Source organism: Brachyhypopomus gauderio, chromosome 3 (genome assembly GCF_052324685.1).
Source record: "Brachyhypopomus gauderio isolate BG-103 chromosome 3, BGAUD_0.2, whole genome shotgun sequence".
Lineage (NCBI taxonomy): Eukaryota > Metazoa > Chordata > Actinopteri > Gymnotiformes > Hypopomidae > Brachyhypopomus > Brachyhypopomus gauderio.
In genome coordinates this window covers 29,144,783-29,287,080 of record NC_135213.1, presented here as the reverse complement: position 1 = coordinate 29,287,080, position 142,298 = coordinate 29,144,783, and the positions used below count along the sequence as shown (strand labels likewise).

General features: G+C 43.8%; 9 protein-coding genes and 2 long non-coding RNA genes across 16 annotated transcripts; 4 read left to right on the top strand and 7 right to left on the bottom strand.

The window, feature by feature from the left end:
* The first annotated feature begins 9,725 nt into the window (after positions 1–9,725).
* LOC143509807 (neurexophilin-1-like) lies at positions 9,726–12,688 on the top strand. Its single transcript, XM_076998620.1, has 2 exons — positions 9,726–10,189; positions 10,913–12,688. Exons 1-2 carry the CDS (start codon positions 10,100–10,102, stop codon positions 11,597–11,599), a joined length of 777 nt encoding a protein of 258 aa, XP_076854735.1. The 5' UTR covers positions 9,726–10,099; the 3' UTR covers positions 11,600–12,688.
* Positions 12,689–35,929: 23,241 nt separating this feature from the next.
* ndufa4b (NDUFA4 mitochondrial complex associated b) lies at positions 35,930–38,349 on the bottom strand. The gene is made up of 4 exons (XM_077000995.1): positions 38,038–38,349; positions 36,824–36,912; positions 36,679–36,739; positions 35,930–36,273 (listed from the first exon to the last, which is right to left on the bottom strand). Exons 1-4 carry the CDS (start codon positions 38,077–38,079, stop codon positions 36,217–36,219), a joined length of 249 nt encoding a protein of 82 aa, XP_076857110.1. The 5' UTR covers positions 38,080–38,349; the 3' UTR covers positions 35,930–36,216.
* Positions 38,350–38,492: 143 nt separating this feature from the next.
* On the bottom strand, positions 38,493–54,914 carry fam117ab (family with sequence similarity 117 member Ab). Of its 3 annotated transcripts, none has more exons than XM_077000993.1 (8): positions 54,316–54,912; positions 53,588–53,736; positions 52,247–52,339; positions 51,956–52,051; positions 49,131–49,256; positions 40,795–40,939; positions 40,322–40,463; positions 38,493–40,077 (listed from the first exon to the last, which is right to left on the bottom strand). In XM_077000993.1, the coding sequence occupies exons 1-8, from the start codon at positions 54,446–54,448 to the stop codon at positions 39,861–39,863; spliced, it is 1,101 nt and encodes a 366-aa protein (XP_076857108.1). In that variant the 5' UTR covers positions 54,449–54,912; the 3' UTR covers positions 38,493–39,860. The 3 variants fall into 3 exon arrangements, with proteins under 3 accessions (XP_076857108.1, XP_076857107.1, XP_076857109.1); XM_077000992.1 differs by having other exon boundaries at positions 53,588–53,739; positions 54,316–54,911; XM_077000994.1 differs by lacking the exon at positions 49,131–49,256 and having other exon boundaries at positions 53,588–53,739; positions 54,316–54,914.
* Positions 54,915–55,313: 399 nt separating this feature from the next.
* On the bottom strand, positions 55,314–64,104 carry rundc3ab (RUN domain containing 3Ab). Of its 2 annotated transcripts, XR_013130133.1 has the most exons (12): positions 63,719–64,104; positions 61,736–61,851; positions 61,458–61,585; positions 60,879–60,964; positions 60,616–60,705; positions 60,408–60,488; positions 59,482–59,647; positions 59,146–59,303; positions 58,841–58,960; positions 58,161–58,264; positions 56,676–58,017; positions 55,314–56,418 (listed from the first exon to the last, which is right to left on the bottom strand). XR_013130133.1 is itself a non-coding variant. In XM_077000991.1 (11 exons), exons 1-11 carry the CDS (start codon positions 63,823–63,825, stop codon positions 57,875–57,877), a joined length of 1,299 nt encoding a protein of 432 aa, XP_076857106.1. In that variant the 5' UTR covers positions 63,826–64,104; the 3' UTR covers positions 56,438–57,874. The 2 variants fall into 2 exon arrangements, 1 of the variants encoding a protein (XP_076857106.1); XM_077000991.1 differs by lacking the exon at positions 55,314–56,418 and having other exon boundaries at positions 56,438–58,017.
* A 2,807-nt stretch (positions 64,105–66,911) lies between these two features.
* On the bottom strand, positions 66,912–68,584 carry LOC143509806 (uncharacterized). Its single transcript, XR_013129783.1, has 4 exons — positions 68,122–68,584; positions 67,998–68,040; positions 67,720–67,892; positions 66,912–67,504 (listed from the first exon to the last, which is right to left on the bottom strand). It is a non-coding gene; the product is annotated as an uncharacterized LOC143509806 (long non-coding RNA).
* An 11,979-nt stretch (positions 68,585–80,563) lies between these two features.
* Positions 80,564–95,624, bottom strand: pth3r (parathyroid hormone 3 receptor). Its single transcript, XM_077000990.1, has 13 exons — positions 95,142–95,624; positions 91,308–91,413; positions 89,288–89,398; positions 88,557–88,681; positions 87,879–87,973; positions 86,867–87,008; positions 86,410–86,563; positions 85,946–86,006; positions 85,520–85,586; positions 85,274–85,368; positions 84,871–85,012; positions 83,409–83,450; positions 80,564–82,469 (listed from the first exon to the last, which is right to left on the bottom strand). The coding sequence occupies exons 1-13, from the start codon at positions 95,205–95,207 to the stop codon at positions 82,017–82,019; spliced, it is 1,659 nt and encodes a 552-aa protein (XP_076857105.1). The 5' UTR covers positions 95,208–95,624; the 3' UTR covers positions 80,564–82,016.
* LOC143511018 (uncharacterized) lies at positions 89,315–93,969 on the top strand. The gene is made up of 3 exons (XR_013130132.1): positions 89,315–89,487; positions 89,700–91,443; positions 92,887–93,969. It is a non-coding gene; the product is annotated as an uncharacterized LOC143511018 (long non-coding RNA).
* An 879-nt stretch (positions 95,625–96,503) lies between the features above and the next one.
* Positions 96,504–99,112, top strand: taco1 (translational activator of mitochondrially encoded cytochrome c oxidase I). Of its 2 annotated transcripts, XR_013130131.1 has the most exons (7): positions 96,504–96,585; positions 96,843–97,117; positions 97,227–97,333; positions 97,542–97,672; positions 97,785–97,947; positions 98,105–98,424; positions 98,561–99,112. XR_013130131.1 is itself a non-coding variant. In XM_077000988.1 (6 exons), exons 2-6 carry the CDS (start codon positions 96,847–96,849, stop codon positions 98,312–98,314), a joined length of 882 nt encoding a protein of 293 aa, XP_076857103.1. In that variant the 5' UTR covers positions 96,504–96,585; positions 96,843–96,846; the 3' UTR covers positions 98,315–98,557. The 2 variants fall into 2 exon arrangements, 1 of the variants encoding a protein (XP_076857103.1); XM_077000988.1 differs by lacking the exon at positions 98,561–99,112 and having other exon boundaries at positions 98,105–98,557.
* Positions 99,113–99,260: 148 nt separating this feature from the next.
* kcnh6b (potassium voltage-gated channel, subfamily H (eag-related), member 6b) lies at positions 99,261–108,968 on the top strand. Its single transcript, XM_077000986.1, has 11 exons — positions 99,261–102,215; positions 103,701–104,135; positions 104,362–104,752; positions 105,001–105,200; positions 105,473–105,725; positions 106,036–106,229; positions 106,333–106,441; positions 106,570–106,878; positions 107,116–107,290; positions 107,657–107,979; positions 108,115–108,968. Exons 2-11 carry the CDS (start codon positions 103,722–103,724, stop codon positions 108,117–108,119), a joined length of 2,373 nt encoding a protein of 790 aa, XP_076857101.1. The 5' UTR covers positions 99,261–102,215; positions 103,701–103,721; the 3' UTR covers positions 108,120–108,968.
* Positions 108,961–112,889, bottom strand: LOC143511015 (DDB1- and CUL4-associated factor 7-like). Its single transcript, XM_077000987.1, has 8 exons — positions 112,737–112,889; positions 112,338–112,498; positions 111,993–112,151; positions 111,641–111,752; positions 111,160–111,278; positions 110,717–110,926; positions 110,511–110,628; positions 108,961–110,367 (listed from the first exon to the last, which is right to left on the bottom strand). The coding sequence occupies exons 2-8, from the start codon at positions 112,470–112,472 to the stop codon at positions 110,195–110,197; spliced, it is 1,026 nt and encodes a 341-aa protein (XP_076857102.1). The 5' UTR covers positions 112,473–112,498; positions 112,737–112,889; the 3' UTR covers positions 108,961–110,194.
* Positions 112,890–113,325: 436 nt separating this feature from the next.
* Positions 113,326–140,314, bottom strand: erbb2 (erb-b2 receptor tyrosine kinase 2). Of its 2 annotated transcripts, XM_077000985.1 has the most exons (28): positions 140,018–140,314; positions 129,403–129,554; positions 128,846–129,014; positions 128,156–128,296; positions 127,918–127,986; positions 127,607–127,722; positions 126,717–126,858; positions 126,031–126,159; positions 125,574–125,700; positions 125,415–125,488; positions 125,231–125,321; positions 124,584–124,786; positions 124,279–124,411; positions 123,796–123,886; positions 123,353–123,507; positions 122,817–122,861; positions 122,551–122,689; positions 122,127–122,249; positions 121,245–121,343; positions 120,786–120,971; positions 120,114–120,269; positions 119,758–119,833; positions 119,498–119,644; positions 119,295–119,392; positions 117,480–117,668; positions 116,621–116,978; positions 115,983–116,342; positions 113,326–115,861 (listed from the first exon to the last, which is right to left on the bottom strand). In XM_077000985.1, exons 1-27 carry the CDS (start codon positions 140,091–140,093, stop codon positions 116,020–116,022), a joined length of 3,807 nt encoding a protein of 1,268 aa, XP_076857100.1. In that variant the 5' UTR covers positions 140,094–140,314; the 3' UTR covers positions 113,326–115,861; positions 115,983–116,019. The 2 variants fall into 2 exon arrangements, with proteins under 2 accessions (XP_076857100.1, XP_076857099.1); XM_077000984.1 differs by having other exon boundaries at positions 113,326–116,342.
* Positions 140,315–142,298: the final 1,984 nt, after the last annotated feature.

Here is a 142,298-nt window from a genome sequence, read left to right as displayed (position 1 = left end):
GCACCTGTTCCCTTGCCCCATAGGTCTGAGCCATCGCCGCCGGTTCCTGCCTCGCCAGTTCCCGCGCCCCGGAGGGGGTCGACGTCAGCGCCGCCGGTTCCTGCTTCGCCTGTTCCCGCGCCCTGGAGGGGGTCGACGTCAGCGCCGCCGGTTCCTGCTTCGCCAGTTCCCGCGCCCCAGAGGGGCTCGACGCCAGCGCTGCTGGTTCCTGCTTCGCCTGTTCCCGCACCCCGGAGGGGGTCGACGTCAGCGTCGCCGGTTCCTGCTTCGCCAATTCCCGCGCCCCGGAAGGGGTTGTCGCCAGCGCCGCTAGTTCCCGCGCTCCGGAGGGGTTCGACGCCAGTGCCGCCAGTCCCCACGTCCCGGAGGGGGTCGCCACCGCCGGTGCTGCATGTTCCTGCAACCAGGAGGGGGTCGCTGCCGCTGTCACCGCCCCCATTCCCTGTTCCCGCAACCCGGATGAGGTCATCGCCACCGCTGTTGCCGCAGCCTGTTCACGCGGCTCAGAGGGGGTCAGTACTCGTCTCTGAGGCCCGGAAACGGTCCATACCTGCTACTACGGTCAGTGATGGTTTAGGACTGGTCGAGAGGACCACACGGCCTGTGCTCAAGGGTGACCAGCCCGCTGCAAAGACGCGGTTTCGGCCTGCAGAGGTCCACCAGACCACCCGAGAGACTCTGAGTCATTCTGAGCTCCAGACAGGCTTTGACCCAAGGACTATGCTTATGATTTAATTTAACCCGGGGCACAGACACAGTCTCAATCCTATGGGAACTTGGTGACACCTCTAAGCAGCTCGCAGACAGGTTTAGCCCGTTAGTCTGCTGCCTGGTCGTGACTCTGGATAGTCAGCAGCTCCTAGTACTACTCTGCCCACTAACTAACAGGCTATGGGCTATGCTGCAAGATAACAAGGCGGCGCCATCCCGGGTGGGGTGGGCACCGTCCCTGCCTAAAAGACCAGGCTTGCCCTCGAACTCTTTCCAAAGCCCACTTGATTTTCGGAGCACCACTTGGACATCCAGCGGTTTAATGACGTGAGCCTGCTGTATTGCTCATCGCCGCGCCGCATTGGGATGGGGCCAGAGCAGATTACCTCATCGGACATTGTCTGAGCCAGTTTAACCACCTCTTTAATATTACACTTAGTCACTTCTGATTGCTGCAGACGTATATCGTTGGCCCCAACATGTATAACTATCCTAGAGAATTTCCTATTGGCTAACATTCGAAGGTTGCCACTAAGCGCTCTGGCTCCCGGTAAACAACTAACTGTAACCGCTGGAGCCCCTACAGTAATAGCGACTTTCACGTGCCGAACTATACGTGCCGGACTACTGTCCTATGACCAGAGTCCGTGAGACAGGCTCCTCAGCGGGTGTAGCACTGAGCGGGGCAAACCTGTTGGACACGTGAACCGGGGAGTGGTGCTCTGGTGGGCTAGCGCTGGCGTTGGCATTAGCTGCAGCCCTCGCTCTCTGACTACGCCGCTGAGACGTCACACATTCGTCCCGCTGTGAGGGCTCTATCTAGTTCTCCCTGGCACGTCCACAGCTACTACTGACTCTGTCTCTCTATCCCTCAATAATGAGTGGACGCGGCGCTCTAAACTTTCCTCTTTCGCCACAAGAGAATTAACTAGTTTGCACCTCTCACAAATACTATCACTGTTACTATCAGTGGCGAAAGGGTCTAGGCTAAACATGCCACACTTTGAACAGGGAAACAAACCCACACCAGCCATGAATAAATGAAAACACTTACCGCATCTAGCCGATTTAAACGGACTTACGCTTAGCTGATTCGTAGAAGCAGAAAGTTTGTCAGTGGCCGGAATAGTCAACTGCCCGTCTTGACAGTGGAAGTACTACCTGTAAAAATAGTCTAGAAAGGCAAAAAGTAAAGATTAGCATGTAAATAGATTATTATACTTTGGAAACCGCGTCAGCAGGAAACAGCGTCAGCAGGAAACCATGCATATGGCATGCATATGTCTGCAGCACAGTCATAGATTTGTGCTGAGTCACTGCAGTTTGCAGAGGATATACAATTGGTACATATTCTAAGAACTTGGATATCCCCGCATGATGATGATTGAGCCGCAGCCATTTTTCTCCGGTCGCACTGTCTAAGCGAAATCAGTGATTGCAAGCGCGCTGTAAATAAATCGCTGTTTTCATCTGTTTGTAGGAGGTTATTCCCAGAGTTTTGGTAATATGATATAATTGAATGTCCGCTTTCTCTCATCCCTTTAGAAGAATTCGCATTTTGCGCTTCTGTTTCTTTTTGAGTCTGCTTGAAATTTAACTTCGCATTTGGACCATTCAAAAACATTGTGCGACTGTTCAAAAGATATTAATAGATAACTGGACCGTTACATTATATTCTTGTTTATTGTTTCCTTGAGTTTTATCCCAGTCTGTACAGTTTAAGGTAGTTTTTTAAGGGTCCCAAGACAACGTGTTGGTCAGATGAACCATGATAACGGCGGGCACGGACTAGCCACATGCTAAAACTAGCGCACATTTCTTGATCACAAGATTTCCTTTCGTTTTAGGTTAATTGAATATTAACTGTGCCTGGATAATGAATATCTTTGGACTGGCTTGATCAAATTTGACTATTAAGGCACCTTTTGTTTAGTTACATTGTGCTGCATCTAATAAAACTATTTTAAATGTGATTAAGTAATGTTGAAAAAAATGTCCAAGTCACTACATATTCTTGAATCCATAGTCTGTACTATGCGGACACACCTAAAAAGGTTATGGGGGAATTAAGTGTTGCTTTGTGATGGGTGTTTTTTAAAAACAGCTTTTAATTTAATGATTGCTTCTCACCCAGCAAGATGTTTCTGTACTTCTGTTGTTACATCCCCATTCTGTAATGGAACCAAGACTTGGGTAACCAACAGGTGCAGGGGTGCTACTGGGTATAGGGCAGGGGGGGGGGGGGGGGGGCTTGGCGAACGTAAGTTGTTGAGCGGGGTGGCAAACGTAACACTCGTGACGGAGTGTTTTTTTCAATAGCCCTGAAATAAATGCTCCGTTTTTTTTTTTTTTTTTTGGTCCATATCCAGTTAATCAGGAATGTCCGGACAGGACTGGGTTCGGGTTGAGTACCCCTGGTATAGGGTATAAGATAAAAGGCATACAACAACCAAACTGATGGCGACCAAAGACAAGTATTTACTGATATCCATGGAGTGATCCAAACATGCAATAACTGAGCAGTCGTGGCCTGGCGGTTAGGGAACTGGTCTTGTGACCGGAGGGTCGTGGGTTCGATTCCCAGACCTGAGGCCATGACTGGGGTGCCCCTGAGCAAGGCCCTTAACCCTCAGTTGCTCACTTGTATAAAAAAATTAGATTAAAATTTAAGTCGCTCTGGATAAGGGCGTTTGCCAAATTCCATAAAATGTAAAATGTCAACAGGCTAGATGTAACAGCGTCCTGTTTATTCATGTACTGACCTACGGTAGGATATGGGTGGCATCAAATCAATTAAAGAAAAAAAACCCTACCTAGCAAACCCCTAAACCTAACAAAATGTACAATGGTGAAGTCCACCCCCTTTCCTAACACACCTGTACAACAGAAATGAACTCTATTATGTCATCGATTAATACGTAAATGAAGAGACACATAGGATGGAATATGCCTACCTGATTTACATTTAAGAAAAACTTGAGACTTCTGTTTTGTTTAGATTTTATTTACGCTTTAATGAATATAAAATGAATTTAACATTAGGTCTACTTGTTTTTATTTGTTTTTTTTCTAAGTTTTATGCCTCATATATTTAATTTATTTTGACTGGAGCTCTTTTTAATTTTATTGAAATTCTTCAGTTTCATTGTTTTATTTTGTTGCATTTTACTAGTTTCAAGTAAAGCAATTATGTTAACAGCCAAGAATCTTTATAAAATAGTGTTTCTATTAAAATGATGTTTATCTCTTTGTAATGTATAGCCTATGCATGGGGTTATAAGTGCATAACACAAGCAAAATATATATAGTTTGCAGTTTTAGTTCAGTTTTCAAAATGAATATTTCAGATTTGATTCAGTTCTGTTGAAGGTGTGGTTGAAACAACCAAATCAAATCGTGCTGTCTACTGTTCACCACCTCTTCTCTCAGCGCCACGGTATGTAACTGAGGTTTGAAAATCTCAAACTCAGTTTGTTACCAACCTAAAACGTTTTCATTCGGACTCACATTTGGATAATAATGTCAGTCAGAAGCGAAATGTTATGGCAAATGTATGCAGACTTTATTGCCGTATTAAACGGGAATTTGAAAGTGACGTGCAAAATGTCACTAGGCTTGGACATGTCTGTAGTGTACACGGCACATGTCACTTGCAGTATTTGACAAAATCATTGACAGAATCATTTTCTTTTGTGATTTCTGTATTGCATTTCAGCATTAGGCATACATTTGTATGCTGGCAAATAAACATTGACTCCAAATGTTATCAGCGCGTTATCGTTTCTCAACAAACCCTTGAACTGTAAATGTATGAATGATTTATTCTCAGATGGTCCTGGTGGAAATACACAGCATCCACACGGGCTGATAAGACAATTACAGGGCTTTAGTCAGGAGCGAAATATGAGAGGTGCAAAGCTACAGTAATATAGGCTACATGTAACATTGCACAGTTAATTAAAAAACTATACTGAATATGTGAACAATTAATTAAAATAACTCTATATGTGAACAGTTGTTTAAAATTACTGTTCACTGAATATGTGAACAGCTGCAACATTCTCCCTTCCTCTGTTCTTTTTACATTAAAACTCAATTAATTTCTAAAACTCTTGTTAATGTTTGATGATTGTTTATTAAAATAGACCTTGTATGTCACACGGAACAAACACTCATTTTTATTAATACGTACTTGTATTACGTGAATACATGAATGCATGTTCCTTACATTTATGCTTCATTCAATATCCGCAATATATTCATTCTTTTCAATTGCAATCATGACATATCTCAAATATCACTTAAATTCAGGAATATTCAAACTAAATAAATGCAATGTTTTTTCCTGATGTGCATATATAGGCTACTCCGTTTGATTTTCTTGTGAACCTCAGTCTAGCATGACATGTAGCCTAATGCAGAAATCCTTGATAAAATCAATGTTATCAGATCAAGGCAACAAGGCAGATTTCGCAAAAGAGCTGTCACTAACAAGCAAAATTTGTATTGCACAATAATATAAATGTACATGATGTTAATAAAAATATGGTAACCAAAACCACGAGTGTTGCAACAAGTCGGTGTGCTAAAATGTCAAATTGAATATGTGAAAAAACAAGTTAACCAACGCTAACCACGACATCGTTCTATAAACCAGGGGGTGTTCCAAGAAGCGGGTTAAGCGAGAAAACCGGGTAAGTTAACTCAGAGTTCACGGAAACTCGAGGTTTTCCGTTCCAGAAACCGAGCTTAGAGAGAACCTGAGTGAGTTACTATAGCAACTTATGCTTTGAAGCTAACCTGCTCGCTGGCAGGTTAACTTGGACCTGACCCAGAGTTACAAACACGTCATCATGACGTGTCATTTCCTCGAAGATCATGTGAGAAGGGTAATGCTGCAGGTCGGAGCCCCGGTGGGCGTGGGTAAAGGGCGGAGCATGTGTCAATCATTTTCAACTGCAGCCAATCAGATACTAGACTTTCGTTGTCAATCAATTTTTATTGAGCCAATTATCAGCCAGAGTTAACTGTCAATCATCTTAACAGATCTGCCAAAAGAAGGCGGAAACTGCACGGAGAAGCTCTTTAAACTGAAGTATATGCCATTCTTGCACAAAAGTAGCTGAATAAAAACATTAGAAGAGCCATGACTTTAGACATTTTTAAATCAAAGTTTAAAATACTTCTTACTTATTTTTCTGGAACGGCACTTTAATGTTTTTTTCCTTTATTGCACGTATTGCATCATTTGTACATCATATATATGTGGCGAGTGTAAATTGGTAGCAGGGGTCGGCAACCTATGGCACGCGGGCCACCGTTGGCACGCCGAGGCATAATCAGTGGCACGCGACACGCTGGACCAGCATCAGCAAAAAATGAATAATAAAAAATAGAGCACGATCCTCCAATCGAAATCGCTCCTTAACGCTCTGCTCGGCGGAGGCGTTTATACTTGGCGATCGATCGCGATATAATACTTAACCTTTATAATCTTTAATGAATAATGTACTTATCATTAATGGTAACAAAAATAACATAGCTATTGTAACTGACCATTCTCCCCATCAAGATCGTATGTGATGCTTCCCACCTCATCACAAATGTTGAAGCCAGATGGCCAGGATCCATGTATGATTCCACACTATACAACAAATCTGAACAGAGTAGGCCTGAGGTAGTTATGCTAGTTGTTCACATGCAGTGTAATAGTTAAATCATTGCAAACCCTAGTGCGATTTTAGGACACTATGACGGCCTCCTTCATGGAGACAGAGGGTGTCCCTGCCTGTCCTATACTTCATGACTCCCTATTCAGATCCTGCACCTGGACCACAGTCCCACTACAATCAGGCCCACAGCAAAACCAGGGCAAGAATTTAAATGACCCTAGGAATCCTCAAGGCCAGGTTCCAGTGCCTGAAGGAGGTCAGAGTTACCCCTGAGAGGGCGTGCCACATAATAATGGCATATGTGGTATTACACAACATTGCAACAATCCAGGAAGAGCGACAGCCTACCATCTCTGACATGCCCACAGATGAGGAACCTTAAATGCATGTGGGTGACAACAGAGATGGTGGAGTTGTCAGAGACTCCATCTGCAATCACTGCTTTTCACATTAAATCATGCACCACCATCACCCACCCCACCATCCACCCTGTAACCTTTATACATTACAGTCAAATTCACTGTTATGTTTCATTATTTCATTTTTCCTGTAAATATATTTTAGAATATATTTTAAGAATAAGATATAGTTATGTACAGCCATACCACTTTGTACTATATTCATATACTTCATTTTTATCTGATGCCATGTGTGTTTCACACCACTCAGATTAGATCTGGAATTAGTAAGTGTTCGATTAAAAAAAATATTTAAAAACTCAATACAGTATTATAAATGTGGAGAATATAATAATATAATCGCACCCTTCTACTAAATATAAAAATATCATTTTCACTCACGCATTAACTCTGTTGGCAATTTTTGACATGCTGACTGCCTTTCTCTAGCAGCTACCGCAGTATTACATTTACGTTTAATAACATCTAAATATTCTGCATACACAGTCATTAATACTTCAAGCTACAGTGGTGTGAAATACGATGCTCGGCTGATTTTCGCGTTTAAGTCCATGATAAATCTTATTTATCTGCGCTCCATTAAGAATGCCTTTCATAGTTACGCGTGAACGCGCTTCTGTCTGGGTCAACCTACTCAAAGCTGAGCGACCCTGATTACTTTAACTCCGATCCGCCGTTTTGGAACCGAAAACTCTGAGTATGTCAGATCGGGGTAAGACAACTCAGAGTTCAGGGTTAAGTTTAGAGTTTGTTAACCCCGCTTTGTGGAATACCCCCCTGGTCACGTTGCAAACACTACAGTCCCTGACATAAGTTCTGTCGCTTATCCATTTTGTGGAAACAAAAGCTTATAACCTGACTTTAAATTCATCGATTGGTTTTAGAAATGACTGCTGAAACCCACCCAAATGAGATTTAATTTACGAAAATAAATTTGCTTCACTGCAGAAATATTGATCATTTAATGAACACAGAAAGATCAGATTTTGGCAAGACAAAAGTTGTCGCCCACACAAAGTAAGGTGAAAATCAAACAAATAATTCACTTCATATACACATATATGCTTCATAACAAGGGTGAACGACGTTGTGGTGCTATTAGAGCCATATTTAATATTTTGTGTGACTTTCACAAGCTTGAAGGACCGCATCCATGCGGTTCGACAATGATTCATACAATTTATTGATGGTCATCAGGAGTAGCAAAGAATGCAGTCTTACATGCTTCCCAGTGTTCATCAAAATTCTTTGGTTTTGTCTTCCAAGCTTCCACTTTCATTAAGCATGGGGTAGGATGATGTTCATGTCTGGTGACTGGGCTGGCCAGTCCTAGAGCACCTTGATCTTCTTAGCCTTGAGGAACTTTGATGTAGAGATGGATGTATGAGATGGTGCACCATCCTGCTGCAAAATTTGACCCCTTTTATGATTGGGAATGCAAGATGTAGCTAATACTTCTTGATATTTTAGGCTATTGATATTGCCTTCCACCTTGCAAATGTTTCGCACACCCCCATACTGAATGTAACCCCAGCAAACTTGACTGTTTTCTGGGTGAATCTTGAATACATACTGAAGATTAATCTGAAAAATCCACCTTCTGCCACTTTTCCAGCGTCCATCTGTTTAGCAGGCTGTTGGCCTAGGCAAAATGCCACACAGTTTTTTACCTGCCTTTTGTTTAGTGCTGGCTTCTGGGCACTGATTCGACCATGGAGGCCATTTCGAGACAGAATCCTACAAACTGTTCTAGTTGACACAGGGACTTGAGGTGACCAGGCCTGGTGGAGCTCTGCTGCAGTGGAAGAGGGACTGGCTTTGGATTTTCCAACCAACAAACGTTCCTCCCGAGTAGTTGTCTTGCGGGGTCTACCAGACCTGGGCTTGTCAAAAACATCTCCAGTCTCTTCAAATATTTTTTTAATTCTTTGTACTTGACGCTGAGACACATTAAAGGTGCCAGCTACCTCTGCAGTGGATTTGGTCTTCAGCATCTTGATAATTAAGGCTTTGGTCACAGGATAGATTTTTGGCATGTTGTCAGAGATCAAGTTGCAGTGCAAGTGAAGGTCTGGTGTGCTGGAGTTCTTTTTATACACACCCACTAATTAAACAATCAATTAGTGAGCACAGGTGAGGCTGTAAACTAGGATTGGGTGCGTTATATGACAAGGCGACAAAACTTTTGTCTTGCCAAAACCTGACCTTTCTGTATTCATTAAATGATCAATATTTCAGCAGTGAAGCAAATTTTTTTTCATAAATTAAATCTCATTTGGGAGGGTTTCAGCTTTCATATGAGTCATTTCTAAAACCAATCGATGAATTTAAAGTCAGGTTATAAGCTTTTGTTTCCATAACATGGATAAGCGACAGAACTTATGTCAGGGACTGTAGTGCAAACACCCTTTGCACACGCTACTGAGTACAGGCACAAGAAACCACAGCCCTGGTTATAGGTCAGAGGAGAATCTTCCTCAGCTGAAGAGGAGCGCCGAGGAAACAGGGGTGGTTCGCGTGACATACCTTACATAGCCCACATTTCATTTAAACATTATCGGAGTCAGGGTTGCCAACTCTCACGCATTGAGCGTGAGACACACGCATTTGACCGTTTTCACACGCTCTCACGCCACACTTCCGATATCTCACGCCGAAAAAAAAAATCCAGTTTATTTACCTCTGATCCACATCTATGATTCAATGAGTTACTAGTTCGCTCTGGCGCCAACCACCGGCGAACGATAGATCGCGATATATATTAATTTGTGTCCATTTTACGTTCGCCACCCAAGCTCAACAGCTTACGTTCGCCACCCCCCCCCCCCCCCACTATTAGATTTTTCTAATGTTTTTCCTGACACGAGTCACATGACGCAGAAGCGCTGTACGACCACTAGGTAACAGTATTGCAGCTCTCCGAAAAACCCCGCGCGCTGCACAGTTGCGCGCTCCGTCTCCTCAATGCACAGTGCCGAATGTATCATTAAACAAAGTGAAGAGGACATAGATGCAAGCGCTTATCGCTGCTACTGTGCGAAGAGAGCATTATATACTTGTATTCAATTTCTTCCGATATCTCACGCCGAAAAAAAAAATCCAGTTTATATATATATATATATATATATAACTGCTTATTAGAACTCTTTTACGGATCATTGGAGCGGTTTAATTAATCTCATTCTTTGCGCTTTCAACGTTCAACTTTGCTTCAACATTCGAATTCTCACCTGGATTTTTGTCATGGAATTCGACTCCACCCAGACTTTTTGTACCTGTTTTCTAAAGACATGAATAATGCCGATAGCTAGCGACCTGCTGGCAACTAAGGAGATGCGCCCGAGGAAGGGATTCGCCCTGCTGTTGCTGAACGTCATAGTGTATCTAGTAAGTGGTACGCCTTAAACATTTATGCTTGCAAAACAAAAACCAAAAAAAAAAAAAAAAAAACAGATACGTCTGGAATACTTTAAGAGAACAGAACCTTTTTTGCCCTTCCTTATTCTAAAATATTACTTATGTTTAATAGTTGTTTAAATGTCGAAAAGATTCATGATCCAGTTGACAGACAGCTTTTGGTTGAAATGGAATAAACATACATTGTTACCTAACTAATTTGAACTATGTATGGTCTCCAAACTGCCATTAATTGTTAATGCTGAGTAGACACGACTCACATGTGCAATTAACGCATGGCTGGGTCATTAGTTAAAGGGCATGGTTCTCGCGCCCCAGTCTCTCATAAAAAGCAATCACAAACAGCAGCAGAAACTTAGTGGTTTGTGCAGTGTGTAGTAGTTATTCCAGCAATCGATTGGCAGAAATGTGCAAATGGTGCAAGTAATGTAATGTTCATGGGACATGAACAGTTTTGAGAAACATTCTAGTAAACGTGTCTACACTTCTTCATCTTCACATAAATCCCCCATCTCTTATTCTCATGTGCTCACATCTACTGGGGAAAAAACAATGTTATCTGTGCTTATAGTCTTGATGATGAAAAGATGAATTCTAACAACAGAGGGCTTTATGGTTTATTCCTTGAGGTTCTAAAAATCACCTTTAAAAATGCCCTATTCTTCTTTATGTCTTTGCCCCAACCTACTTTAGTCGGTTCTTGGCCAACCAAACACCCAGGGCAGGACATTTCATGTCCAGCGCAGACCCGCTGATGCTGGGATGCAGAACGGAGCTTCTCCCCTGTCTGGGTGGAAATGGTCCAGCAAACCAAAGGCTACCAGCGGTCTGTTCCTGGGACTCTTTACTGATCAATCAAGCTCCTCATTTCAGCCCAAAAAACAATCCCATGCCAAGCCAGAAAAAGCCCAGAAATCATTCAGCTGGGGGGACTTCTATTCCAACATCAAGACCGTGCGACTAAATTTGCTCGTCGCGGGTAAGATCATTGACCACAGCAATGGGACGTTTGGTGTGTACTTCCGCTGTGACTCCATAGGTGATGGAAATGTCTCGGTCAGCCTGGTGCCACCGGCGAAGGCGGTGGAGTTCGACCTGGAGCGGCAGAGTGTGGTCTATCCCAAAGACTCCAAGACGTTCACCTGTCGTTTGGACCACGAGAAGGTGGACCGCACCTCACGCACCTCACCCTGCAGCTATGACCCCTCCAAAACTTGCTTTCAGGAACAGAGCAGGGGCTACATCACCTGGATCTGTTCCAGACCTCTGAGGTTCATCTGTATCTACATCTCCTTCTACAGCACAGACTACAGGCTGGTCCAGAAAGTCTGTCCAGATTACAACTACCACAATTCATTGCCCTACCTGACCTCAGGGTAATCTGACTTGAGGTCAGGCTGCTGTACTCTTTGAGGAATTGGACACTCGTGTCCTCATTGTAAATTAGCATAGCTTCTCTGAAATATGGATAGTCCAACAATATTTTCACCTCATATCCAAAATCCTTTCTGTGAATTGCTTGAAAAGTTCCCTCAGTGCTTTTCATATTATAGGAAATTATTACATCATTTCCCTTCTGTACTCCTGGGCAGACAGTATATTTTCAGCAAAACAAAAATAACCACATCTAACACTTTGCTGAAGGAGGTTAATAATCACACTGACACACAGGAGGAAGCCAAACACTGACTTACTGTGGTCAGGGATTTCAGACATTTTCTATCTATGGTGGTCACAGAATGTGAGCGCTGAGACCTGAGTGCGCTTGTGTATTGGGGATTCTAATGATCGTTACCGCTGTTGATCACAGATCTTGGCTTCAATGGTACTGCGTCCCAGATGACCACACATTGTTTGAATCTTACTGTACTTCACCACCACCACTGAACTGTGGGCATTTTATAACATTCTCACACTCTTCTAAAGACACACTTTAAATGTCCACATAGCATGTGTGCATGTACACTGTTCTCAAACACAGTACACAGTGTCATTATTGCCTGTACAATATATAACCAAAGTATATAACTGTAACCATGTATGTGATTTACATATTAATTAAGAAAGAGTTATATTGCATAATTGGACATTACTGATAATGCTATTGGCTGTTCATACCTTGATTTATGTTGACTGTTTTTTTACCTGTCTGACCTCTGGTCAAGAGATTATGGCAGAGACAGAGTGTTTTTAAACATGGTCCAATCTAGCAAGATTAGCTAAACACATTGATGTAAATGTATTTAAGTGTCTCAATGTCTATTTTATCAGTAGTTGCTATTCAGTTTCACACTGGTCCATACCATATCTCATCCTGTTTTTACCTTCAGCACCCAATATCATAAAAAGATTGTTTTTATTCTTGTCTGAAAGATGTCACAATTTGACATCACATGAGGAAGATGAATTAGAAATGTATAATGAAATAATTCCATAATTCCAGTATGATTAGAGAAGCCTGTATTGTACTGTTAGAGAGAATGTTTGAATAAATAATCAGCAGCATTGTTTCTTAAATAATTGATTCATTCAGTAAATATTTATTGGAAATATTTACACAGGTCTACAAAGTAGACGAAAGAATAAAAGCTGAATGTCCTTTCCAGGTTACTGTAGAACCACTTTATCTAAACGCCATTTAGTGATCAGTCAGGTTTGCAGTGCAAAAACCATATAAGTTAGGCCTCTGCCTCTTTGACACTTGAATTATAGTGATTAATGACAAGATTAGCCAATGAGAATGAACCATTGCTCTGAGATGTTGGGATCCTGCCAATGCAGTCATGTCTTGGGCCTGTTTACAATAAATTTCAAATATATATTTATAGGGAACCTGAATGTGGTTCATTGGCTAGACCAGAAGTAGAAGCTATAGTATAATATCACAGTAAAGAAAAGTATGTCAATCTGTTAATCTGCAATCAAAAATATTGAATTTTATTGCATTGCAGATTGAAAGATTGACATACTTTTCATTACTGTGATATTATACAATATATAATATATAATTATATAATATTATATATATATATATATATATATATATATATATATATAAACACCACAGTCCACAGTCACATGACAGCCTGTGATGGAAGAAAACACTTGTGAGGTAGCACCATACAAAGTAACAGAGTTCTAACCCCTTTTAAGCAGAAGCAGAACTGTGGCCAAGCGAGAGGGCGAAGCTTTGGATAGAGAAGCTGCTGATTTGAAGTGAATTAAATGGCAGGGGAGGCAGATGTTATGTATGAATGATCCATAATCATGCATATTAGCATAATGGCAGGAAAGACATTTAACTGCATATGAACCTTATAGCAAGAGAAAAAATGCTTGATGGCCTGTTGCCAGAAAGAAGTGAAAGGATGTGTGTGAGGACATTGGTGTGTGAGGACGTGAGTATGTGAGGAAATGAGTGTATGTGGACATGAGTGTGTGAGGACACTGGTCTGTGTAAACTGTATAGTGCTCTACTGTTTTTAAAGGAGATTGACAGATTTCAGTGTGTGTCCTCTCAAATGACACCACACCTTCCTCAGAGTACCTTGACTAATACCCTGACTAAGTCAAAGTCAAAGTCAAATTTATTTATATAGTGCTTTTCACAACACGCATTGTCACAAAGCAGCTTTACAATCGTATGGGTCCAGATCCCTAATGATCAAGCCAAAGGCGACAGTGTTGAGGAAAAACTCCCTATACGGTGGGGATTAGGAAGAAACCTCTGGAGGACCAAGACTCAAAAGGCAACCCATCCTCCATTGGGCAGCCCGTTAACACAAGTCCGTGGTCGCAGGGTGTTTTCAAAGTTCCACAGCAACAGTCAAGGCTCCTGTTCCCCGGCCAAGCAGCCTCAGTCCCCTCGGTGCAGGCGGTGGGCCTCAGGCGGGCCAGCATCAGCACGACCCCTCGTGGCTATGGCTCATCCAACCCCGGCATCAGCACATCCACCGGCATGCCAGACCATCCCCCAGGTGCCTGCAGGTGCCTGTATCCAATCATCTTGGGTAGAGGCATACAAGAAGATAGACAATACAGACTGAGTGGGCATGAATTTAAACCACCATTGATTTAAATGTACATAGTTCACGTGCCAGTGATGAGCATGTGGCTCCGGCAGGCTAATCTATAGCAGCATAACTAAAGGGAGGGGTTCAGAGGTGACCACAGGCATGAGGGCTCACTGATACATTGCTTTCCTGTCAAGTCATTGTCACAAATAGAGTGATGCCATGACACAGCTGGATGACAGCATCAACATCTCAGATGTTTTTGTGGGGCAGTCATGGCCTGGCGGTTAGGGAACTGGTTTTGTGACCGGAGGGTCGTGGGTTCGATTCCCAGACAGGCCATGACTGAGGTGCCCTTGAGCAAGGCACCTAACCCCAACTGCTCCCCGGGCTAGGGCTGCGCACCGCTCTGGGCATGTGTGATCCACAGCCCGCTAGTAATCACTAGTGTGTGTGTGTGTGTGTGTGTTCTGACTGCACAGATGGGTTAAAAGTGAAGGACAAATTTTGATTGGGGTGTAAAAATCACAATTGACAAAATATGACACATTTCATTTCATTTTTCATCACCAGAAATCTCAACGTCTGGGGCCCCCCAAGCCCCTATACCTTACAAGGGGAATATTAGCTGAAGGCTTGATTAAATAGGTGAGTCTTAAGTCTAGATTTAAAGATTGGAACTGTGTCAGAATCTCGGATTGGAGCTGGAAGGCTATTCCATAATTGAGGGGCTTTAAAGGAGAAAGCTCTGCCTCCGGCTGTAGTCTTACAAATTTTTGGAACTAGGAGAAATCCAGCATTTTGGGAGCGCAAAGGGTGAGATGGGTTGTAGTAAACAATGAGTTCACTCAGATATTGTGGGGCAAGACCATTTAACTCCTTATAGGTTAACAGAAGAACTGTGTAATGCGGCAAGAGTGGGACTAATATGATCGAATTTCCTAGCCTTAGTTTAGGACTCTAGCTGCAGCATTTTGTACAAGTTGTAGCTTCTTTATGGACTGTTTAGAGCATCCAATTAGAAGACTATTACAGTAGTCCAATCTCGACGAGACAAAAGCATGGACCAGCTTCTCTGCATCAGCTAATGAAAGTAAGTGTCTCAGCTTGGCGATATTACGTAAATGGAAAAAGGCAGCCTTAGTGACATTGCATACATGTCCGTCAAATGAAAGATCAGAATCAATAGTGACACCTACTAAACTTTTTGCAGTAGATTTAGGTGTTACTGAAAAACCATCTAGGGTAAGGGGAATATCAGCCCAATTGCTTCTAGCAGCTTTAGGCCCAAGAAGTACTAAGGACCTTCATTAACGATCACAACTATGCCTTTTCAGGAGACGTGGTACAGTATATCAAGATATGTTGAAGACTATATTACCTCTAGAACCCCATCTATTCATCACATTACTCCAGTATTATCTCTAGAACACCATCTATTCATCACATTATTCCCGTATTATCTCTAGAACCCCATCTATTCATCACATTACTCCAGTATTATCTCTAGAACCCCATCTATTCATCACATTACTCCCTTCCTTCAACAGCTTCACTGCCTTCAAGTCAAACTTCGTGTTGTTTACAAAGTTTCAAATCACTCCTCAAAACTCACCTGTTTAGCACGACATGCAGTCTTTAGCCTGTTTTTGTGTTTTTTTTTATTTGTTTAATGTTGTTTATGTACTTGTCTTTGGACAAGTTTGGATTTTATATTATGTACGGTGACCTTGAGAGTCCTGAAAGGCGCATATAAATAAAATGCATTATTATTATTATTATTATTATTATTATTATTATTATTATTATTATGTATGAACACACAAACACACACATAGAGCAGTGTGTGAGTGAAGTCATGTATGAACACACACAATAAGCGCTTGCCACAGTGTGTCACAATGGCAGAGAGCATTTTCAGTACAAAATGTTGGCTATAAGTGAAAGCGGATGAGAATTCTAAGACTACCTGGGCAACATCTCAGAACTGCAGTTAGGGTTAATAATTATAATCTTTATTTGTATTGCACCTTACATACATGCAACTCAAAGAGTGTTACAGAAAAAATAACCCTGTAACTCCTTCTGTCTTTCCCTATACTTCTCCATTAACACTCTCAAAGAAAACATAGCATCTGTGGTGCACTTAGCTGGCATGAAACCATACTGCTGCTCACAGATCTCTACCTCTCCTCTAAGCCTAGCTTCCACTACTCTTTCCCAGATTTTCAGGGTGTGACTGATCAACTTTATTCCCCTGTAATTACTACATCTCTGAACTTTGCCCTTATTCTTGAAAATTGGCACCATTATGCTTCGTCTCCACTCCCCAGGCATCTTCTGACCTTTCAAGATTCTGTTAAATAACCCAGTCAAAAATTCATTCTGCGAATTGCAGCCCTTACTTCCTCCTTGCTCACCTGAGGCACTTCCTGATTCACAACCACTACCTCTTCTAACCTTCTTTCCCTTTCATTCTCTTGATTCATCAGTTCCTCAAAATACTCCTTCCACCTTCCCAAGACACTCTCCTCACCTGACAACACATTTCCATCTTTATCCTTTATCATCCTAACCTGCTGCACATCCTGCCCATCACGGTTTCTCTGTCTGGCCAATCTATACAGATCATTTTCCCCTTCCTCAGTGTCCAACTTCTCATACAGCTTGCTATATGCCTTCTCTTTAGCTTCTGCTACTGCTCTCTTTGCCTTACGACACATCACCTTGTACCTCTGTGTAACGTGGCTCGCGCCACGGAGCGAGGAGACGGACACAAATGCAGAGATGAGCGAGATTTAATACAGGGAATACCAAAACCAGAGTCGATAGAACAGGCAGGGGTCATAACGTGCAAGCAGTCTGAACAAGAACAAGAAACAGGCATGACGAGACGAGAACAGGGAAGACTCACGGACCAGGCAGGAACAAACAGATGACGGGAAACACAGGGCTAGAAAAACAGCGAACGTGAAAGCACAAACCGACTGAATGAACAAAACCACGGATGACTCAACTGGGGAAATGACGGCACTTAAATACATAGAACTGAAACAAGGAACAGGTGATAACAATGACACGGGGGCGTGGTAACAAATGAGGAATCACGGAGACAACGAGCAGGGCAGGATAAACAGGCAAGGAATAACAGAAAACACGAGGAACAGACATTGGAGTGACAGCGGGGAGAGGGGGGCGTAGCCCTACGTGACACTCTGTCTACTTTCTTCATCTCGCTGAAAATCCCAATTCTTTTTAGCCAACTGCTTTCCTCTCAAACTTTCCTGAACATCCTCATTCCACCACCACGACTCCTTGTCTATCTTCCTCTGTCCTGAGGTCACACCAAGTACCTTCCTAGCCACATCCCTCACTGCATTTGAAATCTCATCCCAGGTATCCAAATCTCCACCACCATTACCCAGTACCTGCCTCACCTCATCCCTGAATTTTACACCACAGTCCTCATCCTTTAACTTCCACCATCTGATCTTAGGTTTCGCTCTCACTTTCTTCCTCTTCTTCACCTCCAAAACCATCCTACATATCACCATCCTATGCTGTTTAGCTAGACTCTTCCCTGGTAACACCTTGCAATCACTAATCTCTTTCAGGTTTCGTCTCCTACAGAGGATATAATTGACCTGTGTGCATCTTCCCCCACTCTTATACGTTACCCTGTGCTCTTCCTTTTTCTTAAAGTAAGTGTTAACTACAGCCATCTTTATCCTTTTAGCAAAATCTACCACCATTTGTCCTTCCGTATTCCTTTCTTTAACACCATACCTACCCAACACCTCCTCATCACCACTATTCCCTCCACCAACATGTCCATTTAAATCTGCTCCAATAACCACTCTCTCTTCTTTAGGAACCTGCAAAACAACTTCATCTAACTCTCTCCAGAATTCTTCTTTCTCCTTCACATCCTCACAACCTACCTGAGGAGCATAAGCACTGATTACATTCATCATCACCCCATCAATCTCTAACTTTACACAGATCACCCTGTCACTTACTCTCTTTACCTCCACTACACTCTTACTAAACTCATCCTTCAGGATTACCCCTACTCCATTTCTCTTCCTGTCTACACCATGATAGAATAGTTGGAAACCACCACCAATGCTCCTGGCCTTGCTCCCCTTCTACTTGGTCTCCTGTACACACAGTATATCTATCTTCCTCCTCTCCATCGCATCAGCTAACTTTCTCCCTTTACCTGTCATAGAGCCCACATTCAACGTACCAACTCTAACCTCCACCTTCCTGCTCTGCCTCCTCTCCTTCAGCTTCAGAACCCTCTTCCCCCCTCTCCTCCTTCTCCTTGTCCCAACAGTAGTCCAATTTCCACTAATGCCCTGTTGGACAACAGCACCAGTGGCGGTCGTTGTTAACCCAGGCCTCGACCGATCCGGTATGGAATTTCTGTTTTTGATCCGCATCATTTGATTTGGCGCAGTTTTTACACCGGATGCCCTTCCTGACGCAACCCTCCCTATTTATCCGTGCTTGGGACCGGCACTAAAATACACTGGTGTGTGCACCCTAGTGGCTAGGTTAAAATACTGTAATGAAGTAAATTATTTTATTAAACTATTAAAATAACAGAACAGATCTAAAATGTAGTAGTAGTAAAATAATGTAGAATAATGTGATAAAGTAATAAAATAATTAACCATTAGAATTTCTTAACTCTGAGTGTTACGCTGGGAGGAGGCAGGCACGACGAGTGGGTATATGAACATTAAACATTTATTGGTGCACGACGAATGAAGTGCGGCGCGGGTAGCGCAAGCACTCAACATAGAAGACACTCACACGGCACGATCTACAAAGACGAGCACGAGACATTGCGTGAACGCACATTAAATAGGTGAATAACACATACCCTCGTGATCACGAAACAAGGCACAGGTGAGATTAACGAACACGCTCAGTAACGACCCACACCCATGGAACTACGAACATGGACATAACGGGCACGCAGACAACGTAACGACACGCCCACAAGGAGGGGTCCGGAGCTGTCACTGTGACACTGAGAGACCTAATTGGAACATATCTAACCATCATTTCATTAAGTTACAGTAAAGAAGAGCAAGGTCATGAAGACATTTAAAAACCATTACCAGAACCTTAAAATGTGAAAATGAGCTGTCATGCATGTAGTCATGATGTGTGATTTAAAGCTGAGCTCATTATCTAAAGTGACGCCTAAGTTCTTAACACATTGTTTGGCCTTCAGATTAAATTGATTTAGATAAGTCTGAAAATAATTCATTTGTGAATCACTACCAAGAATAAGAACCTGAATATTCTTTTTATTTAATTGCAGAAAATTGCCAGATATCCATGTCTCTATATAACTTATACAGTCAAACAGTAAGCTAAGTTTGATTTTAGGGCTTTAGGTTCTAGAGAAATGTAAAGTTGAGTGTCATCTGCATATTGATGATAACTAATACCATGTTTGTTACCATGATATGTGGTAACGGAAGCATATATAGGTTGAACAGTAAAGGTCCAAGAATTGATCCTTGGGGGAAGCAACAAGTTATTTTTTGATGTGTGGAGGAAGTACCTAATGCAACATAGTAATCACACCCATTTAGATACGATCTAAACCAGTCTAAGACTAAGCCATTAAGGCCTACGCAGCTCTGTAGTCGATCAAGAAGTATTTCATGAAGAGGTTTTAGGGTTAAGGGGTTGGGTTAGGGAATAGGGTTTAGCGTTAGAGATTACAATTAGGAGTAGGGGTAGAGGTTAGGGGTTATGTTAGGGTTTAGGGTTTACAGTTAGGTGTGTGTGTGTGTGTGTGTGTGTGTGTGTGTGTGTGTGTGTGTGTGTGTGTGTGTGTGTGTGTGTGTGTGTTTAAGCCATGATGATGTTTCAGCTCTAAAGCTTCATTACTGGCCATCATTTTTAATACTGAGGCCTGCATATGGAGGCGAGAACTCCCCTTCTGGAAGGTAAAGAAAGCGGGATATTTATTATGTAATAACAAAGCCATCCTGTTGATATTGCACAACATGCACATGCACACGCACGCGCATGCGCATATACATACATGCACACACATGATAACATGCACACACACACACACACACACACACACACACACACACACACACACACACACACACACACACACACACACACATTTCAGTGTGAGGGCTAGCTCCATATTCTGGGTTAATTCCAGAGAATAGCATTTGTGGACCTATAATAGGACACGTGTTGACAGAAAAAGATATTTGACAGAATGTGTCATTGGCACAGAGTAGGTCTCAAGTATTTTGTCTCACTCTCTAATATTTAAAATTTTTGACTTTTGCTTTGCATGACTGGTTTTTTCAGCTTGTCTTTCTGTTGTGTGTGTGTATGTCTATGTGACAAACTCCCATTCTTTCTCATGCCGTCTCAGCAAGAAAAACAACTCACACCAAAGCCCAGGTATTCGCACCAGCTTAGTGTGCCTATCCAGCACTGAACCACTCCTCCTTTGATGACTCCCTCTCCCCCCCCACCTCCAAGATTCATTCTCATGGAACATTCTCAGCTTTTGTGGTTTCTTCACAATCTAATTGTCTAAACGTGGTGCAATCTGTGGGTGCTTGTCATATACCTCACCCCCCTCCTCCTTCTCTCTGTCCCTCTCACCTAAGAATCAACATAACATAACATAGATAAGAGAAAGATTATAGACAAGATTATAGGTTGGAATAGAGCACTAACATTGACGATATTTACAGAGTTGTTACCAAATCAATAAAGGACAAGGAAAATGATTATTTCTAAATATGTACTAATCAATAATCATCTGTTTGATTGTCCTCACTGATTGTCCCTCAGTTTGTGACAGGCTGACGCATATTGCATATTATTCAATTACTGATTTTTGTCTATCTTTTTGCATGCTTCTACCCAAGACGATTGGATACAGGCACCTGCAGGCACCTGGGGGATGGTCTGGCTTGCCGGTGGATGTGCTGATGCCGGGGTTGGATGAGCCATAGCCATGAGGGGTCGTGCTGATGCTGGCCCGCCTGAGGCCCACCGCCTGCACCGAGGGGACTGTGGCTGCTTGGCCGGGGAACAGGAACCTTGACTGTTGGAACTTTGGAACCACCCTGTGACCACGGACTTGTGCTAACGGGCCGCCCAATGGAGGATGGGTTCCCTTTTGAGTCTTGGTCCTCCAGAGGTTTCTTCCTAATCCCCACCCTATAGGGAGTTTTTCCTCGCCACTGTCGCCTTTGGCTTGCTCATTAGGGATCTGGACCCATAGTATTGTTAACCATGTAAATCCTGTAAAGCTGCTTTGTGACAACATGTGTTGTGAAAAGTGCTATATAAATAAATTTGACTTTGACTTTGACTTTGATTTGAATAATTTAAGCCAAATTGTGACTGGTATTTCAAATTTGATCAATGTTTTGATAGCAAACAGGGACCTTCTTGCTTTTTGTTTGAGTTCCTTCACTGCCCAAATGTCCTGTAGAACTAATTGTTATGCCTGTATAAGTGTATTGGTTTGTATTGTTTTAGTATGTTCAGTGTTTGTGTTGTTAAATGTAAAAACATACTTCCCTTGACTTTTGGTTCTCTTCTGAAATATTAGTTTTGGTTTTTCATTTTCTCAAAATGTTTTCAGTATGTCTAGACGTTTCTGTAGCCTCTCTGACGGGGGACAGTAGGATGTGATGGCAGGAGGCGTTGGACTATGATGGCACCCATAAAGAGAATATTACAGCAGCCTGATCAGGTTTTTCAGCCAGTTCATTAAAATATATATCAGTCCTCAGGCAGCTGTCCGTTGTGCAGACCAAGGCTTCCACAGAGCTGCTGTGGGTTCTTTGCATGTGTGTTTACAGACCTCTCTGAGAGAGTATGAACTCAAATGAAGCTCATTTTCAGTTGTAAAGTGGGATTCACTCTCTGTGGCCCTCAGTCAGAACACTCTCTCTCTCTCTCTCTCCCTCTCCCTCTCCCTGTCTCTCCCTGTACTTTTTCTCTACATCCAGTCTATTGGATCTCCTCTCCTGATAAGGAGAATGCTAATCATACATTCATACATGTCTTACCTACTTGATTTAAGACACATCTTCTTTCTCCTGTATTTAACTACATGTATTACCATTAAACTTTAGAACTCTTTCCTGACACCCATGTGTTGTGAGTCTGTTCTCCTGTCCAGCTATGGATCACTGAGGGCTGAACACATTTGTAATCCTGTTTATGAACCCTGATGTCTTTGATCTATGTCTAGACAGGATTTCAAAACCTAACAGCCACCAGTGCTGATGAAGTATGTTGGTCTTCTGTTCTTGCATTTGTGTCCCCACAGATAATGACATGGCCATGTGTTTGGAAGTGGTTGATTTAATTTTGTGGTGTGGTGTGGTCTCCTATGGGGTCGAATCCCAGGCTGTTCTGTGTGGAGTTTGTATGTTCACCCTGTGCATGTGTGGGTTTCCCTGGGTACTCTGGTTCCCTCCCACAGTCCACAGACATGTGTGTTAGGTTGATTGGTCACTCTATATTGCCCATAGGTGTGAATGCGTCTGCATGTGGTGGACTGGTGACTGGCTGCTGTGACCCTGTCTAATGGGGTAGAGTGGTAAACATGATGGAAATCAGGGTTTCTGCTTTTAAAACCAAATAAAGATGAGTTTATGCCTTGACAATTCCAACAAGGAAATGCAAAATGATGTTTCACAGACTCTCTGTTTCTCTCTCTCTCTCTCTCTCTCTCTCTCTCTCTCTCTCTCTCTCTCTCTCTCTCTCTCTCTCTCTCGCCTGTGATCCCCCTCTCTTTCTGTTTCTCTCTCACCTGCCCCCCTCTTTCTCTTTCTCTCTCTTTATCTGTTTCTTTCTTTCCATGTCTCTCTTTCTCTCTCACCTGTCCCCAGCACCAACACCAGCAGCACAGCGGAGTAGGAAGAAGACCACCAGCTGTTAGCAGCGCGCAGGAAGCATATGGTACTGTCTAATCTGGAAAAGGCCCGCTGGGCTCACTGGGGAAAAGCTAACGACTGACGCAAGGAAACAAGAGGTGTCAGCAAAAACGGAGACGAGATGTCTCTCGCCCAGGGGTTACTGCATGGGGAGGACACTGAGGACAGGTAGCAGGTAGAGGGGAATGAGATTTTGGTTTCGAGAATCATTTCAAGTGCTCCAGTACCTGCTGCATCACAGCTGATGTAGGACCTCTGTCCAAAATGTTCCATTTCTCTGTAAACCTTGCAAATTACATTACAATGTTTATGCATTTTTACAACCTCTATAGCTTTAACTACAGTATATATGTTACTATCTGGAAGATACTTCATATATATGTATGGGGACACACACACACATCAAGTAAATCTAAATTAATGAATTTGTAGAGATGAGCTATTTGGGCCCTGTGCACCACTACACCCATTTCCCCTCCAGACCCCTACACTCCTCCACTAGACCCTAACACCTTCGCTAGACCCATAACACTTCCACTAGACCCCTAACACCCCTCCACCAGACCCGTTATACTCCTCCACCAGACCCCAAACACCTCCACCAGACGCCTAACACCCCTCCACCAGACCCCTTATACACCTCCACCAGAGCCCTTACACTCCTTCACTGCACCTCCTCCACCTGCTCTCAGGGGCTTCATTACTTCAGGTCGATGTTCCTCACCATCATCTGATCCTTGGCCTCCTCTTGGTCACCTGCACACACATTATTAAAAACTCTTTCTCTCTCTCTCTCTCTCTCTCTCTCACACACACACACACACACACACAAACACACACGCTCATTCATGTGTAAAGGTGTGTGTATTCACAAGCACACACACACACACACACACATACACACACACACACACACACACACGTACACAATTGGAGGATAGATTGTCCCAGACTGTGCTGTAAGCAGCTGATCAATTGCAATGACACCTAGAAATCAATGGACCACCACATTGGCAATTAGAGCTAAACATGTGGTGTACATAAGCAAGAATTCTACTGGGAGACAAAGCAATCAGATCACCTCAATCTAGACACATGGAGAAGCACACACACACACACACAATTACCAGCACACACACAATTACCAAGATACACACATGATTACCAACACACACACAATAAACAACATACACACAATTACCAAGATACACACACGTGAAATCCAACTCACACACTCACACAAATCAGGCATTTTATGGAAGTCTCCCGCTGACTTGAGCACGTCTGTTGTTACTGCTGCGCCCAACCTCAGCCCATAGCACCACCATCAGTGCCACTGTACAGCAGCGTGCTGGCGCTGGGGACGAAGGCCAGTCGCAAACGCGATCAGAGAGAAGGCATACATGCAAACATGACAGTGAGAAGGCCAATGGGTGGAGCGGGTGGGGACGCTGTAGCGAGGCTGGAGGAGGCGGCGGTTACGAGCTCCATGGACCACAGACATCGTGCACAGCAGGTGGGAAAGAATTACCTCTGCACATTTCCACACAGACAGAGACAAACTAGCTTCTCTACAGCAAGCACATGCGTTTGCTCATTCTCTCTCTCTCTCTTTCTCTCTCTCTCGCTCTCTTACACACACACACTCAATCTGATCATTAGGGACACATTCTGCTTTGTACATTTTAACTTTTTGCACTCCTTTTCCCTCCCTCCATTTCATTCTCTTTCTCTCTCACACATACACACAGATTAAATCTTCTGATTATTGGATATACACATTACACTTCTGACATTGCTTCTTTTTTAATATCTCTTTTTCCCCCACACAATCATACACACACATTCACCCACATACACGAACACACACACACATTCTCAGTCTCTCACGGTCTGCTGAAATGCAGCCGATATGCATAGAGAGAAGCCTAGGTCATAAATCTTGCTTGTAGAGGGCTGCCTTACCTCCGAGCAGTCAGTCCGACAGCTGGGAAAGTGGGGGATGGCCACGTGTGTGTGTGTGTGTGTGTGTGTGTGTGTGAGAGAGAGAGGCAGGATTCTTTATTAGCTCAAAACTTTATCTTGTCATCCTATCTAATTACTGGTAGGGGCTGCTTGTGTGTGTGTGTGTGTGTGTGTGTGTGTGTGTGTGTGTGTGTGTGTGTGTGTGTGTGTGTGTGTGTGTGTGTGTGTGTGTGTGTGTGTGTGTGTGAGAGAGAGAGAGAGAGAGAGAGAGAGAGAGATTGCTGGTAGGAGGTACCTGATGTTCAGCAAATGCCTGTTTGACCTTCACCATTTATAGGTCTTTCTTTCTGTTATATCATTTTTAACACCACAGTACTGACTGCTTCTTCATTCTCTCCTCCACACACTCTGGATGTTTCTGAATTCCCATCCTCTATGTCTCTATGCTGCAATTCACTTGTTGCCTTATTGTATCATGTTCTCTAATAGCTACATCTTATACCATTTACAAATAAACCTTCTGAAGGTCCATATTACCCTCCTGTAGGTTTATGTCTCAAGAGAAATAAAGAAGAAACACTTTAAATGGAATAAAATCCACAGTATGAACAGAAAATATGAATTGGACTTAAATACCATCTGTAAATGAATACATATTTAATGTAAAAGCATGTCACATCATCTCTGATGGCATGTGTTGCCATGGTATGACCTTGAAGAGAGGTAAAACAGAAATGAAAGAGAGACAGACAGGTAAAGGGAGTGAGAGAACATGAGGAACGACAGACGATGAAGAGGAAGGATATATGGGGAGGGGACACCAGTCAAAGCCTGGAGACAAGAACATAAATCAGGAGCAGGTGGAGAAGAAGCAAGTAAATTGCATTAAAGGTTAAGAACAGCAGGGGGGGCAGTGACAGACTGCCAGAGGGATGCGTCCCCCCAGCCGTTGAGGACAACGGAATCCTCCCTGAATCCCTTCAGTGGCATTCTCCGAACCATCCTCACATCCACCCTACTTTTGTACTCCATCTCTCTCTGCCGTTGCACCAACAGAGAGCTGTGTGTCTTCTTCTACAAATCAGTTTGAGCTGTCTTGTCTTCTCCAGCTTGGTTTGAGCTGTCTGTCTTCTCCTGCTCTGTTTAAGCTGTCTTCTCCAGCTTGGTTTGAGCTGTCTGTCTTCTCCAGCTCTGTTTAAGCTGTCTGTCTTCTCCAGCTCTGTTTGAGCTGTCTGTCTTCTCCAGCTGCTCCAGCAAGCCAGCGTGCACACCAACACTTGAAGGACCCAAGGCCACATGAAGGGAGAGAGGTCCAGTCGTGCAAAGAGATGGAGGAGACACAGACAGAGATGGGATGGACTGAATATTTACTACCCAAATTATTCGGGCAAAAATGGCAACAAATCCATTTTTGGTGTTAGACTGAATAAGTGAAAAGGCAGATTCATTTAAACCATACAATGACGTCTTTGATGACGATGTAGACATGAACCAGAGTGGATGTTTTATGCCTTAACCCTGGGGCTAAAGCTAACTGCTCCAGTGTAACACACATTAACACATTTTTACCAGATATTATTTAGTTTCTTTCAAGCCAAACGTAACTACAGAAAGAGTAATAAAAACAGAACAAAGCCACTGTGTTCTCAATCATTACAGTTTATCAGCGGCTCTCTCTCTCTCCTTCACATACAGTACTCACCCACGTACACACACACTCTCTCCTTCACACACGCACGCACACACACACACTCTCTCTCTCCTTCACTCACACACACACACTCACTCTTTCTCTCAGTCTGAGTGCATCATCCTCCTTAAAGAACCACAATCCCCAATAAAGAAGTACTCTTTGTAACTGCAGCAAACATGTCGGCTGTGGAAGTATTTTAAAGTGTGTATCTTTATGAATATTGTTAAAGAATCTAATACCGGTATTTGTTTTTTGAGCATAATATGTTTGGTTTGGTATCTTTTCTTTCAATACGGCAAATGTGCAATAGCTACTACTTCTATGTGCACCTTACATAAGATTATTACATTCTTCAATATCATGTATTTTTGTAACCAGTATACATACATTTTTGTTTTGTTTTTTAATTATCTACCTTATATATTGTCTTTATACTCCCTCTCCCTGTCCCTTCCTCTCTGCTGCTGTAATATTGCAAATTATCTTATCTTATCTTCCCTGTGTATATAGTTCAATAAATAATGTTAAATTGCAGTTGTCATTGTTTATTCAAAGACAAAATACATTTAGCCTATTTAATTTATGCAGTGGTGTAAAAAGTGGATAACAATGACCAATGTAAAAAATTGTTTGGTATTCACCACATATGTTTATTCAGTTTGGTTATGGCCCAACATGTTCACTTCTGTGCAGGGACATAGGGATGGAGACAGAGCGTGAAACCTGTGCACCCTACAGGAATCCCACCACTACACAGCCTCTGTGTCCCTCAAGAAAAATGTCCCTGTCTTATGACCAAACGTGTCCCGACTGCCAACATATATAACTTAAGCCAGAATTTATGAGGACATGGATAAGCTCCATTTAGATCTATCTATCAAGATGCCAAAAGGCTACTGTAGCATTACATGTGACCTCACACGTGTTTGTTCCGACCAATCTAATTTAAAGCATTCTATCTGTGCAATATGTAACAATACACAATTAACAGATTTTCACACAAACTGATAAAAACTTGTGAGAGCTAAAACTACCTTCAATGCTCACTAAAAACATCACAAAACAGCATCACTCAAGAGTCAGAGGCACAGGGCATTTCACATTTCACAGTGGATTCATATTGTTACAGATATACAGATGCAATACCTACACATGATTTTTTTTACAAGGATAAGACAATATAGATGGCTCAAAAGATCCCTTCGGTGACATTACTGTAAAAGGCACTCCACCTACTCTAGAATTCACATGGGCTTTGTAGGTTTGGTTTTGTTTTTTGGTATGTGCTTTTTGTTGATAGTACTATTGTCCTAAATGTCTTATCTGCACAATCCTCCTTTCAGGAATGTAGTCTCTCTGTTCATGACAACATTCCTCCAGCCCTCAAAGTGACACATGGCTGTTTCCGTCACCTCTGCCCAATGCATTCTCGTTGCCTGTGAAGACACAGACACCTGCTGTAACAGAGCTTATACAACCTCTATCATTTCCTCCCAAGGCACTCGTAGAAAGGACGGGCAGACTGGCCTGAGAGCTGTGATGGAGTGGGGGTCCAATGCAGCCAGTGTTATCCCCTCTGACGGCATCTCGTGCCTCGTGGAGAGACAGGGCTCTCGTACGAGATGATGCTTGTGACATTGAGAGCCAGACTGTGGAAGAATCAATAGCTTATACTTTTTTAAAAATGAGTTTTCAGGAACGGAAGAATTCCTTGTACACGGGCAGAATGTGGGATCGGCGTTGATGAAGTTTTCGTGAGCTGTGTGATCAATCGCAGCTCTCGCACCAATTATTGAGCTTAGTGGTGTGTTCCCAACTCAGCAGTCCCTCGAGAGGGGGTCGAGAGAGAGGGAGAGGGTTTTGTTCTCTGGGACAAGAGGATTTCTCCTCTCTTCTGCTCAGTGCTTTTCTAATTTGGTACAAAAACAGATTTTTCTGTTATAATGGGTCATTTAGATTTTTTAATCGTTATTAATATTTGGTCTGGGGAAAAAATTCTTTTCATTGACATTCCATCGTGTACTGGCAAGTCAATGTTTCTTTTCCCCTTTTGGGGTTTTAGGCTGCACATGCGTGGTGTTGTACTAGTGTGTGTCATCTGACTTGGACTGTCACCACAAAATGTGAAAATTCATGCATCAATCTAGCATCCATCTCCACCAGCACGCACAAACACATCTGTCCCAAACCTCGAGAATGTTTGTGTTTGTCTTCATACACATAGCCTACTCCTGGGTGGATGCTCTGTAACATTCTCAGAGCTCAAGTGTGTGTCCTGGTGAACGTAAAATCAGGGTTGCCAACTCTCACGCATTGAGCGTGAGACACACGCATTTGACCGTCTTCACACTTGTGTGGCGTGTGAGCGTGTGAAGACAGTCAAATGCGTGTGTCTCACGCTCAGTGGGTGAGAGTTGGCAACCCTGAGGAGTAAGTAAAAAATTAATACTGTTGCGACTTCATTATAGATACCGATACATTCCAAACATCGTCCGTCCACGCCAGTCCGTCTCCCAGCAGTGCTCGGTGAGGACGCGGCCCGACAGCGGCAGTCTGACCACGCTGCGCGTGTTCCACACACGTCCAATTCTGACATTCGGGGCACACTGAGCGCATTTACATAGGCCTACGTCAACACGCTAAGTAAACATCACTAAGTAGGCAGCAATAGCTTGTTAGCCACTAGTAGCAAGGATTCCCAAATATTGCCAAGGAAATAATGTTAATCAAACTAAATAAATCACTATTCTGCTTTTCTTGACTGCTCTTTGGTGGGAACACTACGTGGGCTACAAAATTATTTGTAGAATTTGAAACGAAACGACTAGACGAAGGCAGTGTTTCGTAGTCTAGGCCCAAATGGATGTCACTCACGGGCGGGCTAGTGCGCTCCACAATCAGGAAATGGAACAGAATAGGTAAGCTCTTGGTAGAATAAGGTGTGTTTGGATTTACTGAGCAAGCAGGTTTGTGTGTTGGATACGACGACGGAAACTCCACAGAAATTATTGTGCCCCACCAGACTTTCTGTGCCAAATACGCCACAGATGTTTAAAATATACTTCCTTGATTGATGAATTTAATTAATTATACGCGGCTTTGTATTTCAGTATTCTTTAAAATTTGCTGCAGTTACTAGAGTTCACCTGTAGATGGCAAGAATTAGTAATTCTCAAATTAGTACACTGCAGAGAAGGCGAACAGTTTGAGCATTATAAATTATGTTTAAAACGGTTTTCCATCCACCGAGTTTTTGCGCGTTTTGAAAATGCGCATGAAAAAAGCTGGATGGAAAAAGACCAAAATTCGAAAAAAAAGCTCCAAATATCGCAAAAAGATTTTTACGCTAGGAGGAGGTGGAAAAGTTAGACTATCGCATCGCCAAAATTCGGAAAAACTGGATGGAAAATGGTTTTTCGCATAAACGATGACGTATCATGCCTCGAGTCATGTGGTTATGTACATGATCGCGATGTAAAGATGACAAATGCATACAAAAACAGTTCTGGAGAGAGCAAAAATTGAATTTTAACTTCTCCATGTATAGAAAAGAAAAAGAAAAAAATGTTTCAAAACCTCAACGTAAAAATGCGTAACTGCCAGATGGACGTAAAACCACTATTGTTTGGCGTCCTCTCACGTGATCTAAAGTTTATTCGCATAACTGTAATGAATGGAAACAAGGCTTAATTCGCATTTATTTCTGCCGAAACTTGGAAATTGCGCATTATTTTTTCGAAAGGTTTGGATGGAAACCCGGCTGACATAAGGCGTTGTCGAATTGTTCAAACGTATATTATTAACTAAACAGAAACGAATAAAGACAATGAAATAATAACACGTAGAGCCAATAGCATTTCTCACTGCTGTCAATAAAAAATTTAATCATCTTTGAAAGGTAATGCTGCTTTTACACGTTCATGATATGGCATTTCAAGCATTTAAAAAATGTCCAATATCAAATGCAAATTAAACCCATACAATATGGCACACTGAGTTATATAAGTAGGTGATAATGAAACTGAACATCACAATAAAAATGAAATGATTTAACCACCTTGGGGCAATGCAGGTGTGGGGAAGGGAGGGGCAGATGAGGTTACTCAGTCAAAGAACCACATTTATATAAATACAAACACACACACATATTGATGGCGTGTAGTGTGATCAGATGCAAAGCACTGTCTGGATAAGAGCGTCTGCTAAATGCCGTAAATGTAAATGTAAATGTAGTGTTCACCAGCCAGCCAACGAGATAAGCTCCAACATGAAAGGTCTGGCACATCTTTTCTCCACTTCCACACTGTCATCACCTCTTCAAAACAACATGGTTGTTGTCACAACAGGTAGAAGTGACCCAGATCTGATTTTCTGACCAAATCCAATTTTCCTTGTTAGGCTGCTGAAATTATTTTAAGGAGATATGTACTTAACATTAGTCTGAACAGACCAGGGTCCTCATCTGTCCCATATATACAGGGGAACAGTACCTCACACTCAGTAGCGGCCTTAGCAATTTGGGCGGCTCAAGGCGAATTTAGCTAGGGGGCCCATCAACATTAATATGTGAGAGTTAGCTAGTCAGGGGGCCCCTACAGTGGGCTGTAGTGGGAGGGGCCCAAGGCAATTGCCAAGCAATGCCTCTATGCAAAGACCGCCTCTGCTCACACTCCCTTCCGGAGGAAAACTCTGGCCTATGTTGATAAAGTATCTCTACAGTGGAGGTCAGTGGTATATCCCCGTTTTTGTGATTCTGGTCTCCTGGTCAGCAAAGGTGCACACACACTTGTGTGCACACACACTCTTGACATGGAGCCCCTGAAAAGAGCAGAGTACATTACAAAAAGGATCTGGACAGTGTTCATTAAGACATGATCAAGACAGTCTCTGCTCTAATAGTTCACTGCCCCGGCTGGTGAACACAGCCTCTCTGGACAGGGTTAGTATTGCATCAAAGGCCAAAGACAATCACAATGGAAAAGTGGTTCTGACCCAGGAGGAAAATCATTTTAAGAAAGTGTCTACACAATGAGCCTGTAGAATTCATTCAAGCCATGGAAGTTGAATTCTAGGAGAAGATTCATGTCAATTAATGCCGGGAAAGTGAGCAGGCATACAAGCCCCAGACCTGCCAGTGAGAATGAAGTCTGAGAGTTCCTTGCCTCAGGATGAACCTGCTTGGTTGGTGAGAGAATTTGTAGACAGTAAACTAACTCTGGTCGTGCTCTTCTGTGTTGTAACTGCCTGTATGTCCAGCATCAGCACACTGACCCATCACCACTCAGTAGCAGAAAGGAAAACCCTGCACTCCCACTCATTCAGGACTAAACTCATCCCACTCATTCAGGACTCAACAGCATCCTCTACTGTTTTGCTTTCATTTTCTTTTTGATATACCGCGAGAAATAGGAAGTTGTTGCCTCATCATAAGCCAGTTTGTCCAGTTCTCTCAAACTGAGTCCCAACTAAACTGGGATGTGTGCATTCCCAGAAGACCAAATAGTTATGGTTGTGATTATTACAAATCAGGCATCTGTTTTTAACCATTATAAAATAAGAGGGAGAAAATAATCTGTTATTAGTCCCACACTTGCGAAAGTCACAATAATTAAAAAATTTGAAGTCAATTTATGCTTGAATCCATTTTGCTTTTGATCTATTCACTCTGGTGAAAACAGAAATACACTGTGGTTTTCGTTTTTTTAACTCCTCAAATGAATATTTTAACAGTGTAATTTGACACTGTAAACAGGAGTCAGGTGCCCTGGTTCCTCCATGCATGAGGATAGCATAACACCAGCACTGCACGCTTAAACACAGCTCTCAAAACCTTATTGTCACTGGTCAGTTAAAGCATTCTGAGATGAGACTTTTGGTAAGAGAACATTTAGAACTTTCCTCATTTTAGAGGGTTTATTATGAATTCCAGGAAATTTGAAATGCTATAAGAAAGCAGATGTTTCAGATATTACCATCCTCCTTTCATGGTATTCTGTGGAACACCTGCTGGTGGTCTGTGTAGGACTACATGAAGGGCTCTTCCTGATCTACTGAAGGAGGCGAATGAGACACCCCGCTGCCCGTCTGCCATGTCTGCACTGTCCCACAGTTCATCTCTCACTTGCACAACCTACAAGAGCAATGATTCGTCACTTTTTCTTATTAAGCATAAAACACTATAAGGGCCATCCATTTATTTAATTTGAACGATGTTCTCTTATTGGTTCTGGTGTATCTGTAACAGGCTTCCACTCCACTGTGGAGTCAAAGAGACTCATGTCTCTTGAGTACAAGACACTAGCACAAACATGGCAAGCTACCAACTGATATCAGAACCCAGCTACAGAGCTTAAAATTAAGTAAACAAAGTCTAAACCAGGAGCCAACCCTGCTTGGTCTTGGGAAACTATGAGGGGAATTCTTCTGATGAGAAAACCAGAAGATGTGAGGCAGACTTAGAAGCCCCACTCTCAGAACTGCAGAGTGAGGAGGACAGAGCTCAACACAACAAACAAAAAACACAACCTGTCAAAAACAAAACAACACTGGCTTCCCTGATCAAACGATAGAAGATGGCAGAGGAGTCCCAAGAGCAGGAAGCTATGTGAGGGTCTGAGGAAGTGCTGCAGGAGATGGAGGAGAACCTCAATGGACAAGAGATGAAAAGCACAGGAGAACCTGTGAGCTGCTCTTAAAACAGGTGTGGCTGATCGCCCGTTTGTTCTGGAGTGGCCCTGTGGCTCCCTCTGGTGGTCAAAAGTAGCCTAGCTGATGGACTAGCAACTAGGTTACCAGGAAACTTATTAGAAACCCATTTTCTTAGGCCTGTTTTTTGCTGATACAATACACAAAATGTTTCCAAGCTTCCAATGTTTCATGTTTTCACCAACAAAATATAATCTAAATAAGTCAAGATTAAATTTATTTATATAGTGCTTTTTACAACACACATTGTCACAAAGCAGCTTTACAATCGCATGGGTACAGATCCCTAAGCCAGGGGTGACAGTGGCAAGGAAAATCTCCCTAGGAAGATTAGGAAGAAACCTTGGGAGGACCAAGACTTTAAAGGGAACCCATCCCCCATTGGGCAGTAACAATGTTTAACAATATCTTAAGGACCATATACCGAGGAACCTGTCCCCCTTTCAAAGTTTCTACATTTTGTTTTGCATGAACTCTGAGCCAGTTAGTGAAGCGTCCCCCACAAATGCCCTGAAATCATTCCAATTTTCTCAGTAGTCAGTACCTGGTGAGAGCTGCAGATAGGACAGTCCTTTGCATTTTAGTCTGGCCAGTCATGATGGGCCTGATTCTAAAATGTCTGTCCCTACTTTACTGTGTGCTCCACACTGCCGGGTAGTTTTGACTAACAAATCAACCCATGCCAGGATTCCTCGCAGGAGATTTCTCATCTACAGGCAGCCTGCTGTGCCCTTTTCCTGACCATGTACCCGGGCTGTAGACGGAGGTCAGTGTAACTTTCCCTTGTAGCTCCTTGGATAGGAGCTAGCTGCCCTAGGGTAATACCCCCTTCCCTTTTCCACGGGTTCCGACGGTAGCGAAGAAGACTGTAGCCAGTTGACTGTTAAGTTTGATTTCTGTGCTACTATGTGGTGACTTTTACGCCACAAAAGGGTGAAACGTGGTATAGAGGAGCTGCTACCCTTCCTGCGCTGGAGTGGCATATTTGAATAGTTTGTAAATCAATGTATTGGAAGGTGATGAAAATGAAGAAAGTTACATTTTACAATGCCACACTAATGTTTATGTAATTAGCATACTTTATCTAAGAAAAAAATAAGAACTATGGAAACCCTCCAATGAAGACTGTTTGCTTTCCTACCTTCCTATATCTAATAATTGCTTTATGACTTGTGTTCGAGGACGAAGGGGGCCGCTACCACTTCACAATGGAATGTAGAGATTAACAGTGTAGCCAGTGTTACAGCTGTCACAGTATAGCCCTTGACCCTTCTCACCGGGCGTGTCTACGTATTTAAGATTGTCTGTACATATGGTCGCGTACATGCACGTGTGTGTGTGTGTTATTCATTTTTAATCTTGTTTGTGTTATGCGTTGCACTTGTGTCTTATAACATGGGTGTGCTTAGCGTGTCAGTTGTGTGTTCGTTGCTCGTCTTTGTTTGTATGTAGGGCTAAATGTTAAGTGTTCGTATTTCTGTTGCTTTGTGTTTAAATAAAATTAATCTGTGAATGCTGCTCACGGCTTAGCGTCCTGCTTCACCTCGCCAACCTTACAATAGCGTCCTCTCATGCGTCTATATCCTATCAAAGTTCTTACTGGGCTGCTCAGTTTGTTCATGTCAAATTCAAATTTCAATTCCATTAAATTCCATTCCAATTCCATTCAATTCAATTCCATTCCATTTTACAGAGCTAGTTGTTGGGATGGGTACTCTAGACAAGGTTGAAGTCAAATGACAACTAAGCTAATTTAAGACTTACTAATCATTATGAAGATGTTGCTCACTGTAAAAAAGTCACCAGTAATACCAGTAATAAATGTAACCACCTTTCATTGGATACACCAGCATAGCCTGCTGAAAACTGTATGACATGGTTCAGATTTACAACTGCTGGCGGTTCTCATGGAGTGAGATCTTCCCATTATGAACCGTGTGCTTCTACTCAAACCCCTGGAGATCTATGAACGGAAAAACACAACTGAGGCCAACTGCAAGTGTGTAGTCACGGACATCTGCCCTTAGGCTGTAACTGCACAAACTCCATCTGTGTATGTTTGTATACACAGGTAGGCACTTCCTTGTTTGGTCTCCATGGAAACACCTCAGCACACATAGAAATGTTGGTGTAAACTAACACACCAACATGCAGCTAACACATATGCCACTTCTAATTATTCTTGATGGTTCTGTTAATGACTAAAGTACATATGAATTCAATTAAAGTATGCCAACCATTAGCAAACCTTTGTTTATGTTATTACCAGTGATGTAAAAGTGAAATTTCTTTTCACACTAATGATGTTAAACAAATGTGTCACAAGAACACATCAGGATAATCATTTAAAGAATCAAAGATAAAATTAAAATATAATATAGATAATTTATTTTCAGATAAATTACATTACACCATCAGTGCAATAGTGAAGTTCCACACACTTTAAATAGAGATTCTCCCATGTGCATACATTACTTTAAATAGATTCTCCTATGTGCATACATTACTTTAAATAGAATTTCACCTATGCACATACATGACTTTTCTATCTGGCTGAGTGTATGTGGAAAGTTATAGATAATGAACACTGCTTTGTTTTTGAGGTATGCAACATGTTCAGTCCAATGATTATAATGTGTGTGGAAGGTAAGGGCCTGTTTAGAAGTCTGGCCTGTCCTTCTTTAGTTTGGAGTAGTCCATGTTGATGTTGAAGAACTAGAGGGGGGAAATGGAAGAAGATAAGCTCATCTCATTAATCATTAACGTTCATTAGCATTAACAACATTAACTCCAATGGTACATCTGCCATTGGAGAAGCCACCTGATTACCATCTGATTAGAATGAACCAAATGTTAAACCAGGGGAACAAATTATGCTGTAAACCCCACCCTGGCCTGGAATGGTCCATTCCGTTCCCGATTCTATAGCTGTGCCTAATCTGATGTACTTTATATATTCAGGCCATGCCTAGTTAAATCTATAAAGCTGGAGTTTGGGATCTTGGGCTGATAAGATACTGAACATAAGATACTGAACAGAAGTGCTGAGGTGAGCTGAACACGGTCCAGCGCTCCTCAGTGTGTGTTCCTGAAAAAGACTGTCATATCAGTTCTCCCCACCTTGTACTGGTCATTGGGTCCTAGTTTGTTCCAGGGTTCTGGGTTGTTTTTGTGGTCCCACCTGCAATGAACATCACCCAGTTAATGCAGCAATGTGAGAAATTGCATAAATGTAGCACTAACCTCTGACCCACTGAGTACTCACGAGCAATCTGGGTTCTTGAGAGCCGCCCGGCCAAGAGCCAGTACGCACAAGGTCGCTCCACCACCAATGAATACAAACAGAGGGATGAGCTACAGACAGACAGAAAGAGAACAAAAATGCAACAAAACAAAAATCAGTAAGCTCAAATCTAAGTTCAAATACACATTGTGCTGAATTACATGTTACTGTTAGTGTCATTTAAACTTCATAGCTTGTTAAATTACAGAGAGATTTTAGATTTTTATCCATCATTTGTGATGGTTGCCTGCTAGTCATGGATGCCTTGCAACTACGCCCTGGCTAACCTTTGCTGTGGCAACACTGTTTTGTCATTTAGGTTCCCGTATGAGACAGCCTCAAAAGACACTTTGAAAATTTGAAAACGAACTGAAAAATTGCGTGCTGCCCTTCACACTGTAGCCATACCAACAGTTCCCGTGAGGCGCTGTGAGTATCCAGGGTGTTTATAGCGCATACGTGCCTCCATGGAATTACCAGCCAAGCCCTGTCGCGCTGGCGGTCCAGGAGGGAGGCTGCGCGCACACGCAGGTGGACGCGCTTTACGGTGTTGATCAAAGAGAACGCTTCAATTCTGAACAAATAACCATCACGGGCCATTTTTTAAAATATCATATAAAGTGACTAATTAAAGGAAAATTGAAATAAGGACCGAACCTTCTCCTCCATAGACTATGAGCCACTCAAAGTCATTCAACAATAGCCAAGGTCGGGCCGACATCGCAGCTGTGAGCGTCACCTCGGTAGACTATAGGAACGTGCGCGCATGACCTCTGTTCATGGCTGACAGCCATCCGGCGCTTTCCTTTACCGCAATAAAATGAAACCATAGCCTCATTTCTTAAGACGGATATTTGTTCCCATTTAAACATGATGGTCGCCGTTATGGAGTCAGTAGAGCGCTTACGATGTTAGGATGTAATGTGGCAAAATGCCGGTAAGCGCTTAATATTAGACAGGTGGCGTAATGCATCCTCACCACATCCGCATCTATTAACGGTGATAGAAAACCTGAGACATCCACGAAGAAATAACACCGTTCAAAGCGCGGATGAATGATATGTGAAAGTATTTACGGTATTTTGTAATAAAACGACATGGCGTGACTATAAACCCGGTTAATCGTTTGCGCCAAGCGTACTGTACTCTCTCCGACTTAAGCGATATTACTCTTATATTAAAAAGAGCCCACTTACGGCTGGATGACTCCTGAGTTGTTTGGCCACTTGGCTGAGCATGTTTGCTTCCTCCGGCCGTGGGTTCAAATTCGAAATGTGTCGACCTGAATATTCGGTACCGCGATGAGCGCGCGAGCACGTTCCGGTGCGCTGTGAGGAGAGTCCGCGCTCCCTCCGAGTGCTAGCGCCCCGTTACAGCCCCGCCCCCGCCAGAGGCTCGTCCAATCACAGAAGGGACAGAACTGAACCGACACGACGCCGGGAGCGCGTGCGTGCGCGGGTTATTCCAGAGGTTTTCCCGGCCGTAGAGTAGAAGCTCCGAGGAAACGAGGCCCGTCACTGGGAAGTATGTGGCGAAATACCGGAAACGCGGTTTTACTACTCGTAAATGACGCATACTCATGTGACTGTTGATGTGTATGACTGTAAGCGTTACAATACACACGAGGACAATGAACAGACGACACATTCAGGTCATTTAACCATTTACTAAAACAAACAAAAACACTTTTAGGCTAATAACAAGCAACTTCGTCCTTTAAAAACAAATGTGCTATAAATAAGTTAGAATATGATATCATAACGGTCTCAAACGGAGACAATTTCCGCAAAAAAATGAATAAAAAGAATACTGTAACGTCCAAACTGAACAGCAGGACGCTACACTCCCCTGTAACGCGCTGTCCTCAGCTCAAGATTCCGTCACGCGTTGTGAACATGGAATCGTCCTCACTCAGTATATAGCTTATGCGGCAAACAGCCAAGTCAGACAACCAGCCTAACAATATTTACGCCACTATTAACTATGTTCAAGTACAAATACAGGAGCGAATATAACATTACAATTGGCATACTCAAAAGTATACTGTGCAAACGTTCATTTAACTAGAACACTTAACATAGGCCTTTCTCTCCTTGTTTAAACATCAGAAATGTCAGAACCTCATCAATGGTCACAAAGTAGTCTTCCAAATCACACACTTCAATCCTGGTAATATACCTTTTCAAATAAAAATTATGTTTGAAATACACATTGGTGGGCGTTCACCTGCTCACACTGCCCTCATTCAAACCCATTAACAGAAGTAAAAAAATATAAACCTACAAAAAGCACCCCTCTCTAAATATGTGCACTTATAAATACCTGAAAGAGTCCCCCCTTACCCAATGATACTTCATCAGGTCACATGATTTCTAATATTGTAGCCACATTGAAGATTCAACAGTGACAGCTCTGCACATCACTAATCTTCTACAAACTGAAAAGCTGGCATTCATTGTTGACTCCTCCCACTACAGAAAAGGCAACCAACTCGAATCTAACTAAAATAATAATCATCCGGCACCTTGTCGTTTCACGTCATAAGAACAGAAACCAAAGTGTGCCTGCTGTGTGAGGACCCTTCCCGTCCCCTTCAGGTTTTAATCTCTGCTTCATTGTTTTTACTGCAATCTGCTCAGGGTTGGAATGGTTAGCATTAGATATACTTAGGGTTTTACAGACATCTGGTCAGTGATGCTATAAAATAAATATATATTTTTTTAAATCACACACACACACACACACACACACACACACACCTCGATATGTGAGAATAGTCCATCTCAACACAAAGTCTGTCATCGCTGTACAAAGCAAGAGGCAGAGCTTTTAGAAGAACACAGCTTCAGCCTACCGAGAAGAAAAAAAGAACCTCGCTCACACAAATCCAGGCTAACAAAACAAAAAAGGCTGGTGCTGCATTTGCCAGGCATGCGAGTGTGTGCGGAGACGTGGAATTGTCACTATCAGTCCCACATCCGAAGGACTGCTGGTTCCAGGGATCCCAAGCACCCAGCGGTCATAACACTCCAGGACTTGGGGTCTGGCGAGATCCACCCTGTCCTGCCCAGCAGGACCCTGGAGACACAGACAAACTCCGAAACAGGAAGTCCACCGAAGGTAGGAGGGGCTTCAGCAGACTGACAGGACAGAAGGCAGAGCCTCCATGGGGGGTGAAGTTGACCTTGTTGGGATCAGGACAGGATGCGAGAGACGCCTGATCCTTGCACACAACACTGGAGATAATCACAGAAACATCACCCAGAGCTTCAGTAAGCTATTAAACCAGTCACAGAAAAAATAAAGACAGCATCTATAAAGCAGGTGTTCAGCTAGATCTGCAGCTGTGCCCTAGGTGTGTGCTGGACTAGACGTCTGCACCAGTGTTTATTCATGGACCTTTGATTTCACCATTAGACATTTGGAAAAGGTGTGTACATACATGTGCGTGTGCAGTGCGGTGCGTGTGCATGCACTCACGTGTTCTCCTCACACGCGGGGACTCGCTCACAGCCCTCCGGTGGCTCCCTCTGGAAGCAGTAGCTCTTGTTGGGACGTGGAGAACAGGCCACGGTCAATGACAGGGGAGAGGAGCAGGAGGGGACAGCGCCACCCGGTGGATCTGTGCAGGTTGATGTCACAAACGTCACGGCATGCCCAAGCCCGCACGTCCCTCCATCCTCAAGAGGGGCGGGACTGCAGGAGCCATGCCTCTCAAACAGTTCATGCACACAAGTCTACTCTGCTACAGTAGTACCAGCTAATCTGTTCTTCTTAAACCTTTTTTATATATATTTTAGATTCTTTATATACTTGAATACATATATGTGTCTGTGACTATATTTATGCATGTAAGATTTAACAATGGCCATTTATATGACTGAACAGTCTGCTCTGCATTGTGAGACTCCACCGATGTGTGAATAAAGCCTGTCTCAGGCTGAGGGCTTTACCAGTGTCAAGCTCAGGCAGGCACTGAGGACAGGAACACGAAGGCGAGGATGAGGATAGGTGTGTGGAGGAAGGCTCACTCTGCGAGCTGCCTCTGGAGTTCAGAGAGGGAACAGGAGCTCGACGGCCATCCGGGACCTCCAGCAGCTAGAGACCAAACACCACAAGCTCAGAGAGGCAAATGCATACCCTCAGGGCTTTGACCAACGCATCATTCTCTTCACCCACACATGATTCATTGCCCATTGCAAACTTTACTAACTGCATTTTATTCCTCCATATGTGAACAATGCAACCAGATTTCATGGCTCTTCTGTACATGTGGGACAGTTGAGGACCCTGGTCTGTGTCCTGCCGAGGTGTGTGTACCCTGCTGTGCTGGGTGTGTGTGTGTGTACCCTGCTGTGCTGGGGGTGTGTGTGTCTGTGTGTGTCTGTGTGTCGCCGTGTTTCCATCCAAACCTTTCGAAAAAATAATGCGCAATTTCCAAGTTTCGGCAGAAAAAAATGCGACTTAAGCCTCGTTTCCATTCATTACAGTTATGCGAATAAACTTTAGATCACGTGAGAGGACGCCAAACAATAGTGGTTTTACATCCATCTGGTAGTTACGCATTTTTGCACGTTGAGGTTTTGAAACATTTTTTTCTTTTTCTTTTCTATACATGGAGAAGTTAAATTAAATTTTTGCTCTCTCCAGAACTGTTTTTGCATGCATTTGCCTCTTTACATCGCGATCATGTACAGAACCACATGACTTGAGGCATGATACGTCATCGTTTATGCGAAAAACCCTTTTCCATCCAGTTTTTTCGAATTTTGGCGATGCGATAGTCTAACTTTTCCACCTCCTCCTAGCGTAAAAATCTTTTTGCGATATTTGGGGCTTTTTTTCGAATTTTGGTCTTTTTCCATCCAGCTTTTTTCATGCGCATTTTCAAAATGCGCAAAAACTTGGTGGATGGAAAACCCTCTTATCTATCTCTCACTCTCACTCTCACATGGGGCAGTCATGGCCTGGTGGTAGGGAACTGGTCTTGTGACCGGAGGGTCGTGGGTTTGATTCCCAGACCTGAGGTCATGACTGAGGTGCCCTTGAGCAAGGCACCTAACTGTTCCCCAGGCGCCGGGCTAGGGCTGCCCACCACTCTGGGCATGTGTGATCCACAGCCCCCTAGTAATCACTAGTGTGTGTGTGTGTTCAAACTGCACAGATGGGTAAAAAGCAGAGGACAAATTTTGACTGAGGTGCAAATCACAATTGACAAAATATGGCACATTACATTTTTACACACACACACACACACACACACACACACACACACACACACACACACACACACACACACACAGTTTTCCCACTTAGAAATTATGGAGGGGTCTGAAATTTCCATCTTAGATGCGAGAGACAATCACAATGTATGATTTGTGTGTTACTGCTGCAAATAAATATTTGAACCCCAGTGGAAATCAACGTTAATATTTGGTACAGTAGCTGCAGCAGGGATTTTGGCCCATTCCTCCGCACAGATCTTCTCCAGATCAGTTTCTGGGCTGTCGCTGAGAAACATGGACTTTGAGGTCCCTCCAAAGATTTTCTATTGGGTTTAGGCCTGGAGACTGGCTAGGCCACTCCAGAACCTTGATATGCTTCTTACAGAGCCACTCCTGGGTTTTCTGGCTGTGTGCTTTGAGTCATTGCCATGTTGAAAGACTCAGCCACGACCTATCTTCAATGGTCTGAGGGAAGGAGGTTGTTCCCCAAAATCTCACAATACATAGCCCCAGTCATGCTCTCCTTAATTCAGTGCAGTCGTTCTGTCCCATGTGCAGAAAAAAAGCACTATCAAAGTATGATGCTTCCACCCCCATGCTTCACAGTAGGGATGGTCCTCATCATTCTTTGTCCTCCAAACACGGCGAGTGAAATTAAGACCAAGAAGGTCTATTTTGGTCTCATCTGACCACTCTCTTCAGGTCATTGATCAGTTCCTCCTGTGTAGTTCTGGCCTGATTCCTCACCTTTCTTAGGATCATTGCTACGCCACAAGGCGAGATCTTGCATGGACCCCCAGTCCGAGGGAGATTGACGGTCATGTTTAGCTACTTCAATTTTCTAATAATTGCCCCAACAGTTGATTTTTTTTTCTTCACCAAGCTGCTTGGCAATTGCCCTGTAGCCCTTTCCAGCCTTGTGGAGGTCTACAATTTTGTCTCTGGTGTCTTTGGACAGCTCTTTGGTCTTAGCCATGTTAGTAGTTGGAGTCTTATTGATTGTGTGGGGTAGACAGGTGTTTTATGCAGCTAACGACTTCAAACAGGTACTTCTAATTTAGAAAAATAAGTGGAGTGGAGGTGGAATTTTTAAAGGTGGACTAACAGGTATTTGAGGGTCAAATTTTTTGCTGATTGGCAGGTGTTCAAATACCTATTTGCAGCAGTAAGACAAAAAAAAATATGTGTATATATGTGTGTGTGTGTGTGTGTGTGTGTGTGTGTGTGCGCGCATGTACCCAGCTGTGATGGTATATAAAGGCTGTGTGTGTGCGTGTGTGCCCTGCTGTGCTGGTATATAAAGACTGTATGGTTGTATATATGTGCATGTATATATGTACCCTGCTGTGCTGGTATATAAAGACTGTGTATGTATATATATATATATATATACCTTGCTGTGCCGGTATATAAAGGCTGTATGTATACATGTGTGTGTATATATATGTACCCTGCTGTGCTGGTATATAAAGGCTGTATGTATGTATATATGTGTGTATACACTACCGTTCACAAGTTTGGGGTCACTTAGAAATGTTCTTATTTTTGAAAGAAAAGCTGTTTTTTTTTCAATTTAGCTAACATTAAATGCATCAAAAATACACTCTATACATTATTAATGTGGTAAATGACTATTCTAGCTGTAAACATCTGGTTTTTAATGCAATATCTACATAGATGTATAGAGACCCATTTCCAACAACCATCACTCCAGTGTTCTAATGGTACATTGTGTTTGCTAAATCTGTAAGGAGGCTATTGGATATTTAGAAAACCCTTGAAAACCCTTGTGCAAAAAAAGTTTTGCTGATTAGAGAAGCTATAAAACTGACCTCCCTTTGAGCTAGTTGAGAATCTGGAGCATTACAATTGTTGGTTCGATTAAACTCACAAAATGGCCAGAAAAAGACAACTTTCAATTGAAACTCGACAGTCTATTCTTGTTCTGAGAAATGAAGTCTATTCCATGCGAGACATTGCCAAGAAACTGAAGATTTCCTACAATGGTGTGTACTACTCCCTTCAGAGGAGAGCACAGACAGGCTCTAACCAGAGTAGAAGGAGAAGTGGAAGGCCCCGCTGCACAACTGAGCAAGAAGACAAGTACATTAGAGTCTCCAGTTTGAGAAATCGATGCCTCACAGGTCCTCAACTGGCAGCTTCATTATATAGTACCCGCAAAACGCCAGTGTCAACGTCTACAGTGAAGAGGCGACTCCGGGATGCTGGCCTTCAGGGCAGAGTGGCAAAGAAAAAGCCATATCTGGCTAATAAAAGAAAAAGATTAATATGGGCAAAAGAACAGACATTGGACAGAGGAAGATTGGAAAAAAGTGTTATGGACAGACGAATCAAAGTTTGAGGTGTTTGGATCACACAGACGAACATTTGTGAGACGCAGAACAACTGAAAACATGCTGGAAGAGTGCCCGACACCATCTGTCAAACATGGTGGAGGTAATGTGATGGTCTGGGGTTGCTTTGGTGCTGCTAAAGTGGGAGATTTGAACAAGGTAAAAGGGATTTTGAATAAGGAAGGCTATCACTCCATTTTGCAACACCATGCCATACCCTGTGGACAGCGCTTGATTGGAGCCAATTTCATCCTGCAACAGGACAATGACCCAAAGCACACCTCCAAATTATGCACAAACTATTTAGAGAAGAAGCAGGCAGCTGGTGTTTTATCGGTAATGGAGTGGCCAGAGCAGTCACCAGATCTCAACCCCATTGAGCTGTTGTGGGAGCAGCTTGACCGTATGGTACGAAAAAAGTGCCCATTAACCCAATCAAACTTGTGGGAGCGGCTTCTGGAAGCATGGGGTGAAATTTCTCCAGATTACCTCAGCAAATTAACAGCTAGAATGCCAAAGGTCTGCAATGCTGTAATTGCTGCTAAGGGAGCATTCTTTGACGAAAGCAAAGTTTAAAGTAGAAAATTATTTCAAATAAAAAAAAAAACATTATTTCTACCTTGTCAATGTCTGGACTATATTTCTATTCATTTTGCAACTCATTTGATAAATAAAAGTATGAGATTTCAGGGAAAACACAAAATTGTCTAGGTGAGCCCAAACTTTTGAACGGTAGTGTATATATGTACCCTGCTGTGCTGGTATATAAAGGCTGTATGTATGTATATGTGTGTGTATACAAGTACCCTGCTGTGCTGGTATATAAAGGCTGTATGTATGTATATATGTGTGTATACAAGTACCCTGCTGTGCTGGTATATAAAGGCTGCATGTATGTATGTGTGTGTGTGTGTGTGTGTGTGTGTGTGTGTGTGTGTGTGTGTGCGCATGTGTGTGTACCCTGCTGTGCTGTTATATAAAGGCTGTATGGATGTATATATGTGCATGTATATATGTACCCTCCTGTGCTGGTATATAAAGACTGTGTGTATGTATATATGTGTGTATATATATACCCTGTTATGTTGGTATATAAAGCCTGTATGTATGTATACATGTGTGTATATATGTACCCTGCTGTGCTGGTATATAAGGGCTATATGTATTTATACATGCATGTATATATGTAACCTGCTGTGCTGGTATATAAAGGCTGTATGTATGTATATATGTGTGTATACAAGTACCCTGCTGTGCTGGTATATAAAGGCTGTATGTATGTATATATGTGTGTATATATGTACCCTGCTGTGCTGGTATATAAAGGCTGTATGTATGTATATATATGTGTGGTATATAAGGGCTATATGTATTTATACATGTGTGTATATATGTAACCTGCTGTGCTGGTATATAAAGGCTTTATGTGTGTATATATATGTACCCTGCTGTGCTGGTATATAAAGACTGTGTGTATGTATATATGTGTGTATATATATATACCCTGTTATGTTGATATATAAAGCCTGTATGTATGTATACATGTGTGTATATATGTACCCTGCTGTGCTGGTATATAAGGGCTATATGTATTTATACATGCATGTATATATGTAACCTGCTGTGCTGGTATATAAAGGCTGTATGTATGTATATGTGTGTGTATACAAGTACCCTGCTGTGCTGGTATATAAAGGCTGTATGTATGTATATATGTGTGTATATATGTAACCTGCTGTGCTGGTATATAAAGGCTTTATGTGTGTATATATATGTACCCTGCTGTGCTGGTATATAAAGACTGTGTGTATGTATATATGTGTGTATATATATATACCCTGTTATGTTGATATATAAAGCCTGTATGTATGTATACATGTGTGTATATATGTACCCTGCTGTGCTGGTATATAAGGGCTATATGTATTTATACATGCATGTATATATGTAACCTGCTGTGCTGGTATATAAAGGCTGTATGTATGTATATGTGTGTGTATACAAGTACCCTGCTGTGCTGGTATATAAAGGCTGTATGTATGTATATATGTGTGTATATATGTACCCTGCTGTGCTGGTATATAAAGGCTGTATGTATGTATATATATGTGTGGTATATAAGGGCTATATGTATTTATACATGTGTGTATATATATGTAACCTGCTGTGCTGGTATATAAAGGCTTTATGTGTGTATATATGTACTAGAGGTGTGCCAAAAAATCGATTCATATATCAAAAATCGATTCTCATTTACTACGATTCAGAATCGATTTAAAATGTCCCAAAATCGATTCTAAGTCGTGGTGAAGTCTCGCGTTACGTAATTACAAAATTACGCGAGACTTTACGCAGCATGTTCTGGGACACACTCGTGCGCGGAAAAGTTTCAAAACACATGGAGGAAAGAGATATTCAACCTGTCTGGTCTTCATTTAAGGCAAAAATATGGGTTCATTTTGGTTTTTACCGAATGCCGGGGAAGACCGAACTGGACACAATGTAGCTCGTGTGCAAGGCTTGTGTAACGCGGTGAGCACGGGAGTGTTAATATAGAGAAGGGTGAGAAATAATATAGAGAAGGATGGACCCAAGTGCCGGCTCGCAAGATCAAGACGTTTGACACTCGTCAAATGTATTAGCGAGAGGGAAACGCGCACAGCGACCCAGAACGAACAAACAAAACAACACGGAAGACTCAACGTGCAAGAGAATAGAAAGCAAAACCGTGAGGGCACGGAGTAAATAGAAACAAAAAACCAATGCGGAAAATACAACGCGTGAAAAATAACACTCAACCGTAGTGAGATGGGAGGAAGAAACAAAACAACAACAGTAACTAAAAAACAGCGCGGATAAATGCAACGCGAAAACGAAACCAAGGACACCAGCAGAAGTAACTGACAAAAAAAATGCTGCAGCAAAATAAAGCCGTTCCCAAAAATAAAGGCAAAACGGATAGAAAGACATACATGATTGGGAAAACTTGAGATGGGTCAGAAAGCGACGCATGAGATACTCGAATAAGTAAAGAGAAAGCATAACAGAGAGAGGTGGCGAGGCACCATTAAACGATAAGCATTCACAGAGAAAGCAGGGACCTGGCTGTGTACGGTTACGCCGGTTTAGTCTGGGACTGACTCTGGTGCCCCTAGTGACGGCTGGGGGAACTGCATCCGAGCCAGCCCTGACAGCTCGCAAAATGAAGCTCAAGAATTTTGGTAACAACAAAAACCATTTTATTTTACCAAAGCACTTAATTTTTGTTAATTAAATGTGAAAGACACTTAATTTTCTGTATTTGTCGTTCTGTCTTGCAAAGCAGACTGTAGTAGATCATGCAGATTTTATAGACTGAAGCAGACATTTTTATAAATCAAATCGTTTTTTGAATCGAAAATCGTTTTGAATCGAAAATCGATTTTTGAATTGAATTGTGGCCCCCAAAATCGGAATCGAATCGAATCGTGAGATAGTAAACAATTCCCACCCCTAATATGTACCCTGCTGTGCTGGTATATAAAGGCTGTATGTATGTATGTATGTATGTATGTATGTACCCTGCTGTGCTGGTATATAAAGGCTGTATGTATGTATATATGTGTGTATATATGTACCCTGCTGTGCTGGTATATAAAGGCTGTATGTATGTATATATGTGTGTGTGTATATATGAAGAGTTTGGTTCCAAAACGCGATAAACGCCATTTAAAAAAAAAATGAGTTAGAGCCGGAATCAGAATGGTATGTGACCACTCTTGAAAAGCCAATATTCAATTTTTATCAAAACGCCACATCCGCCGTGTAATACTGCCCTACTTTCTCTCTTTCTTTCCAAAATGCAACAAACGCCACTCCTGATTTCCCGCAGAACGCCACATCTCCACTCATCCAATCACAGCGCACCACCACATATGGAAACACCATAGAACGCGACCTGTTGAGCCGCCCGGCATTTCTTGTAGCCTACTTTGTTAAAATATATCTCGTTTTTCACTCTCAAAATCCGCGAAAATGAACGGTTTTGATAGTATAGAGGAGCCTGTTCGAGGAGCCTGTTCGAGCACCAAACGATACAAACACACACACTATATACACGTAGCGTAACAAGCACCGCGTGAAACACATTAGTCTTAACGAGACAAGTGAACACACACACACACACACCAACGGACGTACATGTAAAGACACGGACAACATTAACACACGCTCGAAGGGAGGGGTTCGGGGCTGTAGCGTGACAATGTCTTGTTCGTTAATGAAATGTTTTGAAATTTGTGTTTTTAGGCCCAATGGTCAAACTATTATATTAAGATGTACAATTTACAGTTATTTGTTATTGTATTTTGCACATTTTCAGTAAAAAAAAATGTTCTATTGATGCCAAAGGAAATACAAGACATTTTGAAAAAAACATGGCATGGATTTATTGCGTTTTGCGAAAAAACGAATTGTTTTTTTTTTATAAATCTTTAAATATTAAAATCTTGATTTGTTTTTTTTTTTTTTTAACCTTAGTATGGTATTTGAAAGTTTGAAACAGAAAACAGTGGTTTTCAGCCTACCACTTTCTTGCTAAAGAAAACACATTTTTACTCAAATTGATCAAAATGGATTTATAGCGTTTTGGAACCAAACTCTTCATATGTACCCTGCTGTGCTGGTATATAAAGGCTGTATGTATGTATATATGTGTGTGTATATATGTACCCTGCTGTGCTGGTATATAAAGGCTGTCTCCAGCTCTTGCTCCAGTCCTTCCTCACTCTGGTGCAGCAGAGACGGCGTTTGGGTTGTAGAAGAATGAGGTGATACAGGAATGGGCACTGGCTGGGACTGCAGTTTAAACACACACACAAATACGAAGAACATCCAATCATGATGAATAGTATGAAATCAATGATCAAACTGATCTTCGGACTGGACACACACACAGCCATCTTCACTGTGAGATCAGATGTGACTGATGAGTGTGTGTATGCGAGTGTGTGTGTATGCATATGCGTGTGTGTGTGTGTGTGTGTGTGTGTGTGTGTGTGTGTGCACGTTTGTATGTAGGTGTGTGTGAGTACGAGTGTGTGTGAGTACGAGTGTGTGTGTGTGATAGAGAGCCGTATGCAGCAGGACTGCATATCTCAGCAGAGCTGCGTCTTGTTTTGATGCGAGTGTTCTTCCTGTTGTCGAACTCCTCCTCACTTCCTCTGCCGAATGTGTGTGTGTGTGTGTGTGTGCGCGTCAGGTTATGCAGTCCTCACCCACAGACCACTGAAGTCGTTTGGTTATTCATCGGGTCCTAACCCGCAGCCCTTAAGACTACGTTTGTTTTCGTAAATCAAAGTGAACAATGACTTATGCATTACATATGGAAATCCAGGGTGCCCAAGAGATTACACTACAACATATTAAATAATAAGTTCAAAAGAAACAGGTGAGATGTGTCATATTTATTTGTTTATTTAGAAGTGTATATTTGTTTGCCCATCACCAAACAGGCCACAGCTGCAGATGACAGTGTCTGTGTGCCTTTACCACCCCACATAACAGGTGTTTTCAAAGTTATTTTTGACTAAAGGGAAATGTGTACTTGGTGACGGAAGTACACATGGGAGTGGGCACTGAAAATACAGAGATGTGTGTGTGTGTGTGTTTGTGTGTACGCTCATTATTTATGAAGTGTGATTACTGTCTTTAATATGAGAGCGCAAATATAAGCTTAAAGCGAGCAAGTCAGACACACTGAGAATGCAAAATCAAGAAAACTGAGCAAAAACTGACAGTGAGAGCAGAGAAACAAGAATTGTATGGTTAAGTGCACTCACTTCACTGTTTTCAGCATGCGTTTCAGTTTTTTGCTCGCTTCTAAAATTTCTGCTCGCTTCATGATTACAAGTGTAAATACGTCACAGATCAAGGCTTGGGAGATGATTACCTGAACCATGGATTGCAACTGCAAGAGGGCATGTCACGACCCGATTTGAACCGGAAACCCAATTTGGACTAGGCATGTGCATAAATGAACATAATTCCCGATAAATCGTACAACAGACGCTGCGCGCTTACTACTGCCAATCTTACATGCATGAGACATGTTGATTCATTGTTTTTAAAACAATTAGACGTCATGGATAGCTAAAGTGCCACAAATAAAAACACTTTCCACCCAAAGTCAACAAAAAATGTTGAATGTTTGTGTTGATTAAAAATCAGCATTCCAAATTTTGACTTCACTGTGAATCTGAAGTTACAGATAGTTAGCTAATGTAGCATAGGTATTAATGTCCAAAACAAACAAAATTATTTACTTGTACAATTGTAGGACTCCAGATATAGCCATCTAGATTAAAAAAACACACTGCATAACTGTACATCTAGTTAGTTACCTACGTAGCCATAGCTACAGTGAAGCTGCATCCTAAATTTTGTTTCGGATGTTTTGCTAATTTTGGCTAGGTTTTACGGTTGATGCATCCACCTAGGATCATTAAGTAACTAGCTGTGTAATTTAACTTGAGTAGCTACTAACTACTACTAACTGTGGGCAGTCATGGCCTGGTGGTAGGGAGCTGGTCTTTTGACTGGAGGGTCTTGGGTTTGATTCCCAGACCTGAGGCCATGACTGAGGTGCCCTTGAGCAAGGCACCTAACCCCAACTGCTCCCCGGGCGCCAGGCTAGGGCTGCCCACTGCTCTGGGCACGTGTGATCCACAGCCCCCTAGTAATCACTAGTGTGTGTGTGTGTGTGTGTGTGTGTGCGCGCGTCTTCTAACTGCACAGATGGGTAAAAAGCGGAGGACAAATTTTGATTGCGGTGGAAAATCACAATTGACAAAATATGGCACATTTACATTTTTTTAACTAGCTAGCTTTATAACTTTATAGCTAGTAGGCTGCATACACAAACATTCACCATTTTGTTGGCTTTGGGTGGTAAACGTTTTAATCTGTGGCACTTTAGCTAACTATGACATCTTAATGCAATCGATGGTTCAGGAAATCATCTACCAAGTCTTGATCTGTGACGGATTTACACTTGTAATCATGAAGCGAGCAGAAATTTTAGAAGCGAACAAAAAACTGAAACGCACGCTTAAAACAGTGAAGTGAGTGCACTTAACTGTACAATTCTTGTTTCTCTGCTCTCGCTGTCACTGCTTTTGCTCGGTTTTGTTGATTTTGCGTATCTGACTTGCTCAATTTAAGCTTATATTTGCGCTCTCATATTAAAGACAGTAATCTCACTCCATAATGATTGCACTCGTTTCCTCCTATACACATGCTCAGAGGGTTTGTGTGTGTGTACTCTCTTTCCATCTGTATGCGTGCTCGTAGAGGGTGTGTGTGTGTATTCTCTATCCACCTGTACGCATGCTCGTAGAGGGTGTGTGTGCATGTGTGTGTGTATTCTCTATCCATCTGTACGCATGCATGTAGAGGGTGTGTGGGCATGTGTGTGTATTCTCTATCCACCTGTACGCATGCTCGTAGAGGGTGTGTGGGTGTGGGTGTGTGTGTGTGTGTGTGTATTCTCTATCCACCTGTACACATGCTCGTAGAGGGTGATGTGGTTTCTCAAGAATCCCCCAATACACTCCCGGCTTGGGCTTTTGTTGCAGCTGCTTTAGTTTGGCAATCTGAAGAAAAGAAAGAAAAAGAGAGGAAGTGACAGATTATATCAGAGAGAAAAAAAAAGCTCATAAGTGAATTGAAAAGAACTCCACCACCTCCAACACCACCTCCTCCTCTCTTGCCTCCAGCATATCAGCTTGATGTATATTTGGCCCCACAATACATCATCATAACATTACTTTCTCACACACACAACCTACATCTCGTAAATGTTCTGCATTTCCCCATGATGCTGAGCGTCTGTGGCTTGTGGAGACTCCACTCTGTTTTTCATCCAGCCACCAGCTTGACGTCTGCATGAAACATCCATCATCATCATCATCATCATCACCACCACCACTGCCGTTATCTGATCCAAAGCCAAACGTCTTTCAGCAGAACACTGCACAACACACAGCCTAGCACACTAACCGATTACCATTACTACTAATGGTAGTAATATAAAAACTATTAGACTACCATACTAAATGATTACCATCAGCTATGAATACATAATGACAAAAGACCACTCCAATGCAATATACAAAAAAAAAATGCTCATATATAATATATATATATATATAATTTTTTTATTTTTTTGGGGGGGGGTGTTCATGAGGAACAGAAAGTGAAGACAAGAAAAAGGCAAAGCCTCAGTCCATCAAAGGGCTTCCTTCCTCTTCACAGCTGAGGAACTGTTGAGTGTCACTGCAGGCCTCGCTCACACACACAACAGCCAATCTACCAGCTGGCCTAGTTATGTGGCACAGTTATGTGTGCTGGTACTGAATATTATTTTTATAATCCTTATTTAGCCACGTTGTGGTTTCAGCACCAACAGGTTGCTGTCCAAAAGTGGAGAAGCATACTGTACTAGAGAAGCTGAAGGATATAATCAGTTTTGTTTAAGAACACCCTGTCAAAACAGCACTGTGTTTATTTACTTAAGGCACTCCCAAAAGACAGGTTAGTGGGGTAATGCAATCTTTCTTCCAAATGTTAATAACACACGGAATGCTTTGGGAACTACACAGACATGTCCCCCCCCAGCTCATCTCTAGACATGTCCCCCCTCGCACAGCTCATCTCCAGACATGTCCCCCTGCTCGGGCTGTGACAGCCACACCTAGTTCTGGTCTGAGAGCTGCTAGCTGCTATCCACTCTGATCACAGATCAGTTGTCCCCTTGGAAGCTCAGAGACAAATGAGCATTAATGTTACAAACTGCTGATTTCAGATCAGCCTGAGCAGGTCTCTGCCTGCAGCAAATGTGCAGAAGGCGCAGCCAGGATGTGGGTTCTGCTGCAATGCTCTCAGCCCCGTGAGAACGGGGCGAGTGAGAGAGAGAGAGAGAGAGAGGAATAAAAAAAAAAGGTTTAACACATCAGCTAACATTATCAGCTGAGTCTGACATCCAAAGACCAATTCATTGTCTTCTGTGGGGGGGGTTGGGCATCAGTGATTAAAAGCAGAGCACTGCACAGCTGGAGCCCGATCTCAATCCCACTGACCCCTGCAGCTGTGAGCTGACCACAGCACCACCACCCCCCATGACCTCTGACCTGTGTGTACTGGTCTTTTTGTCCGTGTCCGCGCTGTGCCGTTTTGTCGCAGTCCCTGGGCCACTGGCCCTGCAGGTACGGTCCCACTATAGAGTCTGAAGACATCGCCCTTCGAATCTTCACCTGGGGCAGCACTCGAACCTTCTCGGCTGCTGAAAGAGAAGGAAGGCGTAATTTGAGGCCTGATGTGACGGGTTTAAAAGCCGTCAGATAAGAGCGGAGTGATTCATCAACAAAACAAAACACAAACACTCAAAAAATAACACAAACACTATTCAAAGCGTCATGGCTGAGGATGACTTGGTTCTAGTTGTGTGTTTTAATGAATGATCACACCAATCAAATATACCATAAATGTGTTTAGGTGTTTTTGCAAAGAAAATATTTCTAAAACTAATCAGTCCTTGCAATATTAAAAACTACATGCCTTTCACGTCAGCTTACCAACAACCTTTTATAGGTCACTTTTAAATGTCGTTAGATACATTTCAATACGTCCAAAAAGCTATTACAAGATTACTGATGAAGTTTGGACAATCTCTTTCAAATGTTTTTTTCTGATTTCATCTTCTTTAAAGTTCAGGCTTTGTGACATCAAACTGAAACGTTAACGCGTTATATTTCGTTATAAAGAGAAATCTGCGAAAACTGCGTTTTCTGAAATCAGTCAGCTTATTGGCAGAGATCGTGGGCAACATTTAATGATACATTTGTGCACACTGCTTTACCTTGGCCGATAGTGCGGAGGTCTGCTTGCGTCGTCCTGTGGAACTGGAAGGGCACGGTCGCGCGGACAGGCTGCAGCCCGGGGCCCGGGCTCGCCTCGCGGGACATGCACGCGCACGCTCTGCTGCTGGACATCCCTCGCGCAGTGGCCCACACGGCCAGGTATGGAGCTCAGACCCAGCAAGCTAAGCCGAACAGCAAACTCCCCTGAAACAGCTTCCTTTGAAACAGTCTGAAGCCAATTGCTTACAATACTGTATTTCCGTACTAACGTCACCTTCGGTATTACAACCGACTAAGTGCGACGTATGAAGTGTTACAGTTACCAAAGCAGCCAGCCAGAAACTTGGCTCAGCTGAAGAAATCTTGACTTATGCGATCGAGCTAGCCCTTGTGGGTTTATAACCTGCCTTCTGTATCTAGTTTGCTAAATGTTATCAAGGCAAACTAATAGCACAACCGCTATCTAAAAAAACATCTAAAGTGTCCTGACTAATTATAAAGGTTAAAGCTGAACTGTTAGATAAAGTTGCTGGGTCGAAGTTTTGCTCCGTCAGTGATAGTGTCCATGGTATATGTATCGATCGGTATTGCGACTTGACAAACATTAATTCTGAAGCTAGGTGCCTGGTCTTAACGCTCTCGCCTGGGTTGGCTAACCAAACCTCCTACTTCACGCCTATTGGATACCGTCACATCAATCCAGGCGTGTGCGACCAAACAAAAAGTTTCGTTTCAAGCACAGGGAAATAATTTACTGTAGTTTAAATAGTACGTGTTTTAGTTTCTACCCATTTATACATTACATCGATTCATTTATATGGCATTAATTTGACAATCAATGCATTTATTTTTTTCTTTTTGCAGATTAAAGTGGCATGACTGACCTGCGCCCCCTGTAAAGTTCTAGAAAGGTGCTAGAAAAAGGTTGTCAGTGCAACACACGCACTTTCTCTTATATCCACTGTTAACAGAAGACAGTTGTTTATTTAGATAGGACATTTAGGAATATTGTGGGGTGCTGGGGGTTGTATCTGTCGTCAGCTCACTGTGGGTGGTTTCCTGCTGCATGCATTGTGTGAGATAACTACTCCTACTTGAGTGCAGTCTGTGTTAGACTGGGGTGTGGTACAAGTGTTATCAACACGTAGTACTGAAGCAAATAGCTCATCAGCACTAGTTTTCAGTGGGAATCAGGCAAACTATTTTATTGTTTTACTAGTTTTTAAAAGCGTGTCATACATAGGGGGTCTCCAGCATATGTACTGATCCTTAGAGCTTCCAAAATCCAGCCATGAAGATAACTCTGCCTTAGATAACTGGTGCATTAAGTGGCCATTCTTAGCACCGACATCAGCATACGGTCTTATCAAAAGACCCGCATAAAATACAGGGCAGCTTGTGCTGGTTGTCAGAACATTAAGCCTCAAATTCTACTTCACAAGAGGAGATAGACCAAAGCCAAGATCAGAGAAGCACATCACAGCATGATTAATTAAGGCTTCAACATCCAGTTTTGAACACATTCTCAACCCGAGGTTCCATTTCGCATCTAGACACTTCCTGTGTGCAGCTCTTTTTACCATGACACTCTAAATTAACAAATGACTCTAACCTTTGACCTATAATGGACACTGATTATTTGTTTGACCTCCAGGCTGCAATCTTTGCAGCTCAAGATACACACACACACACACACACACACACCACAAAAGGGCCAACAGTGATACAAGCTGTTCACCTTCTAGGCAGAGGGCCCAACGCCTGCAGAGGAGGAACAAAAACGTGCTTTTTGTTTTCCGTTTTGATGTTTCTTTTCTTGGCTGCCCTCCATGCCTTCTCTCATGGTCTCATTCATCACCGGCCTCAGTCTGTTTGCCTGTTAAATGGAGTGAGTGAGTAGGCCTTGCATCCACTTGCCTAAATATGGCACCTGCCAATTGTGCTGGACCACAAAGCCTGTTGGACTGGACACCAGAGAGGCTCTGGGGACGTCCAGCTGCAGTCCTGGCCCGGTTTCTTATATGTCTGTGTAAACAAGCTGCCTCCCTGGTCGTGTGCCTCTTCATGGCGGTAACTTTCTAGAACGCGTCTGAGGCAAGACACTGTTGGTACAGCAACAAAGAAGGGACAAAAAGGAGGCAGTTTTATTGCAGTTTAGAATGAAGAACAGCACAGTCTCCAACGCAGTAGTAAATACCAGGCTTTTAGTAGAAATGAAAACCTGTAAGTACATAGTAAAATTAATAAATGCTAAGAATTCCAACCGTTTTGTCTCCAGCCAAGACACTTGCTCTCACTCACGCACATACATTTAATTAGAAATCTTTATATTTGAAGTGAAAGTTATTTAGAAAATCACCTCATCCAATTAAACCCATTCAGTTCCATCACTGTTCCTACAGGGGTTATGACGGTCTGATCAGAGCTGAGTAGAGAGATCACCTCCATCACTGTCTTTCCTGTTACCATGTTACCTGTTACTGTTATCTCTTACTGTTATCCAGTGTTCTTATGGGGGTTATAACAGTTTCTGTCTGATCAGGGCTGAGGACACAGGAGGCATACAGTGATGATGCCACCATAAAGCAGCTGGACAATCTAACGCTCGGACAATAAACTGGACAATCTAATGACAAAGATGTCAAACATATGGTACCCTACATCCTTGTGTTGAACCAGTTATATATACTGAACTGGATGAGTATAGATAAATATGTATATATTTCTTTTGTTTGTGTGGTGGTCACCGCGGTGTTAAAATGGCACTGCTGGGGTCATTTGTTGGTTAAACTCCATCATCTCCAGTATCTGCATCCGTGGAGGGAGACAAGGCAGTAGTGCAGCTGTTCCAGTTACATCTTCCCATTTTGATTGGTCCAATTTTATTCCTGTGACACGCAGGCTCCGTGTCCATGCACGCTGGCAGCTTGGGCAGAAGACCAAGAGAAGACCAAGAGATGTGTGCTGAGGTTGGGAGACTGCTGGATTGAGACATGCTCCATCTCAGGTGGATGTGGGATGCTAAGGAAAACACACTATTGTGTGTGTGTGTGTGTGTACATATATTTATACTGTGTGTAGTGTGCACGTGTGTGTGTGTGTGTGTGTGTGTGTGTGTGTGTGTGTGTGTGTGTGTGTGTGTGTGCATTGCTGTGTCTGTATGTCTGCATTTTCATTTCTTAATGGAATGTAGGCCCCAAAACTAAGATAAATATGAGGTTGTCCAGGGTGAGGGAGGCTGAGTGATGGTCCACAGTCCATGTCCCTCATGAGCACCACACGAGGGCGACCAATCAGCAGAGACATGCAGAGACACGCGGGGGTCCGAGACGCACCGACAACGCCGCCATGGCCACACAGTGTTCAAACTGAAGCCAACATGTAGTCGTTCCTCCAAACACACATCACATCTGCTGATAGAGGACACTGCTGCATGGCAAACTGGGACAGGGCAGATGGTGCTGAGTCATGGCGTCTTTGGATGCATTTGCTGATAAAATGCATTTCTGCATGTGCGTGCAAGTGTGAGCGTGAGTGATATGGGGGTTTTGGCGCCCCCTAGCTGGGAGTGAGAGCAGGACTTGGCTCTGCACTGATGTTAACCAGGCACTCTGTGGACCTCAGGGTGGGCAAGGATTTGCAGCTGGGCAGAGATCCCAGCGAGCCACACAGAGCCAGCATGGAGGGAGTGTAGTCTTTGCCTGAGAAGAAGACCAGCACAGAGGAAACATTCAGAAGATCCACACTTCATTACAGAAAGAACCATGCAGGAGCAGGAGAGCGGATGTGTCTATCTGTGAATGATCTGTAGACAGAGTCACTCCATACAGATGTGCTACTGTACCTGCCGCACACCAAGACTGGCCATTCGGCTTTCTCTCAGCCTTCTGGGAATCTGAGTCCAGGCTGATGTGTGCTGAGAGAGGCTCGGGGCTCAGGAAACGTCCACTGTGGGATTTATAGAAAGAGTGCTGAAACACTGCATCACCATGATGTCCAGGACTGAGATTTCTCAAAAATACCTGGTAGCTATGAACATTTCAAGAGAGTCTCACAGTAACTGAGATAGCTAGGTACATTTTAATCCTCAGAACCTGCAACAAATATATAAAATCATACTTTTTTATCAAATGTCCTATAGTGAGAAATGGTTGATGTTTTCTGACAGGCACACAGCTCCACTGTCAGACTGGTGTTATGTATCTCATAACTGGGAAACCAGAATAGTGGAAGATCTGGATTCTCAGCTTGGCTTATCTTGGCTTCTAGTTATATAGCTACGATACTTCTGTAATACCCCTCTAATTTTTATAGTAATTACACTGATGCCATAGTGACATGAAGGTTTTTTAAGACACATGTGCATCAGAATCAACACGACTCTCCAACAAAGTATCTGATGTTCTCCTGCTACCATCATCTCAGCTGTTCTCAGACCCAGAATCCACATGATCGGGTTACGCCTAATGGTTCTGTAGGAACGTGGCACAGGGACTCCCGGACAGGCGTGTCCATTAGGTTCACCTGTGACGGTGCTTCCTGTCCTCTTGGTTGTTGTAGTTATGAAGTGAGGGCCACTGGTTTACAAGGGGGACTGACATATCCTTTGATAGGGGGTGGGATTCACCAGGAATCAGGCTTGTCCTGAGACACACACACACACACACACACACACACACACACACACAGGTAAACTGATTATATACAGTGAGTATAAGTAGGTGCTTTTAATGTTCTTCCTGCAGTTATGAAAAAAATGCTCTCCAATTCTGTGTGTGTGTGTGTGTGTGTGTGTGTGTGTGTGTGTGTGTGTGTGTGTGTCCTCTCACAGTTGCTCCTGTAGTTCCAGGATAATGCTCTCCAGTTCTCTTTTCTCCTGGTTGTTCTGTATCTGAAGCTCCTCCAGTCTGCCGTTCAGTCTCTTATTCTCAGTCTCCAGGTTTTTCAGCTGGGACTCCCTGAGCCTCACCAGCTCCTCTAAATACCCCTATACACACACACACACACACGTATTATTGCACGCACGCACACACACAAAGATATCCTTCATTAAGTCTGATTAGATTTCAGTGTAGTCATAGCCATTTCCACCAGCAGCAGTATGTAGAGTGGGGAGGATCTCTCTCTGAACTGTGTGCAGACGTACGTGGAGTGTGCAGCTGTACCTTCTGTGCACTGACGATCTTGAACCTCTGTTCCATCTTACGGCACTTGCTGCTCCAGCTCTCCTCGTCGGTGACCAGGGGGAGATAGGGATGTTCGGGGACGCTGTCCTCACTGTTACTGCTGTCCACGCTACAGCAATCATCATCGTCACTCAGGTAGTCGTAGCTAAACACCACCCAACAACCGCATTACTGCACAGCTTAGATACACAACACGGATACACAACACAGCAGAGTTGCAAACCGCGCTCACACTATCAGTATATCTCAGCATAGGGACAAGTAGCCATAGCAACAAGACGGATGAGGACAACCCTCCCCCACACTAGCCTATGTTACAGTGCACTGTTTCTAACACACAACGCATTTGTCTCCTGTCCTGCGATTCTGTCTTATTTTGCTCCGAATCTGAAGGACAGGAATAAAACCGTCCCACAGTCACTCTCATTAAACGGGACCGTGCTGGGTGGCTCAGGAATTTTGAAAAGCGCACTGTGGTCTGCTTTGGTTTGGCCAAGACTCCAGATCAAATGGCAGGGGCGGGGCAGACAGGGGTGGGGCAGACAGGGGTGGGGCAGACAGGGGCGGGGCAGACAGGGGCGGGGCAGATAGGGGCGGGGCAGACAGGGGCAGACTCCTCCTGGGAGGAAACCCGGCGCGCCTTTGTAATCCCTGGATGCGACCGAAGGGCAATATGCAGGGGTCCGACATGCTGCCAGCGTGCACAGTATTATGGGGGGGGCTGTTTCTCTGATCTGCAGTAAGTTTTTAATGAGCACTTTATGTACACTGAGTGGGCCATCAACTCGCCTGCATAGTTTAATATGCATATTAATATGATTAAATACACAAATATGCATTTCTTGTCAAGACAAGGGGATCAGATGTACTAAAGAAATCCTCCCATATGGTGCCGAGGGTCCTACCTCTGGGTGAACTTCAGATAGGGAGTGTAGTCGATCACAGACTCAGCTTTGCCATCCAGAGCTTCTCCCTTCAGACAGAAACTGCAGACACACAGACGCCTCCACTCAGAACTACCAAAGTCTATCAAAATCCCAGGAGCCTAGAACAGTCTAGACCAGACCAGTCTAAACCCTTATGCCTCTCCATCTCACACATTTTTCCTCTTACCTGAAATCAATTGCTCCAAGTCCAATGAGCATACCAGTCAGCACAGTGGCCTCCTCTCTTAACATTATAGCCCCTTCTTCATAGAACCTCCTGCACGTGCGCACACACACACACAGACATAAAAGCCCAGTAAACCAGATGCTGGTGTAGCTGCGTCTGTCTGGGACGTGTTGGAGAACCTCAGTGTTACACATGTGCTATTCCACACGTGTGCTGTACCACACACGGGCCATTTCCCCATGTCCACTCGTTCAAGCTCTCACCTGGTTGTGCGGCTGTCTCTCAACGCCGTGGCGATGTATTCAGACAATCGCTTCTCCATCAGTGCCACTCGTATCCATGCCCTGCCCTACACACACACACCTTGGCTTTTCATACAACAGCAACTGCAATATTCATAATAGTAATAATGCATATTTAATCTTTTAGGCACCTTATATAAAATGATCATCGGTTAAACAGGATTAAAACATGCAGGACTCTGGCACACAAAGCCTGATGTAGGCAAATCTGCACCATCCTGTGTAGGCAAAGGTGAATCACCACTGGAAAAGCTTTTTCTCTAGACTTAGGGTTAGAGTTTGGAACATTTACCCTCAATGCAATGCAGTGAATTCATCACTGGATTATCTCAGAACATTTCCACAAATCAAATAATGCATGTTGGGTAAGAGATGTGGTATGTGCCAGGGAAATATAGCATTTCAAAGTGCCAATTAAAGCCATTCAGACAAGTGTACATCTCTGTCTCCATGGCCACGGCCTGACAGCTGACTCTGTTAATCTATTATGGCTTATGCAGTAAAACGCAGTGTCTCTTCCAGCAGGGCGGCGCCACCTACTTTTGCCCTGGATGAGCTGATGTTCTCCATGTTCTCTATGCTGCCGACACAGTTGTTCTGCACCTTGCTACATGCCAGACGGATGAAGTCCCAGAAGCTGCGCTGGCCATCAAACCAGCTGCCTGAGCCTGCCTCACAGGAGTGCCATATCCAGGGAGGGCAAGGTCCGATTGGAAGAAGAAAAGACAAACATAAGGAATATTTTTGCCTTGCCCGATCCGTTCTGAGGTGTAGTGTCTTTCCCAAGTGTGAACCTTGGTGAAACAGATGTTATTTACCTTTGAAGCGATGGCTAAGGATGTGTTCGAGGATGGCGGCGAAATTGATGAACTCCTCTGATGAGTCATCGATGGGCTCGGCCGTGTATTTTTCCAGCAGTGTTTTCACAGAAAACCTGGGCACACAAACAGTGCGTCAGATTCACAACCAACCAACAACTCTACCACACCTGCACCACGCAGACACATCACGCAGACACAGCTTGTCCGTATCCACAATGTTTCTAATAAATGAGTCAACACATCATATGACCTCACAGCATGAGGAACAGGATCCGTGTCACAGAGACACACAAAAAGTCTCTATGTGGAAAAAGAAACTAATTCCCAGCTGACTCACTGTAGTGGCACTACAAGCACCACTACATCACTTCCTCTGTCAGGATAAGTAATGTAGGAATATATGTGCAGGATTTCAGATGCTGTGGCAACAGTTTATGGCCATTATGGGTAAAAGGGATCAGAGAGCAGAAAGACTTTCATATAACCCAAGAAACAGCTAAATTTAACCTCATAATATAAGGGGGAGAGAGAGAGAGAGAGAGAGAGAGAGAGAGCAGACGCAGTAAGGCAAAGTCATGCTTGTTTTTTCCAGCCAATGTCAAAGCCCAGAGACATAAGCAGTAGTGACATCACCATGGCTTGTTCTAGTGGCAACAATGCCTCCTTCAACAAATACGCCAGCCCATCTCATTCCAGCACAAACAGGACAATAAACCAGCTACGCCTTGCAGTCAAGCATCCAGATATCAGATGCGGCCCTCAGAAAGATAACCAAATAAGATAAGATAAGATAAGATAAGATAAGCCTTTATTAGTCCCGCAATGGGGAAATTCACAATTCCCAGCAGCAAAGTGACAGTGGTACAAAGTGACAAAGTGACAGTAGTACAGAGGACAAGACTCCAAACTTACATGATACATATATACATAGAATATAAGCGAAAAGAACTATAGGCAAAAAGTGTATAGGAGGCTGAAAACCTGGCTGTGGTTGGCTCTGAGATAAAAACCTTATTGATGATTTTACTTAGGTGGAGTATTTGTAATCTCAAAGTCTTAAACGTGGGGTTGGAGAGAGAAGGATGTGTCCCTACCAGTAATTCCTGCATGCTCACACTACTCATATAATGCGGCAGGTTGAGTGGTGTGAGCAGTGTTCCCACCCCATCAAAGCTGAAAGGAAACCTACACCACTGCTCGAAGTATAGTCTGGCGTTTAGGCTAATGGCAAAGCTGTGATCTTAGCCTAAACGCAGAACCAATAACACTATCACGTTTCTTAGAATAATGAATCACTAAAACAAGTGATAGGGGTTCAAAATAAAAGTAAAATAACTTAAGTAAATTTGAAAATGCAAATGATAGTAGTCTATTCCCCCAGCACTGCTCAACTCTCTGTAAACCAAAGGGCATCGACTCCCACGGTACTCGCAAACCGCACGTCCTTGCCCGAGAAGGTTGTCGTCATAGCAACGCCATCATCCGGGAAGATATTTAAATCGCACATCTCGTGACACCTTTGCAAAAAGGCTCTCGTGCAGCCACATGTCCTCGCGACAGGAGCCAAGCCCGAAACATCCTGATATATCCTACCTACTTACCGCAAGCAAGTAGACTTTAATTTAGACCTAGGATAAATGTCGAGATCAAACGTAACTAGAAGCCAAGTTATTACAGGCTTATAGTATGTTGTTGTTTGTCAGTAAATTAAGCCAAAACATTTTAATAATTAGAATATAGTAGCTGCTCCTCGTAGAGACCGGAGTATGACCTAGACCATGTGGGGCAGTAGAGCTCTTTAACCGCTTTGTTTCCAATAAGCCCACTGGCTTCACACGCTGGTCCAACGCGTCACTTTGCATTGTAAATGACTGATCTACATGCGAATTCCGCTTAAGATAACAAAATCAATACATATTGTCTCTAGACGGCGTAACATTGTTCCACTGTTTGAAGTGTTCGGCTGCCCTGTGAACGCACCTGCAAACGGTGATGAGGTTTTTCCTCTCAACGGCGATGCTCCTGGAACACCCTTTTTTCGGTTGCACGCCCATAGCCATCGCGGACTGCACACAACTCTGCTCCATTCGGTAACGGCAGCACGGGCGCGCTGTCCTTTCAGAAGCACCACCGAACCCCTCCCTTGGCTACGCCATCCAGACCCACACAGTACCGTCTCTATACGCGGCGACAGCGGCTCCGGTAGACCGTCATGTTCTGAAGTAAGGTAATCTGTGCAAAGCAGCTGTCATATAAATGAGATAATGCTATTTTAAAAGAAAGTGTCGCGTTTCCTGTTTTGGATGCCTATCTCGACCCCTAATTCTTGCCGTAGGGGTCTCAATTCAGCTCCGCCTCTCTCGTGACATCAGTATGATCTCAGCATTCATCATCATTCCCGTTTAACGAGTCAGCAAAAGCGTCATTTTGTATTATGAAAATATATGCTTTAAGTCTATATTAAACACAATCTGCAAATTATATGCACACACAAGAAAAAAGTCAAGCGAAATACATAAGTCATACAACCAAATAGTTGTATACAAATAGAAATAAATATTTACTAATCGTGTATGTAAAAATTGGTAGATAAAAGGAAGACTCAAACAATCACTACTCTCGTCCTAGGGGGTATTCCACGAAGCGAGCTAACTCAGTAAGCCGGGCTTTTTAAGACAAGCCTGGCTCATTTTGCTCAAATTCGGTTCCACGAAAGAGGCTAGACTTGAGCCTCGCTCAGTTACTACAGCAACATGTACGTTTGAAATAACCTGCTCCGTACCAGGCTAGAGTTGAGGCTTAGCTTAGCGGGACCGATACTATTGGCTGAGCAGCTTGATGACAGTCTCGCCATCAGGGAAACTGAATTGAGGAACAAGGTTCCGCTGCAGTTCTATCCATTAAATTGCTGTGGATGTAGCATATATTATAACATCTTTATACATTTAATTGAGTACTGTAATTATTAGTTTGGAATTATTGCAGGTTATTATCAAAATTTAATAATTATATTTCCAAATGCAATTTATATTTCGATCTTAAGAGTACATATTCATTGTTAATCAGTGAGGTTTCTGCACATTTTAATGTATTGGTTTAATCTTCACAAATTCAGGTCAGTGTAAAATGGAATACAGTGTCTAATCGCAGTTATGGTGCAGAAACATACATTAGTATAAACTATCACAAAAAATACAATTCTTTGTACCTGAGTATTAATAACTAATAATACTGAGTAATTTAGGTGAAGATACTTTTAGGTATATATTTATCCCCATACTTCCTCTTTTGTGTTCAGATTACAAGCAAATCATATCACTCTGCAATTTATATATGTTCAGTATAAATAATGTAAATGTGTGGTTAACTTAATGGTGCAAAAAGGAAATGGACACAGACAACTACCTTACCAAGATTTTCATACAGGTGATACAAATAATCCAAAATGTATGCTATAAAAGAGCAGCTAACAGTGAAGGCTGAAGGCTGATTGACCATGGCATGCCCATTTGTAGAGAATCCAGTAGATGAGGGAGCGCGTGTAGTGCGCAGAGCATTCATGCTACCAGCTCCAAGGTCATTCCAGGACAAGACAGAGCCACTGGGCTTTCCAGATGACTACTTATTTGTTCAGAAGACACAGTATTATATATCTTTGTAAATTACTGGGGCCATATATTGAGAAGACCACTAGACGTAGTAAAGCTCTTACCAAACCCCAAACGGTCTGTATCGCTTTGCGCTTCTTTGCCAGTCGTGCATTTCTGTACAGCATTGGGGATGCAGAACATCTTAGTAAGGCAACGGTCTGCCGCGAAATTCGAAAGGTTTACCTTGCGCTTAAGCGTTTCCTTAATATATTCATCAAATTCCCTGGTCACAGAGGCATCCTTCCCATCCTTTTCAGAACAGCTGGCATGTAGAAGTAGTGTTGGTTTGATCAGTAACTTGGAGTCAATCAATCAATCAATCAAATTTTATTTATATAGCGCTTTTTACAACAGTTGTTGTCACAAAGCAGCTTTACAAGTGGCGAGTCCTAGCCCCCAGTGAGCAAGCCAAAGGCGACAATGGCAAGGAAAAACTCCCTAGTTTTTTTTGCATGAGGAAGAAACCTTGAGAGGAACCAAGACTCAGGGGGGGAACCCTCCTCCTCTGGCCGACACCGGTCATCATGACAACAACAATTTAGACAGAAAGAAAATAAAGAAAAGGAAAAGATGTAGTAATGTCCATCATGGTGTAGGTTTATCCGGTCAGGCAGTAGGGGGCTGGCACTGGAGTTAAATGTATATGACTTTAACAGATGCTCTTATCCAGAGCACTTACCGAAGTGCTTTGTATTCATCTTAATCAACTATTTCATGCTAAAATTCATTCAATTCAAAACGCATTGAATTCTCTAGGATTTCCAAATGTCATTGGTGCTATAGACTACTCACATCTGGATAAAGGCTCCATCTGTACCCATGGAGGCAGACTATGTGAACCAAAAAATTATTTCACAGCATCAATGTACAGGTACATGCAAGTTTTGCCTACCCACCAGAAAATGTAAAGCATGTCAGTTCATGGGTTTGAATAACTTTCACCCTTTGTCACTTTTGCCACTGTTCTAAATGGTTTGCACCAGCCAATTTCTATTCTCCAACATTGAGGCAAAATGTCCCGGCTCGGTGCACGATTCCAGGATATTTCGTGCCTCCTCACTGGCACAGAGGTTTGCCCAAGGTAAGAACACTCCAACCACACAAAATAGTGCAGATTTGGCCTCAGTGTTTAACTCTACCCCTTATAATCGTAGGTGATTTTCCTGGCTTACTGCTTGGGGATAGGGGTTACCCCTGCCAACCTTTTCTCCTTACCCCATATGCAGACCCTACAACAGATGCAGAGAGGAGGTGCACATTCAAAGACAAGGGCATGCATTGAGATGGCATTTAGACAGTTTAAGACCAGATTTAACTGCTTGCGCCATCTCAAAGTCACCCCTGAGAGAGCCTGTGATATTGTAGCACCCTGTGCAGTTTTGCACAATGTGGCAATACTGCAAAAAGAAGAAATGCCAAGAGTGCAGTTGGAGCAATGGGAAGACAACATTTTAATTGCAGACCACATGGATGGTAGAGCTATGAGGGACATGTATGCAAACACTTACTTTAGTTAAGGGAATATTTTGTTTGCATTTGTTCATTAACACTATTAATATAAAACAAGATGCCTTTTTTGGAAAGAGAAATTTATTCATTGTCTTGCTGAGCCTGTGGACAGAAGAAACTTTGATTTACTTATCTTGCAAAAGCAAGCATATTAAAGTCAGACCTTTTTGCAAATACTCACATTTTTCTCCATTTTCTTTATTTCAAGCTCCAACTTCCGTATGTTTAGTTTTTTGTATTGCAGATCTGCTTTTTTACATTCTATATCTTGGAGCAAGTACCTTTTGTAGATCTCACTAATCTCAGATTCCTTCAAGACAGAAGTATAGTCAAGATTGAGAAGTATTTATTCATGTTGAACTGCATAACTACTACTCACTTGTTCTCTTGCAGAGGTGTGAGCTCTGGACATGGAGGCCTGAGGGTCTTCTCTGTTCTTCCATTTCCTTTAAACACAACACAAATCATGAGATCACACAGCACATTAACAGACAGATACATAGACACACATGCCTTACAGAACAGGCAGACACTGTGTCCTTTCTGAACAGGCAGAAACTGTGTCCTCATCCTTCTGTACCATCCTGGATGGTCCGGTAATCTCCCCCTGCAAACAACAAATTAAGACACATAAATATTAACGATCCTCAGGGTTCAGTCATAAGAAATAGGCTGGTTTATGGTATGCACATCATTGTCAAATACAAGAGGGTCCAAAAGAGTCAGCACACCCCCCATCACTGTACAATTTTAGTAATCAATAATACTATGATGTAGCCTGTAAGAACAAAAATGTAAAATCTGAGAAACAACTGAACCTACCTTTAACATAAGGCTGTGTATCATGAGGACAGACAGGATCAGATGATGTTCTTCGATTCCCACAATGATGGGGTGTCCGCTGTTTTGCTCTAAAGCAAGGTCTTCTGCAGGAGTGAGGGCTGCTACAGGAGGCCCACCACCAGTAGCAGCAGTAGCAGTTTTCTTTCTGGTTGCTAAAATATTTTATACAGTTATTTAATATGGTGTTTTACCTTTTCCTGCACATTGGACTAATAAACTGTACTTCTACCATTCTGGAGTATATTTTTATATTTCACCTTGATCTGCTGCCACGTTCTCTTAACCCCGCTCATGTTACTTCTAAATGAGGAAATTATTAACATTATTAATTTACTATAACACTTTTTAAATGCCAATGAATGAATTAAATTATATGCTTACGCATTGTCTGCAATATTATGCCAGGCAGCTTCTCTGGCTGTATTAATACAGGACGTGTTGCCTTTCTTCATAATAACATCTTTATATTCCTCATAAAGACGTATGAGTAGCTCCTGTTCAGCAGAAGAAAAAAAGCTGCTCGTTCTTTCAGCTCTTTCGACATTTTCTTGCCTTTTCGAATATCGATTAGTGAGACTGTGTAAATACTGTGTGCACGCGCATGATCGCCGATTACAAAAGCCTGGCTTGAATTAGCGGGAACAAGTTGCGTCTGGATTTCGTTAGTGGAACGGAACTAGACGGAAGTGTATGGTGTTAATTTTGGGACAAATGTTTTGTTCATTTGAAAATGAGATCTGAAACTGAAAGTTACAGTGTTGAGCCTGAACATCGAAAAATACCACAATCGATTCAAAATAAAAATAAGTGAAGCAAATGTTTTTTCAGTTTAAATACAATTTTGATTCAATTCTGTATTTATTTTGAATCAATATTTTTTTTTTCAAGTTTCAGGTTGCTGTATATTTTGATATTTGAGGTTTAATGTATTTCAGATTTCTGACTTTTTTTCAGATTCAGATCTTATTTTTTTGAGTTTCGGATCTTTTTTTCACTTTCACATTTTTTTTTTCAAGTTTCGAAGCTGTTTTTTTCAGTTTCAGATCTTCTTTTCAGTTCAGACTTTTGGCCCCGATCTAATGTGAGGGGCGTGGTATTAACGGATAGGGGCGTGGCCAAACGAGTGACAGCACAGCAAATCATTCCTGAGAGCCTTCCACAATGTTGCCTGATCAAAAAATGACAGGCTTTTACACTTTATATTGAAATAAATGCAGCAATGAAAGAGTCCTGTTAAGCGAGACTGTCTGGAAAGGATTTACGTTAATAACTTAGATACACTGTGATGATTGTTCAGACTAATGTTTCCAGCTTTGCACCCAGCACTTCGCGCTCGTCACTGTTTTGAACGCAGTGCGGTGACTCCATACGCCTGCCTCTGCTGACAGACATCTAAAGACTCTTTGGTGACTCTGCGTATCAGCCACTCGTTTAAAATCATCCCGACGAGCTCCGAATCACCATTTGTTGAAATGAAGATGGTTCATAACTTTTGTTTGAAAATTATGTTAAATGAAATACTAGCCGACATCCAGCTAGACAGCTCTATATTACTAGTTCAGAATACTGTTTAGCGATAATTAAGATTATAGGAGGGTACGTGAATCTACAGTGGTAGACCGTTAACGACAGCACTAAATTTAAAGGGTTTATTATTATAGATGTATGGTTATCAGTGAATGTTCCTACACGCCATCAGCGTCATTTAAACCTCTGCGAGCGAGTGGCATCGCATTTAGTATTTGTGCAATTTGTAGTATATTTCGCTTTGTATTGGTTTCTATTTTTAGTCTAGATTACGTCTGTTACGACCCCACGATGTCATGGGTCTAGATTTGGGGTGTGTGGGGTAGTAGCATGTGCGTAGTGGACAAGATGAAATTAAAGAAGAACGCGAAAACCAGACGGATACGTAAGAAAACTCTTTACTGCAGAGTGGTAATGGGTATAAGCCTTTTCTACGCAGCAAAACACTGAACAGACACGTACGTACAAAAATACACGATTAATAACCAAGGAAATAAAAACCAACCAAGGAAAGGAGCAGTAGACTGCACCAAAGAAAAGAAACAAACAAAATATACTACACTAAGTTAACAAAGCAAGACTCACACCTTACTAACATAAAGAAAATATATCTACGACGATAATCTCAAACAAATATACATACACGGTGCCTGTCACTATACTGGTGTATCTTATACAACATCTCTGCATGGGTGTCTATATAAGTGTGCACATGCTACTACGTTCTTACTCCATGGTGGAGATTTTCACAACACTATTCATGACAAAAGCCATCGCACAAACCCTCACCTCTCGCATGAGAATCATGAGCTACAGTTTCTCAAAAGTCCCACACACAACCATAAAGGCAGTAAATGCTCGCGTCGCCTCCCGGCAACTTCCAGCAACTCCGTCATGCAGATTATGAAGCCGAAGATCCGCCCCCTCATCCAAATCACGACCTTCGATTGGCCGACAGAATCCACCCGTAACCAGGCAATCTATCTGTTAAACCAAAACTAACCGAAAGAGAAAACAACCTCCCCAAAATCCACAGTTCACGTAACACCGCAGCATCAGCCATCAACCACCGAGCGGCTACTGCCACTCATTGTCTACCACTAATCTAAACTCGACATTATCGTTAAAGAGTATGTGTTCTGTATGAGAGTATGTGGTGTGTGCATGGGCAGTGGCGTGCACAGACATTTTGGGGGGCAAGTGCTGGGGGGGCACTTTTTAGCGCACGTGGAACAATTCATTATTTAAAAATTACAAGCGCATGTTGAATGAAATTTGACTTTTATTAGTAACATTCTCTAAACGTGAGTTTTCAATGGAAAAAGTCACACCGCCAACTGATAAAATCCATATCCAATATTAACTATATACAGTCATTGTTAAGTCCTTCAGTTAACTTCTGTTTATCCTCCACTGTCTGCGGGCCTTGTTGCATATATTTTGCAATTATTAAATCAATATAGGCCTACAATTAAGACAGTAAAAAGACAAAAAAGTAGGAGAAGGAGTTATAGGCTACTGACTGTTGTCATTACACGAATGCAGATGGGCATTTTTCACAGGTAATGGGGAACTTCCCGTTTCTTCTTTCACAAACGAATGTGTTAATTTATGTTGCCTAACAACCTATACAACAGAAAACGTTCAGCTTAACACATAGATTTGCAAACTCTACCTTAATTATTTGTATGTGGTCGTCCTCACGTTATCTATCATTTATTTGGGCTAGAGCGACTAGTTTATCAGGTGACCATCGGCTAAAAATGCTTAGTAGTTTGGCTGAGACATTTTACTGCACAACAAAATGATTTCACGTTGGGCTTAGAGGGCAAACGGTACGATTTGACTTGATGTGTATGTGACCTGGCTGGTGGGGACGGGAGAAGAAGTCTATCTGTGATCGTGCGTGCTGTGCTGAAGTCCGTGTGTCTTCTATTATATTAACATAGTTAAGTTAATGTTAAATGTGAAACCCCTTATATAAAATGCTCTTCTCAGCAAGTGTGTCCTCCCATTAATAACACTTTACCCCCACGTCACAACATAAACAATAAAGATTTATTACAGATTATTAATCAGTGAACGTTCATCACGCCATCAGCGTCGTTTAAACCACTGCGAGCGAGTGGCATCGCATTTGTAGGATTCGTGGAAATGAAGATGGTTTATATTTTTTGTTTGTTAATTTATGTTGGGTGAACGATTCAGAGCTAACCGACAGCTCCAAACTACGAGTTCAGGATGCTGTTTAACGATTATGTCGGGAGCCGCTCGGCTGACAATCTAGACTAACAATAGAAACCAATACAAAGCGAAATATACTCCTTTCCTTGGTTGGTTTTTATTTCCTTGGTTATTAATCGTGTATTTTTGTACGTACGTGTCTGTTCAGTGTTTTGCTGCGTAGAAAAGGCTTATACCCATTACCACTCTGCAGTAAAGAGTTTTCTTACGTATCCGTCTGGTTTTCGCGTTCTTCTTTAACTTTATCTTGTCCACTACGCACATGCTACTACCCCACACACCTCAAATCTAGACCCATGACATCATGGGGTCGTAACAGACGTAATCTAGACTAACAATAGAAACCAATACAAAGCGAAATATACTACAAATTGCACAAATACTAAATGCGATGCCACTCGCTCGCAGAAGTTTAAATGACGCTGATGGCGTGTAGGAACATTCACTGATAAACATACATCTATAATAATAAACCCTTTAAATTTAGTGCTGTCGTTAACGGTCTACCACTGTAGATTCACGTACCCTCCTATAATCTTAATTCGACGTTATCGCTAAACAGTATTCTGAACTAGTAATATAGAGCTGTCTAGCTGGATGTCGGCTAGTATTTCACTCAACATAATTTTCAAACAAAAGTTATGAACCATCTTCATTTCAACAAATGGTGATTCGGAGCTCATCGGGATGATTTTAAACGAGTGGACGATACGCAGAGTCACCAAAGAGTCTTTAGATGTCTGTCAGCAGAGGCAGGCGTAAGGAGTCACCGCGCTGCGTTCAAAACAGTGACGAGCGCGAAGTGCTGGGTGCAAAGCTGGAAACATTAGTCTGAACAATCATCACAGTGTATCTAAGTTATTAACATAAATCCTTTCCAGACAGTCTCGCTTAACAGGACTCTTTCATTGCTGCATTTATTTCAATATAAAGTGTAAAAGCCTGTCATTTTTTGATCAGGCAACATTGTGGAAGGCTCTCAGGAATGATTTGCTGTGCTGTCACTCGTTTGGCCACGCCCCTATCCGTTAATACCACGCCCCTCACGTTAGATCGGGGCCAAAAGTCTGAACTGAAAAGAAGATCTGAAACTGAAAAAAACAGCTTCGAACTTGAAAAAAAAATGTGAAAGTGAAAAAAAAGATCCGAAACTCAAAAAAATAAGATCTGAATCTGAAAAAAAAGTCAGAAATCTGAAATACATTAAACCTCAAATATCAAAATATACAGCAACCTGAAACTCGAAAAAAAAATTTTTGATTCAAAATAAATACAGAATTGAATCAAAATTGTATTTAAACTGAAAAAACATTTGCTTCACTTATTTTTATTTTGAATCGATTGTGGTATTTTTCGATGTTCAGGCTCAACACTGTAACTTTCAGTTTCAGATCTCATTTTTAAATGAACAAAACATTTGTCCCAAAATTAACACCATAGAAGTGAACTGTTTGGCTAACTCAAGCGAGGCTCACTCTAATAAGCGCCGCTTTCATAAGCTCGCTTTGTGGAATAGCCCCCTGGTCCTGCAGGTTTCAACCCTCCATTTCCCTGGAAGTCACGTGTCATAAACTATCAATATGACCCATTTAATCAGATACAAAGGATTACATAATCCAGAACTTGGGTTTGGAATCGAGTAGAGATGTATATCTTCACCACTAAGCTAGATTCGATACACATCTCGATACACTGCCACCGATGCGATATAACTGCGATACTCTGAAACCCCTTGTCGATACAATGCGATACAAATCACTCCTGTTCACAATATGATGCGATTCAAAAATTATTGGTAACGATATGACTTATTATATGAGGATTCAGTTTGATAAGTGATCATTCGATACAGTTAGTTGAGGTTTGAGGATGTATTGGCCTAACCCATCAGTTTTCTTAACTCAATAGCACAATTCTACTTTCTATTAACCAGTCCCACCAGGATTTCGCGGGCCTTTTTTGTGATTGTTGCGGGCTAAAATGTTTGATGTTGCGGGTGTTTTTCAAAAAAATTGCGATGGAAGTTGCGGTGTGTTTTTGCTTTTTTGTGAGTACATTACAATAGGGAGTAAATGTTGTATGGTTTCCTCTATTTAGTAGTCCATTTTAATTATCTATTTACCTATTTATTCAGGGTTGGCAACTTTTCAAGATCGCTTGGAGTGAGATTTGAACCTGGTGGGTGTGGCGAACATTAATTGTTGACGCCGGGGGGGGGGGGGGGGGGGGGGGGTTAGCGAACATAAGTTGTTACCGGGCGGCCTGTAAAATGGACACAAATTAAGTATTATATCGAGATCGATCGCCAGTGGTTGGCGCCAGAGCGAACTAGTAACTCATAGATATGGATCAGAGATAAATAAACTTTATCTCTGACTTTAAACTTTATCTCAGTTTAAAGTTTAAACTTATAAACTTTATCTCAGACCCTCGCCGCTTGCGTGCGCTGCAGTGACTTCGCGGGCTACCGTTGCATTGTGGGGAATGTAGTGTTTATGCGTGCAAAACACCATCGGGCGGCTGTGGCATGCGGGCAGGTTCTAATAGTAATTAAATATCATCCAGGGGGCCATAGATAATCAATTCGCGGGTCGGATCTGGACAGTTTATCCCCGCTTTCACGTAGTGTACCGGGATACTGCTTTTCCCGATCTTTTTGCCGTTATTTTCGTCTGCTCCTCTTGAACGTATATACGGAAGTAAGGCGGGAGTTTGTCGACGTCACATCAAGACGACATCAGTGATTGGTCAAATTTGCGGGAAAGTTGCGGTGATTGGCTGAAGTTGCAACACCGCCCTAAATTCGCGGGGTTTGCTTGAAGTTGCGTTGAAGTTGCAAATCGCAACATCGCAACTTTCTGGAGGGTCTGATTAACATAGTGAAAATTATGATCTGCAACACCACTGTCTGCTAGACTTACGAGGGGGTAGCAGCCGCAGAGATGTCCACACCATGCCGTCTTTTCATGTGTGTCGCCAGGTTCGTTATGCTACTAACGTATTTGATAGCCCCACGGCATTGTTTGCAGATGGCTTGCATCTTGTCAAGTTTACCACATCGCTTAAAAAACCCGAAATATTGCCACACGTTTGATTTGTGGGTCTTTTTTGGTGCCTTAAATATCTTTGTCGTTGCTAATGCTCTCGTTTCCCTCCATCTTTGTTGTGTACGTCTGCGTATTTGCGTCAGTACCTGAGGACACGATGTTGCCGAATAAAAAAAAAGAAATCAATAAAAATAAAAAATATGTTGCCTCTGAAAATGTTAGAATAAGGAATAGATACTGGAAAACAAAAACACCTGATTTAATCATGGTATTTGCCGATGCAAAAAGGCTAGAGGCGATGCATCGTGAATTCGCCCGCAAATTAAACCCGATGCACGTTGAATCTACCGGTGCAGTCGAATCGCAGACATGTGTACCGATTTACCGATGTGAATCGGTGAATCTCCACATCCCTAGATTTGAGGTTAAGATGTGAACACAACTGCCATAGACTAATCCACAACATTTGGACGGTTCTAGTGCAAGTCGCTAGAGGGAGCACTGCTCATCTTTTAATCGTTTAAGATTTGCAGTATGCTGGTGTTTCGGCTTCGAGTTGAAATTGACGTTATGCAGCGTCTGGCCAGTTAACGTTGAGAAGGTGTAGATTAATTTTAGAAGAATAAGCTTACAACAACGGTCATCTTGGTGGTATTGAACATTATATGTTCTTCATCTTCAAATCTTAAGTTGTGTTACTAATGGTCATGTTTAAAAAAAAAACAGAAAGCAAAACTATGTAAAACCTAAAGATCAGCCAACAAGTCACAAACGAATAAAAACAACATCCCTAAAAATATGTGGTTTGTATAATTTATATCACAATTACCCAGTTCAACATAAGATGTACATCTGAGCACTGGAAGTTGGCTCCAAGCTTCTTATTCACATGAAACATTACCAGAGATTTTAAATGTGTAATGTTCATGACCCGTTTGGATTATTATTATTTAGTTTCATATTTGGAATTTTTGAACAATATAATGTCTTTTTTGTTTTTTATTTATTTGGTTGGTTGGTCTACTATTGTCAATTCTCATTCTCTTTTTAAATTCAGTTTCTCTTTAAATCATGTTCCACAAGAGGCACACGAAAAATGTCAAATGTCATTTAAGCTGTGATTTAAACTATGGTTTCCCACAGCACAGTAAGAGTGCATTTCTCTTTGACTGGCCGACTGGTTCCACGGTCAGGGATGAGTAATGGCCGTATGTAGATCAGTCATCGTGGGCGGAGGGTTGTATCAGGTTCCAGCCCCAAGGTTTCGGTCTCTACCAGAAATACTCTGTCAGACAGGAAATCACTTCTCACACCTGCAGGCTGGCCAGCTGACCACAGCTTGCAGGAGGCGTTCATTCTCTCTCCATGGTCACTACATTATGTAGAGGTGTAGCAACACACTGCTGTCTCCATCAGCCTTCGGGGGGGGGGGGGGGGGGGGGGGGGGGGGGGGGGTGTCATTCTTTAGTTTTTCTATAAGATTACCACTACTGCAGCATGATGTGAACTAACCATGTGTGATATCAAACAATGAGACATGTTGAGTAAAATGATGTGTGTGTGCGCGCGCGCGCGCATTTGTGCATGTATGTTTATGTGTTTGTGTGGGCATTTGTGCATGCATATGTGCGTTTGTCTGTGTGTGTATGCATTTTTGTGTGTATCAATCAATCAATCAAAGTTTATTTGTATAGCGCTTTTCACAACACATGTTGTCACAAAGCGCCTTACAGGATTTAAAAGGTTAACAATACTACGGGTCCAGAACCCTAATGAGCAAGCCAAGGGCGACAGTGGCGAGGAAAAACTCCCTAAGATAGTGGGGAATAGGAAGAAACCTCGGGAGAACCAAGACTCAAAAGGGAACCCATCCTCCATTGGGCGGCCCGTTAACACACAGATTACACAAAATACAGACAAATACACAAGTCACACACAAATCACACAATCAGACTAAGTAAAGGTAAAAATGAAAGTTCTGGGTTATGATATTGTCACTGTAAATGTCTGTTGATGAACGCCAGGCTTTCATTCCGTGTCGGGGCAGCGATGCTGGTATTGTAGGCTCCGACTGCAATGTTACTCTCCAGGTGAACCTCGGAGAAAAGATACGAGATGTAGTAAATATGTAACAGATTAATCAAAGGCCAAACTAAACAGATGAGTCTTTAATCGAGTTTTAAACATTGAGACTGTGTCTGAGTCCCGAATAGAGGCAGGAAGATTATTCCACAATTGTGGAGCTTTAAAAGAAAAGGCTCTTCCACCTGCTGTGATCTTTTTGATCCTAGGAACAGTTAATAACCCTGCGTCCTGCGAGCGAAGTGAACGCGCTGGGTTATATTGTTCAATAAGTTCACTAAGATAGTCTGGAGCTAAGCCATGCAGCGTTTTATATGTTAATAAAAGTATTTTATAGTCAATACGGAATCTAATTGGCAGCCAGTGTAATGACGATAGTACGGGACTAATGTGATCAAACTTTTTAGTTTTTGTTAAAACTCGTGCTGCTGCGTTCTGAACCAGCTGGAGTTTGTTTATCGATTTACCAGAACATCCAGCTAGGAGACTGTTGCAATAATCTAAACGAGAGGATATGAATGCATGGATTAGTTTTTCTGCATCACTAATATTTAATATGTTTCTAATTTTGGCAATGTTGCGCAAGTGAAAGAACGCTACCCTAGTTATATTATTAATATGTGTATCGAACGAGAGATCTGGGTCTATTGTGACGCCCAAGTTCTTTACCTCTGCGCTGGGGGTTATAGTAAAAGAATGTAGATTCAATGCTGCATTATGTATCTTGTCTCTCGCAGCCCTAGACCCAACTATTATCCATTCTGTTTTATCGGCATTTAGTGCTAGAAAGTTACATGCCATCCAATGTTTTATCTCTTCTACAAGAGTATGTATGGGTGTTTGTGGACATTTATGTGTATGTTTTGCGTGTGTGCTTTTGTGCACACGCACACCTAAATTTGTTTGTGTGTGTGTGTTGCGTGTATTATGTGTGTGTGCGCATTACATGTGCTATGTGTGTGTTTTGTGTGTGTGTGTGTGGGGGGGGGGGTGTCGTTCTTTATTTTACCTATAAGATTACCACTGCAGCATGATGTGAACTAACCATGTGTGATATCAAACAATGAGACATGTTGAGTAAAATGATGTGTGTGTGTGTGTGTGTGTGTGCGCGCGCGCGCGCGCGCGCGCATTTGTGCATGTATGTTTATGTGTTTGTGTGGGCATTTGTGCATGCATATGTGCGTTTGTCTGTGTGTGTATGCATTTTTGTGTGTATGGGTGTTTGTGGACATTTATGTGTATGTTTTGCGTGTGTGCTTTTGTGCACACGCACACCTAAATTTGTTTGTGTGTGTGTGTTGCGTGTATTATGTGTGTGTGCGCATTACATGTGCTATGTGTGTGTTTTGTGTGTGTGTGTGTGGGGGGGGGGGGGGTGTCGTTCTTTATTTTACCTATAAGATTACCACTGCAGCATGATGTGAACTAACCATGTGTGATGTCAAACAATGAGACATGTTTAGTAAAATGGTGTGTGTGTGTGTGTGTGTGTGTACATGAATGTGTGCAATTTGTGTATGTATGTTTGTGCATTTTGCATGCATGTGTGCATTTGTGTTTGTCTGTGTTTACACATTTGTGTGTGTGTGTGTGTGCACATTTGTGTGTGTTTTGTGTGCTTTTGTGCACACATCAATTTGTTTGTGTGCTGTGTGTGTGTTGCGTGTGTGCTGTGTGTGTGTGTGCACGTTTTGTGTGTGTGTGTATTTTGTGTGTGTGTGCGCACGTTGTGTGTGTTTTGTGTGTGTGTGTGTGTGTGTGTGTGCGTGCGTGCGCTGGTCTGAAGCTCTTTTGTGAGATTCCTGACTGTAGTGAGAGGCTGATGTGGCAGAGCAGCAGAAGAAAGGAAGAGGAGGAGAGGAAGATGGGAGAGAGAGAGAGAGAGAGAGAGAGAGAGAGAGAAAAAAAAAAGAGAATATCTGGGTCTTCAAGACCCAGAACACCCATATATAACATGCAAAAAATATATTATGGGTGCACATGCATAACCTCCACTCTTCTCTAACCTAATCAATTTAGGTCTGAGACTACATTTGATTTCATTTCAAAATCAGATGAAAAACAAACAGGCCTAAAAGATGAAAAACACTATGATGTGTTCAGTTGCTTTGATGAAACAATATGAGCTGGACAGGACTGGGCAGAACCAAACTCTTATCAGAGATTTTCAGCAGGCTAAAACCAAAAGACTGTTGAAGTCAGTGCAAGCGTGACACACTGACAAGGCCATGGAGTCTAGTCCTGACCTCTAGCCCTGACCATTTTAATCTGGAAAGACAAATGGATGAAAAACATTTTCCTCTCTCTCTGTTTGCTTTACACTAACCATGTGGAGGGAAGCAAACATTCAGCTTAGACTATGCAGGAAACATCACTTACAGTTAAGAGTAGATCTCCATAGCCAGTGACTCAGTGAAACAAGCTTTTCACTCTAGTTTTCATCATTTACTCCACAACTACACAGTAAAACGTTTCAGCAGCTTTATGTCCAGCTGGGTCAGGATCAGCCCAGACTGGTGCACACACAGTCACATTCACTCATGTCCCTTGTATTCATATATTGCACTGATCTTTCAAACATGATAATTACTTCCAACTCTTAAATCACTAAATATAAATGTAATTCCTTTCAAATATATAAAAATGTGTATTTTTAGGGGAACATTTTACATGACTAGCAGAATATTACCTATATATAGAATATTATGTAAACATGACCTGTATTTACTGTGAGCCAAAAAGGTAATCTAGTGTAAACAGTTTAGGGTTAATGAGGTTACATGAGGTACCATTAGGTAACACAAGGTTTGAACTTTTGTGTAGTCTCTTGCATACGGGAGGAGAGGTGTACACCTGAGTGAGGTGTACACCTGAGTGAGGGGTACCCACAGATGGAGCGTGGAGGGATAGATGCCCACACACGTGTGATGATAGCTGACCAACACGGCCCAGAGGAGTCGGTAGAGTGAGGCATGCCGTCACTCAGGAAGCTGAACGTTATGGCCGCTGCACCCCGTGTTCACTACGTTACCTGCATTGTTAGCTTTCCTGACAGGAGCCGTCCATCGAGGAGCAAGAGAAACGCATCTCTGCAGCATGCCACGCTGAACATTCTCTCCACATTTACCAACTGCGGGGCACATACATTTCACTTCCTGTGTGCAGTCTGGCTCTTCTATTTACCTCCAGATGGTTTGCTAGCCTGCTCCAATTCCGGGTAATGTTTGCTTCGAGACCCAAGGAGTTATGGGGGGAAATTCTGCAATTAAAGTGCTAGTAGTGCGTGCGTCATTTCACTGTAAAAAATAAAATAAAATGCTGTGAGTGTGGGTTCTTCTCCTGAGCGCAAGAAAGGCAAGACTGTTTGAATGTTTCTCGGGTCTGGTTGACCGGGATCGGGCGCCCCGGTTGCTGCCTTATTTCGCTCTGATGGCTGGTTGTAACAGAAAAGATTCAGAGTCCTTCAAATATGCACACCAGCTGACGTCTGCCCACACCATAGGGTTTTTTGTTATGCTTTATTTTTTAGAAAATGATTCGTTTTATTGAGACCTCGTGAAGACATGGAAAAACTGAAAATGGTACCAGAAGGTCTCAAGATTTCTGTCTTGGCGAGGATTAGATAGTGTTTAATTAGTACCTACGGGAGCATGCTGCATGTTTACTTCAAATACTGAACTATAATGTACTGAAAGTGTTTTCTTTAAGAAATAGAACTGTTGTAAGAAAACAGAAAGGCTGGTTTTACTTTTAGAAATAAAAGATCTTTATAAAAGATGGTCAAAGTTGTAGCCACTTCTGAACAAAGTTTTTGCACACGATCCTCAGTGAGTGAAGTAGCTACAAAAGTTGACAGCATTATGTTTCCGGGACTGGTAAAAACAAATCATATTTGCTAACCCAGGTGCAGCTTCGTGTAGTCTGTGTAACCGTTTTTCTCTGCATTTTGTCGGGGTGTGTAATTTTAGAGAAGCATTAACACACACATAAACTTCATTCCCACGGTGTACTTTAATCTGAATAAATATCCATGAAATGTCCACAAATTCTGATTTAATGTTGGATTAAACAACGATACAGCATCTAAGCAGCCATTCTGGGATTAGCGAAGTTTAACATTTTCTACCTCACTCCATTACACATATGACTGTAAAACATGGCAATACAAGTCTTCTGATTCTGCTGTTCTCCAGTAACAAAGTAAGCGAGGTGAAGATACAAACGTAGCTTAATCGTGAACGACAACACGACTACAACAGGCAATTTACCACAGTAAACACGTCGACTAAACAGGTCAACACCGAATTCAGAGGCATCACTAATAAGGTAAACAAGGCATTTGAACATTAGGAATAAGATCCATTGCTTCTCTGATGACAACGATGACAGTTGGTTATTTTATTCTGTCTAAAGTACTATTGGAAAGGGTGGGAAATGAATGAATAGTAGAATGACATGGATGGAAAAAAGCTTATATAAGGTATAAGCAGGTATAACATAACATGGCATACGGGGGATCAGCTAGCTCTTCGGACACACTGAGCATATTTAAAACTTTAATTTCATGCATACAAGATCAAACAATATTTCATGCATATATCCATCTTAATATCAGCGGGAGATTCATCCCACTGGTAAACCACCCATCTTTTTCCACACAAAGCACACAAGTTAGCTGTAAATCACATTAACTGCTGTGTGTCAGGTCAGTGCACACACGCCGCATCAATAGAGCACCTCTCTGGTGTTTGTAATGGTATACATATGGAGTTGTATTCTTGGAAGCTTATTTTAAAAAGTTAATTCTTTTAAGTATATTAGAGAATACAACACAGGAATGAAATTTCACCAGGTTTTCCTATGTAGAAGCTTGTCTTATTTAGCTACTACACCTTAATGCGTGTTGCTTGCAATGTCTTCTTACGTCCAACACAGTGGGACACAGATATGTTACGAGGAGAGGCTGGACGTGCGTTCTGTTCTGAAGAAATGTGCAGAATATTTTAGCAAGAACTAACATTCACACGGTGAACAAACAGTTCTAACATGTTGGTTGTAAAAGCCACACAGAAGGCCCTCAGAGCCCCAGGTATACATCTCAAAATAACAACGACATGGAGGTCATTACCTCATGTGTGACGATGCCCCCAGACAGTGTTCCTACTATTTCTGCAGAAACCCATCTTTGAAACCTGTGAGATCATCTCAGGTGTCAGTTTTCCATGGCACGTTTGCTTCAGACGTTTTGACGATTACTTGCGAAAACAAAATCAAGCCAGCCAGCAAAAGTTTAATAGTGTCACACGGATGTGTTTTCTTCTGTTTCCTTGATAGTAAACTGTCTGAAGGTTTCTGTAACAACTGCAGAGTCCTTCATAGAATAGTCTCCACATCTGCCACAGTGACAGAGCATGAGTGATTTTCGGGCATGACGTACAGAGTTGAGTCTTCCTCCATCTCCTCTTCCTCCTCTCTACATCTAGTTGTGCTTTCCCCAGTGGGACTACAAAGAACCTCCATGCTGCCAACTGGTCTCAGGATCAGTTGTGGGTGCTGTACTGTTTGTAATGTAGTCTCAGTCTCACTGGTTGTGGACCCTGACAAGTTAACCAAATGGGATTGACCCCTGACCCCCAAAGTCCCACCTCCATTGGGCAAGGTCTTAGTGCTACTGACATTCATACAAATGCTCTGAGTGGTGGAGTTTGACATCATGCCTCCATAGTAACAGCTCCCGCCCCCAGCACTGCTGGTGACACGAGACTTTTGTTTAAGATCCTGGGTGAGACTCCGCCTCAGCCATGCCTTTTTTACCTCTGCCTGCACCTGGACAAGAGAGAGAGAGAGGAGAGAGAGAGGGAGAGGAGAGAGAGAGAGAGAGAGGGAGAGGGGAGAGAGAGAGAGAGAGAGAGAGAGAGAGAGAGAGAGAAGAGAGGGGGTGGGGGAGAGAGGGGGGGAGAGGAGACAGAGGGGAGGAAGATGGGGGGTTGTAGGGAAAGAGCAAGACAAACAAAGAAAGACATTGACTTCATTATTATTGATTATTGATTATTATTATTCAATCATTATTTAGCCCATTGAGAGGTTGAAATGTTAGAGCATAGTCAGAATAAAATGCATCATTGTCCGACACCACCTACACAAATGGACATTTCTCCCACGGGAACAGCTCAGACACTATATACGCACCAGAGAGGCTCAGTGTCCTACACCTACACTGGACTGAACTGTTTGGTCTAGCATAGATGTGTTTGCTAGCTGGAGGATGGGCACCCTCTCCAGTCTTGGCTCTCCCAAGGTTCCTTCCTCAATTCTGACCAGACATTTGTAAAGCTGCTTTATGACACTGCATGTTGGTGAAAGCACGAAATAAATACATCTGACTTTAAATTGAACTGAATTATACAGTAAGGAATGTGTTTCTCTGATGTGTGTGATACATGTGAGAGGCTCATCTTGTTTCCCTTGAATTTCAGACAGAATTCCTAGACTAGGGCCTAGTGTTCTCACACCACCTGGGATTGGCTGAAGGCACAGATGAGGTGAAAGTGCTCTTAAAGAAGTACTCTCATCTCAGTGCTCTTGAAGAAGGCTGTATTGATATATTGATCTGCCATTGATTTGACTGTAATGCCATGCTGAAGGCAGTGTAAAAAATGATAACTGTAGATCAAATTGCTACATTTCTTTTTACTATACCAGCATGCAAATAATAATAATAATAATAATAATAATAATACTTAGAAATATGGAACACAAACTGACCTCTCCATTGCAGAAACAGTAGATAAATGCCACAAAAAAGCCCTGGAGAGAAGAGAGACAAACAGAAACGCTAAACAGTAAACACCACACTCTAAACCCTAAACACTATACACTTTAACTCTAAACACTAAACCATAAACACTACACACTAAACCCTAAACACTACACACACACTTTCCAAAGGTTAAACAGAGGACCAGTGTTTCACACTGCTTTTCTCAGGTGCTACCTGAATACATTTCTGAAAACCAATTTTTTGAAGAGCAAATTATATTCTTCAACAAGCACTAATTTTCCCCTGCACCAGTTAACTGAGATTGTCATAATATGTATGCTTTTGTCTTTTCTACCAACATCTACCTACACAGACTAGAAACAAGTGTAACACAAACAGAAAGTATGCAATTACTGTATATGATGTATTATTTATGCACAATTCATATTTTGAATTCTTCATATTTCAGACACTGACTGAAGTTTATGAAGTAATTATACTGTGCAGAATTATTGTTTGTGCTTCTAATGTATGTATCCATCTCTGTTGGCAACAATGTAAACTGTTAGTCTTTCACAGCCCAGTAAACCATTGCTAATCTATAACCAAATATTCCAGCATTCAATAGCATTCCATAATTAACTAAGGCAGTCAACCTAAAGCAGGATACATTTGTTCACTTGAAGCAGGCACTGAACTACTGTACGACTGTACACTGTTAAGAAATAGTGGTAGATCTTCCAATGGCTGTGTGATCCTGTCTGATATGTTTATATGTGTTTATGATCCTGTCTGTTATGATTATATGTGTGTGATCCTGTCTGATATGTTTATATGTGTTTATGATCCTGTCTGTTATGATTATATGTGTGTGATCCTGTCTGTTATGTTTTTATGTGTCTATGATCCTGTTTGTTATGTTTATATGTTTGTGATCCTTTTTGTTATATTTATAAATGTGAGATCTTGTTATGTATGTTTGGGATCCTGTCTGTTATGTTTATGTGTGTGTGTTGCTTTATACTTTATACTGGATGAACGTTGGCTGGCAGATGGTTAGATGGTTAATTCTTTATGTAGATATGACACATGCATGCTTACCCTTTCTACATAAAATTATATGCATCTATCAATACTCTGTATATTCTTAGACAAATGACAAGTGAGTGTCTACTACCAATAACCTTTATGGGAAGCACCATTCTGTGCTGATGCGTCTCATGACATCACTGACATGCTTTGTAATATTTGTCCTGCTGAGGTTGAATGTTTGGATGTATTGCTTGAAATATAAATGATATTTTTACAGGAAAAACATAAACACAACTGCAATGTTAGGTTGATATTTATTTTTTAGATTTATATTAGGATAACATTTATATTTCTAGAACAAATACTGCTCTAAATACTGCAGTATAACTGTTGGTGTAAGTGGGCTGCTTCTAAATGAATGGACTTCAGTTTTACCTGTAAGGAGTTGAAGACCATCTCGTAGTGCATCTGCACCTGCCAGAGCACGCCGGAGACCTCCGTGTAGGGCAGAGCCCCGAACACCACGTAGTGAACCCCAAACAGAGGCATCAGCACCAGAGTGGACCGCAGCAGCTTCCTGTACGCCAAGCACAGCAAACCCAGTCAGGGTTGCAACTACATACTTTCTGTGGTGTATGCAAACATACTATGGGCGCCCCCCGCACTCCACCCCCCACCCCCACCAACTCGGCAAATTATTTTCTGGCATCGATTTGGCGCCCCCTCTAGTGCAGCGCCCCTATGCGTCGCATACGCTGCATACCCCCTTTTTGCGCCACTGAACCCAGTGTGTGTGTGTGTGTGTGTGTGTGTGTGTGTGTGTGTGATGGGGTTCTACCTGTACTGCTGCCTAGGGTCCAGTTTCCCAGTGTTAGTCTCCCACAGCTTAGACGCCAAAACACGAACAATGTTGAGGAACAGGAAGAAGTTTACCTACAGGGAGAGAGAAAGACAGAGACAGGGAGGGAGAGAGAGAAACAGGGAGAGAGAGTAAAAATAAGACATTATGGCAGTGTAAATAAATATTGTCAATAATAGTAGAAGTGTAAATAGGAGTCAGATTATAATAAAATAATGTGCCTACAACGATGGCTGCCAGGATTGGCACTTGATAGATCCATTTCAGATTACCCGCTCCAATATCCCAACATCTGCAAGACCAGTGTGAGTAAATACAGTGTAACTCTACACATACAAGGGTAAATACAGTAACTCTACATATTCACGAGTAAATACAGCATAACTCTACACATACGTGAGCAAATGAATAAATACACTAACTATAAACACACAAGTGTTATTGCTGGGGACCAAAAGTTCTCATGATGATAAAATCAATAATGGGGGATTGCTGTGAGGGTATGTAGCTGGTCCATAAGACTAAAGGAGTCTTTGTTATTTTTTATTTTTTTGTTTTTTGAGAAATCTAAGTTATAGGTATTGATAATACCCCACAGGGACTGTATGTGCTTATGTCTGTGTGTGAATAGGTTTTTGTTTTGAAACCTACTGTGTGTCAGCCAATGAAGCACGAACACTGACCCAAATGGACACAAACATTGCAGGAACACCTGCAACAGATGAAGATACTGAATCAGAACCTCTATAAAAACCTCTGACAAAATCTATCAGAACCTCTATCAGAACCCCAATCAGAACCCCTATGAGAACCCCTTTACAAACCCCTATCATAACCTCTATCATAACCCCTATTAGAACTTCTATCAGAACCCTTATCACTCCACATTTTCGCTCAATTCCAGCTCCCAACACGCCCGCACTTGGCATTCAGTGTTGTTAATAACATTATTCAGGCATGCTAGGAGATGAGCTACAGCAAAATTATGGGCCGTCTGGTAGGTCCAGACACCTGAACTTGGAATCACTGCCATGGCCCAATTCCCCCTTACCCACTCCTTTCCAGAAGATCGTACCACTCTAACAGGGAGAGCTAGAGGAAGACCAGGAACTCACCCCAGCCTATAATGGTGAGGGCCCACAGGTAGTTCTTATCTGACAGGAACGCCATGAAGATCAGACTATGCAGGTAGAGACCCTCCACCAGGATCCAGTAGTGATTGGTTGCAAGGAAATACAGAAAGAGGGTCACAGCAAGCTTACAGCCTGCCTGAAACCAGTGGGAACATGTAGAGTTCAAAAGCAGAATGGTGGAGAACAGGAAAGAGAAACGCATGAGTGAGAGTGTCCAGACACTACAGCATGCTGCTGTGTGCAGGCTTGTTTGTGAGGGCAAAGGGCAAATGGTTAGGGGAGGAGGCATGGTGAGGTCAACAGCCAAAATGTTTCTTTGAATTTCATTCATATTAAATCCAACAACTTTCACTCATTTGTAAGATTGAGTTGGCAATGTGTGTTTGTGTGTGTGTGTGTGTGTGTGTGTGTGTGTGTGTGTGTGTGTGTGTGTGTGTACCGTTTGAGATCTGGGCTCCTCTGGTTTAGGGTCATCTGTGACTGTGTAGAGTACTGCATCTTTTACAAAGATGCTGATGGCTCGACATATGAAGGAGGTAAACAGATGAGTGTGGATGTAGTTACGAGTGCAGTGTAGACGTCTGCAGAGAGAGAGACAGAGAGATGGAAGAAAGACAGAGCGTTGAGGTCCAACTTCAGACTGATAGCTCAATGTCTGAGTCAAGTGTAGACAGGTATGTCCAGATCCAAATCTTTCCTTATCACAGAAAGGTATCAAATGTCTTTAACAGAATCCAAACTATATCAATGACAGACGCAACAAAAATAAACTACACACTACATACTGTAAGGTCCAAATGTCCTGGTCCACTACTAAGAACTGAAGAATCGGTCCAGGGCTTAAATAAACCCTCAGTATATAGGTCTGTGGTTCTGGGTCTGTGGTGGTGGTTCTGTGTGATCTGGGTCTGTGTGGTCTGGGTCTACATTGCTGAGTCTGTAGTTCTGGGTCTGTGGTGCTGGGTCTGTGTGGTCTAGGTCTGTGGTTCTGGGTCTGTGGTTCTGTAGGTCTGGGTCATGCTTTGGCTGACTGCAATGCTGACATCGACAGGAGCAGTGCAGGTCAGATCTCAGAGCTGATGTCTCTGGCTCCTGTCCTTATGAACGTAACCAGTACAGATGTAGACATCAAGACACAACACATGCACCTGAGATATTTCCGAGTCCACTCCTGTAGAGTCTATTCTAGGATAATCTAGCCAAACACACATATTCTCAAGAGGTGTGATAAATTAGAGCTAATCTCCAGGCATGGGTAGATCTCTAAGAACAACAACAGAAGACCACAAGCCTAGAGGGGTCAATTATCACCGCTAAATTACATTTGCTATACTGGCTCTCTTCCAAAAGGACACAATTTTGGTGGTTCATGGGTAAATCTGACACCCTGTGCCTTCCTAAAGTGTGTTAAACGTTCAGTAATGGAGAAAAATGGCTCATGCATGACGCACTTGAAGTAACAGAGAATGGAGACAGCCACCAGCAGAGAGGCCAGAGAGATGGAGTAACCCGCCGTGTACATCAGGTGAAGCCGTCGGAATACCTCCTGTGGGAAAACACACACAAGGAGTAATTTTGTGTGTATATGTGTGTCACTGTTTGTGCGACTTTGTATGTAACTTTGAGTGTACATGTGTTTGTGTACTCCTCATAATTCTATGCATTTCTTTGCATATAACCCTTCAAGGGTCCTTGATAAAAAGTGTCCAGACCTCATTCTAGACCACAGATAGCATCACTGATGAGAATGTGCTTCATTGACTGTAACATGGATGTGTCTATGGAGCTCTGTTTTGATATTCTGTTAACATTAAAGAGGTAACGTTCTTCTTATGATTTGAAGCAGTATCTGAAGAAGCAGTATCTAAGTAAGCAGTGTTTTGATAACTTTTTGTACATTTAGATTTTTGCCACAGGCAATACATGTTAATTACATAACCTGTTAAATAAATTCCAGTAATGTTTCATGTTGGATCATGTATATTATTCATGTTTTGGATATATTATTTTATAATAGACAAGTTGGTTTAACAAAAATGCTTAAATTGTTTAAAAATAGACACAGATGCATGCAGACACCCACAGATAAACACATACACACAGAAAAAAATATATGCACACACACACACCTCCTGGTGACTGCCATGGTTGGAGTGTAGGTAGGTCGTGCACTCGGTGTAGTTAGCCCAGGTGCGATTGATGCTGGCCACCTGCTCCCAGCTGCCCAGCGCATCACAGCTACGGTAGGCTTGGCCTGAGCAGGGAGGAATTACGGAGAGATCACTGCTGTGAAGATATTATCTGAGCAATTACCATGAAATGGAAAACACGCAGAGAAAAGACTGCACTGCAAAACTACTGAGAATCTACACTGCAAAACTACTGACACTGCACTGCAAAGCTACAGGCGCTGCACTGCAAAACTACTGAGAAAGTACACTGCAATAACTGCAGTGCAAAAAATGCTAAGGAATGACCACAATGCAAAAATATCTTAGAAATGATAACACTGCAAAAACGTAAATTACAGTTAAATTTCCAAGCATGCACAATCACCATACTCATGATATAACACTGTATGTAAAATCAAAGTAAAAGCACGTCTTATTCATCATTCAGTTTTTTTTTCTCAAGGTAGGAATAAATGTTATGGAAAATGCAAATACATAATGCTGGTTTTACAGCAAGAACGTCCACAGAAAACATGTGTAAATGTTTTAGCTACAGTAGTACAGTGGCACAGAGTCCATGACAGGTTCAATAGCCCTGACAGATTACGGGTGTGGACAGGGTGTGGTATAACGGCACCACTCTTAGCGTTTGTTTGTGTGGCGTGACTTTGTGAGGCTGCGGTACGGACCTCGGTGGTTGAAGTCGTAAATGTAGTCGGGGCAGAGCACAGACACCAACTGGCCAGGCTTGGCTCGAGGCCAGCAGATGATGCCGTCCCACTCGGGCGCACAGGCGTCGCCTGGAGAACAGGACACGCGAGCGTTCAGCTTTGGAGAAGGTCAAAAGAGGCAGCGCGAGCATTTTAGAAAGTCTATTCTAAAAGATAAGGTTGGCCTAAATTACATGTCCCTCTCATGTATGCAGACACAAATAATCATTTTACAGTTTAAATGTGATTCCACGTAACATTGAAATACGTTTTTTAATACGATGATTCTAAATCACTTTTGGCTAAAACGTTAACTTATTTTTTGTAATTTTTACTGTCAAATGTCTAGGGTGGTTAGTACGATTGACCAACGTTTCATCTTTCCACATAGGAAGCAATGATGTCCAGTGATTACGGGGTTGGACATGGTAAACTGAACTCCAATATTTGAGTTGGTGTAAACACGCTTCATCGTCTTTCCTCGACACCACACAGAGCATGCACATACACCATTCATAAGAAACGTCGCAGTCTGCTTACGTCATACCATGTATTAATTCAATCAAGATCACATTAATATGTTTCATAAACTCGGAATTTAAACATCGGGAAACGGAGTGGGCCTTCCCCACAGGCGGATACAGCGTCTGCCGAGTCGAGACCTCCTAGAAACGCCGCTGTCATGGCGCGTCTCCCCTGCTTGAATGTCCGAATATCAGTAATCTAAAGTTATGCTCCTCCATAACAAAACTGCGGTGAATGCGTCACCCTTTATATCAGACACCGGGAGCAATGCCCCGAGATAACAGCTGTTTCTACAGCGGGCAAGATCGATATAGAATAAAAATCAGACTACAGATAAGCACCTTAAACCGGGAATCAGAATCGGAGCAGGCCGTGGTCTTTCATCCCCATATTTATGGACGCTATTGCGCTCAGGAAATTGTGTCAGGCAGATGCTGGCGCTGAATCCGTGTGATGAAATATCTGTGTGTGCTCAAGCGCTTCTGTCACGATTAACCGATGTTATGACACTAAATTCAATTTCACTGATGAATGAAACCACCTTTGGGGATGACCAATGCCAGTGTAGGCGTATTTTGTTGAATGTAACTCCAGGATTACAGAAACTGATATACACTTGAGATAAAAACTCACTTTAGCCTAATCAATAATCTTGTCTGTTGCTATGCTTATGTAATGTTTAAGATGAATATTACCAAAAGCCATTAAAATGCCCTGTGTAATACATGCAAAATAGCCATCCTCCACTGTACCCATGTCCATGTTTATCATGGATATAGATAATTATTTCATTTCTTAACAGTATTGTGAAGGCTTATAGCGTGTGTTTAATGTTTAGTGAATTAATAGTGTATCTGCACTCTTCGGGTGTTAATTGCGGTGGTTACTCACACATTACAAGCCTCACTCTTCAATTTAGATTTTTTTCTCTGATCGGATTTGCCGATATTTGCCAATTCACATTTCTAACAGACATCTGAAATAAACCAGCTAAGCCTAAAATATTTATTTGTAAGACTGCAGTTTATCGGCTGTACGAGATCAGGTTAATCGGGCAGGAAGGCCAGACCGCTAGTGTTCGCTGTTGTGGTCTCTGCGATTGTCACTGCTGGTGCTGGTAGCCGACGGCAACGCTAGGCGCATTCGTATAGGTGAAAAGCCACATGAGTTCAGATCTGACCACTCAAATCCACGTTAAGGCACACTGAGGCAGAAACTCGGATCTGAGTCACCTCAGTCTGGTAATGAATGTAAATGTACAATCAAAACGTCTATAGCCAGAGCAATGAAAAAGTTTCCTCCTTTGAGGAAAGTCTTAGGTATAAAAGCCGACCTGATCTTTGCTCATGCAGTTCTAGCTCTGTAGCTGTAGCTCAGCGCTCAGATCTTAACAACTCGTGTGCGACTATGAGGCCCAGTGAGTCTGGATCGTGCCAACAGGGCCCGATGTCGGGATAGCGGCATGTTTGTGTACCTTGTGTGTTCTTCATCTGTGCTCTAATGGTTCTCTCACACTTCAGCCATGCCTCGGTCAGGAGAGAGATCTGCTCATCCCGAGTGATGACGTCATCAGCGTCGATCTGCACCGACAGACAGGAAAATAAGACAGGGTGAGTTGTCGTGGTTACTCATTCACAGTCCACCAGCACCTGAGCAAGGCCTGAGGTGACAGCGCTGAGACAAGCGGATCACTTCCCATCACTCCTCATCACTCCCCATCACTCCTCATCACTCCTCATCACTCCCCATCACTCCTCATCACTCCCCATCACTCCTCATCACTCCTCATCACTCCTCATCACTCCCCATCACTCCTCATCACTCCTCATCACTCCTCATCACTCCCCATCACTGCTCATCACTCCCCATCACTCCCCATCACTTCTCATCACTCCTCATCACTCCCCATCACTGCTCATCACTCCTCATCACTGCTTTTTCGTGGGGGCAGTTTGTCTCGGGTGTCAGATTTGGTGCGCCCCTCCTGAGCCTGAGCTGCTGCCTCCAGCTGTTGTGAAATAGTTGCACCGCCACGCGATATGTGGCGATCCATCTTTAACCTTTTCTCCCATGGCCCCCACCTGCCCCTCCCTGTTCATCTCCCTGCAAGAGGGGCGTCTCTCTCACGGCCTGACGAAGAGCTCGCGGGTGGAGATCGGCAGGCGGGTGGATGAGGTGGAGGGTAAACACAGTAGGCTTTGTGCCCCAAATACATTTCACAACCAGGGAGCAAAAGTAGCAGAGAGGCAACCGCCTCACACACCCCGACCATTTGACATGGCAGCAAATGGGATAAGGGGGCGGTACGGTATGTGTGTGTGTGTGTGTGTGTGTGTGAGTGTGCTTGAAGTCTCATGGAAGACAAAGCTCCAGACTATTCTCCGTCCTGGCTCCAAGATGGTGGAACGATCTTCCATTGGCTGTTCGGACTGCAGAGTCTATTACTATCTTCAAGCGTAGACTAAAGACTCACCTGTTTGTTGAGTTCTTAACAGAGCACCAACTCGGCACTTGCTGCTGTTCTTAAATTGTATGTCTGTCTATGGTTATTTGTGCTTCTTGGCAAACATTTAACTTGCAAAACACTAAATAATTATATTGACTCCTGTAGTTTAGTAGTAGTCTGACTCAATGGTATCTTGAATTCTGACCTATCCGTACTATTACCTAGGATAAACTCTGTGATCAGATGCAAAGCACTTTTGTAAGTCGCTCTGCTAAATGCCGTAAATGTAAATGTGTGTGTGTATGAATGTCTGTGTGTGTGTGAATGTCTGTGTGTGTGTGTGTGTGTGTGTGTGTGTGTGTGTGTGTGTGTGTGTGTGTGTGTGTGTGTGTGTGTGTGTGTGATGAAAGAAACATTTGTAAAGAAAAGGGGGAAAATGTGGTTTTGATTAAAAAAACATTTATTACTTGATAATCAGCTATATTCTCAGAACCTACATTCTAATGGCATCTGAGTGCTCATGTTGTAGATCAGTTAAATTTCTGTAGGCCTAATGACAGATTGTGTTCACCTCAGAGGTCTCTGACCCTGCGTTTTTCCTCCTCAGAGATGTCTGGCCCTGCGTTTGCCTCCTCTGCTGTGCATTGAGGTCATGTAACTAGCAGTGTGATTCCTACGGAATGCCATTGGAAATCCACAGCTCTGAGCCACGTGGTTGGAGGACCTGACTGAGGGCAGTTGCTGAGCGGTTACGGGCATAAAGAACGAGGAGGTCTGAGAGTCACTTGGCAGCAGACACCCCGATCAGACCAGCTCCAGGGGGTCTAGAATAGTGGAGAGCTCTTCACCTCTTATCCATGGGCCGCTTTGGTCACTGACCGATGGACCACAGAGCAAGACTCACAGAAGTCCGGAAACTCTGGACATCATGGACAAATGAAAACAAAGATCATGTCAGCGCATGATTTGTTTGGGCTTCCAAAACTATGAAGAAAAAAATAACTATCCAGGGAGATCATTGGCTTCAATGATAAACACACCAACTTGAAAACAAAGAACATGTCTCTCCAAAACTTAGATAAAAGCAGAATAAATACTCATGAAATGTTACACGAACATTTGAACAAATCGGCAGTGTAATTCAGGTGAAGCCATATTGCTCTGTGGTCATGAGTGGTTGTTAGGACTAACAGTACCACACAGGATTCTGGATGTTGATTAATAGGCTATGGCTTTGTCAGACACCTTGGGGCTTGGAGCTTTACTGTGTTCACCTGGGTAGGGAATGAAGCTTTCAAATCAAACGAACCTGTTACATAAGGGATGGAGCTCTATGATTTAATATTGGCCATTGTTACATGTCCACAAGTTCAACCACAACTAAAAATGACTGATTGCCAGAACTCTTCCTAAGTGTAAGTAATAGTTCACAGATGAAGTGTTTAAACATGTTGAACACTTAGGAAGAATATTCAAATCCCAATGACTTATTTTCACTGACCTCGGTGTCCCAATCTTATACTTGGCTTAACGATCTCCTGCTACGCTGAATCGTTTTTGGCAGAGCAGCTGTGACCTGATCCTGTTCTTCCATACACTAACATCCTGTACTCATGGCAGCTAATAAGCTTCCAGTCCAAGATATGTGGTACCAGACAGACAAATTACCCTAGAACCTTGTGACCAAGAGAAACCAAAATCCCTATATATTATAGAAAATAAATAACTATTTTGTCCTGTGGATGAACACATCCTGTGCAGAGCTGTGGGGAGCTTTTACTCATTATTATCTGCATTAACATTTTTGTGTGAAGTATCTCTTTAAAGATACAGTAGGGTAAAGGGGAGAGGTGAAAGGTCAGGGGTCAGTCTTTTTGTCTGTCAGGGAGCTGCCTGAAGCTGGTGGAGCTGGGGAATCTCACAGGTTAACATCAGCCCCTTCCAGAGTCTCTCTCAGCCCCTCACATCCCATCCAAGGACACACATACTTCCCGCTGTTGAGTGCTCCCCATAGAATGGCTCTGTATTGATGGCTCACGTGATAAACAATGGATGTTTTCCAGATTAACTGTTTGTTCATTATGCTAAACTGTTGGGCGTCTTTGTGACGTCTGGAACATGAGGACCTAAGGCAGTCGGTGGTTTAGACTAGCCCATATTTCACCTGGTTCACAGCTGTACAAACACTTCCATTAACAGCAGTAACCAAGATATGCAGACCTCTTACCATTACAAACATGCACAACCGGTGCAGTAAATTCTACTCATTTCAGATATTCTCATTTCAGATATTCTCATTTACGTTCAGTCTTGTCCATCGTTCTTTGGCATCATGTCTTGATTTTATGGCCTTGCAGCATCACTCATCATACTACAGCATTAGACACTCAGCAAAGAAATATTAGTTCCTCTTTCATTCTTCAGAAAGGGTTGCGTTTGTGCTGCGCTGGTGGCGTGTTGCAGGCAGGGTGGAGCGTGTGGCCTGCACCTCCCTGCAGATGTGCTGCTGTTTCATTTCCTCATTCTTTGTTTGCACTGGTTTTGTGATTTATGTGCAGATCAGAGTCCAGACTGCAGCGTGACAGCTACGCTACATCTTACTCCCGCTCTCCCAGATATTGATCTCTAGTGGGACAGTAATGAGCCTTTTTTGTAGTATTGACCACAAGTTTGTGATTTACTGCTATAGCAATGTAGTAAAATGCCAAATAGCCTTTCCACTCCGACTGATAATGGCACTGATAGAATCTCCATCCCCAGTAAAAATTTATTTTAGTGCTGCATAAAGATACAAACAAAACAAAAAGAAAACTGTGAGATGAATAACCTTACAGCATTGATTATGGCTGATAGATAACTTACCAGTGCTCTCGTGGTCATCAATATACTGCACAACACGAAGGCTGTGGCCATCACTGGCAACAGCATGCTTCACTCCTCACCCAGCGGGTCCTGGAAACATCAACCTTCCCTCCGTCCTCTGTCTAAACCTCCACACGAGAAGCTGCCACCGTCTTCTCAGGGCGCAGGGACTTAATCAGACGTGAAGTCATAACTGGGCCTCTCACAGGACGGAAGCGGTGGAGAAGGTACGTCTGATTCTGCTTCAGGCTTGCTTCATGTGGAGTCAGATCTGCCCGTCGGTCCATTAATAGATCAGAAGAGAAGGAAACCTCATTCTTCAGTTGACTTGTGCGGGTGATGTGCAGTTAGGAGATAAGGAGACAGCATTGATCCCTTAGCAATACACACTCAGTCTCTTGAGAGGAGGAACAGTTGTCTCACTGGTGGTCTCCTGTTGAATGTCTGTGTTTGTGGGTGACTGTGTGTAGTGAGACAGGTCAGGCTAGAGAGGGGGCTGCCTCTCACCACTCAAGAGGATGAACCTTCTGCCCCATGTTAACTCCTAACTGTCTGGCAACCCCTCCCCTCCACTGCTCTCTGTCCATCCTCTCTATTTATTTCTCCCTCCTTTCTCTCTCTTCCTCCCACTCTCCCTTCCTCCCTCTCTCTCTCCTCTGTCTTTCAATTCAAGTTATTTCAATGGAATGTTCTTTATTGAGTTGTTCAAGCATACAAAACCATTGAGCACTGAAACCATCCTGTACTGAAATATTAAACTAAAATTTCATACCTTTTATGAAAAAAATACTCTAAAGGATAAAAAGTGCAGTGGAAAAAATCTAAGAAACACAGTATCTCACTGCAAGTATTTGCGTGCAGTGTGATTAGTGTTGTATGTTGTATGCAAGGTTCCCCCTCTCTCTCTCTCTCTCTCTCTCTCTCTCTCACTCAGATATTGGTTCAGCCAATTTTAAAAGAGTAATTCCTTTAAAGCCATTTGAACCACAATATGCAAATATAGGAACAATATTTATAAAAATGATAATTATTGTGGATAAGGCCTTGTTTCAAATAGATTTAGTACACAGTCTCTAAAACATTTAGGTCACTGTGTCAGTGTAATGGCTTTTTCATGACACGAATAATTATTGGAAAAACAATTTTTGTGATTTTTAAAAAGACCATAAACTAAGGAAATAATATATTAATTAATTTATTGGGTTATTTGTTTTGAATGGTTTGATTTCAAGGCAGAACAAGAATCGGACTGAATTCTGGATTACTGACATCGAAATAAGAAATCAAGTGGCATCGATTTGTATCGAAATACTGTATCACTTTTTCGATAACGAACTTTTATTTTGACAATTATTGGGAGAGCGGAAATGACTTGTGTGTTCCCAACCAAGAAGTTCGGGCTGGACAGTCGAGCAATATCCTAACCTTCAGCTGTAGAGTAGAGGTACGTAAATAAATTACAAAACCCAACTGTTGTCTTCAGGTGGAGTGCGAACAAGCCTTTTAAACTACGACAACTTCATAAGCTCTCGGTGGACAATAATTGCAAGCTATCGCAGGCGTAGCACTGACCGCTTGACAAGACGTCAAATCTTAATCAAAACATGAACCCGCAGTTTGAGCGCTGTGCTGATCGCGGCGCAGCTGTGTGTCTCACGGGGAAGCTGCCTTCTCCTTATCCTTCTCATTTCTGACCCCAAGGGCGATGGCAGGAGGAGCGCTGTTACGTTTGCTCCTACCCAGGTGCCAAGTGGCTGCGTCCCTGCCGTTGGTTCCGCGTCGCAGTGCCGTGAGTGCGGTGCCGACATCTCCGCGATGGGAGCCGCTTCCACGTCGCCGGACGGTCCATTTAAGCGCACTGGTGTCGGCAGGACACAACAAGTGGTCCAAAGTGAAAGATATAAAGATCCCGAAAGACATTGCCCGATCGCGTATAATCGCGAAGTATGTAATGCTGATCAAAGTGGCAGTGAAAGGTGATGGCGTGTGTCTGCTAGAAATGTTTAGATTGTAAAATCACATAAATGCCGCGATTTGGAGACCTCTCTCTGTATCTAATGAACCTTGTTCTGTCTTTATTTTTAGAGGGAGGACCTAAACCAGAGTTTAATGTTGCTTTGGCACAACTTATAGAGCAGTGCAGAAATAAAAATCTACCCAAAGCCACAATAGAAGCTGCTATTAAAAGAGCGGTAAGCGTTTCGTTTATTAGTTCTCGGGCCTTAAGATAACCCGACTAATGAAAAAGCAACTCAAGCCGCTATTGTTCCTGTAAACGAGATTTTCATCATACCAATTCACTCCATACACTAATACAGTGCAGTACATCATTGGGGCTAAATGTCCATGTTTGGGTCGTGTATGTGTGATTATAGATCCTCTCTTGTCTCTGTCGCACAGGAGTCCAAGCCTGCGTCTGTCCACCTTTACGAGGCCCGCGGCCCTGGTGGCTGCCTGTTTCTCATCGAAGTTATTACCGATAACAACACACATTCACAAAAGGAGATCAAACAGATCTTACTGAAAAACGGGTGTGTGTGTGTGCGCGGGTGGTGGGGGACCCGTCCCGTTAGGAAACACGTGCATTCTGGATAAGCGCTTGAGCCAAGCCGTAAATGTGTGCATGTCTCCGTTTGTCCACAGGGGGGTGCTCTGTGACGGCGCACGCCATAATTTTGACAGGAAGGGCATGGTGGTTGCGTCCAGAGACGGAGTGTCTGCTGAGAGAGCCCTGGAGCTGGCGATAGAGGCAGGAGCCGAAGATGTGCACGAGACGGAGGACGAGGAGCAGAAGCCTGTACTGCAGGTGAGATCACCACCCCAAAGCATCACCCACAGTTTTACAGCATTCTATATGCATTCTAGATACATTTGAGATGCATTCTAGATACATTTGAGATACATTCTAGATACATTTTTCCTTGCTCTCCCCATAGCTGATTTGTGTCTTTCTTTGTCCTCAGTTCATCTGTGACATTAGCTCCACGAAGAGGGTGCGGACAGCCCTGGAAGCTCTTGGGGTGAACACCCTCTCCACTGGGATGGAGTACATCTCTCACACTCCCACCGCTCTGCCCCAGAACCTGCTGGAAGCTAGTGCCACCCTGCTGGAGGCGTTAAATGACTATCCCGACGTGGTCAGGGTCTGGGACAACATTTGTGCCCTGGAGTGAGACAGGCTGACTGGACAGTGCAGAGCAGGACAAGCTCTGGCTGTATGGGAGCTGAGACCTGCCCCACAGGACATTCATCACATCCAGGCCATGAACTTTCATTTCCAGTGGTACATCCATGATTTCTTTGAGTGTTTTGTTGCCTGTTCCAGTGTTGCAAGATAAGGCCTTTAAGGGCCTACTTGAACAGACTTGGAAATGATGGATCACTTTACTGTTAATAAAGCTGCTTCTCTCCTTTTACAGGGTTTTTCAGTGTATCTAGAGTGAACAGGAAGGACGGGGTGGTGCTTGTTTATGTTACAGCACATCAGACTGCATGCAGAAATCTTTTGAGGAAGAAATATACACATACTCTAATGCAGAACAGGGTCCAGTTTCCAATGCTTGATCTAGAGAATGAAGTCTTTTTTTGCAGCTGGGCAAAAACCACCAAAGCTTTTCTGATGGTTGAAAAGTTGTGAATGCTGTCAGCAGATCTCGTGCACAGGCAGCAAATGGTTATGATGTCATTATGGTGGTATACAGTGAAGTCATCATTTTGTTTTTCATACAGCACCTTTCTGATACCCAACTGCTTTACACACTTCACACTGCTGATTGGATATGCCTATGTGGGGCTGAGTTCAGTGCTGATTGGATAAGCCTAAATGGGGCGGAGTTCAGTGCTTGCACAGAGCACAACAATGTGAAATCACACGTTTCAAGATGGAGAAAGAGCAGACAGTGCTCTGAAATGAAATATTTTTCATGTTGTAAAACCACCAGAAAATAAAATTCAGACACTGTGCTAAAGGACTTTCTCTGTGGGAAAACATTTCTCAAAATTTTAACGCATCCGTAACAGCAGACCTGTGTCTGCAGTGTGTGATCTGATGAGGGGGCCCCATGGTTAAACCAGGCCACTCTAATCCTGGAACCTGCTCCATGCTGTGGCTCAGCAAACACGTGAGGGCACCTCAGTCAATGTTCATGCATTAACATGCTACATTAACCAAGTTCATTAGCTTGTGTTTGGTGTGAACATTGATTGGCTGGTTGTTGACAGAGTCCTTCTAGTCACAAAATGCCATAGGGGCTCTGTTGTTGTTTCTGGTCACTGCATGAAACACAAAGGAAAAAATACCAGGAGGTATTTAGGGAAAAAACCCAGTAGTAATAATAAACATGGTTGGATTTGAAAACAGAATGGTGTCCTTGTTGACTGTGAGTGTTGTGGAGAATCCCTCCCTGCAGTAGAGAGGCTTTGATCAGCCTGCAGGAGGCATCCACATAAGGTTACAGCACTAACAGCAGAGGTTACAGCACTACAGCACTTTGTCCTAAGGGCATGACCCCAACAGACCACTCAGAAGAGAGCATGCCAGCATCCTGGTCCATCTGGGGCAGGGTTAGGGTGGATAGGGTTGGGGTGGTTAGGATTGAGGGTAGGGTTAGGGAGGTCTGGGTAGTTGGGGTTTGGGTTCTTTTTAGGGTTGGGGATGCAAATCAAGATCACGACACATGGAATGAAAAGGTGAGATCAGCACTGATATGTAACCGAAACCCTACATTAACACAACCCCTACAATAACAACCCCTACAATCACACAAACCCTACATTAACACAACCCCTACAATAACACAAACCCTACAATAACACAACCCCTACAATAACACAACCTCTACCCTAAACCTAGTGCAAGGTGCAGGTTACGATCAATTATGAAACCCAGACTCATCAGTCAGTGGTGCAAGGAAAGACCAAAAGTATCTTAACTTAGAATTGTGAAGATCTGTTGTTTCAAAGTTATGTTCAAATGTTTCAGAAGCCTATGCCCCCTTTCTATGATTCATCAGTAGTTTGCTAAAAATGCACTGGGCTGTCTCACGCTTATAATACAATGATCAAAATGTGTAGTAAAAGGAACAGAAAATAGGAGACTTGATTGAACAACTGGATTTAGTGCTTGTGTAGTGCATGAGCCTCTAGCTAGTTCCCAACCAAACACCCTGTCCAGAAATCATCTGCCACTAACCAGACTTGCTTTACACATGCTCTTTGTCTTCTGTGGAATCTCCCAGCAGTGTGCAGGCCCTGCTCAGAGACAGGCTGGCTGCAGAATGCACACAAACTACACTGCAGCTGACATCAGGGGCAATGAAAACAATCGTTAGAACATAGATCCATGACCCTTCGGCCCCAGGCAAACAGCATCATGTCCTAGGCAGGACCCACGTGCACGCTGGCATGTGTGTGTGCACAAGGTCAGATTAGGCCCCCTCCCGGGAGACACTGCAGCGTGACCACTTCATGTGGAGATCTGTTTCTACACCTTCCTTCTCTCTAACCTCATGTTTCCTTCTGTATCCTCCTCTTTGTCTCTCTTGCTCGCTCCAGAGTTGAGGTGTCTTAGTTTGCATTGATTCTGCTCAGATCACACACTTTTCTCACCTTTAGCAGTCATGTCAAAGCTGTCACCAAATCAGCTTTCTATCACCTCAAAAACATCAACAAAATCAGAGATTGTATGGCTAAAGCAGACCTGGAGAAACTTATCCACGCCTTTGTTTCTAGTAGGATTGATTACTGTAATGGGCTCCTAACTGGACTCCCAAAAAAGACAATTAAACAGCTTCAGCTGATTCAAAATGCAGCTGCCAGAGTTCTCACTAGGAGTAAAAGAAGGGAGCACATCACTCCCATCCTTAAATCCTTACACTGGATACCCGTATGTTACAGGATAGACTTTAAGGTACTATTACTGGTCTATAAATGTCTTAATGGTGTAGGACCAGTATATTTATTGGATGTGCTCCAACAATATGAGCCGAGCAGAACTCTCAGATCATTAGGAACTGGTCAGTTAGTGCAGCCTAAGGTAAAAACTAAACATGGAGAGGCGGCGTTTAGCTACTACGCCGCTCAGAAATGGAACCGGTTGTCAGAGAGCATTAGAAGAGCCCCAACACTAGATACCTTTAAATCCAGACTGAAAACCTTCATGTTTGAGCAGGCCTTCAGCTCAGTTTAATTACCTTTACTCTGTAACAGCACTTTTATCTTCATTAATTTAACTTCCTTTAAATCTACTGTTTTAATCATGCTTCCTATTTTAGATTTTATTGTGTTTGTTTCTTCAGTCTACGAAGAAAGTCTAACATTTTATTTTTACTGTTCTTATCTTTGCTCCCCCCCTTTAGATCTTATTTACTTGTTATTATTTTATTTACTGTACTTCTTACATTCTATGTTATTTTATTATATATTTTTCTTTATATATGTGATTAATTTCTTAAATCTATTGTTCTACATTTTCTGTGTTTTCTTTTCATTTGTAAAGCACTTTGAATGACCATTGTGTATGAAAGGTGCTATATAAATAAACTTGCCTTGCCTTGCCTTGCCTTTACAACAGACCACCACAGATCAGAGGAGGAGGAGCAGGGTCTCTAGGATTAAGTCCCCCCAGTGGTCCACAAGCTCAAGTGAAGCCTACTGGTGTCACAGCATGTTCCTAAAATGTGTGTGTATGTGTGTGTGTGTGTGTGAGCCCCACTGGGTGTCATTCTCTTCATCGGTGCAATTTCCACTGTCAATAAAATCTCATCTTGGAGCTCTGTGTACACAGTAAGTTCCAGAGGCGTGTCCAGCTTGCAGGGGGAGGGCCCCTCGTGTCCTGATTGGTTAGCGGTACATGCCAAAGCCACAGTGCCCTCCATCACCCTGAACATGAATAAGGAGAGAAGAGTGGTGGCGGGACAGAGGAGAAGGTGATGCTCTGAGTGCAGAAAACACCTCCTGCGTTTGCTTAAGTTCCCGACCTGATGGATTTTCACTCTGGTCACTGTACGTTAACGTTGAAAAAAAAATCAGTCTTGCTTGCAGGGATGTCCTAGACTCGTCCAGCAGGGTTAACAGGTGTGTATGTGCTCACGCCTGTCTGCTCTGTCCATTACTCTCCTCCTCTCTGTTTCTGTTCCTCCGTTCTTCCCCATCCCTCCTGCTCATTAGACTTAAGGTTTGTTTTTATCAGTCAATGTTAGCTAAATAACACAAACGTGCAAAATGAGCAGTTTACTGGTTACATTGCTCGGTTAAGACACTTGTGTTATCTATTTAGCAGGGACCACTTTTGCAAATATAAATGCCTTCGATAACTATCTATTGTCTTTGCTTAAGTACTATATGTAGCTGATGTGCTAACTATATGGTTATAAGTGCTTAATATCATAATTAATTACATTTTACTGGGACATATCACTCACTAGATTGGGGTGAGTGACAGCCCTGTCCCAATACCAGTTTGTGTTATAGTTTGTGACAGGAGGCATATGCTGTACCTTATTCAGACTGATCACTTGATGCAGTGTTGTTGTTGTGGTGGGTGCTGTAGGCGTGGTTTGTGCTGTAGGCGTGGTTGGTGCTGTAGGTGTGGTTTGTGCTGTAGGTGTGGTTTGTATTGTAGGCGTGGGTGGTGCTGTAGGCGTGGGTGGTGCAGTGCTGTAGGTGTGGTTGGTGCAGTGCTGTAGATGTGGTTGGTGCAGTGCTGTAGATGTGGTTGGTGCAGTGCTGTAGATGTGGTTGGTGCAGTGCTGTAGGTGTGGTTGGTTCTGTAGGCGTGGTTGGTGCAGTGCAGTAGGTGTGGTTGGTGCAGTGCTGTAGGTGTGGTTGGTGCAGTGCAGTAGGTTGGTGCGTTGGTGCAGTGCAGTAGGTGTGGTTGGTGCAGTGCTGTAGGTGTGGTTGGTTCTGTAGGCGTGGTTGGTGCAGTGCTGTAGGTGTGGTTGGTGCAGTGCTGTAGATGTGGTTGGTGCAGTGCTGTAGATGTGGTTGGTGCAGTGCTGTAGGTGTGGTTGGTTCTGTAGGCGTGGTTGGTGCAGTGCAGTAGGTGTGGTTGGTGCAGTGCTGTAGGTGTGGTTGGTGCAGTGCTGTAGGTGTGGTTGGTGCAGTGCAGTAGGTTGGTGCGTTGGTGCAGTGCAGTAGGTTGGTGCGTTGGTGCAGTGCAGTAGGTGTGGTTGGTGCAGTGCTGTAGGTGTGGTTGGTTCTGTAGGCGTGGTTGGTGCAGTGCTGTAGGTGTGGTTGGTGCAGTGCAGTAGGTTGGTGCAGTGCAGTAGGTGTGGTTGGTGCAGTACTGTAGGTGTAGTTGGTGCAGTGCAGTAGGTGTGGTTGGTGCAGTACTGTAGGTGTAGTTGGTGCAGTGCAGTAGGTGTGGTTGGTGCAGTGCAGTAGGTGTAGTTGGTGCTACACATCCCACATTGACACTGCTGGTTACGTTAAAACGTCTTTCCGAAAGCAACAAGTACAGCTGAGGGCTGAATAACTAACCGTACACTAAATCATAATAATAATAATAATAATAATAATAATTAGCCTTGTTTAAGCTATTACACCTCACTCTTGCTACAGGTGTTGCCCCCAGGAACCAATATGCCTCCTGAGAACAAGCCCCAGGCCCCAGAGCTCCACAAGTGGACCATTCTGCACTACAACTCCTTCAGGGTCGCGTGGGACTGGATCGTCCTGCTGCTGGTGCTGCACACCGCCGTCTTCACCCCCTACTCAGCCATCCTCCTTCTGCACAGGCCGGAGGACGAGCGGCTGGACGCCTGCCACTACGCCTGTGGCCCGCTCGGCGTGTCCGACGCAATTGTGGACGTGCTCTTTGGCGTGGACATCGTGCTCAACCTCCACACGTTGTACGTCGACCGCGGTGGGGAGGTGGTGGCGCACCCGAGACACATCGCGACGCACTATGGCAGAGGCTGGCTCCTCCTGGACACGCTGGCCGCCTTTCCATTTGAGCTGCTCGTCTTCTGGTTCTTCAAGTCTGGGTCAGACGGGGTGAGAGTGTCTGGACATCTGTAGGGCATTAGAAAACTTCTCGCATTGTTACATTGTTAATAGTGTAGGGTACACTTTCACAGATCTAGCCAAGAAATCTATATGACAAGACAATGTGCATATAACAAGGAAGATGACAAAAGTCCACAGTTAAAAACATAATGTAGCTCTAGGATATAACTTCCTTCTTCCCATCTAATACTGTTTATTGTCATTCTAAATTTAGACAACAACAGCTGTGATTGGTGTGCTGAAGACTGCACGGATGTTGCGATTGGTTCGCGTGGCCAGGAAGTTAGAACGGTACTCTCAGTACAGAGCCGTGGTCCTCTTCTTGCTCGTGTGCACATTTGTGTTAATCGCCCACTGGCTGGCATGTGTCTGGTATGCCATTGGCCACGTGGAGAGGCCCTACATGAATACAGGCTGGCTGGACAACCTGGCGGAGCAACTGGGGAAGCATTATGATAGCCACAGCGCAGAACCTTCCATCAAGGACAAGTACATCACAGCGCTCTACTTCACCTTTAGCAGCCTGACCAGTGTGGGCTTCGGCAACGTCTCACCCAACACCAACTCCGAGAAGATCTTCTCCATCTGTGTCATGCTCATTGGTCGTAAGTCATTCCCCACATTTCCAACCCCTTCTGCTATGTCACCAGCCCACAGTATGACTCCAAAACATCCGTATCCTCAGCATTTTGCCAAAGTCAACCCATTCACGCTTTGCCCCATCATATCACATCGGCAGCCGAGATTTAAAGATCAATAACAAATCAAACTTGAAATGATCCATTAGTAGAGGTCAGTGCGACGCATATTCAGATGTGTGCGAGTACATCACTGATGCTCTCTGCATTTTCAGCCCTCGTGTATGCCAGCATATTTGGGAACGTCTCCGCCATTGTCCAGCGCCTTTACTCTGGAACCATGCGCTACCACACACACCTGCTACGCATCAAAGAGCTCATCTGCTTCCACCAGATCCCCGCCGGCCTGAAGCAGCGGCTGGAGGAACACGTCCAACACGTCTGGTCCCGCAGCAATGGAATCAATACAAACGCAGTAAAGGGCGACCACACAAATGCACATCGACGAGACACCGATCGATAACTCCCCACAAACACAGCAACATAAACGCTATGTCACAGGACTAGAAAGGAAACTGAGCATGCAGCGTTAGATAAAGAGAGCATCTCGTGGCAGTAAAATCAGTGATTTATAAATTGGTATAAATAAGTGATTTATAAATCAATATCAATTATTTCATACATAACAGTGAAGGTGTATTTCTAGTATCCTGTCAACTGTATGAGCTATTTCATACCTCCATGCAGGTGCTGAAGGGTTTTCCTGAGTGCCTGCAGGTTGATCTCTGTCTGCATCTAAACCGCACCCTGCTTCAGCACTGCAAGGCCTTCCAAGGGGCCAGCAACGCCTGCCTGAGAACGCTCGCAGTACACTTCAAAACCACACACTCCCCACCAGGCGACGACCTCTGGCACCACGGCGACGCACTCACGAGCCTGTGCTTCATCTCCCGCGGCTCCATCTTGGTGTCTCGTAACGACGAGCCGGTCGCTGTCCTGGGTGAGCACCACGTCAGTGGCACTATGGGCGACTGGTGTTTACAGTTATTGTTCGGTTAAAATGCAAAAATGGTAAGAGGGCAGATTAGGGTGAGCTGAATCTGAAATAACTGTTTCAAAAGTTTAGAAAAAGGCAAATGCTCTAGATAGGCTGGAACCTGGAGGAATTTGAATTTCTACAGTATATTTAATTGGAATAAACGGCATCAAGTAACTGACAGGGCAAATGTTCCAGATCAATGATACCAGCAGTGACACAAAGACTCGTCAGTGTGTGCTAAAGTCCCCAATCCTACACACCTTCTGTGCAGGGAAAAATGACATCTTTGGCGAGCCTATTAACCTGTATGCAGAGCCTGGTCACTGCAATGCCGACGTGAGGACACTCACTTACTGTGACCTCCACTATATCCATAGAGACGACCTCTTGGAGGTACTAGACATGTACCCAACTTTCGCAGAAACTTTCTGGAGGAACTTAGAAATCACCTTCAACCTCAGAGAAGTAATCACACTACATGGGCACACTTCATGCTCAAGACTCAAGATGTGATCATTCTGCAAGGTGCCACATACCATCTACATTCCTGTCTTACAAATACCTGCAGTGCAATCAGGTAGATCCGGTTCTCCACACAATGCTAAATGGGGACTGTGGTTACCAGGCCTGTCAGCTCCGACACTGCAGAAACCTGCTGGACAGACGCAACAGGCCAGGTGAGCACGCAATGAGACACATGATGACAGTAAAGCTTCAAAACAAAAGATTCATAGTCATGTTTCCTCGCAAACACATGCAACATGGTGATAAGGCATCCATATTTGTTTGTGTACGATTGGATCAGATGGGATGGACCAGAATGACTCCCACACAGTTCAGCTCTGCACAGGACTCGATCTCCACCCATCTGGATCTCCACCCCTGTGGATCCCCTCCCATCTGGTTCTCCACCCATCTGGCTCTCACGTCCACTGGGAAAACCTGTGGAGCTGTGGTTCCTCCAGATCCCAGTCAACTGAGGATCTAAACCAACCAGTGCTCACCACTCCCAAGGGAGCCCCCCAGGAATACCCACCATGTGTTGTACAGCTCACACCTCCACACAGTGCTTCCATGATGAGCATGGACCCTGGCATGGACAGGGGACGCCCAGGTAGGACAGAATTCCAGGTGAGCTTTCCTAAACCCTTACAGCAAGTAAAACACTAACCTGAAAAACCCAGGACTACATGCAAGAAACACCTTATTGAGAAATAAGAAAGTCACTGTGAAGATTCATGGACTTGATGGAGGCTTAACAGTTTAAAAAGTATTTAAAACACATCTACATAGATGAAGCTTGTCCATGGGTTACTCTCCTTGCCCCAAACCCCTGTCTCTCCTGCTGTAGGATCCCATCGACTTAGACTGCACTATTTCTGGGCAGATCACAGGTCCAGTCAGTATGCAGAGTATTCCTTCAGATGCTCCTCTGTCCAGACTTATCAATGTGCGCCTACGTACACAGAAGACCGTCCCAGTGAGCTTGCAGACAGACTGGGGTTACTGCAGAGCCAGCTGAACAGGCAAGAGAAATGTGATCAAAAAATACATGAAGGTGTCTCTTAGAAACAGGTGCAATCATTAAGTATTTGAACAGTGCCCTTTTTTTGTGGTTCGGACTGTACACTTCACTACACTTTTGAAGTGCTGTCCTGACTGAAGGAATAACAATCAGCAAATCCAAGGTGACCTCTGACAACCAGATCCCTGATTGTCAGTCGATCCCAGGGAGCTGGAACGAACACCTTAAATGGCTTGGGATTCCCAAAGGACTGAATTTATAAACTGTAGCTCATACTTCATAGTTCTGGCAGGAGGCCATCAATGGAGAACATGTTAGCTAAATGCGAACATTACCCACTGAACTTTCATTGTTCCTTATCTTTCAGGCTGGAGACTAGGTTAATGGCAGATATCCACATGATCCTTCAACTTCTACAACGGCAAATTACCCCAGTGCCTCCGGCCTATAGCTCAGTGTCACCTGGCTGCCCCTCCACAGGCCCGTCCCTCCACAGGTCCGCCCCTCCACAGGTCCATCCCTCCACAGGTCCATCCCTCCACAGACCCGCCCCTCCACAGGTCCGTCCCTCCACAGGTCCGTCCCTCCACAGACCCGCCTCTGCTGTGTGGGTCCTACGAAGCAGCACTGCTCCACACCCTGTTCCTGATTCCCCACTTCCAACTGAAGAACAAAACCCCCAAGGTCCAGGTAAGTCTTCAGTCTTAGATAACTTCTTCCGTGTGATCTTTTGACCTGCACAACGCAGTGATTGGATACTACCCTGCGTTACTTTACAGCCCGACGTTTAATGTGATATTCGACATTGGACCTTGTGCTTGGCAGAGTGAATTGCAGTCATCTTCAGAGAACAGTCCAAAGTACCTGGACCCCTGCTCAGCAGCATCCTGGCAAGGATAGCATCGAAGACCAGGCGAGATGTGACCCCTGGTGTGACAGCTGACACACATCTGTCCATGGCTCTCCATTTTCCCTTGTGGCCAGGAATCCAAGATGTCCCCTCACACCTGGCATGGATCCACAAACACCCCATCCCATCTTATCCATCTAATAGCTTAAGAACTGTGAAAAAACTTCCAACTGTTTCCAAACCTACATCGGATTCACACCATGGAATGTTATATCACACGTCAAGGTTCTATATGGAACCTCACTAGAGTTGTAGATGTTCTAGACCCCATCCCGTTTCCTATGTTATTCAACAAAGATCATCCTGTCAAGACAATTTGGTCTCACTGCTCTTTAAACTGAAAGGCACATCAACCAGTCCAAGACAAAGACGGGGCACTAGACTTCAAAACAGTAAATAAAAGCCCAATAAAATAACCTTGCTGGCATTATTTTAAATGCTCATACACATGCTTTGAACATAAAACGCACAGCCAAAAATACAGTAGATATTCTACCAGTTACGTCTGCTAAAAGCTGAACAGACTCAAGATAACCACAGACCTGGGGTGACATCAGCAACATCACTGATCACATCCTCATTGGAGGAGAGGATGAGAGGGACCCTCCTCTGTTGTTATGGGAACTCAGCCAATGAGCACATTAGTACAGTAACACCCCAGACCCATGTGACACGTGCAGTACCTTGAACATCCTGAACCATTTGTAGGTCCAGGGAAATACATTTCTTTGAACACACAAATAAAGGAAATGATAGCAGACTTAAAACAGTGAAACATTTACTGCAATGTTGTGTATGGAATCTATAGCACCTACGATGAAAGTTTTAAAATACTGTCTTCCTAGAGAGCAAGTGTGTGAACACTGCTCACATTCTGGATTTATTTACATGTAAATAAACAATTATTTCCCCCCCTCAATATCACATCATAAAACTCACAAATTACATCAAATATGTTACCTGTTTGAACAATGAAAACAGCTGGACTAGTTAGATCTCTGCTCAATCACATTGGACCAGCACATCATCTTACAGAGAAGTCCTATTTACAATTAACGAGGGGAAAAGACTAAGATGATTTCCTGGGTGTGTGAGGGCGAGCAGGACTGCTGCAGCCTGGCTGTTATCCGCACTGTTCCACTACACCGTGAAGCCGAGCTCTCCAAAGCGCAGGCACGTTGTGATCGTGTTCACCTGACAACAGCGTCCGGGACACGCAAGTGCTGAGCTTTCGTCTGCTGCCATGGTAACAAAAAATCTGTATGTACAGCTCGGCTTTAAGATGTAACACCATCACGGACAAAAATATACATCAAACAAATACAAAAAGAGCAACAGATACACAATATAGTCCCAGAGGCCCAACCGCATCATCTCTGCTGGGCGCCACACACCTCTTTCCTGTACATCTGATTTTAAACCTGGAGTGCATGAAGACAGGAAGTTCAGCTGGGCTGTGGCGTGAAGGCGCGGCTCTGGGGCCCTGTGGGAGATCAGGCGGTGCACGTCTTTAAGCCTGGTCCTGGTCCTGAGACTCGGCTCAGAGCAAAATCAGTTTTGCGGATTTTGTTATTTACATGGCCAAAGAGACGGGATCTGGAAACACAAGTGCTCACCTACACAGCATCACGCCACATTCACCAGTTACGTCCCTTCCATGTGGTACACGAATTCGAAGTAGGCAGTGATCTCCAAGTGAGATACAGCAGTACAACCGTATGCATGTTTAACTAATAAAAATAAATACAAAAAAAAAAGCTTCAAATAAAGAGTCCACCAGCTGTGCTGTCGTACAGCATGGTGTGTTAGTCTGGGGACAGCATCCTCCTGCGTGTAGTTCTCCACAGCTTACAGTCTCCAACAGCACATGGAGATGGGGAGACAAAAACCATCAACACCCGGGTGGGGAAAGAGGAAGGTGGTGCTGCTGAAGTTAGCTCAGACGGCTGCTGACTCCCTGAGCCCGGCCCGGTTCTGAGGGGCCTAGTCTGGGCATCAGACCCGCAGAATCTCCAGGCAGTTGTTGTAACAAATGGAGATCCAGTCGGGCTGGGTGGAGGCCCACTGTACGTTGTTGATCTCGCCCTCGGCCGTGTAGGCCAGGATGGGGTCTTCGATGGCTCTGGGCATCTGCTGGATATCCCAGATCAGCGCCTGGTGGTCATCCGCTAAAGGGCAGAGGGGTCATAAGGGGTCACGATGATGTACACACTGGTACATTAAAATCATAGCGTCCACAGCATCCACAAAAGTATCTAAATTAATTTCCTTTACTGCCTGCAGCGTGCGAGTGTGCGTGTGTCCCAGATACCTGCTGTGCATATATGGCAGGAGGAGTGTGGGGCCCAGGCGATGCCGTTCACACACGCGCGGTGATTACTGAGCCTAGCCACAGGAGTGCAGGGCACACGCACGTCCAGGATCACCACCTGAGGGAAGGACCTGAAGAAGTCATATCCACAAGGACAGACAGGCTTACCTCTAATGAGGTTAAGAAAACGTGTGTGTCTCCCACACCTCCATCCCGTCCATGGCCATTGTAGCGAGGTAGTTGGGGTCCTGTTTATTCCAGCAGAGGCGTAGCAAGGGGAGGTGTTGGGGGTCCTCGTAGATGATGGTGCTGTGCTCCAGGTGACGGAGGTCGAACATGCGCACGGAGCCGTCTGCCCCGACAGACGCAAACATGTCCCGCCCACCACCTGCCCGGCTGAACGCGATGTCATAAACCTGCGACGGCCAGAGAGCAACATTACACAGAAGGCTTCTTACATGGACAAACGGACACTTATAAACAGTGTTGACCAACACCAGCGCAAAGGTGCCATTTAGATGTGGGTTGTTTGACGCAGACCAAGATGCACTTGAGTGCGTCGCGTAAACACACGTGGTTAAGGCCATCGTTAGGAATGATGTGTTTCGGTTATTGTCCGTCCTTTCACATGTTTCATTGAATTGCTCACCTCTTTATCGTGCGCGATGAGCTGGGTTTTGACGTGGCCCGACACCAAGTTCACTCTGCCCAAAACCTGCCCCGTCTCCAGCCCCCAAATGGTACAGGTGGTGTCAATGCTTGAGGTACCTACAGATCCAGGACACAACCAGGCTGTTAAGAGCGATGTTTGATTATACGGCGACTGGACGCTGTTGAATGGTGAACTCCTGTCAAAAGCTGAGCTGCCAAACAAAGGTTTGGACAAACCAACTGTTTTTGCTATTTTCTACATTGAATAAAATTATGACGTTAACACAGTGAAGTATCACATATGTGATTATGCTGTGTTAAACTGATGTTTGACTCTTCAGACAAGCCAATCTTTAACAACAATTTTAAAAAATGGTACACTCGGAAGCTTTTAAGATTATAAAAGCATCCACTCAGTCAGGGGTGTCCAAACGTTTGACAGGTGCTGCATGATGGCCTTTCAGGGGGGTGGGGCTAACCCAGCAGGTTGGGGTCCACCTCGTTCCAGTCAAAGGACGTGAGTGGGGCGCAGAAGTCGGAGTTTTTGTTGTTGTTCAGAAGGCACTCCAGTCTCGTGTCAGTGTCACCTACCTGTTTTAAACCCACAGCACAGAGTAAAAAAAGACTCCACATAACATCCCTTCAGACTCTCCAACAACTTACTTTGAATTCAAAAGAAATTTTTCGTTTTATGTGTACATGTCTATTTCCTTTCTCATTTATAATGGGATTTCCATTTTATGGAGAAAGAAAAGCTGATATGCCCCTGGTTTATAATGAGAGCTATCAGGACACTGATCAGCATGTTTTCACCCTTCTTGGTCGTCATACCCTCCAGATGCGCAGATAGTCGCCACTGGTGGCCAGGAGGTCCGGGTAGACACCTTTGGTGTCTGGGATCCACATGATCTTGGTTGTGGGGTACGGGTGATCAAATGTGTTCCTACACACAAACTCCGAGCTTTCCTCCTCCAGACCCACCAACTGCACCTGTTCAAACGAGGGTGGAGATCTGGGTCAGGCTGTCAGCGCCTTCGTTTAGATCACAAACGCAAAGTTCCTCTTCTGCGTAACAGCAAGTAAACAGCCCACGGAGGCCTCGCATCCCACTCAAATAAAATGACTTGTACAACAAGTAGTTTGAATCGGTTAAGAGCAGCGTTAAAGGAGATGTACCTTATTGTTGTATTCCTCCACAAAACTCCCGAGCGCCAGCCGAAAGCGCTTGTCGGGTCGGACACTCCAGTTCATCGCGTAAACGGTCCATGGCGCCTCGTATTTGTAGATCTCTTTTCGCTTGCCGTGGGACATTATTACACGAGTGAGGTTCAGATAACCTGGAAACACGACGGTAACATTAGCGTTTGAGCGGCTAACTTCAGCTTCAGCGAGTGTAATTCAGTCCACTCTTGGTAGAAACTGCAGAAAACTACTGACGAGCTAGCGACAGCGGGCGAGAGGATAAAAACAAGACAAACATTAGCGTTAAGGCCATGTCATTTGGACTTTGCATTTAACGCAGATTTAATTCAATGACCTTATTGTTAATCCTCCTTATTAACTATTGTGGTTTACCTTTTATTTAAATAACTGCTTTCCTTTTTCCAGGACTCGTAGCCGCATCGATGTATTCCCGGAAGGTAAATCTAATGGCCGCCAACTGCGCGCTAATCACGACAGCTGACAAGTGTTTGCGGCCACAGATACGATAGCTACAGCAAGATTATCCACTTCCGCGCCATTGTGTTCACGCTCATGAACCGGTAACTCCTCAAACAAGTATTCACACATTCTCTAAAATACGAGCGAGAAATCAATAAGATAGATAGGGGAATATACTCGGTTAATATGATTTTTTTTGCAATTTATAAATTACACGTAGGCAAATGTATTTCAGGGTTGCCAACTCTCACGCATTGAGCGTGAGACACACGCATTTGACCGTTTTCACACGCTCTCACGCTAGGCTTCCGATATCTCACGCCGAAAAAAATACAGTTTATTTACCTCTGATCCATATCTATGATTCAATGAGTTACTAGTTCGCTCTGGCGCAACCACCGACGATCGACAGATCGCGATATAACACTTAATTTGTGTCCATTTTACGTTCGCCACCCCCCCCCCCCCCCGAATATGACTAACAATAACACAACATAACACATACGGAATACGTACCTTGTATTACATCAAGACACATTTGGCCTTTTACAAATATTGTTTACAAAATTAGACAAGGCCTATTACAAACATGGTTTTAAAATTATTACATACTGGAGACCATTCTGAGTTCTGACAACTGACTGAAGATTTAAGCTGGAAGGTTACAAAACACATGGTAATTCTTTTTAAACCACAGGAATTCATCACCTCCCAGCAGAAAGAACATACATCACAGCACACTAACTACTCAAGGAGCTCTATCATAACAATGTACAAATAAAACGCCCCCCTCCCCCCATGAATAAAACAAGATACAGGTACTTCTTAAAAATCACGACTGTGAGACATCAGTTTGACAACTCCTTCAAATGTGCTGTGTGTTTAGTTCATCTACAGTGGTCTGTTCTGTCTCCCTTCTGTCAGCTTATGCCACTGTACATGGGCACTAGAACACAAAGCCCAGAAACTGCATAGCATCCACACCACATAACACTAAAACATATGCCTGCTGTCTCTTCACGATGATGAATTTAGATGATCCATATTAGTTCCTAACAACCACTGTACCAAAATAACATGGACAAAAGCAGAGTGACTTTCTGGGCAGGGATATCCAAGATTGTCCTAGTTTATAGTCACAGAATACAATTTCACAGTTGTCAGGCTCTGCATTCAAGATGGGTGACAACGTAAACATGATGTCTTGAGATTATTGCTAACGTTTGTGAATCTGTCTAAAGAACATGCTAAGCATGGTTGGCCATGGCAACAAACCCCACGCCTCAGCCCCACCCCTTACTGTGTGACACAAACCAGCCATTGTTTGTATCTAATGTTAAGTTGTACTTAACATGCAACAGAGTTCCACTGGATTTCCCAGTGACTCAGTTAATGAATACCAGCCAGCTTTTCACCTTAATCGTCTACAGATTGAGTCAGTGTGAAACAACACATTCATTTAAATAAATGAATATTCAACAATCCCGCCCCATCCATAAAATGATGTGGTGTCCTTAATCTCACCCGCTAATACAAAAAGGTTTAACAAAAGCTCGTGTGTGAATGACGTGAAAAGACGAGGGGGTGACACACTGACCAGAGAAAGAAGAGTGTGGCCATTTTAACAGGCGTCATATGTTGCAATTTGCAACAATGCCACCGTTGTTTTTCACCCAGGGGTCACTGCAATTCGTACATGGAAATGAGCTGGCATTCCCATTGGTTGCTTGGCAAATATGCAGCTGCAAGGTCGTCCTCATGCATATGCACGGCTGAGAAAGGGGGCAGGACCTGAAAGGGGAGTGGTAGAAAGACTCGTCCAGGACATAGGACGGATCTGCTCACCGACCACCAGGGGGAACCACTACAGGCAAGTTGTCTTTGTGCTTGTAGTATAGATTTGTTGCATAAAACAAACCTCTTTGGAAATACTCCCATAGTGCACAATAGTCATTCTGCATACTGACAATATTTTTTGCAACAATGCAGATTGGGAAAAAAAAAAACCTTATACAGACTCAGTTATGAAATACACACACCAGCGTTAGGAGAACTTAGTTTCACGCTACACACTGTAGCGCACGTAGGACAACACGGAAGCTGCCGTAATGTTTGCCAGATAAATAATAAAACAGAAAGGGAAGAACTGAAGGACCGGTGGGCTTGAAAGGGCTGGTGGGCAGCAGGGACCCCTGGGGTGGACCCTCGTCCCCCGTGATGGACCCTCGTCCCACGGAGTGGACCCTCGTCCCCCGTGATGGACCATAGTCCCACGGGGTGGACCCTCGTCCCCCGTGATGGACCCTCGTCCCACGGAGTGGACCCTCGTCCCCCGTGATGGACCCTTGTCCCACGGGGTGGACCCTCGTCCCCCGTGATGGACCCTTGTCCCCCGTGGTGGACCCTCATCCCCCGACCAGCCCTGTGCTTCAGCTTCATCAGTGTATCACCTACATGAAGAAGGCCCCTCCCCCACACACATGTGCACGACAGGTGCTTGCTCAGTCTAACCCCAGCACACAGGCCATGGCACAGCAGACTGTCCTCAACGTCTTCACGCTCACACAGACAGTGAGAAGCAGGTATGGTCCCTGAAGACCACTCGAGTCCCTGTGCTTTAAACTAGCACAGCCCTGAAGACAATACAGCTGAACCGTGCAAAACATGAAACAAAAATTCTAAATGATTTGAGAAAGAAAAGGTCTAGCAGTTATGCAGTTATTTCCAGATATATCCAGTGTTGTTTTTATACATTCTTATGTGTTTCATTCTTGGTTGCTTCATAACACCCACATTGGCTCGTACCATGTTCATCTTAACCTGGCTCGTACCATTTTCCTCCAGTGTCCATCAATGTTTTTTTTAAGGAGTTCAAATGTATTTTTCCCAAAAATGATTGACAGCAATCCATCCATGCCGGTCTAAATGAAGAGTAGACGTCTGGCCAGTCCACACGCATGATGCTACATTATATATAGTGGTGGTTGGGAAGTAAGTTGGGAGAAATGGCTTCCTGTAGACTACATCACCCAAATGTCCTTAAACAGTAAAGCACCAAATAGTTTTAATTCATGCACTCATTTAAAAATCATTCATACCAAATTTTTCTTTCATATTTCACTCATACAAATACATGCCCATAGAGCTCGATCTGTGTACCTTCCTCTCTCTCTCACCCTCTCTCTCCCTCTCTCTCTCAGGTGTAATCTCGTGGGCCACTCCAGGTTTCTGACAGCCCCAGGTACTCTGGGTTTTCCGCTGTGGGGGTCACGTAGCCGTTCAGGTGCCTGTGGGTGGGGCCTTCGCCACTCGTCGATGCCCCTCTTGAGACTTTGGCCGTGGCCAGAGAGTCCAGGTAGTAGGGGTTGTCAAAGGCAGGCGTGGTGCTCCCGACAGGCACCAGGTACTCCGGGTTCTCCACGCTGTGCCCTGTCCCGAGGCCGTTGGGCACGCGCCTCTCTCCTGCTTTACGGGGCAGCGTGCTGGGTCGCTCCGAGTGGACGTCCTGGTTCACGTACTCTGAAGGGAGAGGAACCATGGGATACATGTCACTTTTTTTGGCCAATCTGTAGAACTAGCAACATCTACACACAAAAGGACAAAATCAGGGGAGGAATGTTCTGGCAAAAACACACACAATCCCAACCATCCTTCAGAACATTCTCTCCTCCAGTTCAGCAGACGCTCCTATCCGCAGCTCACTACAGGTGTATCGGACCCATGACCAAGGTGCTGCTAGCATCAGGAAATGTGCATGACGTTGACATGACCAAGCACTGCAGGGCACAGCTGCTCACCTGGCTGTGGGTGTGTCTTCCGGGGCAGTGTGTGTGACAGGTAGCCAGCAGGGCTGTCGGTCTCCAGGTCTCCATCCATGTAGATGGGGAAAGTGGGATCTTTACTGTAGCGCCCAGGGCTGGAGGGAGGCCCACCCTCCTCCCCGCCCCCATCCAGAAACACAGAGTCTGATTGGCCACCAGCAGAACGGTAGGAGGTGCTCCGGACTAGCGAGGGGTATTGGGTTCCACCCCACACTCCATTGGCTGTGGCTCCTACAGAAAATGTCGGGTACTGGCCCCGCCCCAGTGTGCTGACTGATGACTGCATGCTCCTCCCACTTGGCATGCCATCCACTTCCAAGCCCAGGTCTGTGCTCTGATTGGGCATCAAAAAGGGGAAAAATGTCACATGGTTTCCAGGACAGGTAACACTGTATGACAGTATGTAAAGACAGTATGTAAAGCCTTATTCTTAGTGAGCTAGACTGCTGCAGAGTTTAACTGCATGAGAGAAAGAGATCTGACCCTGTGGGAGTAGGAGGATCTGACCCTGTGGGAGTAGGAGACAGACAGACAGACAGACAGGGCTGACCCTGTGGGAGTGGGAGACAGACAGACAGACAGGGCTGACCCTGTGGGAGTGGGAGACAGACAGACAGTCAGAGAGACAGGGCTGACCCTGCGGGAGTAGGAGACAGACAGACAGACAGGGCTGACCCTGTGGGAGTAGGAGACAGACAGACAGACAGGGCTGACCCTGTGGGAGTAGGAGACAGACAGACAGTCAGAGAGACAGGGCTGACCCTGTGGGAGTAGGAGACAGACAGGGCTGACCCTGTGGGAGTAGGAGACAGACAGACAGACAGACAGGGCTGACCCTGTGGGAGTGGTGTCTGCTGGGTCCGTTGCCTGAGCTCTGTCCTGGTGAGCTGAAGAAGCCTGGCTGGGGGACCAGGTACTCCTCTGCGTCCAGGAGCTCCTTCACATTCCCGCCCTCCTCCTCCAGCAGAGTTCTAAAGAACTGGCTGTCCACCGGACTCGACAGGCTCAGAATCTGCTCATCATTCTGGAAGAAAAAAATGTTTGGAGATCCTAACTTCAAACTTAAGAATGTTTTCCTTCTTCATAGCAGTGAAGTAACAGCAATAAGACACAGCTAGCAGGAGCAGACCTGGTGCTGACCTGGTCACATCACAGGTCAACACAGAGAGTCTCTCAGCACTCTTCAGATGTCAAATACGTCACAGATTCAGGTTCAACGCAAGATTGATCATGTTTACTCCCTCATCTAATACCAGGGACCTATATAGTCAACCTCACACAGATCTTCCTGCACCAACCAAGTACTGACTGCAGTACCACGACAGGCAGCAGGGGGCACAGTGGAGAGTGGGGTTCCACATAGTACACACACACACACACACACACACACACACACACACACTTTCAAACCCACACAGATGCACTTCATCAAATGCGTCCTTAACACATTAAAGGTGTATTGATAACGTGGAAAAGCAGACATGAAGGATTCTGCCAAAATAAACACTGTAAATCTAAATCTGCCTTCGTGCCACCTACACAAAGTCCTGAGGTTTAAGGTTTGAGGTTTGAGTCCTGACACACTCTATCCTTCACGCATGTTTCCTATCAAGTAGCATTCAACTTGTCTCTCCGAGGGAGCATGCTCACGTGTGAAGGGACAGCACGTTCACGTGTGAAGGGACAGCACGTTCACCAGTGAAGGGACATCACGTTCACCAGTGAAGGGACATCACGTTCACGTGTGAAGGGACAGCACGTTCACGTGTGAAGGGACAGCACGTTCACCAGTGAAGGGACATCACGTTCACCAGTGAAGGGACATCACGTTCACGTGTGAAGGGACAGCACGTTCACGTGTGAAGGGACAGCACGTTCACCAGTGAAGGGACATCACGTTCACGTGTGAAGGGACAGTACGTTCACGTGTGGTAATGCGGTTTCCTAGAGATGGCGTGCGTCGCCCCCAAAACGTGTCTGTGAAGGTCAGTGAGTGATCTGAGCTGCAGGTCTCCCCTGCAAACGGGGCAGTCACAGCCACCTGCTGTTCTGGACCCACGTGTCCTCATGAGGAGGCCCAACCAGGAGAATGTGCACCAGAAGGAGCAGCGGCTGCGTCCGCCCCTCCCAGAGGCCTCCACGGGAGCAGCACGCGTCTGCCACGAGAGCGCGGCATGGTCCTGTTTACGTCCAGCGTTGTTTTCGATGTTTCTACCCGCCTTCATCTGCAGTGTTGCAGACCAGAAAAACAGGCCTGTAAAGGTTAGATAGTCACTGGGAACTGTGCCAAAACCCTGTCTAATAACTCGAAAAACTACTCCAGACCTCCACCATACCAGAGCTTCATCTGAGCTCGTCTTGGTGTGAGATTCTGAAGTGCTTGTTTACAGGCACGCTGAGGAAGGTCAACGTTAATTATGGGCAGTGCAGGCAGAACGGGCCGTACAGTAGATGATCATTAGGGAGAAACAGCTCTCACTCTGCCTGTGGAAGGACAGCTACACACTGAATTACGCTGAATGAGTCATCACCCGCTGGAAGGGGGTATAAGGTTGCCTTGGGAACCTGCTCGTCAGGTGTCTGCCTCCCATGGCAACGTGGTGGAGACGTGCCCATGTAGAGAGCACGGTGTAGTGTGTTGCAGGCTGACCTGGATGACCACGTAGCGCGGAGGGTCACGTGCCATCACGCTGAAGTCGCTCACCAGATCCTTGAACTTGGGTCGGCTCTCCGGATCAATCATCCAACCTATTGATCAAATGACCCCATCAGACCAAGCTCAATTATCTACATCAATCAATCAACTAATGGCACTTCTTTAAACCATAGACCATAGTGGTTTAAAAGACATACATTTGACCATGATCATGTAAACATCTATGGTACAGATGAAAGGCTGTGGCAGGCGCTCCCCCCCCTCCAGGAGTTCTGGTATGTCCCGTGCCGGAATGAGGTCATAGGGCTTCATGCCAAAGGTCATCAGCTCCCACACGGTGACCCCTGTGTCATAATGAAGTCAGGACTAACCACAGCATAATCTTAGACCCACGCTAATGCACAAAGTCATGGGCACATTAATAATGAATATAGTGATATGCTGATAATGCACTGACCGTAACTCCACACATCACTCTGGTGAGTAAACTTCCTGTGCAGAATAGACTCCAGGGCCATCCATTTGATAGGTACCTGCAGAAGGAGCAGTCATGCTCAGTTAACACACACTTGTTTGTTTGGTTGACAGGAGGTTTGGATTGATATGTTCTTGGCACAGACAACAGTGCCGTCATTCTGAAGGAGGAGTGTAATGTTCCTTCACAAAACCAAATATAGCAAAGAAAGGAAAAACATACAGACACACAAACAGAAACACGCACGCACGCACGCACGCACGCGCGCACACACACACACACACACACACACACACACACACACACACACACACACACACACACACACACACACACACCTTTCCCCCATCTGCATGGTACTCTGTCTCATCTATGTCCAGGAGCCGGGCCAACCCAAAGTCTGTGATCTTCACGTGGTTGGGGCTCTTCACCAGGACGTTGCGGGCAGCCAGATCCCTGTGTACCAGTCTCACGTCTTCGAGGTAACTCATCCCCTGAGGTCATCAAGCCCAACACAAAGATGCAGACGGCAGTGAGCACGACCACTCCATGTCCCTCACGTACCTCACGCCCAATGTCCCTCATGTCCTTCACGTCCCTCACGTCTCTCACGTCCCACGCTAGCGAGGCCAGATCTCAGATTAAAAGAACTCCTTGACCTATATTTCCCCTTCACACCTTACGTTCTGATTAAACACATTTTCATTTCCAGTCCAATGGGAGTTGTGCTGGGCTCATTTCCAGGACCCATTACCGCCTTGCTGGGCAGTGACTGGTCGCTTTCATTCTGGCTCAGTCACGTACTACAGGCATTTATAGATTAAAATAAATTTTTTTTTTCACACTGACTGAAACAGAGACTAATTAAACAAAAATGAAAAAAAGTCTCCTATCACTTTGCTTTCCTGCTATGTCTACAGCCCACAGTCTGTAAGTATGGGTACCTGTCTGTCTCTACCTGTGATAGAGACGCCTGCTGTGGTTATGGGGCAGTGGGGGAGGTAGCTCACCTTGGCGATCTGCACACACCAGTTGAGGAGGTACTGGGAGCCGATGCGGTCCTTGTTCTCACGGACATAGTCCAGCAGGCAGCCGAACGGCATCAGCTGGGTGACTAACTGCACTGTGGAGGTCAGGCAGATCCCCAGCAGACGACACACGTAGGGGCTGGCTACCCCCGCCATCACGTAGGCCTCCTACACACACACACACACACACACACACATACACACACACACACACAAACACAAACACACAAGCACACACACACACACACACGCACACATAAGCAGACACACACACACACACACACACACACACACGATGAATGCATGAATGTATCCATACATACATACATACACACACACACACACACACACACACACAGACACACATGTATCTATACACACACACACACACCCACACGTTTTTTCCAGAATGTTGCATACAGACAAAAGTGACCAACTCACATCCAGAATTTCCTTGTTGGCTTTGGGGGATGTGTTCTCACGCAAAACTTTAATGGCCACTGGGATCTTCACACTCTCTCCATCAGGAGTCCAGATGCCCTGCAGGTGTGCAGACACAGCATGAGACAACAGCTCAGGGGACACTTTCAGACAACAGCTCGGGGACACTTTCAGACAACAGCTCAGGGGACACTTTCAGACAACAGCTCAGGGGACACTTTCAGACAACAGCTCGGGGACACTTTCAGACAACAGCTCGGGGACACTTTCAGACAACAGCTCGGGGACACCTGCTCTTACTCAGTCAGGTTTTTGAAAATGTTGTGCATGTAAAACACTTTATGAGGTGCTTCAGGAGCAATCGCTTCAACATGCTGCTGTGCTTTTAAAGCATTAATCCTGCATCTTCTGTGGCACTGATCAAAGATACTGATACTAATGCACTGATGTGTGTGATAAAGGTCAGAAATGCAAGTGTTTACAACTCAGATGGTGTTTTTCTTACTCTTGTGTTTGTTTAATAACAGTAAACTTAAATTGAGTTGTATTTTCTCCTAGAATGGCGTAACATTTTACTGGAGTTTTGCTTTTGTTTCTCATTTTAAAAAGTACTTTAAGGCTAAATTAACTAACAACTTAAGTTTTTGCGAAAAAATTATCTTAATTTAATGAATGTTGACTGACCTTCGGTGACTGTCTTACCCTGTTATGTGTGTATGTGTGTGTGTGTGTGTGTGTGTGTGTGTGTGTTCTAACTGCACAGATGGGTAAAAAGCGGAGGACAAATTTAGATTGCGGTGAAAAATCACAATTGACAAAATATGGCACATTTACATTTACATTGCTAGTGACCCTAGCATGGTTGCTAGCAGCGTGACTGACCTTGTATACGGTACCGAATGCTCCTGAGCCCAGAACACGGACCTTCTTCAGCTCCGTCTCCTTCAGGATGCGCATCTGGGCTTGATTCGGCATCGCTCCGCTCGGAGTGAGTGGTTCCACCAGCTACAGCAACAACAACCACACCCACAGACGTTTAAATGAAAGAATTAAAAAAGGCTTCTCGGATCTACAATCAGAGTCCTGCTATCCAAATGGAGAAGGTTTGGAACAGTAGACAGGGGGCTCAGGGCTCTGCTGCTATGGGGTGTAAGCAGCCATCGAATGTCACAGGGTTGTTTTTTGCTCCCTCATGGTCTACTTTATGCATGATTATGTCTTAGTTTAAGATGTCATTCAGTGTTTGAAAACAAATTTTCAGGGTTCAAGAACTGTAGTATAGAACTCAGAATGCTGTGCGTGTGACCTCGTGCTCCTGGAGGATTCTCCTCATGGTTTCCTTTCTCTTCAGCACTTTCTGTCGGCGAATGTAGAACACCAGCAGAGCCAGTAGAATGAGGAAGAGGACCACTCCACCAATCACGGCTGCTATCGTGGTGCCAGGCCTGCAGAAAGGATGGCAACAACCTTTTAAATCATGACAAACCAGCAAGACTACACTGACAGTTGTGATTGAAAGTTGTGATTCTTTATAATAAAAGTCATGATTCTTATAATGAGATGAGAGCTTACCCAGGTTTCTGGTGAACTGGACACCCTCTTTCATCCTGAGGACAACTGTGGGAAGAAAAAAAAGACACGTAATCAGTGCTAACAACAAGATCTGATGCTCATGAATTCCTAAGTACCTTCAGAACTACTGAAGCTTCATGTGCATTCACACTGATTCTCCCAGTATGTCGTAACATTGGGATCATAATCGCCTGTCTCAGACGTTCAGTAAGCCTTTCATGTAGGTTGCTGTCTTATTCAACTGGTCTTTCCTGTATCTAATTTAGGATTTTACCTTTGCATGTTTACTAGAAATGACAGCAATTTAGACTGTCTGCAAATGTCTAATTACAATTTTTTGTAATTTTCATGGAACTAGATATTTTAAGGACATCTGAGTGGCACCTCTATCAATGCAGACTGGACATCATCTGATGGTGCTCTGTACTGGGGATGCTTTGTTGAGTAAGAAACACAACCCAGAGCCCCACTGGGACCAGCCTTGCTGTGGGTGGAGCTAGATAGGCAGAGCTGTGTAGGTAGGAGGAGTTATTTACGTGACGGTGCAGTTGGTTGGACAGGGCACACAGTGATTGCTCTCGTTGCTATACATCCACAAGGTGTGCTGTCCGTCCTTCACGCCGGAGGGACAGTGATACACGCATGCCTCGCCATTCTGATAGTGCAGACACTCCACACAGTCGGTCTCGCTCTGCAGGCAAACGGAGCACTTCAATGTCAGGGAAGCTCACTGCTGCCACCATGTGGCCAAGGTGTTGGACACGCCTCAATTTCAAGGTTTCAACTATAACAATTAAAAACTTGCATGCTGCTGTACTTGTCCTGCATAGCTAACCTCATGTTCAACAGACCCCAGCTGTTCCAGGGTGTTTATTTCATGAGCGAACCCCACATTTATATATCAATTATGAAGTCAACTGTAACAAAACTAAAATATACACTTTCGGATACTGATTTCAGGGTGTGTAGGCCAACTTACCGGGCCAGTGCAGGAAGAAGAACCATTGATCGGACGACATTCTGAGTGGCAGGGGACACAGGAGGGGCCATCGATGAACTCCCTGACAGAGCTACACAGCCACACACAACCACACGCAGCCACACACAGGCGGAGGTGAGTCTCAGGCCCAGACACTGCCCTCGTAAAAGTATCAGGGACAGTACTGTCTGCCTGACTGCCATCTGCTGTCTATCTGACTTTGACATGCACTCTGGAAAGCTGCATCTCGATGCAGTAAGACAGATACAGAAATGAGATTAAATTCCAAAGACATAAATACTGATTAATTCTTATTAAACTGTGATTAATACAGATAAAACTGAGATAAATACGGATTAAACAGACTTCTCTTTGTCCAAGTTGATCCATGTTCCCACGTGCAGTGGAAGAACACTGCACAGAGCTTACAGTGTGTGTTGTGGCTCCTAACAGAAGAAGAGTGGGCCAGCGTTGTGTGCTTACCCATGCTGGATGTTACACTCCTCCACACACTCGCCATCACGCTTGTAGGACACACAGGACACACACTGGCTTGGACCCGGACCCCAGCATGCCATGTCTGCACATAGCCTGTGACACACACGCCCCTCCGCCACTGAACACACAACACACAGAGATGAGTACACACACACACACAAACACAAACACACAAACACAAACACACAAACACAAACACACACACACACAAACACACACACACACACACACACACACACACACACACACACACACACACACACACACACACACACACACACAGCTCTCACCGCAGGCCCGTGGGTCTTGGTTGTTGTTACTGATGAGGTTGAGTTCCTGGCTGGGATAGAGCAGGCTGGCCCATGGCAGGGAGGACGTGTAGCACAGGAGAGAGTTATTGTGAATGAGCACCAGACCCCCACTGACGCTGCGGAGGGAGTAAAGACCCAGGGACTCGATGTGCAGAGACTGCACCCCTAGGGAGAACACCCCCCTGTGAGGAGAGAGAGAGGGAAAGGGGGGGGGGGGGGGGGGGGGGGCATTCTGTCAGGGCCATTGTGGCTAAGTCTCGTGGTTAAACTGTGCTGTGCTAGTCAGAGGTCAGACAACCTGGCACAGACGGGGGTAATCATTCACTTTAATGAGCCGTGAGTTTGATAAGCCTGGCTGAGTCAGAAAAACAGAGACAGGCACTAAGGAAGAGGGAAGCAGAGAAAGGAGTAGGGGACATGAAACAGGCTCGCAAAAGGAACAAGGAAGAGAAATAAGCTCGGGAGGGACCTGTGAGAAGGCACGAGGCGAGATTAGACTAAGAATCAGGTCAGGGCCAATCGAAAGTGAAGGGGGCTGGGGAGAGGTGGAGGTGTGGGCGGGGCCAGAGCAAGAGAGTCTGAGGAGTGAGATAGAGAGATATGGCGAAGTCGGCGGGCTAGCTTACTTGTAAAGCATTCGTCCCCGTATGACCTTCAGTTTCTGGAAGACGCTCAGGTCTGTGGAGTTCTCCGGCCACGCTTCAATGTACAGGTACCCTGCGGCACACATGGCCAAGCTCGTTACAGCAGGTCTGGGATCAGCACAGAACAGCAACTGGGAGCCGCAGAGCTGGACCAGTGGTGAGTTACCTGTGATCTCCTCCAAGGTGTGGAAGACCTGCAGGTCTTCTGGCTGCAGGCCGGATGTGTTGGTCAGCGGGTCCCTGCAGAGGTAACGGGACAGAGGTGAGCAGTGAGGAACGAGGGAGCCAGACAGCTCGCTCCTCCGAGCAGGAAGTGAACACGTACCCTCTGAAGGACTCGCTGAGGAAGGCCAGACTGCCGTAGATCTTTTCACATCCGCTGAACAAGCCGATGTTGGACCTGTTCACCACAGATACGCCCTGGAGACTTCCCATACCCAGACCATAACACACTGACCAAGACACACACACACACACACACACACACACACACACACACACACAAACTGAATAAAGAATCGAAGGAAGCCTTATTTCACTCTTCTTCTGAAGTACACAATTATTCTTTGGTCCACAGGTCTCCTGACGTGGTTTGACAGCATTCAGGGTTGCCAACACCCTGTGTTCATTGCAACACACACACACTCATATACATGCACACACGCAAATACACACACAGACACACGGGCATTTCCTACGCACACCTATGAACACACACACACACACACACACACACACACACACACACACACACACACACACACACACACACACACACCTACCTTTTGGACAGTCACCATCACATCTATCACATTTCTGGGTCTCCTGGCCATCTGGCTGTTTGATGATGACTTCATGGTTAAATTTTGGGCATACCATGGTACAGGCTACCTCCATGGCTAAGTAGTTATCTACAGAATGGGAGGGATGGAGGGCCAAAGAGAGAGAAATAGAGTGAGAGAGGAGAGAGAAAGGAGAGAGTAAAGAGGAGAGAGAGATAGTAGTACATTAAGAAGAAGAGTTTTGGTTCTTTGTGGCATTCTCTAGATTACAATATTACAAAATGTACTTCAAGCTGGTGCACCTAACCAGATTCACTTTGGTCAGCTAGAGTTCCGTGTCTTGAGCAGGGGCTCAAACGCCCCACGAAGTAGATCAAAGACATTAGTGCATTAGATGGATGACAAGTTTAATTAGTGTTGCACCATGTAGTTTAACAGCCTAAAATATGGTACTTGCAATACTAACAAAAAATGTGGCCCTATGAAAAGTTTTCCAAAGCAGACTTGGTGTGGCATTGTGTGGCATGGACATTGTCTCATTGTGTTTTGATAACCTCTTTTTTTTTTGATCAAGTCTTGATGAACTCACACTGAGGTCACTATGTTTTTTAATATGTAACATTTTCACGGGGGGCATATGACTGTCATGGCACACAGTGATATAACGGTGAAACTCTGGATCATACATGGACACTGCTTCACACAAGTGGCCCCAAAGCTGAACTTCTTGTTGGGGTTTGGCTTGGACTGATAGGTCATCGGGTCGTAGACGACGGGGGGCGGACAGTTGTCTTTACATGACCCACTGTCATTGAAGTGACGGCAAGCCTGTGGAAGACATAAAGAGCAAAAGCTTAAGTACTGAGTACTGAACACTGAACACTGTTGGTTTATAAGTACTGAGTATTGTTTGTTGCTTTATAAGAATTGAGTACTATTTGTTGGTTTATAAGTACTGAGTACTGTTGTGCTGTTGTGCAGAGATCAGCATTTGTTCACCACAGAGAAAAATGTAACATTTCTTACACCTGTGTGACATATTGAGATAAAAACAGGTAACCCTTTGGAAGTCTCTATTCGAGACCATATAGTCCATCCACAACACAACACACTCATATGCCAAATACAGACATTTATGAAGGCTTATGTCAACAACTGTAGGCCTCACAGTGCCTACAGCTGTCTCCACCTCCTCTGTTTACATATGTCTTATATGTATGTATTAGAAATGTTCTATGAATCCCTCATGGAGAGGCCTTAAACTAGGATAAATATGCTGTTAAAAGCTTGTTGTGAATATGACCAGTGTGACTAAAATCCATTAGAAGACAAACCACAGATCTAGACAATGATCACAGGTCAAGACAATGATCACAGATCTAGACAATGATCACAGATCTAGACAATGATTACAGATCAAGTCACTCACTGTACCTATGTGACGAAAAGGTGGTGCCAGTCATATTATTATCACGCTACTGGACTAGTGAGAGACTCCACCCACCAGGCAGACCCCACCCACCGAGCAGACTACTCCCACCAGACAGACCCCACCCACCAATCAGACTCCACCCACCAGGCAGTCTGAGTCTTTGGGTCCAGAGCAGCCTGCTGCACACTGCACATGGCAGCAGTCACTCGGCTTGGGGCCCTTACAGCGCAGGCAGCCTGACGCACAGCCATCGTGGGTCACTGGAGCGCACACACACACACACACACACACACACACACACACACACACACACACACACACACACACACACACACACACACACACACACACACACACACACACACATTATTCATATATGGTTCTGCTACTGCTAGCTGAATCTTTACTTCTGTGTTGCTACCTGGGCGGTGGATAAAACCCGAGGCGGTGCTCACATGTCTGACAGTCTATGTGGGTCTCCCCCCAGCATCCTCTGGTCCCGCAGGCTGATGAACACGACAGGCCTGTGGAGGCAGAGCAGCATTACGACAGGAACAGGCACCCACCCCTCCGTCCTCCGCACCCACCCCTCCGTCCTCCGCACCCACCGCTCCGGCCTCCACACCCACCCCTCCGGCTTCCACACCCACCCCACTATCATAACCCTCCCAGGACTGTTCCGCCCCCACTCACAGTAGGGAGCTGCTTCCTGCAGCCACAGTGACTTTGCGTCCAGTTGCTGCCCGCCCACTATGTCGGTCCAGTTAATCTTCTTGGGATTTGGGAAACACAGCTGAGGGTTCCCCCGAATATACACGCCACCCAGTAGGATCTCTGAGTGAGAGAGAGAGAGAGAGAGAGAGAGAGAGAGAGAGAGAGAGAGAGATAGAGAGAGAGGGAGGGAGGGAGGGGGGAAGTGGGGGAGTGAGAGAGAGAGAGAGAGAGAGAGGAGAGTGTGGTTAGAGTGTGTGAGATTTACCACCAATCACCTCAGTCACCAGGTAGTGATATGTGCATATGGAAGTAGACATGGTGGACACCACCCTCACTGTGAGCTACATGAGCCTTTTGGTCACATACTACACTGAGCTCTCAACAGTTCTGTGTTCAGAAATGGTTCCATCCCTGATGTCCTACCTCACTCCCTAATGCCCCGCCCATGGTCACTGATGCCCCACCCCACTCCCTAATGCTCTGCCCCAGACACTGATCACCGCCTCACTCCCTAATGCCCCGTCCATGGTCACTGATGCCCCACCCCACTCCCTAATGCTCTACCCTCGGACACTGATGCCACACCCCTGGTCTCTGATGCCCCTCCCCACTTCTTAATGCTCTGTCCTGAGTTGATGATGCCCCACCCCCAGTGCTATCCTTTCCCACCTGTGAGGTTGCGGAGTCGTAGGGTCTTGATGCCTGGGTTGTCTAGCATGGCTAGAGCATAACTAGCGTTGTACAGCTGACTCCCCCTGATGATGCGGAGGTTTTCCAACGGGAGCACGGGTACGGAGACACGAGCGATGAGCACGTAGCCCTGCACCTCCACGATGCCCTGCGGAGAGTTCCCGTCAACATCGTCACCAGGTTCATCATCATCAACATTACCATTATCACCATACTCACGCTCACCATTAACATCACCTTGATAGTGTACCATAAGCAACACTTACCATGATTGTCAGCATCATTACCATCAACACTGGTTTCATAAACATTGTCATCATCTACATCGACATCGTTACCATCGACATCGTTACCGACAACGTTATCATCTACATCGACATCGTTACCATCAACATTGTTATCATCTACATCGACATCGTTACCATCAACATTGTTATCATCTACATCGACATCGTTACCATCAACGTCAACATCGTTACCATCAATATCAACATAAAACATTACTAGTATCAACATGAGCACCATCACTCACTTACCTGGAGGAAGGACAGGTCTGGTGTGCCTTGTAGGTGTGTGATTTCCAGGTTGCCATGGACGACCTGACAGCCAGTGTAAAGAAGCCGTAACATCTCATAATGGTTCTGCAGACTGGAGGGTAAGGCTAGCTTCATATCAGTGCCCAGACATACTGCAACAGACACACACAATCACAGTGTGAGCGATGAGCTCAAAACTCTGGTCCATGCTAAAGTCCAGCACTAACAAGGATTCACGTCCTACTGAGAAATAACAACACAATCCAACTGGAACTGAAGAGGGATTATGGGCCACAATGAGGCTCCGGGTACCGTGGATTAACATACGGGACACAGGACTCAGAGATTCACACACACACACTCTACACAATGACTTACATTCACACACTATCACTGACCTTCATGCACTCAGACACTCACAAATACTCACACACACACACACACACACACACACACACACACACACACACACACACACACACACACACACACACACACACACACACATTTTATTTAGTACAACAGTACAACTACTTAGGAATAAATGAACACAAAGCTCAGATTCCAACATTATATAGTTGTAATGACTTTATTAGTTTTTTCAATGAGTGCTGTCAGGCCATTAAAGTAGCATCAGTAAAATGTCAAAAAAGACATTAGTCTTTTATTCCAGTCTAACAGCCTGAAGTAATATACCAGTAATTAATCTCCTTGAAATCTTCCACTTGCTTACTAGATTCACTGCCCACACACTTACTGGAGTAATGAGGTAATCAAGCATTTGTTAATATCCATCTAATGCACTAACTAGTAGCCTCCTAATCAAACCATCATCAAGAAAGCTAATCAATCCCCTCACCAACTATTAAAAAACAGGCCCATCTCAAACTTTCCCCTCGTTTCTCAGATCCTAGAAAAAGCTCTACATCATCAGCTAAGATCATACCTGAATCAGGACCAGATGTATGATGTCCTTCAGTCAGGATTTAGACCTGATCAACATTCTGAGAGAGCTGTGAGAAAAGTAGCTAAAGAGGTTGGCCTCTGCTACGATGGATGTCTCTGCTTGCATTACTTGATATCAGTGCAGCATTGATACTATATAAAGTATAATGTAATATTTTACTATAGAGACATGAAAAGGTTGGGATTTAGGGGAACTGACCTTTGAGTTTGTAAACATGGAGAGACTTTTCAGAATTTATCAAGATTTGTTTGGGTGACCTACAGGGGTCTACTCTATGGCCGTTGTTTTTTCTTTATAAATGCTACCTCTGGGTGAAATTATTTGTAAACAGTGTGTTCGTTTCCACTGCCACACTGATGACACACAGTTACAAGTCTCAGCCAAACCAGAGGACAATTATCAGCTTAATATTATTGAGGAATGTGTAAAGGACATCAGACACTGGATTCTGAGAAACCTTCTCTCCCTTAATTCTGACAAAACAGAAGTGCTCTTATTTGGCCTACAGGCAGGAGTACGCCATCTGATGTAATTAATGTATGTAATTAATGATGATCATTCACAACATCCTTAACCATTAAAGACCCTGATGTAATTATGGATCTCACTCTCAAACAATAAATAAAAATATATACAAATAATATTTCCAGGATGGCCATTCTGCAGTTCAAGAGCACTGCAGATCAGGCACACTGCAGATCAGGCACACTGCAGATCAGGCACACTGCAGCTGGACGGGTTCTTCATTTGGTTCCTCTCAAGGTTCAGGCCTCTGAGTGCTGGTTCCTCTCAAAGTTCAGGCCTCTGAGTGCTGGTTCTTCTCAAAGTTCAGGCCTCATGCTCTTGGGGAGGTTAGTCTTGCTACCGTTGTCTTGTGCTTGCTCACTAGGGCTTGGACACTGGGGGCCTGGACACCCTAGTTGCTTAGTGACAATAGCTGTTGTAAAAAGTGCTAAATAAATATAAACACATTCAAACTGCCATAGCCATACAGTCTTTATTATCTTCTTTGTAGGAATCTTCCTTAGAAATAATGTCTTCTGCAGCTAAATGCTACATCTGCACCCAAACCCTAACCCTACATCTGCACCAAATCCTAACCCAAACCTTAATCCTACCCCTACCCTTATCTCTACATCTACACACAATCTAAACCCTAATCCTAACCCTACCATTAACCTCAAAAACAAACCACTTGTTTGGCATTTTACAAAAAAATATATAACTGGGGACATTTGGTCCCATGTATGCTCTCTCTCGCTCTCTCTCAAGCGCACACACACACACACACACACACACACACACACACACACACACACACACACACACACACACACACACACACACACACACATACACACACGACAGGAAGTGGAATCATGTGGGAAATGCCAAGCGGACGTTCTCAGCCCTCCTGAAGGGTTTGGACTATAACCCAGAGCAGATATGGCAGTCTTATCATGACAGCACCAAGTGTGTGTGCACGTCTGGCAGCACGTCTGTCTTCTTGTGCCTCCTGAGAGCTCTGCACTAATTATCTTCACAAACTGTGTGTGTGTGTGCATGTACAATACATGCTTGTGTACGCATACTGTCCTACATTCTACAGTGTAGACCAATGTCTCCTATAAAACCATTTTCATAAGAACACATTTATGCAACCATGCAGTGTAAAGGAGCATGATGTTAACGGCACAGAAACAGCTATAGACCAGCCACCAGATTCACCCCATCAGACATGCTCACCCCATCAGACCCGCTCACCACTCCAGACATGATCACCCCATCAGACCTGCTCACCTCTCCAGACATGATCACCCCATCAGACATGCTCACCCCACCAGACCTGCTCACCACTCCAGACATGATCACCCCATCAGACCTGCTCACCTCTCCAGACATGATCACCCCATCAGACCTGCTCACCTCTCCAGACATGATCACCCCATCAGACATGCTCACCCCACCAGACCTGCTCACCACTCCAGACATGATCACCCCACCAGACCTGCTCACCCCATCAGACCTGCTCACCACTCCAGACATGGTCACCCAAACAGACCTGATCACCCCACCAGACCTGATCACCCCACCAGACCTGATCACCAGACCTGCTGACCCCACCAGACATGCTCACCCTACCATATCTGCTCACCCCACCAAACATGCTCACCCCACCAAACATGCTTACCCCACTTGCAACTTATGCTCAAGTCAACATTCAGCTCATCACATTGTCATTAAGTTCTATAACCATCATCATCATCATCATCTTTTTCTACCTAACCCATGTTGTGGCCTTTGCACAGTATGGTGACTACACTGGTGTCTGTCCTAAGCCACACCCCCTCCCATCACTCCTGCAGCTCCCTGGGGTTTCTCATAGACCAGTGATCAAAAGGCTCCTATTCTACATATATTTATGCTGCAGTGGCAATATTTGGATATACTGTGTCATGTTGAATGCAGGACAGTGCTTATAAAACGAAGATAAAAGTAGACCTATAATTTGTGAGGATTTAATAGGACATATTTGGCAGTGTGCTGTCGGTGTAAGCAGTGTGTGTTTGCTCTGTTTCCTGGAGAAGCTGATACCAGAGTGTGATGTTGACTCCAGACGGCTTGGCTGTCTCAGACAGAAGAAGAGAAGCCTGTCCTGAACGCTGCCCATGTCTCATTTACATTCACCGCATTTAGCTGATGCTCTCAATCCAGAGGGACTTACAACAACAGCGCTTATATGCCTACTCAAACCCTCTACTTCTCTAGCACATATAGCTTAGAGTACTAAAGTCTAAACTGAGACATAATCACAACCAAGTGCGAGAGCTCCTCCCTAGAATAAGGGAAACAATGCAGCACTAAAGACTACAGCACCGTTTTGGAGGAATTACTAAACACGACAGGTCAAGTGCAAAAGTTAAAAAAAATGTTTTAAGAGCCTGATTAAGTTTAATTCCAGTGCAAAGAGACGCGTCTCACGTGGCGTTTGAGGACAGTGAGGGACTCTGCTGTTCCAACCAGCTGGGGTCTAGGATGGATCTCCCACCCCCCATAACCCTTCCTCCTAAAATTCCCTCAGAGGGCTATCTGTGTCTGTGTGTGTGTGTGTGTGTGTGTGTGTGTGTGTGTGTGTGTGTGTGTGTGTGTGTGTGTGTGTGTGTGTGTGTGTGTGTGTGTGTGTGTGTGTGGAGGGGCTGGCTGGTGGCCTTGAATAGAATCCCAGACACTTCCTCTCCTCCTCTCCTCCCCCACTCCCTGCCCCCGTCTCTCACTTTTTCTGTCCCTCTCTCTCTCTTTATTCCTCTAATTTCCCTCATCCCTCTCTTTGTTCCTCTTTCATTTCTTTGCCCTCTTACATCTGACTTCTCTCTCCCTCTCTTCTCTCTCTCTGCCTAGCTGTAGTCCCCACACCACCACATCTCTGACACCCGGACGAGCGGTTCAACTCGCACACGCTAACCCTGCTCCCACACACTAATACCCCCGCATGCATGCCGCACAGCACTCTGGTATCTTAGTAACAACATTCACAGTCGTCCCAGCAATCCGGCAAACAACCAAATGGAACCTGAATCTAAGTCAGTGAGCACATGGACACAAATGTCTCTCTCTCTCTCTCTCTCTCTCTCTCTCTCTCTCTCTCTCTCTCTCTCTCTCTCTCTCTCTCACACACACACACACACACACACACACACACACACACACACAAGCACACATTTGGTACACTCAGTAAATTCTAAATCTTAACAAGAAAGAATTATTTCTGAAGTATGTACATATGTATGTACCTAATTCTGCAACATGCAACTTACACACACAGACCAATGCACACCAGAGACAGAAAGACAAGACCTTTAAAGACACCTTGTGACTAAACAAAGGCTATTATTGTCTTGGCAAATCTGTATTATGTCTGGTCCACTAAAACACTTTGCTAGTCAGTACACAGACATATGGAAAGAAGGTCAGCAAACTGCATACCATCACGTCTGGTGTGTGTATGTGTTGGTGTGTGTGTGCGCGTGTGTGTATGTGCGTGTGTATGTGTGTGCTTATGTATGTATGTGTGTGTGCGCGAGCATGCTTATATGTGTATGTGTGTTTGTGTGAGTCAGATTAAGAGTTCATAGTCCCAGCCTTTTGAGACAATGATGCTCACTGAACATGACCCTAACAGTATAACGTGCTCACTGAACATGACCCTAACAGTATAACGTGCTCACTGAACATGACCCTAACAGTATAACGTGCTCACTGAACATGACCCTAACTGTAAAACGTGCTCATTGAACATGACCCTGACTGTAAAACGTGCTCACATTTGCAGTGGACAGAACTGCAGAACCTTTGCACCAAAAGCCTTGATGTGAGCGGCCTGATGTCAGACAGCTGACTGTAGTAAGGCAGAGCGAGAGAGAGGGAGGGCAGCATATGCAAAGCAGCACCATATACCTGCACAGCGGCCCAACACCACTCCTGCACTCGGCAGCACCATATACCTGCACAGCGGCCCAACACCACTCCTGCACTCGGCAGCACCATATACCTGCACAGCGGCCCAACACCACTCCTGCACTCGGCAGCCAGCCAGACAGGAAGCCCTGTCTGCCTCTCACACACTACTGCTGCCTCTGAGACCGATAACCTCCACCAACGCACCGGAGCACTGCTGCACTGACCTGGGATCAGCTTGCTTCAGCTGAAGCCCTGTCAGTCATGGTAGCAGGAATTGCAAAACTGAGCTGAGCAGAAACTATGACTTTTGAGACAATCTGAGCAGTGTCTCAAGTCAGGCCTGCTGTGTTCGCCTTTAATGTGTCCACAGCACAGGAACAGCATAGTGGTTTATCTCCAATGATTGTGTGTGTTTAATGTCCAGTAGCAGCGAGCATACAACCAAAAAAAAAATTGATTACAGTAACTAGCTAACTAACAGTCATATTAAATGCATCTCAGATAAAAACAATTCCAAAATCAGCCAGGATGACCCCTATACGCACGTAACATCTCATATTCTCTAAAATTATGTTTTAACCATTTAAATACTATTTAATACTATAGCACTATTATGATACCATTTAATAATATTTTAATACTGTTAAAAATGTAATTCTATAGCAATATTTTAATACTACAGCACTGTTTTATATTGCATTATGCTTGAACTGCTTGCTACTCTTCTTAGACACTTAAGGAGCCTGAAATGAGCCTGTTCAGTACCCACACACACACACACACACACACAATGATTGAACAAACGAGTATTGCTCAACCAACAGGAAGAACAGGATCTGGACTTGTGCGAGTTTGCCAGCGATGCGTGTATGTACACATGCACCCACACGCGAACACACAGACAGACACACACACATGTACAGTACACATGCATGCACACAAATGCGGTGTTCCAAACATATCTGAACGATGACTAACAGGCAGACCTGACTGAGCAGACAAATCTCCTTCCTGTAACCCACTGTCAACACGGAGATCAATCAACACAGACATCTATCAACAGAGATCCATCAACACAGAGATCCACCAACACAGAGATCCACCAACACAGAGATCCACCAACAGAGATCTATCAGCACAGAGATCCACCAACACAGAGATCCACCAACACAGAGATCCATCTCCTCTTCACTCTACAATAAAGCAATGTAGACTGGTACAGACTCTCATTTGGCCAGAGAGGTCCTGTCATGTTACAAAAGCAGGAACTTCAGCTTCATACAATACAGCCTATATGTTTTCTAATTAACATTGCAGTCTTGGAATATTAGCTACTGATATCTCTGAAGGTTGCAGTGTGCAAATGGATGAACTAACAAATCACAGCACTCCTTCTTGTGTGTTGGGAGGGTCTAAGCCATTCTTATACACTGTCAAGTCTTTTAACCAATCACAGTGCTCACATAATCCAAAGCATAAATCATGTAATAACATGTAATAAGACACAATCTATAGTTTTATTATATCAAGGCATTTTCTCCATATTGTACAACTTTATCAAGACCCTTAAACAAGACCAACCCTTTATAATTACCCTCTTACCCTCTATAATGCAACTGATATATGTTCAATGACCATTTTGACAACAATATATCATATAATAATAATAAGGATGCAAAAACCTTTCAATGATAATGGTGCATGTTCTAGGACTTGCTTTTAAGCGTGTCATAACTACAGTCATAATTTACATCACACTACAGCTGTAAGCTGCAATATATTACAATATGACCACAAGCTAGAGCTGAATCTGCACTGTTAAACTCCATGGCCAGCTTGGGAAATGAAATATGATATGTATATAGTATAATCACAAACAAAACCGCACCTACATTTATGAATGATTAATATCACACTTGCTGACAGTTGTGCAGGCCTAGATGTCACTCAAAGGGACGTTCGAGTGATTTGTTGACAACAGAAAGCCTCCACCAGAGGGCTCCTCTACCAGAGGGCTCCTCCATCAGAGGGCTCCACCATCAGAGGGCTCCACCATCAGAGGGCTCCACCATCAGAGGGCTCCACCATCAGAGGGCTCCACCATCAGAGGGCTCCTCCACCATAGGGCTCCTCCATCAGAGGGCTCCACCATCAGAGGGCTCCTCCACCATAGGGCTCCTCCACCATAGGGCTCCTCCACCATAGGGCTCCACCATCAGAGGGCTCCTCCATCAGAGTGCTCCACCATCAGAGGGCTCCATCATCAGAGGGCTCCTCCACAAGACGGCTCCTCCACCATAGGGCTCCTCCATCAGACGTCTCCTCCACCAGAGGGCTCCCGCAGATGGAAGCTACATCGTTTAGTTCAGCCATCACAGAGCCTGAGTCAGCTGACTTCATACTGACATGCTTTGCTAATGCGGCGAACACATTGTGCTGCGTTAGCCATTTCACGCTGACAACTCACTGCATTTCAGTCACAGCGAAATAGCATAATTTCTACCTATTAGCATACATTGTTGTTCAAAGCTCTTCATTTTAAAACAAAATCTGTGATAATGACAAATCTAATCATCGTAATGTCCTTAAGAAGCGTAGGCCAAAGCCTGCTGCTCAAACCCGGGCTCTCGCGGTCACACACGTCGGATAGAAGTCTTGCAGTCTTATGGATGACAGGAAAACACAGACACAATCAGGTTCAGTTTCCAGGATGGCCCAGAGCCCTCTGATTAAACTACATCTGAAGCTATGTGAAACTTGTGTTAGTCTAACACAAAAAACAAACTCCAATCACAGAGGTTAAGAACAAAAACATAGTTTGTTTTAAACCATCAAAAAAAAAGATGATTTATCAAGACTCGTAGTTCTCTCTGGGAGAACCAACTACTTTCTTTATGTAACACATGTCTTTCTGCAAAGTCTTCAAATCAAAAGCCAACAGTCACATACCGCCATGCCACAAAACATTTCACTATTTTTTTTTTCCCTGAAACACATTTCTGTGTCTCACTAATTTTAGTAGTCCTTGGCACAGGTAGCAAACTGGGTGTGTGTGGTGACATTCTTTTCTTAAGAGCACTGTTTAGGTGTTTAGGGGCCCCTTAAAGAACACTGAGATATAGCTGCTGGATTGCTCTTTTACGGCACAGCTGTGGTGCTATAGGTTGCAGCTACTATGATCAAGGTTGGGTAGCTACTGGTCTGTAACCAGGTGCCTGAATGCTAGAGGTTAGCTGCAGTAGCGTTTCAGCAGCAAAGATACAATGCAGAGCTTTGCGAATATGCCTGCTCCTACTTCGTCATTAATATCCTGCAAAGTATTAACTACAGTTTAACTAGCACCAGCAGTAAAGTTGTACTAGTACTATCAGTTAGTTTAACTAGTTCCAGTAGCTAAGTTGTACTAGTAGTACTAACAGTTACAGTTTAACTAGTAGAAAATGGATCGAACATGCAATTGACACAACCTTTGATAAGATATTCTAGGACTGTAACAGCAAAACAATATACAGTGACATTTTTGTTGTTTTTGGAGTGTTTTGAATTTGGGAGCGCGAGTAGGGAATAACACTCCTAAATATGTTAAGCCTTCAGCATTGTTTATTGTGTCCTGCTGGTCAACAACTTGTCACGCACTTCAGCTGAGCCGATGAACTTCTCAAGGACACAGAGTCCCTCTCAGCTGCGTAGCGAAAATACTTCGCAGTGTCAATGCAAGGTGACGCTTATTCAATTGTTCAATTCAGTAAGATGCACGCAAACAAGTGCACACACGCGCTTAAATCTACGTGCAACGCCAAGGCTGTTAGGTGAGCAGTGAGAACTCTGACACAGTTAGCGTTTTAACTCACGACCTTTGAAACACCCTTTCACTCAAGCCATGAAGGTGTGCGCGCCTGTGCGTGTATATGTGTGTGCGATGCGCCGTGCAGGAGTGCGAGCTCCAATTATGTCCTATATTTTTATTTACATTTCAGCATGACATGCAACAGTTTATTCGTTGCATCTCACCAAAGCACATGCAACACGTGCGCTTTGCACTACAGAGAAACATTTAAATTACCTGCATACAGCCACAAATAACCACAAATAACCCGCATACAGCCATGCTATTTACACCACATGAAAAGGTGATGATCTAAACAAACCACCTTTGGAAAGTTAATCAGAAATGCTGTGGGGAAAGTGAAACGTAACTCTAACGTAAACAATAATATGATCTTACTTGTTGCATCTGTGAGTTTTTTTCTAAGAACTCTGAAATCAAAGCCACGGCTATGTTCTCTTTGAACCAACACTGTTTCTCTTTGCCTACGTATATTTGCAGCGCATGTGAGAGTAATGTGGACATTCAGAATCAGATACGTGTAAAAAGCAGTTATTACCGATACCGATTACCGATAAGCAGGACTCCCTACAGCAGGGCTTGTATTGAGGAAAATCCCCTCCTAACAGGTGCACGGTTCGTCAGTTTGGCCAGACATACATGGTATTGGACTAAACATTAAAAAAATCAAACAAACATTTATTGAAATACTGAGATTTAACCGGCACCAGCAATGAAATTCGTGTTACAATTTTAACAAACATCACGCACAGCTGAAAAACAAATCTCTTTTTTATCTGCTTTTATGAATAAAGCTGAGATTTACACGTCTAATCACCGCTTGTTTACCTTCTGTCTAACCTAACTAACCCTATACCTCCAGCTTTGTTTACAATGCACATGATTGCAGGTTGTCACGATCACGGCTTACTGTTAGCCAGAAGTTGCAAAGCGAGTTTGCTGGACACACTTCACTAAAACTCCTACTGTGCACGCAATCTACTCCCACCTAACCCCGAAACTATCTGGAATTCAGGGTCCGGAATTCCTAGGAAGTTTTCAAAGTCCGCTGGCTGTGGCGCTGTTCAGCTGCCGTGGGCTGCCTGTGTCGTCTGTGCGTCAGCGCTGATCCGTATGATCAATAGTGGTTAATAAATTGCGAGTCTCCACAACACAGGGCGCGCGGAGTGACGCAGCCTTCGCAAAGTAACGACTGCTGTCGCAACCGGAGCCCAGCAGGCGTACTAAACGGTCCGGTTCGACCCTCTTAGCCGAACGGAGTCGAATCTCTGTAGAACTGGTCCAGTTGATAGCGTTTCCTTCATAAAGTTTGTGAGTTTTTTAAAGTCAGGAACATGACTCACCTTCTCTCCCTGCGGTTCTCGCAATTCCCAAAATCACCAGGACCCAGACAAACCGAAAACTTCTTGCCGCCTCCATCTGTTTAGACCGCCCTTAGTCCATAGTCTTTGATTCGTTAACTTGTAATGCCTTCGGGGAGACGAAGCCCACTCACTCCGTGTTGTGGTATTTACCGAGCCGTTTAAAATGTTCTTGTATTTTTCCTTTGAATCTCTACAACTTCCTGCCAAGAACGAGTGCGCTCCGCTTGTCAGTATGGGTAGTAACGCGTGTTCCAGGCCAGGCGCGCTCCCGTGACAGACCTAGGCGGGGCACTCACGGACGATTGACTCCGACAGGCCGCCTCTCGGCTCTCAAAGTCAAGCGGCCAGGCTGGGACGCTATTGTGATTGTGTAGTCCACTAACTGAGCAGTATATTAAGCCTGGCCGAACCAGTTTACTAAGGCGCGTTTGCGTAGATTGTTATCAGCTACCGTAAGACGTTTGTGTACTCATGTGTATTTGTTGCCAATTTTGCTTTTTTGTTGTTATGGGGGACTTCCGCCGTTTTATGCATTACTGTAGCTAAATAAATGTTAGACATGCACGTAAATTCTAGTTACAAAAACAATTTTGGCTATTTATTTCCAAATTAAACCTTAAAACATGAGCATATATATATATATATATATATATATATATATATATATATATATATATATATATATATATATATATGTATGTATATATATTATATACATATATATATATATATATATATATATATATATATATATATATATATATATATATATATATATATATATATATATATATATAAACACACTTCAAAAAATATATTGGGATTGGGATATTTGGCTGTCAGGTGAAATTTATTTTAAAAAATGTAAAAAGTTCATGCTACAGCGATACATCATGAAAGTGCAATGCAATGGTGATTCCCTCGTCTCAAGCAATTTATTGAAACAAATGCCAACAACAGTGGTGGGTAAATCCCAACAAAAAATTTCAATGTCTCAATAACTTGTCATGTGCCCATGAGCATTAATTAATTAATTATCATGCTGTTCACAAGTCGCCTTATTGTCTGCTGAGTCATGGCATCCCACTCTTCTTGAAGGACCCTCAGGTCATTGAGGTTCTGGGGTACAGAGTTACAAACCTTTACATGACAGCTCAACTGATCCTGCAGGTTTTCTGAGTGATTCAGGTCTAGAGAAAGTGCAGGATTCATTTGAGGAACCCCAGACTCCAGCAACTGTTCCCTAATGATGCCTCGCTGAGCTGGAGAATTGTCATCCATGAAGATGAAATTAGTCCTGTGTTGTTCATGCAGAAGCACAATGAATGGATTAATCATGGTATTCAAGTGGTATGGGCTTGTCAAAGTGTAGGGCAGTTCTATATTGACTAGACACACCTGCCCACACTGCAACACCACCACTACCCAGTGGTGGACGAAGTACACCAATTATGTACTTGAGTAAAAGTACAGTTACCTTGCATTGAATATTACTCAAGTAAAAGTAAAAGTATTCACCTCAATTTTTTACTTGAGTAGAAGTACAAAAGTATCTGCCTTCAAAAATACTTAAGTATTAAAAGTAAAAGTAAAAACCTTTTTTTCTTAGCGTCACATCAAAACCCCTAGGCCTACTCGACCAAAAGGTGAACAGGAAACAGTGCCTTACATTTGCCTAGCAAACACAAAATACACAAAACTAGCCTATATTATCCTCACAACATTCATCTCCAAACTTTATCCATATTAATAATTCACACTAGAAAGGTAGACAAGTGGACAAACCGTTTAATATTAAAACATAATTCACCACCAAACAGAACAATAATTTCGAACCGGCCACTTCAGTCCTAGCGTGAGACACACGCATTGACTGTCTTTACCAAAGACCATTTTCACTCGCACTACACTTCACATACATCCGATTTCTCACACTGAAAAAAATCTAGTTTATTTACCTCTGATCTACATTTATGATTCAATGAGTTACTAGTTCGCTGTGGCGCCAACCACTGGCGATCGATCGCGACATAATACTTAATTTGTGTCCAACAATTTACACTCGCCGCCACCCCCCGCCAACATTTTACACACATGCCGCCGCCCCGCCCCCCAACCCTGATAATAATAATTTTAATAATAATTTTAATAATTTTGCTTCGCTCATATTTACTTGCCTTCGCCTCCCTCATAGGAATAAATTGCAAAGTTCGCTTCGCTTGGCCAAATTCGCGTGTATGTGTCCCCGGCTTTAACGTTT

Excerpts from the sequence above, each read along its gene's own strand:
- rundc3ab (XM_077000991.1), bottom strand. The coding sequence starts at position 63,825 with ATGGAGCAGAGTTGTGTGCAGTCCGCGATGGCTATGGGCGTGCAACCG. Across the intron at positions 60,965-61,457 it reads TCAGCTCATCCAGGGCAAAA|GGCAGGGCATGGATACGAGT; the intron begins GTAGGTGGCGCC and ends GTGTGTGTGTAG. Across the intron at positions 58,265-58,840 it reads GACAGGAAGCACCGTCACAG|TGGACGTTTCCTGAGCCCCG; the intron begins GTGAACCTAATG and ends TAAATCCCACAG.
- ndufa4b (XM_077000995.1), bottom strand. The coding sequence starts at position 38,079 with ATGCTCAGCCAAGTGGCCAAACAACTCAGGAGTCATCCAGCC. Across the intron at positions 36,740-36,823 it reads CTCAAGAACCCAGATTGCTC|GTGGGACCACAAAAACAACC; the intron begins GTGAGTACTCAG and ends TGTTCATTGCAG. Across the intron at positions 36,274-36,678 it reads GACCCAATGACCAGTACAAG|TTCTTCAACATCAACATGGA; the intron begins GTGGGGAGAACT and ends TCCCCCCTCTAG.
- pth3r (XM_077000990.1), bottom strand. The coding sequence starts at position 95,207 with ATGCTGTTGCCAGTGATGGCCACAGCCTTCGTGTTGTGCAGTATATTG. Across the intron at positions 91,414-95,141 it reads TGATGACCACGAGAGCACTG|ATCGACGCTGATGACGTCAT; the intron begins GTAAGTTATCTA and ends CTGTCGGTGCAG. Across the intron at positions 85,369-85,519 it reads CAATCCTGGCAGCCATCGTT|GTAAACTTCTTCCTGTTCCT; the intron begins GTAGGCACATTA and ends CTCTCCCTGTAG.
- kcnh6b (XM_077000986.1), top strand. The coding sequence starts at position 103,722 with ATGCCTCCTGAGAACAAGCCCCAGGCCCCAGAGCTCCACAAGTGGACC. Across the intron at positions 104,136-104,361 it reads TCAAGTCTGGGTCAGACGGG|ACAACAACAGCTGTGATTGG; the intron begins GTGAGAGTGTCT and ends TTCTAAATTTAG. Across the intron at positions 106,442-106,569 it reads GGACAGACGCAACAGGCCAG|ATGGGATGGACCAGAATGAC; the intron begins GTGAGCACGCAA and ends CGATTGGATCAG.
- erbb2 (XM_077000984.1), bottom strand. The coding sequence starts at position 140,093 with ATGGAGGCGGCAAGAAGTTTTCGGTTTGTCTGGGTCCTGGTGATTTTG. Across the intron at positions 128,297-128,845 it reads ACGACTCCGCAACCTCACAG|AGATCCTACTGGGTGGCGTG; the intron begins GTGGGAAAGGAT and ends TCTCTCACTCAG. Across the intron at positions 125,701-126,030 it reads TGATGGTGACTGTCCAAAAG|TGTGTTATGGTCTGGGTATG; the intron begins GTAGGTGTGTGT and ends TGTCTTGGTCAG.
- LOC143511015 (XM_077000987.1), bottom strand. The coding sequence starts at position 112,472 with ATGTCCCACGGCAAGCGAAAAGAGATCTACAAATACGAGGCGCCATGG. Across the intron at positions 111,753-111,992 it reads ACTATCTGCGCATCTGGAGG|GTAGGTGACACTGACACGAG; the intron begins GTATGACGACCA and ends GGTTTAAAACAG. Across the intron at positions 110,368-110,510 it reads CTGCCATATATGCACAGCAG|CGGATGACCACCAGGCGCTG; the intron begins GTATCTGGGACA and ends TCTGCCCTTTAG.
- fam117ab (XM_077000992.1), bottom strand. The coding sequence starts at position 54,448 with ATGTCCAGCAGCAGAGCGTGCGCGTGCATGTCCCGCGAGGCGAGCCCG. Across the intron at positions 53,740-54,315 it reads CCTCCGCACTATCGGCCAAG|CAGCCGAGAAGGTTCGAGTG; the intron begins GTAAAGCAGTGT and ends CTTCTCTTTCAG. Across the intron at positions 40,078-40,321 it reads CCCGCGTGTGAGGAGAACAC|TGTTGTGTGCAAGGATCAGG; the intron begins GTGAGTGCATGC and ends GATTATCTCCAG.
- taco1 (XM_077000988.1), top strand. The coding sequence starts at position 96,847 with ATGGCAGGAGGAGCGCTGTTACGTTTGCTCCTACCCAGGTGCCAAGTG. Across the intron at positions 97,118-97,226 it reads GATCAAAGTGGCAGTGAAAG|AGGGAGGACCTAAACCAGAG; the intron begins GTGATGGCGTGT and ends CTTTATTTTTAG. Across the intron at positions 97,334-97,541 it reads AAGCTGCTATTAAAAGAGCG|GAGTCCAAGCCTGCGTCTGT; the intron begins GTAAGCGTTTCG and ends TCTGTCGCACAG.
- LOC143509807 (XM_076998620.1), top strand. The coding sequence starts at position 10,100 with ATGCCGATAGCTAGCGACCTGCTGGCAACTAAGGAGATGCGCCCGAGG. Across the intron at positions 10,190-10,912 it reads TGAACGTCATAGTGTATCTA|TCGGTTCTTGGCCAACCAAA; the intron begins GTAAGTGGTACG and ends AACCTACTTTAG.